Source organism: Pristiophorus japonicus, chromosome 12 (genome assembly GCF_044704955.1).
Source record: "Pristiophorus japonicus isolate sPriJap1 chromosome 12, sPriJap1.hap1, whole genome shotgun sequence".
In the NCBI taxonomy this organism is placed as follows: Eukaryota; Metazoa; Chordata; class Chondrichthyes; family Pristiophoridae; genus Pristiophorus; species Pristiophorus japonicus.
Window position 1 is genome coordinate 80,669,280 of NC_091988.1, and position 144,179 is coordinate 80,813,458.

Genomic DNA, 144,179 nt, shown 5'->3' on the forward strand with positions numbered 1-144,179 from the left:
AAGTGGCGCTAGATGGTGCAGCAAGGTTATGTAATTTTAAAAACTTGCATTTATATAGCGCCTTTCACGACATCCCAAAGCACTTTGCAGCCAATTAAGTACTTTTTAAATAGTTACTGTTGTAATGTAGAAAACGCGGCAGCCAATTTAAGCACAGCAAGCTCCCACAAACAGCAATGTGATAATGACCAGATAATCTGTTTTACTGAGGTACTGCACTGGAGTGTCAACCTAGATTATTGTGCTCAAGTCTCTGGAGTGGGGCTTTAACACACAACCTTCTGATTCAGAAGCGAAGGTGCTACCAACTGAGCCACAGCTGACACTTTTAGCATTATGCAAAGATTTCTGCAGTTCTCACATTATTGTCTTGATGCCAAAATGTCTTTCCAAGTCATCCTTATTTCAAATATTTCAACATGTTTTTTTTGGGTGGGGTAGAGTGCATTGCTGTACACGAGGTATCAGAAATGTGTGGGGCAGGCTGGATGGACCTGAGGGTCTTTTCCTGTCTGTCATTGTTCGTATGTTGAGCAACCAGAATTTGAACTCATCACCTTCCTAATTTTTGGTTCTTCCAAGTGCAATTCTTCTTTTGCCCTTGGTCTCTCCGGGTCATGACCAGCTGCAGTCCAGGTCCTCACAAATCTCCATCCACTTCTCGACCAGTGCACTGACAAATCGCCTGTTACTTTCTTCCCCTTCATTTGGGGTTACACCTGGCGTCTGCCCGGGAACTACTGTAACTGGAACTCAGAAGCGGGAAGAATCAGATCATAACCTAAGGCCTACCATTATCTAGCACCACGTTTATACAAAATATATAAATGTTATTTTTGCTCTTCTCTTCCCTCCTGTTTTGAAGACATTGGCTCCTGGTTGGATACCTAATCCCATCCAGATGGCTATTCCTCCTATAATTCATTAAGAAAGCAAATGGAATGTTGGTCTTTATTACAAGAGGATTTAAGTATAAGAGTAAAGACGTCTTACTGCAATTATATAGGGCTCAGGTGAGACCACACCTGGAGTATTGTGTGCAGTTTTGGTCGCCTTACCTAAGGAAGGATATACTTGCCATAGAGGGAGTGCAAAGAAGGTTCACCAGACTGATTCCTGAGATGGGGGGATTTTCCTATGAGGAGAGATTGAGCAGACTAGGCCTATATTCTCTAGAGTTTAGAAGAATGAGAGAGGATCTCATTGAAACATTCAAAATTCTTACAGGGCTTGACAGGGTAGATGCAGGGAGGATGTTTCCCCTGGCTGGGGAGTCTAGAACCAGGGGTCACAGTCTCAGAATAAGGGGTCGGCCATTTAGGACTGAGATGAGGAGAAACTTCTTCACTCAGAAGATGGTGAATCTTTGGAATTCTCTACACTAGAGGACTCTGGAGGTTCATTCTTTGAGTATATTCAAGACAGACATAGATAGATATTTGGATATTAAGGGAATCAAAGGATATGGGGATAGTGCAGGAAAGTGGAGTTGAGGTCGAAGATCAGCCATGATCCCATTGAATAGAGGAATGGCCTACTCCTGCTCCTAATTCTTATTTTCTTATACAGCACAGAAGGAAGCCATTCAATCTATTGTACCTGTGCAGGCTCTTTTGAAAGAGAGATCCAATTAGTCCCACACACCCCAGCTCTTTCCCAATTGCCCAGCAAATATTTCCTTTTCAAGTATTTATCCAATTCCCTTTCGAAAGTTACTATTGAAGCTGCTCCCATCATCCCTTCCAGATCATAACTCTTGGGCAAGAATCGGCAGTGATGGTTGGCAGGCTATTCCACCACTGAAAGCATTTGCACAGCCAGACTAGTTTTACCAGATATGAAAGCGTTTCCTTTTGATAGTCAGCTAGATGTCCTACGGTTACACAGGAGAAAAGAAAACGGGCTGGATTTTCGGTTTTTAAGATAACGGGGCTTAATGACGTTGATACCGCCTGGAAAAAGTTTGGGCCTCAGTCAGCAAAATTGGGCAGCTGGGCCCTTAGTGTGGGGCGGAGCGCTAAGGGAGGCATTGCTAGGCCAGCTTAGCATGTGAAAATCCCGAGCCTAGGAGCTGGCCTCGGAGCGCTCTAAGAGAGTCCTGGGGAGAAAAAAAACAAACCTGAAAAAAACCCACAAAAAACATTCCCAAAAAATACCTCATGCCACCACAACATAACACACTTACCTGAGGCCAACATAACTTACCTCTCTGCAGCCGCTACAGCTTGGACCGCCCTTTTTCACAGGTGGTTCCAGCACTGCGCTCTACGCAGCGCTACAGGTCGGGCAGGAGGCAAAAATCGATCCAGTGTCGCAACCAGGGGCATTGCACACCGGCTCAGCTCTTTCAGGCGGTAATGCTCTGCGCCCCGCCAAAACCGGCCCTGAAAATCCCGGCGGGGTGCCGGAAGCTGGTGACCTGCGCAGAAGAGCTCACTGCCGCCTGTCCGGGGCAAAAACAAGGCGACCAGGAGCGGAAAATCCAGCCCAACAAGCCTAGAATACAAAGATGCTTGCTTTGGTACAATTGTAACAAAGGGGAGTCAAGGGTTATGGAGAACAGGCAGGTAAGTGGAGTTGAGGCCAAGATCAGATCAGCCATGATCTTATTGAATGGCGGAGCAGGCTCGAGGGGCCAAATGGCCTACTCCTGCTCCTACTTCTTATGTTCTCACCCAAAGTTCACCCATGTGCACTTTTATCCAATGACATAAGGACTACGACTTCAGGCTGATTTTCCTAGTTCAGGGTTGTCAAGGACGCTTGTAACACACGTCTGCCCTCTCAAGTGGATAATAAAAGATCCCATGCCACTATTTTGCAGAAGAGCAGGGGAGTTCATCCCGGTATTACAGCCAATATTTATCCCGCAATTCAGATTCAATTTTACAATTTGGCATGGTAGGATTTGAACTCTCAACGTCTGAGTTGCTAGTGTCATATCTGGGTCAAGAACAAGTAGCCATAAATACATTTTTAAGTGTGAGATTCAGAACTGAGGACAGGAGAAACTTCTTCACCGAGCATTGTGAGGCTATGGAGTTCACTTCCAGAGTTAGTGGTTGAGGCAGAAATAACATTCAAAATTAGATTGGATAGATGGATGAAGGAAAACGGTTGAAGGAATATAGGAAGAGCATGGTTAAATTTGATTATAAATATTTGCTCACGTAGAGTGTAAACACTGATATGGACTAGTTGGGAAAAATGGCCTGCTTATATCTTTTGTAACTGTAACAAAGGTAAACTATCCCTCCTCGTCCTTCTCGACTTGTCTGCAGCCTTTGACACGGTTGACCACTCTATCCTCCTCCAATGCCTCTCCACCATCGCCCAGCTGGGTGGGACTGCACCCGTCTGGTTCCATTCTTATCTATCTAATTGTAGCCAGAGAATCACCTAGAAACAGAAATTTACAGCGCAGAAGGCCACTTCGGCCCATTGTGTCCACGCCGGCCGACAAAGAGCAGCACGGCCCTCGGTCAGCAGCCCTGAAGGTTACATATAAACCTACGAACAATGAACAATGGCGGAAAGGCAAAGAGCACCCAGCCCACCTCACACAATTGCGACACCCCTTACACTGAAACCTTCTATCTGCAATGGCTTCTCTTCCCGCATCATTACATCTGGTGTCCCTAAGATTCTATCCTTGCCCCCCCCCTATTTCTTATCTCCATGCTGCCCCTCGACGACATCACTGGCATCAGTTTCCACATGTATGCTGTCGACTCCCAGCTCTACCTCACCACCACTTCACTCAACCCCTCCACAGTCTTTAAATTGTCAGACTGCTTGTCCATCATCCAGTGCTGGATGAGCAGAAATTTTCTCCAATGAAATATTGGAAAGACCGAAGCCGTTGTTTTAGGTCTGTCATGTATGTAACCACAATGTAACACCACTGTATTACTGTATACACAAAACCTAGATGCACACCTTGACCACAAGGGGTAAACTTGTGGGAGACACTCCTTACCTGATCTCCCAGGTATATAAAGGGAGGTCCCACGCAGGGTCATCACTTGTGGAATGGTCCCCAGAATGTGCCTCATGTGGTTTCACGCTGTAGAGTAAGGACTTTACATTGGCGACGAGAAATGGGAACTCATGGCCACCGGTAGTGCAGAGGAACGGTACTGTGTTCGGGAAGACTGGGATGATTTTGTCGCGAGGCTTCAGCAAAGATTCATTACGAGAGAATGGCTGGGGGATGCAGCGGCTGACAAGCGAAGGGCTCATATTTTGACCAGCCGCGGACCAAAGACTTACGCGCTCATGAAGGACTTACTAGCACCCGAAAAGCCGTCGGACAAAACCTTTGAAGAACTTAGCAAACTGATCGGGGAGCACCTCAAACCGGCGAGTAGCATACACATGGCCCGACACAGATTCTACACCCACCGACGTCGTGAAGGACAGAGCATACTGGATTCGTAGCAGACCTCTGGCGTTTGGCCAGCCTCTGTAAGTTCACAGATGCCTGCAGGGGGGAGATGCTAAGGGACTTCTTTATCGAGGGCATCAGTCATGCGGGAACTTTCCGCAAATTAATTGAGACCAAAGATTTGACCTTGGAAGCGGCAGCGCTGTTAGCTCAAACTTTCTTGGCGGTGGAGGAAGAGACGAAAATAATATATGCGCGCAATTCTGCCTCTAACGCGGTGATGGGTCAGGGAGTCAACATCATCAATGCGACTCAGAGCCCCGCAGGCTGGCAGGGGCAGTCCGACATTCCCCAGGCAGCAATAGACCCCAGAGTAGGACTTCAACAGAGACAATGGCAGGCTGAACGGACATTCACGCCATCACAGCGGACAATGCGGCCCGGGATGGGGCCATTGACACCCACTAATAGGGTACTTAAGAGCAGTCAAAGGGACAGTCAGCGTGGAATGCCTGGCCAAAGACCCTTTGTTCCCAACAATGGAAACTTTAACTCATGCTGGAGGTGTGGGGGAAAACACTCAGCCAGATCTTGCAGATTTCAACAGTTTGTCTGCAGAAACTGCAATCTCAGTGGCCATTTAGCTCGAATGTGCAGGAAGCCTGCAACCAGACTAATATATGAGGCGGAGGGACCAGAAGAGGGTCCTTTGAGGCAGGATGATTTTGGGGCAAATCGATGGATGCTGAGGTTCAGCGGGTCCATGTGGCGAACAGTTCATACACCAAAACATCACCAATGATGATGAGGGTTTTATTAAACAGCATCCCAGTACGCATGGAGCTGGACACTGGGGCCAGCCAGTCACTCATGGGCGTTCAGCAATTTGATAAGCTATGGCTATTTAATGCCAGTAGACCCAAATTAGCACGTATTGAGACACAATTACGGACTTACACTAAAGGAATCTTTCCGGTGCTAGGCAGTGCAATGTTGGCTGTCACACACAACAGGTTAGTGAATCAGTTGCCGCTCTGGATTGTCCCGGGTTATGGTCCCGCACTGTTGGGGAGGAGCTGGTTAGCCGAGATGAACTGGAAATGGGCGGATGTTCATGAAATGTCATCTGTGGAGCGAAGTTCATGCTCACTAGTCCTACAACAATTCGATTCACTATTCCAACCTGGCGTCAGGACTTTCAAAGGCACCAAAGTAGTAATACACATCACCCCGGACGCCAGGCCAGTGCACCACAAAGCCAGAGCGGTGCCATATGTGATGCGGGAAAAAATCGAGAGCGGCTGTTGAGGGCATCATCTCGCCTGTTGAATTCAGCGACTGGGCGAGCTCCATTGTTCTCGTCCTAAAAGGGGATTACTCTGTCAGGATCTGTGGCCACCGTCAATCGGGTGTCCCTACAAGATCAATACCCGCTCCCGAGAGCGGAGGACCTTTTCACCATGCTGGCAGGCGGCAAATGTTCACCAAGTTGGACCTCACCTCAGCCTATATGACCCAGGAACTGGCCGACGAATCTAAACTACTGACCATGTACAAGGGACTGTTCATTTATAACAGGTGCCCGTTTGGCATTCGATCAGCGGCCGCGATTTTTCAACGAAACATGGACAGCCTGCTTAAATCCATTCCTGGAACAATCGTATTCCAGGACGACATCCTCATCACGGGTCGAGACACCAAGGAACACCTCCACAACCTGGAGGAGGTGTTACGCCGACTGGTTAAGCAACGCCTCGATTTCAAAATTCTCATTTTTGTTTTGAAATCCCTCAATGGATTCACCCCCCCCACCCCATCTTTGTAATCTCCTCCAGCCCCACCTCCCCCCCACCGCCTCCCCAAGATATCTGCGCTGTGGAATTTCCTGCCCAAATCTCTCCGCCTCTCGAACATTCTTTCCTTCTTTAAGATGCTCCTTAAAACCTACCTCTTTGACCAAACATTTGGTAAGCTGCCCAAATTTCTCCTTATTTGGCTCGGTGTCAAATTCTTTTGTGTTATAATACTCCGGTGAAGCATGCTGGGGCATTTTACTGCGTTAAAGGCACTATATAAATAAAATTTGTTGCTGTTGTTGGTCATTTATCTCATTGCTATTTGTGGGATCTTGCTGTGCGTAAATTTTGTGCCTCATTTCCTACATTACAACAGTGACTACACTTCAAAAAGTACTTCATCGGCTGTAAAGTGCTTGGGGGACATGTGGCGGTCGTGAAAGGTGCTATAGAAATGCAAAATTCTTTCCTTTCCCCTTAGGTGTACAGGGCAGTATTTACGTGGATAGACTGGAGAAGCTGGGGTTGTTCTCCTTAGAGCAGAGAAGGTTGAGAGGAGATTTGATAAAGGTGTTCAAAATCACGAGGGATCTAGACAGAATAGATAGAGAGAAACTGTTCCTATTGGGGGAAGGGTCAAGAACCAGAGGGCACAGATTTAAGGGGATTGGCAGAAGAACCAATAGCGACATGCAGAAAATCTTTTTCAGAGTGGTTAGGATCTAAAATGCACTGCCTGAGAGGGTGGTGGAGGCTGATTCAATCGTGGCTTTCAAAAGGGAGTTGGATAAGTACCTGCAGGAAAAGAAAATTGCAGGGCTACGGGGAAAGGGCAGGAGAGTGGGACTAGCTGAAGTGCTCTGTACCAGCTGTGGCTCAGTGTGCAGCAGCCTCGCTGTGGTGGCCCGACCCGAAAGGACCATCAGCATGTTGGGGCCTTTAAAAGGAGCAATGTGGAGCATCCACTTCAAGGTGCAGCACGAGCTGATTCAGGAGGGCGACGGCTGTGAAGAGGATGGCTGGATTGCACGTCACCAAGGTCCAGGTCGCTGATTGGAGCGTGGGCAGGTACAGCAGGAACGGCGAGGTCAGGACGAAGGAGCGGCGAGGTCGGGGTGCAGGAGCAGCGAATGATCGTGGAGCAAAATGATCGGGGCCCAGGAGAGGCGTGAGTTCGGGGCCCAGGAGAAGCGAGGGCCAAGAGGCAGCACGGGCCAGCCCACACTGCGATATGTGTGCGCACTGGGTCCGTGCAGCAGAGCTGGTCTCCAATCGTCTTGGTTAATCCTTGCCACTGGACCAAGACCTAGCTCTGTTAAGCCCGTATGTTGGCTGGTGTGCAACGGTCATCACACATTAAAAAAATCCACACACAGGCATCTTCCACCCTTCAACATGCAGTTCGGGACCTGGAATATTAGGTCTTTCATTGAAACACCTGTGAACTCATCTCTTTTTGGCATGGAAGCAAGTCATCCTCGATACAAGGGACCGCCTATGATGATGAGCACTCTCGCCTCTGACTCAGAATGTTTAAGTCCCACTCCGGGGACTTGCACACAAAAAAAATCTAGGCTTACACTCCAGTGCAGTGCTGAGGGAGTGCTGCACTGTCGGAGGTGCCATCTTTCGGATGAGACGTTAAACCGAGGCCTAGTCTGCCATCAGTTGGATGTAAAAGATTCTGTGGCACTGTTTCGAAGAAGAGCTGGGGAGTTACCCCCGTGTCCTCAATCAACATAACCAAAAAAACAGATTACCTGGTCATTATCACATTGCTGTTTGTGGAAGCTTGCTGTGTGCAAATTGGCTGCCGCGTTTCCTACATTACAACAGTGACTACACTCCAAAAGTACTACATTGGCGATAAAACGCTGTGGGGCATCCGGCAGTCATGAAAGGCGCTATACAAATGCAAGTCTTTCTTGCCAAGAGCTGCTACGGGCTCGATGGCCCGAACGGCCTCCTTCTGTGCTCTTCTTCTTTCGTATGATAGTAGCAAAGCAAATCGGATGTTAATACCCAAGTCGGATATCAAGGCCAAAGCTTCCAGTGTAACAGCGTGGGTATCTTGTAGGCTGCCTGCAAATTTCCTCTGAGGGCAGTGCTCAATGATGTGCTCCAGGGTCTGATTAGGAGCTCCACAGTCGCACGATGGGAATGCTTTAATCTTCCACCGATGAAGAAGGTGGCAGCATCTCCTGTGGCCGGTTCCGAGGCGGTTTGATGGTTGTCCACTGTTTGCGAGGAAGGTTTGATCCTTCAGGTTGTATTGTGGGCTCCTCTATAAGGAATCCATTCTGTGCTGTAACCATTCTATGATTCTGTGCATTATGTTGGGCGGGCCACCTTGTTTGCATGCCCGAAACGAGACTCCCTCAGCAAGCGCTCTACTCGGAACTCCTACACAGCAAACAAGCCTCAGGTGGGCAGAGGAAACATTTCAAGGAAACCCTCAAAGCCTCCTTGATAAAGTGCAACATCCCCATCGACACCTGGGAATCCCTGGCCCAAGACCGCCTAAAGTGAAGGAAAAGCATCCGGGAGGGCGCTGAGCACCTCGAGTCTCGTCACCGAGAGCATGCAGAAACCAAGCGCAGGCAGCGGAAAGAGCGTGCGGCAAACCAGATTCCCCACCCTTTCCCTCAACCACTGTCTGTCCCACCTGTGACAGAGACTGTAATTCCCGTATTGGACTGTACAGCCACCTGAGAACTCACTTTGAGTGAAAGCAAGTCTTTCTCGATTCCGAGGGACTGCCTATGATAATGGCTCCATTGGTTGTAAAGCGCTTTGGGACATCCGGTGGTCGTGAAAGGCGCTATATAAATCCAAGCCTTAGCAGAGAGCCGGCACGGGCTCGATGGTCCGAATGGCCTCCTCCTGTTCTGTAACCATTCTGTGATTCTATGATTCTGTGCAGAGGGATGGAGGTTCATTATTTGTGGCAGAGAATTAAAATGCATTAAAAAGGGGTTTGACTTTGCACTGAGAGGATGTCAGTGGGAGACCCTGTGGACGGTGGGTGAGTGACTGATTGGGTTGCCGTGGTTACCGGCGCCGGAAATGGTCGGGTGACCCGGAAGCGGTGCTGTGGGGCCGGGGATGGAGCGGCCGGGTCCGGGATTCAGCCTCGCTGGCTGTGCGGCCGCGCTGGAAGGGGCGCTGGGCCGCTCGGCCGCCCGTCTCTGGTTCAAGGAGAGCAGCGGCCGCAACCTGCGCGGCCGGGATTGGATCGCGCCCCGAGGGGCCCTCGGCAAACTGTTCCGGCGGGGCCAGGTGGGCAAGGCCGCAGGAAAGGGTGGGGTGTCAAAGGGCAAGGGTCAGAGGCAGGCTGCGCCAAGGGAGATGCCAAAGGGTGGCCTTGCGAATGGGGTACCCCATCGAGCAATGCCCCTCGCTGTGCCTGTTGGTCACTCCTTATCGATAATGGTCACTCCTTTGTAGCGGGTGGTCACGGGCAAGGACCGAGATACCGGCTGTGGCTCAGTGGGTAGCACCCTCGCCTCCTGAGTCAGAAGGTTGTGCGTTCACAGACCCACTCCAGAGACTTGAGCATAAAAATCTAGGCTGACACATCAGTTCAGTGCTGAGGGAGCGCTGCACTATCGGAGCCTGCCTCTTTCGGATGAGATTAAAACCATTCTCAGGTGAATGTAAAAGCGACATCATCAGAACTAATCTGATTATTTGCCATTTGTGGGAGCTTGCTGTTGGAGCAAATTGGCTGCTGTGTTTCCTACATTACAACAGTGCCTGCACTTCACAAAAGTACTTCATTAGCTGTAAAGCACATTGGGGCATCTTGAGTTCGTGAAAGGCAATGTCTTTTTTAAGATAATTTGGGATTATTTCCACCGGAGCAGAGAAGGCTAAAGAGAAGATTTAAGAGTTTTCTTTCTTTGCAATCACAAAGATTTTGGATAGAGTGAATTCTTGCAGCTCAGCCGTGATCTCATTGAATGGTGCAACAGGCTCGAGGGGCCGAGTGACCTCCTCCTGTTCCCAAGGCTTGCTTCCTCCGGGTGGGGGGGGGGGGATTGACGGGTCGCGAGAAGGATTAGGAGTAATGTATTTACACGGCGGCTTGTTGGAGCCTGGAATGTGTCGCCAAATGGAGCGGTTGAGGCAGAGGCATTTTAAAATGGAGGAATTGTACAGATATGTGATGTATGGGAAGATGCAGGGGTATGGAGAGCTCATGCGGCATTGGGATTAGTTTTGGATTTGCCCTCGCAAAGAGACGGCACAGCCACAATGGTCCAAATGGCCTCTTGCGCAATGATCTTTTTAGCCGAACCAGCTTTGTGTAGTTAATGCCGCTTGCTGTTGGGCACAAAATGAGACCGCACTACTCCTAAATGTCCCAAAAGTACTGCCGTTTGAGGCACCTCCAACCCATTGGTTGCACTGAGCATCTTCTATGCAAAATGTTACGTGCTATTACCATGGCATTTTAAAATCAGTCCCTCACGACATTAAATGATTGGATTAGACAGCAGCAAAAATCGTAGCGGCTGCTGAGTAGGCAAGTGTGTTCAACTCCTTTGGAAAGTAGTGGGGAAAGTTATTTTGGGTGAGGCAGCCTTACTCTGTCTTACACAGGTTATACACGGTTGTGATTTAAGTCCAGGGCTGCTTCCAATGGTGGGTAAACACACTGCCCTTTGTGATCTGAATCCATACAGACCAGAAAGTTCCAGTAAGGTACTCCAGCTAACATCAGATAATTAATTGATCCCATTCAGGGCAGCAGTTGAGTTGGAATATATAGGATTCTAAGTGGGATTGACAGGGTAGATGCTGAGAGGTTGTTTCCCCTGGCTGGAGAGTCCAGAACTAGGGGGCACAGTCTCTGGATAAGGGGTGAGTCATTTAGGACTGAGATGAGAAATTTCTTCACTCAGAGGGTTGTGAAGTTTTGAAATTCTCTACCCCAGAGGGCTGTGGATGCTGAGTGTCTTGAGTATATTCAAGGCTGAGATCAATAGATTTTTGGACTCTAGGGGAATCAAGGGATAGAAGGATAGAGTGGGAAGGTGGAGTTGAGGCCGAAGATCAACCATGATCTTATTGAATGGCGGAGCAGGTTTGTGGGGGTGTATGACCTACTCCTGCTCCTAATGCTTACGAGTTACACTTGTGCTCCACCCATAGGCTGGGAAAGGAGGAGAAAAAACATAAAGCAGGCTTCATCCTGCTGCTGGTAAGTGGGCATATGCAGACATTGGGCAAGAACTTCTGTCAGTGGGCTACAGAAAGCCTACATTAAATCAGTCCCCCGTGTCGGTGCACATGTGAAGGATGGGCACTGAGGGGAGATACTGGAGGGCTCTGTTTGATCCGTCGCACTGTACCACAGTCCAAGTCAGTGCCTTCAGTGGCAGGAAGAAGCATTGTGGGAAGAGGGGTGTGCAGAAAGTCAGCCAACGGAATTGGAAGTAAATCAGCAAGAGTGCGATAGAAGGGGCTAACCAGTCTTTATGGTGAAATTCTATCTTATTCCATCCCTCGGCAGGTGCAGAAAACACCTGGGACTGTGTCTGGGCTCTCGGATCAGATAAATTGTCAAACCTTTATAATATATTAGAAGAGAAATAAAGACTTGCATTTATATAGCGCCTTTCACAACCACCGGATGTCCCAAAGCGCTTTACAGCAAATGAAGTACTTTCTGGAGTGTAGTCACTGTTGTAATGTGGGAAATGCGGCAGTCAATTTGCGCACAGCAAGCTCTCACAAACAGCAATGTGATAATGACCAGATAATCTGCTTTTGTTTTGTTGATTGAGGGATAAATATTAGCCCGGACACGTGGGATAACTCCCCTGCTCTTCTTCGAAATAGTGCCATGGGATCTTTTACATCCACCTGAGGGAGCAGACGGGGCCTCGGTTTAACGTCTCATCCTAATGACGGCCCCTCCGACAGTGCGGCACTCCCTCAGCACTGCACTGGGAGTGTCAGCCTAGATTTATGTGCTCTCGTCCCTGGAGTGGGACTTGAACCCACAACCTTCTGACTCGGTAAAGCGTGCGACCCACTGAGCCACAGCTGTATTAGAAGAGGTAGTGTAATCAGCTTATAATGTTTTGCAGAGCACGTTTTCAAAATGCTTTATTATGATAGTTCTCTTTTAAATAAAAATGTTTTAAGTACTGCTGTGTCTGATAGACCATTATGGAGGATGGTAGCAGCATCACCAAATTACACTTGTCGCTACAAATTCTGCCCAGTTTTTAGCAGATACAAGTGGATTTACTTAAGGCATTTAATAAAAAGAACCTAAGAAATAGGAGCAGGTGTATGCCATTTTGCCCCTCGAGCCTGCTCCGCCATTTAATAAGATCATAGCTGATCTGATCATGGACTCCGCTCCACTTCTCTGCCCGCTCCCCAAAATGAGGGCATGATAGAAACAGTGAACTCTAAACCTAAGGCACTTTGTGTTACAAATAAAACACTAGTTCGGCCCCAGCTGGAGTATTGTGGACACCACACTTTAGAAAGGACGTGAAGGCTTCGGAGAGGATACAGAATTTACTAGAATGGATCCAGGGATGAGGGATTACAGTTTGGTGGATCGACTGAGAAGCTGGGGTTGTTCGCCTTGCAGCAGAGAAGGCCAAGAAGAGATTTGATCGAGGTGTTTAAAATCATAAAGGATTTAGATAGAGTAAATAAAGAGAAATGGTTTCCAATGATGGAAGGGTCGATAACCAGGGGGCACAAATTTAAGATGATTGGCAAAAGAACCAGAGACGACATGAGGCAGTGGTTAGGATTTGGAATGCACTGCCTGATAGGGCAGTGGATACAGATTCAATAGTAGCCTTCAAAGGGTAATTGGATAAATACTTGAAGGAGAAAAAAATAGCAGGGATATGGGGAAAGAACCGGGGGAGCGGGACTGACTGGATTGCACTTCGAAAAAGCCGGCACGGACTCAATGGGCCGAATGGCCTCCTTGTGTGCTGTACTATTCTTTGAGTTTTCAATTGCTCGTTTTCTTAAGGGGACTGAGTCAGAGCCATTGACAGCAATACACCTCTTTGCTCGCTTGCAAGTCATAATTCTTCACAATACAGGCTTTGGAATTTAAAACATTCCTCCCCCCGCCCCCCCACAAAAAAAGTGTCTAGTCTTTGCAAGTAAATCTAGAAAATGAGCGAGTGTCCATAAGCAATTCAGCCTGTGGGTGCATCACAGACAAGGTTACTCCTGTCCAGCAAGAATTACTGCACATCATTCAGGAACAAAAAGCCCAGCTGATTTTCCAGACGTTCTGATCCCACCCATTTCCTGGGATACTGAGGCTGGTTGTTGCCTTCCCAGCAGATACACGTTCACTCGGTCCAAGCCCTTCTGATCTGTACGGTGAGGTGCACTTACCAAACCAGCCACATGGTGGAGCCCCAAAGCTTACTTCTACAGGCTGCACTGCAGGTTGCCGAAGCAATATGTAATGGGGACTGAGGTTCAAAGATTTGTTGATCTCCCTTCAACCATAAAATAAAGTAAAAGTTGATCTCAGCCTCGTTTTGCACCAAGTCCTGTTCACCCATCGCCCCTGTGCTCGCGGAGCTACATTGGCTTCCGGTTAAGCAACGCCTCGATTTTAAAATTATCATTGGTTTCAAATCCCTGCATGGCCTCGCCCTTCCCAATCTTTGTAACCACCTCGAGCTTCACCATCCTCCGAGATCTCTGCACTCCTAAAATTCTGGCCTCTTGCGCATCCTCGATTGTAAGCCTTCCACCATTGCTGGCCATGCCTTCAGCTGTCTGGGCACTAAGCTCTGGAACTCCCTCCCTGAACCTCTCTACCTCTCTACCTCTCTCTCCTCCTTTAAGACGCTCTTATATCTTTGACCAAGCTGTTGGTCATCTGCCCTAATTACGAGGGGGGCATAGTTTTAAGGTGGTTGGTGGAAGGTTCAGAGGGGATTTGAGGGGAAGCTTCTTCACGCAGAAGGTTGTGGGGGTCTGGAACTCACTGCCTGGATGGGTGGTAGAGGCAGAAACCCTCATCACATTTAAAAGGTGCTTGGATGGGCACCTGAAGTGCACCTGCAGGGTTACAAACCTAGAGCTGGTAAGTGGGATTAGACTGGATAACCTCTTGTTGGCTGGCGCAGATACTATGGTAAGTACTGCAGGGAATCGAATATGGCCAAGGTGATGATCTGGGCTAGTTTTGATCACCTGGTTGGGTCGGAGAGGAATTTTCCCAGATTTTTTTCCCCAATTGGCCTGAGTTTTTAATCTTTATTTGCCTCTCCCAGGAGATTGCATGGCTCCGGTTGGGGTGGAGTGTAGAATGTTGCGGTGTAAGGGAGTGTCGCAGTTGTGTGGGGCGGACTGGTTGGGCCGGATGCTCTTTACCTGTCCGTCATTATTTATTGTAACCTTCAGGGCTGCTGACCGACAGGGCCGTGTGGCTCTTTGTCGGCCGGCGTGGTCACGATGGGCCGAAATGGCCGCCTCCTGCACTGTAGATTTCTATGTTTCTAATATCTCCTTATGTGGCTCGGTGTCAAATTATTTTTGATAACGCTCCCGTGGTGCTTCGAGATAAAAGCAAAGACGAGTATTCAGTTTGGGTATAATCTTCAAAGTTGACCGCTCTCAAAATGTTAGCCTATCTTTTCTGGTGTAGATACCGACTGGCCTGCTCAGCATTTTCTGTTCTTTTTTTAATTGTCCTTTTTGAGATGCAAAAAAAAATTGTAAATAACAACAGCTTCAAATGGTTTCAGGTTCCTGAAGATCACATCGAGAGATTGGTGTGCGAGTACCGCCACAGCCTCTACATACACAGCTGCGAGCAGACAGGTGCCGGGCTGGTGATTCGCTTGGACCATCCTGCCCTTTTCAAACAGGTCCTGAGCAACCTCCCTCTCTACACCAGACCCACGAAGGCCGTGGCGGCAAAGAAGAGGTGCGTGGTTCTGAACTGCGCGCCGTTGCAGGGGAACAGGGCACCGGAGTCGCTTACAGTTGGTCACTTGAGAGCCATCCTACTGTCGGACCACCTCGCCGAAGTGTTGCGGCAACAAGGGTGAGTTTTACTGACATAACCTTCTCTCCCCGGCGAGCGCTTCCGCTCTGTGGGGGCTGAGTAGGTATTGATGTTTTGGGGGTGATAATGGCGGCGCGTTGGGAAAGTTAGGCCCCGGGAATAGTTTGCGCCTCAGTTTGGGCAGCGCTAAGGAAGGGCGTTGTACACCTCTCATGGCGCTAGAATGGAAAACTCCCGAGCTAAAGAGCCGGGCCGGGAGCACTTCGAGAGAGGCCTGGGAGGGGTGGAGGGGAGAACCGGAAAAAAATACGGGTTGGGCAGGAGTTCAAGAATATTCCCAAAGCATTGTCAACGCCAACACGACTCAAATCGCAAAAAAAAATTGAAAGTAAAAACAATCACACTTCCCTTAGGAGTGAAGTTGGACCGCCTGATTTCCCAGGAGGTCAGTACGGGGTGCGCATCGGGGCGGACGGGTCGGGCAGGAGTTCAAACTCGTGCCGGTGTCACGACCAGGGGCGTTGCACACTGGTGCAGCTCTTCCGGGCAATGCTGTTCCACGCCACCACAAAACCAGACCCGAGGATTTGCTAGGGGGCGCTGGAAATTCACCGCCTGTTCAAAACACCTCACCACCGCCGCTCCGGGGCGAAAAACGGAGCGGAGAAGACCTGAAAATCCAGCCCCATAAGTCAGGAGCCCCATTGCAGACACTAATATTTAAAACACTCCCAAGATAAATTGAGGCAGTTTTATTTCCTCATTGTGCATTAATCAATGCTTTGGTGCAATCATCCTGTGCAATTTTAATCCATTTAAATAGGTTAATACATTTGAAATGGTCAACGACTGGATTGAAATGCCACGGTGAATTGTTTGCAAATGTTTTGGACACTATCAGAGGACTTATACCCGGCATGTGTTGTATTAGTTGACACAGTGCACAAGGCTGCAGAACTGCCAGTGCCCACGGAACTGCACCTCAAAAGAGTTGGTGTGAAGAAGGGAGGAAATCAGATTCAGAGAATCATAGAAAAATTACAACACAGAAGGCGGCCATCCGGCTCATCATGCCGGCGGCGGTCGAAAAAGAGCTATTGAGCCTAATCCCCCCCCCCCCCCCCCCCCTCCCCTCCTCTTGGTCCGTAGCCCTTAGGTTTCAGCACTTCAAGTGCATATCCAAGTACTTTTTAAATGTGATGAGGGTTTCTGCCTCTACCATCCTTTCAGGCAGCGAGTTCCAGAACCCCACAGCCCTCTGCGCAGAAAATTTGTTTCCTCATCTCCCCTCTAATCCTTCTACCAACTACTTTAAATCTATGCCCCCTGGTTATTTGACCCCTCTGCTAAGGGAAACCGGTCCTTCCTACCTACACTATCTAGGCCCCTAATAATTTTATACACCTCAATTAAATCTCCCCTCAGCCTCCTCTGTTCCAACGAAAACAACCCCACCCTATCCACACTTTCCTCATGGCTAAAGTTTTCCAGTTTTGGCAACATCCTCGAAAGTCTCCTCTGTACCTTCTCTAGTGCAATCACATCCTTCCTGTAATGTGGTGACTAGAACTGTACGCAGTACTCAAGCTGTGGCCTAACTAGTGTTGTATACAGTTCAAGCATAACCTCCTGCTCTTGTATTCCATGTCTCGGCTAATAAAGGAAAGCATTCCATATGCCTTTTTAACTATCCTATCGACCTGCCCTGCTACTTTTTAAGGGTTCTTCAAGACACATTTGTATCTAAAACTATCCTTTGCCTCGGGCTCTATCCCCCTCCCTGGTTGCTTGCTGTGTCTCAGTCAGACAGTGTGCAACTTTGGGTGTCCTTTTCAGTCCATGGAGGACCTTCAAACTAAATATCCTATTGACCAACGAGACTGTACATTTCTACATCCGCAATGTCACCCAAGACCCTCAACCTTGTTCTCGTTATTTGCAACCTCCACTTCTCCTATGGTGGCCCTCCAAACTCCATTCTGCACAGATTCCAACTCATCTTAAACGCTGCCGGCTGCATTCTGTCCAGCACCAAGTCCCGCTCGTACATCGTCTGGGTCCTTCTCAATCACACATTGAATTCAAAATACAGGTTGGACCTCACTGGTCCGGAAACAACCGTGGTTTGGCATTAGTTGGGCCTGAGGGAGAGGAGGATTTATACACAGTTATGGGCAATAACCCGTAAGCGTTCTGCACAGAAAGCCACTGCACAGCATTTAGTCGTTGTCTGTAAACACTCCGTTTAAAAAAAAAAAAGCACCAACCAGCGCGTTAAGCACCACTGGGAGAGGCTGTCAGTGAGTGAGTGTGTGCGTGCTTACTGAGGGAACCGCCCACAGGCTTCCAGCACGTGCGCACCCACACACACACAGGAACCCGGGCGCTGTCGACAGGTCGTCGACCTGCAACATTAACTCTGCTTTTCTCTCCACAGATGCTGCCTGACCCAGTGAGATTTCCAGCATTTTCTGTTTTCATTTCAGATTCCAGCATCCGCAGTATTTTGCTTTTGTACCGCTAAGACTAGGCTAGGCGTGATTTCCCGTGGTCCGGAAAATTCTCTGTTTCGGCACCAGTCAGGTCCAGAGGGTGCCGGACACAGAGGTCCAACCTGTACTCTCTGACAAACCACCTTGGCCTAACCTTCCCTTGAAACCCCGTCCCGCCCTATATCAGCTCGTACACTTTGGTTCCCTGAATCTTACCTCCGATCCCTCTGCACTAATCCTTGGTGGTAGAGCATTCAGCTTTCTCATCCCTACGTCTGGAACTCCTTTCCTAAACCCCTCCAGTCCCACCCACCCTTTCCTTCAACAGTCGTTGAAGGAAAGGGTGGGTGGGACTGGTTTGCCACATGCTCCTTCCGTTGCCTGTGCTTGTTTTCTGCATGCTCTCGGTGACGAGACTCGAGGTGCTCAGCACCCTCCTGGATGCACTTCCTCCACTTAGGGCGGTCTTTGGCCAGGAACTCCCAGGTGTCGGTGGGGCTGTTACATTTTACCAAGGAGGTTTTGAGGGTGTCCTTGAAACGTTTCCTCTGCCCACCTTGAGCTTGCTTGCCGTGTAGGAGTTCTGAGTAGAGCGCTTGCTCTGGGAGTCTTGTGTCAGGCATGAGGACGATGTGGTCCACCCAACGGAGCTGGTCAAGTATGGTCAGTGTTCGATGCTGGGGATGTTGGCCTGATCGAGGACGCTAACGTTGGTGCGTCTGTCCTCCCAGGGGATTTGCAGAATCTTGCGGAGACATTGTTGGTGGTATTTCTCCACTGATTTGAGGGGTCTGCTGTATATGGTCCACGTCTCTGAGCCATACAGGAGGGCGGGTATCACTGCAGCCCTGTAGACCATGAGCTTAGTGGCACTTTTGAGGGCCTGAAATTCGAAAACTCTTTTCCTCAGGCGGCCAAAGGCTGCGTTGGCGCACTGGAGGCAGTGTTGAACCTTGTCGTCGATGTCTGTCCTTGCTGATAATAGACTCCCGAAGTATGGGAAGTGGTCCACGTTGTCCAGGGCCGCATCATGGATCTTGATGACTGGGGGACAGTGCAGGGTGGCGGGGTCAGGTTGATGGAGGTTACTGAATGGCAGAGCGGGCATGAGGGACCGAATGGCCTACTCCTGCTCCTAATTCTTATGTTCTTATGCTCAGTGTTTGTTTCTCCTCTGATATACCTTGGGGTGTTTACTACATTACAGGTTCTATACAAATGCACATTTTTGTATCTAATTTTTATAAAAAGGTATTTCCGCTGATTGACACCAATGACCTTGAGGTCGCTATAAGTTTCTGAGAGCTTGTGTTTCAGAAAGTCAATGGCCAGAAATGTTTTGTGTAGCTACAGCTTTGTGTTTTTTTTTGTTGACTGAATTTCTCTCCCTGTTTTTCTCCCGTTAGCTGGGTAGTGCATGCGACCCCAAACCTTCCCCAAAACACTGCTGTCTGCACCTTTCTGAAGTTACTGAGAGTCAGTTGGGCGTCCACCCTACAAACCACGTCCGCCGAGGAAAGAGTTTCCGACTTCCAGAAGATTCTGTCAGAGTCGGTTTACACGCAGCTCGGGCAGTCTGAGGCCCCGTCAGATCGGGCACGTAAAGTGCTGCCTAAAGATGTGCTGTTCAAGGTGCATTTAAGACAGTTTGTGAAAGAGAAGGAGCTAGAAGGTTACGATGCCAACTTGGACGTGGCTTTAGGTAGGTCCCGACTTTATTTTTGTTTAAGGCTAGAATTAGAACACAATTAACTGCAGTGAAACCCCTTTCTCCCCCGAATAACAGAAAGTGGAAGATAAGGGTTTATGCATGTAAAGTACAGCAATATCTTCGACATGGCAATAAAAACAAGCCAATATTTTTTTTTAAGTTCTGCAGTGTAATAGAGCTCCCCCTAGTGGACTACTGCTCTCCCTAGTGGGCTACTGATGTACTGCAACTACTGATGTAAGTACAATAAAAGGATCATGTGGCAAAGTCACATGACTGTTCCTGTATAGCGCCATCTTGTGCGTGTGTGTGCTTCTGTTAGTGATGTCGTAAGAATATTCACACACATGATTTGTGACTCGCACGTTTTTTCCTGTGAAACTTCTGATGAATAATTTGCAGGTGGGATAATGGAGATTGCACTGAAAAGCGGGCATAGAGGCAGACTAATCTTCACACACACACTGGAGTGGAGTCTCCATGTATCATAATTAAAGAAACCAGGGTCAGCCACTGCCACCAATCTTTGTCAGGAATTCTTGCTCGAAACCATAGAGGGGTAAATTGTACAGACTGGCCATTGGTGTGTCAGCCAGGGCTCAGTGGGTCGCACTCTCACCTGAGTCAGAAGGTCATGTGTTCAAGTCCCACTGCAAAGACTTGAGCACAAAATCTAGGCTGACACATCAGTGCAGTGCTGAGGGAGTGCTGCACTGTCGGAAGTGCCATCTTTCAGATGAGACGTTAAACCGAGGTCCCATCTGCTCTCAAGGTGAACGTAAAAGATCGATCCCATGGCACTATTTCAAAGGAGAGCAGGGGAGTTATCCCCAGTGTCCCGGCCAACCGTTATCCCTCAATCAACATCACTACAACAGATTATCTGGTCAATATCACATTGCTGTTTGTAGGAGTTTGCTGTGTGCAGATTGGCTGCCGCATTTTCAACAGTGACTCCACTCCAAAAGTACTTCATTGGCTGTAAAGTGCTTTGGGACGTCCTGAGGCCGTGAAAGGTGCTATATAAATGCAAGGCTTTTTTGGACTGGAGGAGCAAGCCTGTCTGCCTTCCCAGTTTGGTTTCAGTTTCGCACTTGATTCCCAAGGCTTTTTTTAATTCATTCTCAGGATGTGGGCGTCGCTGGCAAGGCCACCATTTATTGCCCATCCCTAATTGCCCTCGAGAAGGTGGTGGTGAGCTGTCTTCTTTAAGTGGCATTTCAGAGGGACAGTTAAGAGTCAACCACATTGCTGTGGGTCTGGAGTCACATATAGGCCAGACTGGGTAAGGGCAGCAGATTTCCTTCCCTAAAGGACATTAGTGAACTAGATGGGTTTTTATGATGATCCGGTAGTTTCGTGGTCACTATTACTGATGCTAGTTATTTTTATTCCAGATTTATTTGATTAACTGAATTTAAATGCCCCAGCTGCTGTGCTGGGATTTGAAATCATGTCTCTGGATTACTCATCCAGTAACATAACCAGAATGCTGCTGTCCCCCTTGACATTTGCAACAAGGCTCGATATTTGCCAATCCATCTGTGCAGATAAGCCACTCTCTACTCATATGGATCTTGGTAGTTTGATTTGAAGTCTATAAACCACACTGATGGGTTTCTACAAGTTAGAGCCCCAGATATATTAAACCAATCTGCAGCATCAGGCAATGTCAGAAATGATATAAATAGAATGTAGGTTTGTGTCCCTCCCTTCGAGGAGAGAGGCCTGTGTCCCTTAAGGCTAGGTGGTGTAATTGCTCTTCACCGTGCAACAACAACAACAGCTTGTATTTATATAGCACCTTTAACGTAATGAAATGTCTCGAAGCGCTTCACAGGAGTATCATGAGATAAAAAAATGTGACACCGAGCCGCATAAGTAGAAATAAGTGCAGGTGACCAAAAACTTGGTCAAAGAGGTAAGTTTTAAGGAATGTCTTGGAAGGAGGTTTAGGCAACAGATGGCACGGCCACCAATGGTTGAGTGATTATTGTCCGGGATGTTCAAGAGGGCACAGACATCTCTTGGTGGTGGTGGTGGGGGGGGGCGGTTACAGAGATAGGAAGGGGCGAGGGCCTAGGAAGGATTTGAAAACAAGGATGAGAATTTTAAAATTGAGGCGTTCCTTAACCGGAAGCCAATGTAGGTCAGCGAGCACAGGGTGATGGATGAGCGGGACTTGGTGCGAGTTAGGACACGGGCAGCCGAGTTTTGGATCACTTCTAGTTTACATAGAGTAGAATGTGGGAGGCCAGCCAGGAGTGCGTTGGAATAGTCAAGTCTCAAGGTAACAAAGGCATGGGTGAGGGTTTCAACAGCGGATGAGTTGAGGTAGGGGCGAAGACGGGCGATGTCATGGAGAACGCTGGCTTTCTTTGATCGACGGGTGAATGAAGAATTTGTAGACATCGTGTTCTTGGAAAGAGGGAGCTGAAACACAGCATTAATGGTTTTGTATCTGTAAAAGGGCAGAGTGCAGGAAGTAGAAAACCTAGATTATGTAAAGGATTATTGTGCAAATACAGGAAACTTTAAGCACTGTTTTCACGTTTATTTAATCACATTTCTCTGCGGTTTGGAAGTCAGGGTTGGGATGAGGGTGGTTGGGAGTCAACGTTCTGAGAGGAGTTGTCCCAATCAGATGTGGTCGAACAAATGTGCCAAAGGATTGAATGTGTTCGAGGAAGCATGTGATTGCCCATCCTATAGCTATCTATAATAGTGAATCGCTCATGGAACTACTCAGTGAAGTGTTTCTCTTACCTGTCCACTGTGTGGTCAGTGTGCATTTCCTGTTGTCACACTCACTTCCTGTGTCACGATTGTGTTACAGTTTTGTCACGGTACTCGGACGAAGAACAGGAGAGTTCTCCCGGCCAACATTTATCCCTCAAACAACACCAAAAGAAAGACTTTAATTTATATAGCCTCTTTCACGACCTCAGGACGTCCCAAAGCGCTTTATAGCCGATGAAGTACTTTTGAAGTGTTGTCGCTTTTGTAATGTAGGAAACGCAAAAGCCAATTTGCGCACTGCAAGCTCCCACAAACAGCAATGAGATAATGGCCAGATAATCTGTTTTAGTGATGTCGGTTGAGGGATATATATTGGCCCATGACACCGGGGAGAACTCCCCTGCTCTTCTTCGAAATATTGTAGTGCAATGGGATCTTTTACGCCCACCTGAGGGGGCAAATGGGGCCTCGGTTTAACGTCTCATCCGAAAGACGTCACCTCTGACAGTGCGACACTCCCTCAGCACTGAGATGAGGGTGCTACCAACTGAGTTACAGCTGACACTTTTTTTGAAAAAAAAACATTATCTGGGCATTTACCTCTTTGCTGTTTGTGGGACCTTCCTGTGGTCAAATTGGCTGTCGCGTTTCTCTGCAACAGTGACTGCATGTCATTGGCTGTAGCACTTGGAGATGTCCTGAGGTCGTGAAAAGCGCTATATCAATGCAAGTTCTTGTCTCCTAGGCAGTATTATTGTACACTCAACTCAACTCAAACTGTGATCGATACCGTAAATCTTATCTACACTTCTGATGCTGTTACATTAAACTTCATTTGCATCAAGTTGTGGTGGCTTAAGCTTTAAGTTGAGAATTTCAGATGAAGGGACACATTTCTTTGTGCAGGACAGCACCATGATTGAAACAAGAGACTAGACAGTGAGGTACATCTAGAAGCAGGGTTAGGTGAAACCCAGTTTAGCTTTTAAAACCTGCAGGTGTTTGGAGGAGATATAGATTGGGGCAAGGCAGGGAGTTCCCGTTTTTAGATCCTGGGAAAGAGTAGGAAACAGTGCGCTAAGTCTTGATTTCAAGACAGTGAGGATGTGGATATAGGATTGTGTAATTGGAGCTTCGATGGAACAAGAACGGGCAGTCAAAGGAGCAATAACCATGGTTGCGTCCAAATAAAAAAACACAAGGATAGCTGCAGCAAGGAGAAATGAAGGCGAGAGAAGATCAGACAACAAGCCTTTAAGTTTTCTCAAGTACCGATAAAATATGTAACTGTAAATGTGGTAGATTGTACATTTTGTTTAAACTTACCTATTACTTCCTCTGAAACAGCAATGTAAACCAGCACAGTGTCCGCTGTGGCTCAGTGGGCAGCACTCTCGCCTGAGTCAGAAGGTTCGGTGTTGAAGACCCACTCCAGAGACTTGAGCACAAAAATCTAGGCAGACACTCCCAGTGCAGTGCTGAGGGAGGGCTGCACTGTCGGAGGTGCAGTCTGAGATGTTAAACCAACTACCTTCTTGGGTGAAAAGTATTGGTGAAAAACCGGGTGCTTGAAGGAGTTGAACAGCTTTATGGAAAGAAACAGAGAGAGCATAAAGACCTAGAAAAGTTGAGAGAAAATATAAACTTTTTGAAGCTCAGAGAGCATGAGGAAAGACCTCAAGGGCACTATTTCAATGAAGAACAGGGGAGTTATCCCTGATATCCTGGCCAACATTTATCATTCAATCAACATCATTAGCATATTGCTGTCTGTGGGAGCTTGCTGTGTGCAAATTGCCTGTGCGTCTCCTTCATTACAGCAGTGACTGCACTTCAAAAAGTACTTAATTGGCTGCAAAGCACTTTGGGATGCCAGGGATCGTGAAAGGTGCTATAGAAAGGCAAGTCAGTCTGTCTTTCAGTGACATAAAGCTATTCAATGCATGCTGTGTTGTGGTCTGTTTTTAAAATGGAGATATGATTGGGGCACTGTATACTGAGTGGATCATTTTAAAATAATAAGCCAATAACTGAGGCACAGACTTCTTTCTGTATAGGAGCTAGGAACGTTATTTACTTGGTGGCATTTTCAGATGTTAAACGAGTATAATTGATTTTGCTTTGTACAGTGCAGGAGGAAGCCCTGAGGCAGATAGCAGAGCTCCAACACACAGTCTTACAGGTCAGTATAAGCATAGCCTACTCTGCTGATTCTCAAGGCTGAAATGTTCCCCATTGTTTCCTGTTCTAATCTACACGTCTGCTTGCTGAGGGATGCCAGTGCAACACTTCTCCTTATAACATTTAGTATCAGCACAAAGCATATCCAAGTTTGGTATAGCATCGGTTAGATACATCGTAAAGCTCCCTCTGCTGATTCAGCATCACTCCCAGAACAGAATTCCCTGCTGTGAGATTTCATGTTTCTGCACCAGCTCTCGACACTGCCATTCGGTGTTAAACTATGAATAGTTTTGTCCTGTAAACTCCGTGATACTGGGTACGCGCGCACGTTTTAAAAAAAAATGCCGCGAGTTATAGTGATCTGGAATGCGCTGCCTGAAAGGGTGGTGGAAGCAGATTCATTAGTAACTCTCAAAAGGAAAGTGGATATATACTTAAAAAGGAAACATTTGCTATGGGGAAAGAGCAGGAAGGAGTGGGACTAATTGGCTAGCTCTTTCAAAGAGCGGGCACGATGGGCCGAATGGCCCCACCGTCTGCTGTATGATTCTATAATTAAAATGAAGCCAGATGTAAAAATGTTTTCCAAAATAACCCAAATGTGTTTCGAGTCTCAGGAGGATGGGGAGCAGTGTGTGGTGATCCACGTGGTGGGCTGCAAGGAGGAGTTTCAGCAGCAGAAGATTGACCTGCTCTGGCAAATACTGAATACCGGGATAGATCAAGTGACTCAGGTTAGTCAGACGGTCATGATCTCATTGATTGGCGAAACAGGCTCAAGGGGCTGAATGGCCTGCTCCTGATCTTTGATGCAGCAGTAATCTGCAGAGGATTTCCATTGGAACATAAAGTGGAGTCCATTCAGGAGCTCATCCTCTAGTATTAAAACTCTCCTCGCCTAAAGTTAGAAGGGTGATTTGATTGAAGTTTTCAAGATATTAAGGGGAACAGATAGTGTAGATAGAGAGAAACTATTTCCGCTGGTTGGGGCGGCTAGGACTAAAAATTAGAGGCAAACCTTTCAGGAGTGAAGTTAGGAAACACTTCTACACACAAGGGTGGTAGAAGTTTGGAATTCTCTTCCGCAAACGGAAATTGCTGCTGGATCAATTGTTCATTTTAAGTCGGAGATTGATAGATTTTTGTTAATCAAAGGTATTGAGGGATATGGAAATAGGTCACAGATCAGCCATGAGCTCATTGAATGGTGGAACAGGCTTGAGGTGCTGAATGGCCTCCTCCTGTTCCCAAGTTCTAAAGTCTGCGTCGCTCCCACCCTGTCTGGCAGGTTATTCCAGACACTCCTCACCATTGGCATGGTTCTTTCAGGTGTTTGAGTCAAGCTGTTACTTTTGGCCTCTGATCTTAGTGCACTGCCTAATTTTAAAGTGACGTTTTCACATGTGCCGATCAGGCTTTCGAATCAGCCAATTAAAGTTTGAACTGAGTGGAGGATCCTCAATACCTATTTCAGTTTCACAGTTACCAGGACATTAAATTCAAACAGTTTCAAAATTTAATTTTCCCTCTCAATGTGCAGATAACAACAACAACTTGTATTTATATATCACCTTTAACATAGTGAAACGCCCCAAGGCGCTTCACAGGAGTATTATGTGATTAAAAATTTGACACCGAGTCACAGAAATTAGCGCAGGTGACCAAAAGCTTGGTAAAAGAGGTAGGTTTTAAGGAACGTCTTAAAGGAGGAAAGAGAGATTTAGGCCGGGAGATCCAGAGCTTGGGCCTAGGCAACAGAAGGCACGGCTACCAATGTTTGAGCGATTATAATCAGGGATGTTTAAGAGGGCAGAGTTAGAGGAGCACAGACATCTCTGGGTGGGGTTGGGGGTGGGTAGGTTGTGGGGCTGGTGGAGATTACAGAGATAGGGAGGAGTGAAGCCATGGAGGGATTTGAAAATAAGAATGAGAATTTTGAAATTGAGCCGTTGCTTAACCTGACTGGATGCCCCAATTCAATAAGCCAGTGATCTCACTCCCATTCCTAGTGCGCCTACTTGCATTGCCCATAATGAAAACAATGCTCCCACTAAGCTGTGCGGCCGTGCAGTCTTCGGCAAGGTTCTACGCAGGCCGCTCTCCAACTTTCACGTTGTAGATACAACGCGTGCGCAAGGATTTGAATGGTCCGCACAGCGGGGGAGGCAGGCCGGGCAGAAGGCAGCGCAGCTTACGGGGGATATTGTTTGAAAGTACTGTGAAAGGATCATCGGCACGGCGCATGGATTGCCACACTCTGCCGCCCTGTTCCGACGTGTTATGTGGCGTAGCAGCAATTTTATTCTGGAATGTGTTTCCCCTCGTGGGGGGAATCTAGAACTAAAGGGCATCGTTTCAGAATAAGGAGTCGCCCATTTAAAACGGAAATGAGGAGGAATTTCTTCTCTGAGGAATCTTTGGAATTCTCTACCTCCAGAGAGCTGTGGAGGCTGGGTCATTGAATATATTTAAGGTGGAAATGGACAGATTTTTTGAACGATAGGGGAGTCGAGGATTATGGGGAGCGGGCAGGGAAGTGGAGTTGAGGCCAAGATCAGATGAGCCATGATCTTATTGAATGGCGGAGCAGGCTCGAGGGGCTGACTGGCTGACTCCTGCTCCTATTTCTTATATTCGCATGTAATTAGCCTGCGGGTGCTAGATCGGATCCTAACATTTACAGTGAATTTTTCTTTCATCCACAGAAGCACCTCGTGTGTGGCCCAGTGAGAATCACTGGCGAAAATGCTCACCTCAATGCTGTTGAATACTTCCAGTAAGTCACCTTTGCAGCTGATGTTGTGCACATAAAAAAGGAGGTGTCACATTTCAGGCTGTCTTCCCCTTATGTAATTAGCCTGCTGGTGCTGGATCGGTCAATGCAAACATCTGCTTCCATTAAAGCACATGCCGATGTAATGAAATAAAACTTGTTCTGTACACAAAGCATCATAACAGGCGAACCATTTTAACATTGATGGATTCACAAGGAATTGAGCTGGCCAATATTGATTCCTCAACATCACTAAAACAGATAATTTGGTTTATTATCTCATTGCTGTTTGTGGGACCTTGCTGTGCGCAAATTGGCTGCAGCGTTTCCGACATTATTGACTACATTTCAGAAGTACTTCATTGGCCATAAAGTTCTTTGGGATGTCCCAAGGTCATGGAAGGGGCTATATAAAGTTTGTTCTTAGAAATAGTATGTGATGCCTTCAACATTCATTCCCTCCACTACCGGCGCACCGTGGCTGCAGTGTGTACCATTTACAAGATGCACTGCAGCAGCTTCGGCAGCACCTCCCAAATCCGCGACCTCTACCACCTAGAAGGACAAAGGCGGCAGACACATGGGAACAAATTCCCCTCAAAGTCACACACCATCCTGACTTGAAAGTATATCGCCATTCCTTCATCATTGCTGGATCAAAATCCTGGAACTCCCTATCTAACAGCACTGTGGGAGTACGTTTACCACACGGACTGCTGTGGTTCAAGAAGACGGCTCACCACCACCTTTAGAAGGGCAATTAGGGATGGGCAATAAATGCTGACCTTGCCAGCGAAGCCCAGAATGAATTTTTTAAAATACCACTTTGCGCAATCTTTCCAACTGAAGGAATGCACCACACAGACTATTGGCTCAAGCCAGAAACTCATAATACATAAAAGCAAAAAAGTATAGATTAACTTAGATTACAATAAACCCTGTTTAACAAGAATAAAAGTTCCAAAATGCTTGCAGTTCTCTTCCATAATTTTAACCACGCATCTGATAACGAGTCTCGAATAGTACCGAACCTTCAATGCTCCGCTAGCCTCGAACATAAGAAATAGGAGCAAGAGTAGGCTATTTGGCCCCTCAAGCCTGCTCTGCCATTCAATATCATGGCTGATCTGATCTTGGTCTCAACTCCACTTCCCCGCCCAATCCCCATAACCCTTCACTCCCCTATAGTTCAAAGATCTGTCTATCTCCACCTTAAATTAAGCTGATATTTGAGCACAAAATGAAGCTGATAATTCAGTGCAACACTAACTGGAGTGCTGCATTGTCAGAGGTGCCATCCTTTGGTTGAGATTAAACTAAGGCCACATCTGCTTGTGCGGGTGGATGCAGAAGATCCCAAGGCACCGTTCGAAGTGCAGAGGAGACCCAGCCCACAACAAAGTAACTGCTCGTCCATCTGCAGTTTGTGGGACCTTGCTGTGCACAAATGGACTCCAAAAATAATTATTTGGCTGTGAAACATCTTGAGGACATGAAAAGTGTTAGTAAATGAAAGTTAGTTCTTTCAGTGCTCCCTGTGTTAAACAGGGAAGAGTTCATCACACCAAACTGCACTATCTTCCCAGATTTAAAAATGTGTTTTAATTCCAATTTTGGAATTCAAAGGAACATAGAAAATAGGTGCAGGAGCAGGCCATTCGGGGCTACACCAACATTCAATATGATCATGGCTGATCATGCAACTTCAGTACCCCACTCCTGCCTTCTCTCCATACCCCCTGATCCCTTTAGCCGTAAGGGCCACATCTAACTCCCTTTTGAATATGTCCAACAACTTTCTGTGGTGGAGAATTCCACAGGTTCACAATTCTCTGGGTGAAAAAGTTTCTCCTCATCTCGGTTCTATATGGTTTACCCCTTATCCTTAGACTGTGACCCCTGGTTCTGGACTTCCCCAACATTGGGAACATTCTTCCTGCATCAAACCTGTCCAATCCTGTCAGAATTTTATATGCTTCTATGAGATCTCCTCTCATTCTTCTAAGTTACAATGAATATAAGCCTGGTCTATCCAGTCTTTCTTCATATGTCAGTTCTGCCATCCCGGGAATCAGTCTGGTGAACCTTCGCTGCACTCCCTCAATAGCAAAAATGTCCTTCCTCAGATTAGGAGACCAAAACTGCACACAATACTCAAGGTGTGGTCTCACCAAGTACCTGTACAACTGCAGCAAGACCTCTCAGCTTCTATGCTCAAATCCTCTCGCTATGAAGGCCAACATGCCATTTGCTTTCTTCACCGCCTGCTGTACCTGCATGTCTACTTTCAATGACTGATGTACCATGACACCCAGGTCTCGTTGCATCTCCCCTTTTACTAATCTGTCACCATTCAGATAATAATCTGCCTTCCTGTTTTTGCCACTCATCTGGAGAGGGGAGGAGGAGAAAGAGGGAGCAGAGAAAAGTCATAAATTTTGACCATGCATCTGATACGTCTTGGGATAGTACCGAACCCTTGGTGCCTCGCTACCATCTGGCCCCGTATATAGAGGAACAGCAAAACCCCTTTTCCCCATTGATATCAAAGTTAGTGTAAAGAAAGATTTGTTTTTAAAGAAAAAGGTCTTATCAGAATAGAATTCAAATGGCACCACGCCAGCCCCTCAGAACCCTGACTCAACAATTTCTTAAGGACACATCAAGATTTTGTGTCAGTTTTGTGCCAATCATACATGACCATTCATAACTGCATTTCATATTCCAAATGGTTGCAAAGAGAGTTGACTTTCATCCTGTCGCTCTGGGCTGGGTTTCAACTTGGTTCTCGGAGGTAAAAGTTCACCATTCAATTCTGTTGTTCCGATGGCATCAGGCGCTGGTTTCGGTATATTTTGTACCTTGGTAATTTTTTTTTAAATGTTAAAAATAAGTGAACTGATCAGGACTATTTTATCTCTCATAGGATCCAACTTTTCAAATCCCTCCATGTTACTTCTGCAGCCCCCTGTCCGATCGAAGATACACCTACCACTCTAGTGTCAGCTGTGGCTCAGTGGGTAGCACCCTCGCCTGCGAGTCAGAAGGCTGCGTGTTCACAGTCCCACTCCAGGGACTTGAGCACAATAAAAAAAAATCTAGGCTGACACTCCCAGTGCAGTGCTGAGAGAGAGCTGCACTGTCGGCGGTGCCACCTTTCGGATGAGACATTAAACCGAGGCCTGTCTGCCCTCTCGGGTAGATGTAAACGATCCCACGGCACTATTTTGAAGAAGAGCAGGGGCGTTATCCCCGGTGCCTTGGGCAATATTTATCCTTCAATCAACATAACAAAAACAGATAATCTGGTCATTATCACATTGCTGTTTGTGGGAGCTTGCTGCGTGCAAATTGGCTGCCGCGTTTTGTACATTACAACAGTGACTACACTCCAAAAGTACTTCATTGGCTGTAAAGAGCTTTGAGACGTCCAGTGGTCGTGAAAGGCGCCATATAAATTCAAGTCTTCTTTCTTTACTCTGGTCTTGCATGCATCTCATTTCTGCATCCACCCCCTCCAAACAGAGCCTATAGCCACTATACTCTCATCAATCTCCTTCAAACGCTTTCTCAAAACTTACCTTTCGTTGCACATTCCCTATTTTCCCTATTTCCCCCCCCTCCCCCTCTTACTTTTGCTTAGTTCCCAAGCTCGTAAAGCACTGTGGAATTTGTTTTCATTATGAAGTGAATAGCACTACATAAATTCAGGTTATTGACATCTGCAAATATTACTCAAACATGCCCAAAAGTGACACCATATAAAACAATGCATACTGATTTGGCACAGCACAATATCCCTCAAAGCTTGCGATTTTCTGCATTTTTTCCACAAGAAATTCTGGGAGGAACGAAAACACCATTATGTAAATGATAATAAATCACTTGTCCTAATCATCAGTGAACTGACCAAGATTTAGGACAGGCCTGAAATACTATCGGTTAGTACTCAGAAATCCTGGCGAAACAGGTTTTGCAGTACAAGATTTTAAACGTTGCACAAAATCCCCCATTGAGCAAGTTAAACCTAAGAATATTTCCCTTCTGGCTTTGCGCACAAGGTACCATAGCCTACCCGAGGTGGTGAGCAGCCAATCACCACCACCACCTCTCCCTTAGGCAGTCCCTCAGAGTCGAGGATGACTTGCTTCCACACTAAAATGAGTTCTGAGGTGACCGATGAGTCCAATATGGGATCTGCTGTCTCTGTCACAGGTGGGGCAGATGGTGATTGGAGGGAAGGGTGGTTGGGGTGCTTGGTTTGTCATACGTTCCTTCCATTATTTGTATTTGACTTCCATGTGCTCCCGGCGAAGGAACTCTTAAGTTTTCGGTGCCTTCTCGGAAGCACCTCCTCCACTTTGAGCAGTCTTGGGCCAGGGATTCCCAAAAGTCGGTGGGGATGTGGGGATGTTGCATTTTTTCAAGGAAGCTTTGAGGACACCCTCAAAGCAGGTAACCTACCTGTAGTCCAGGTGCTCTGACTTGATGCAGGAGATGCTCTCATTTCATTTAAAGGGAAGTTCCTGGCTTTTAAATTGTTGCCTCCCACAATGGACAGAACCTGTCTTTCAGAGGAAGTTGCAGTCATGAGCTTGTCCCCACTGCCCTTGGCAACAGTAGGAGGTACTGCCCACATCTGACTCTCCAACATTTTCACTAATCTTAGACCACTTAATATAGTGACGTTTTAATGGAGTCTTCCTTTTTGGTAGTATTTAATTACTTCAATCATTTAAACCATTGATAATTTGGAGCAAGGCTAAATTATTGAATTCAAGAGATTTCAAAAAAATTACCTAAGAAAGAAAGACTTGCATTTCTATAGCGCCTTTCACGACCACCGAACGTCTCAAAGCGCTTTATAGCCAATAAAATAGTTTCTGAAGTGTAGTCACTGTTGTAATGTGGGAAACGCAGCAGCTAATTTGCATGCAGCAAACTCCCACAAACAGCAATGTGATAATGACCAGATAATCTAAAGAACATAAGAAGTAGAAGCAGGAGTAGGCCATTTGGCCCCTCGAGCCTGCTCCGCCATTTAATAAGATCATGGCTGATTTGATCATGGACTCGGCTCTACTTCCCTGCCCGCTCCCCATAATCCTTTACTCTCTTAACGTTCAAAAATCTGTCTAGCTCTGCCTTAAATATATTCAATGACCCAGCCTCCACAGCTCTCTGGGGCAGAGAATTCCATAGATTTACAACCCTCTGAGAGAAGAAATTCCTCCTCCATCTTAATTTTTTTGTTATGTTGATTTGAGGGATAAGTATTGGCCAGGACATCAGGACCCAGCTATTCTTCAAAATAGTGCCATGGGGTATTTTACGTCCACCTGAGAGGGCAGACGGGGCCTTGTTTTAAGGCCTATTGAAGCATTCACTCAATTATTTTTTTTGTCCAGGTTTCGAAGGTCTCAAATGCAGGAAGCATCTGTGATGAAGTATGGAAACCTTGTGCAAGGTACAATTCTGCTATCCAGTGTCCTGGACAAGTGCGTCACTCAGTCGCTGCTCCTTCCCTTTAGATCATGGCATCAGTGGCCTTGACAATAGGACACCTCAACACAGTTCTCTTTGGACGGGTCAAAAAAACAATGTACTAAAGGTCCTGGACAGATGTGTTTGCTGGTGGGGATTAAATTATAGCGTGCATCGCCGTTTAAAGAAACACATGTCTCCTTTAGTAGCTCAGGTGGTTAAGGCAGTGAGTAGTGTGGCTCATCTCTGTAACCTATTCTCTGGAGTTTAGAAGAGTGAGAGGTGATCTCATTGAAACATACAAAATTCTTACGGGGTTTGACAGGGTAGATGCAGGGAGGGTGTTTCACCTGGTTAGGGGTTCTAGAACCAGGGGTCACAGTTTCAGAATAAGGTGTTGGCCATTTAGGACTGAGATGAGGAGAAATTTCTACACTCAGAGGGTAGTGAATCTTTGGAATTCTCTACCCCAGAGGGCTGTGGAGGCTCAGTCGTTGAGTATATTCAAGACAGAGATTGATAGATTTTTGAATATTAAGGGATATGGGGATAGTGCAGAAGAGTGGAATTGAGGTCGAAGATCAGCCGTGATCTTATTGAATGGCGGAGCAGGCTCGAGGGGCCAAATGGCCTACTCCTGCTCCTAATACTAATGTTCTTATAACCAACATTGACGTTTATGAAGGAGATTGAGAAGATGATGCAAATTGTTCATTGAGGCAAAAGGTTTACAAATACAAGGAGGCATATTAATAGTTAGATCTTTAGGATTATGAAGGGAAGTTGGGTGGAATTTGTTCTGCAATTGACCTTTGGATGAAAAAGTTACCAAGGGAAATCTCTGAACTGGCCAATACTGTATGGTGCAAGAGACAATTAGACCAGTTTCTAGAGAGAAGAGATTAAGGGCTACAGTCAGACAGTACGTAGGCAGGGTTGCTATCTGAAGAAGGGATGGACTCAACGGGAAAATGTTCCCCTCTTCTAAAGGTTCTAACAAGCTTACTGCATTTCTTCCTAGGGGATTCGTGGGCTGAAATCATTAGCAACATGACTTCAGCCACCATCAAGTTTGAACTGTTAGCGACAGCACACCGCAGTCCAGTAAGTAATCCAACATGTCACAACTGCAGCAGACGTAGTTTGGGGGCAGGCGAAGGAAGATATTCTTCGTTTCTTAACCTTTACTTTTTCATCCTCTGCTTTTCTTCCAAGTTGTGCTGCGCCACCTATCATTCTTAGCCTGTATGAAGGAAAAGTGAGGAGATCACCCAAAGCCCATAGGGTGGTGGGGGTCTGGAACTCACTGCCTGAAAGGGTGGTAGAGGCAGAAACTCTCACCACATTTAAGTACCACCTAGATATGCACTTGAAGTGCCGTAACCTACACGGCTACGGACCAAGAGCTGGAAAGTGGGATTAGCCTGGATAGCTCTTGGTCGACCGAAATGGCCTCCTTCTGTGCTGTAAATTTCTATGATTCTATCAGTTTATAAGCCAGCTGGTACATAAGAGCACGCCAGACCAACACCTGCCCCGCCTCACGAGGAAGCCGCAGTGATCCGGTCACACACCCGAGAGACAGTGCAGAGAAAAGTCATAAGGTGTGTTAGAGGACTTGACAACACTTAGAATGTTGATCATTGAAAGGAGATGATTAACAGAGTATTTCAGAGATCTTACATAGGATTTACAGCACAGACACGGGCCATTCGGCCCAACCAGTCCATGCAGGCGTTTATGCTCCACTCCAACCTCCTCCAGTCTTTCCTCATCTAACTCTATCAGCGTAACCCTCTGTTCCCCTCTCCCTCATATGCTTATCTAACCACCCCTTAAATGTCTCTATACTATTCATTTCAATCACTCCCTGTAGTAACGAGTTCCACATTCTCACCACTCTCTGGGTAAAGAAGTTTTTTCAGAATTCCCTATTTGATTTTTTGATGACTATCTTATATTGATGACTAGATCTTAGAGACAGTAAATGATATAGAACTGTTAAATCCAGATTCACTGGTTCAGACAGTGGAAATATAGGGCCAATATCAGGAATGATTTCTTTACACAATGATGAAGCAAAATGGATGTCTAGGTTGGGAGTGGAAGCACACACCCTGGAATTATTTAAGATACAAATTCTACAACAGACTGTAATTTGTTTCGTGTGATGGATGGGCTGAAATGGCCCTTCGCCCAATCTCTCCCTGCCCGCCTCTTCTGTATATCATCTCGTGATCGTTTGGACAGGGTAGATTGGGACTATACTCTCTGGAGTTTAGAAGAATGCGAGGTGATCACATTGCAACATGTAAGATTCTGAGGAGGATTGACAGGGTAGATGCTGAGAGGTTGTTTCCCCTGGCTGGAGAGTCTGGAACTAGGGGGCACAGTCTCAGATAAGGGGAAGGCCATATAAGACTGAGATGAGAAGGGATTGTGGGGTTGTGAATCTTTGGAATTCTCTACCCCAAAGGGCTGTGGATGCTGCCTCTTGAGTATATTCAAGGCTGAGAGAAATAGATTTTTGGACTTATGAGAAATCAAGGAGATTGGGCGGGAAAGTGGAATTGGTGTCGAAGATCAGCCATGATCTTATTGAATGGCAGAGCAGGTATAGGGGCCGTATGGCCTGCTCCTGCTCCTACTCCTAATTCTTATGTTATGTTCTTAAGGTAGCTGCAGCCGGTAGTATTTCCATGTCACTCCTGAGTGGCTCGTGTCTCCGTACTGGAGAAGAAATGTCAGCATTTGATTTTTCCTTTTAACAAAACAAAATCACAAAAATGGAGACCAAGGAGCTGCCAACGATCATATTGTAAAATAAAAGTTGTTCACAACAGAAATTCACTTTCCTCTCTCCCTCTCTCCCCAACTGTGACTTTTAGCTGAATTTGGACCTGACGCAATCAGTCAACATCTCTACCAAAGGGACAAAGGGTGGTGCATTTGTCATGTACAACTGTGCCAGACTTGCAACATTATTTGATCATTTCAACAAGTCCGTCCAACAAGGTAACGGTTACAACCTTTTAGTATTGGTCGGGAAATTGGGCATCCTGCTTATTTACTCTGTGCCTGGCATGTTACCGTTCAGTTCTCTCCTTGTCTGGTCATTATCACATTGCTGTTTGTGGGAGCTTGCTTGTGCGCAAATTGGCTGCTGCATTTCCTACATTACAACAGTGACTACACTCCAAAAGTACGCCATTGATTGTAAAGAGCTTTAAGACGTCCAGTGGTCGTGAAAGATGCTATATAAATCCAAATCTTTCTTTCCTCTAGAATTGCAGGTATATTTTTTAGACAAGATAGGCAAGCTAGCCCAACAAGCATCATAAAGGCAGAAGTGCAGATTCACCTCACTGTTCATGTCAGCACCAGTCCGATTCATTAGTTAAAACAGACTTTCAAACCAGCTTTACATTGGCAAAAGAGCTCTTGGTGGCTGATATTGTATTCATGCCATTGACATCAGCCTTTAACGACCCAACCTTTGTCAACACAAACAAGTCTTGGGTTTCGCGAGCGCCTGGCAGGGAGCCCGTTTAAAAATAGCAAGAGTTCTGAATGCTTTCCCTTTGAGCAGTTGGAATCCCAAGTTTACGGCCTCCACCAGGAATAAAAATAGGGGGAATGGCGCACGAGGGGCTGCGGGTCTTCATTTGAGCATCATAGGCAGTCCGACTTGCTTCCACACCAAAAAGGGATGAGTTCACAGGTGTTTCAATATTACAGATCCCGAACTACATCTTGAAGGTTGGAAGAATGCCTGTGTGTGGATTTTTTTAACATGTGGTGGCCGTTGCACACCAGCCACCATACGGGCTTGACAGAGCTAGGTCTTGGACCTGTAGCAAGGATTAACCAAGACGACTGGAGACCAGCTCTGCTGCACGGGCCTAGCGCGCACACATATCGCAGTGTGGGCTGGCCCGTGCTGCCCCTGGGCCCTCGCCACTTCTGGGCCTCGAACTCACGCCTCTCCTGGGCCCCGGTCACTTCCATCTACAAACTCTTGCCACTCTATCGTCCCTCCTGCTGTGCCTGCCCGCACTGCAATCAGCGACCCGGCTTCGCAGCCGTCACCCTCCTGCAGCAGCACGTGCTGCTCCCTGCAGTGGTATACCGCCACACGATGCTCCCTCCAATGGCCCCGGCCTGCTGATGGCATCATCAGCAAAGTGATGGAAGGTGCTGTTGACAACCATTTGAGCATCCTCTCCCAGGGCCACTTCAAGTAAAAAAACACAGGAGGGGGAGCTGGGAACGGTCAGTCTGAATTCTGCACCATTACGTGGCGTTTTGTGAATTTAATGCGGTTTTAGAGTTATTGTGTATAAAGCTGTTTGTATATAAAGCATTTATTGTATCTAAACTGGTTTGCATTTAACCAGTTGCACCAAAATGATTAGTTAGTTCATAAACCATGCGTAAGTATTTCATTCATTGTCGTTAAATATAAAAGAAAAAAAGACTTGCATTTATATAGCGCCTTTCACGACCGCCAGACGTCTCAAAGCATTTTACAGATAATGAAGTACTTTTGGAATGTAGTCACTGTTGTAATGTAGGAAACGCGCCAGCCAATTTGTGCACAGCAAGCTCCCATAAACAGCAATGTGATAACGACTAGATAATCTGGGTTATTTTTGTTATGTTGATTGAAGGATAAATATTGGGCCCAGGACACTGGGGAGAACTCCCCCCCCCCCCCCCCACCCTCCCCCGCTCTTGTTCGAAATAGTGCCATGGGATCTTTTACATCCACCTGAGAGGGCAGACGGGGCCTCGGTTTAACGTCGCATCCAAAATACGGCACCTCCGACAGTGCAGCGCTCCCTCAGCACTGCACTGGGGTGTCAGCCTAGATTTTATGTGCTCAAGTTCCTGGAGAGGGACTTGAACCCACAACCTTCTGTCTCGGAGGCACCATCGAAGGAGACGGCCAGAGTATCATCCAGTTTTTTATAGTGGGTTCAGACGTGACCTATATTTTTTGCTGGGAATCGAGCGTCCCGCAGATTAAACTGTAGACACACCAGGTATAGGAACTTGATTCTTCTCAGCGTCAGCCTCAAAGCAGGAGGAGCGTTTGCGAATGGTTTGAAAAGGAATCTGTTTTCCTCTCACTGCCTCATGCTGGAGACCCACGTGTGTCCTCAGTCCCTCGCCCATCTGGCCCATCCTTCGTACGAGCGTAGGCAGTCGGTGGTGTTACCGCTAAGGCTTATCCGTGAACTGTAGCTGAATTTGGACCCAATGCAAGCAGTCAGCATCTCTCCCAAAGGGACAACGGGCGGTGCATTTGTCATGTACAACTGTGCCGGGCTTGCAACGTTCTTTTCAAAAGCAAAATACTGCGGATAGTGGAATCTGAAATAAAAACAGAAAATGCTGGAAATCTCTGGGTTCGGCAGCATCCGTGGAGAGAGAAACAGAGTTAACGTTTCAGGTCGATGACCCTTCGTCAGAACTGGAAAATGTTCGAAAAAACAGACCATGAGGAGCACTGAAAGGGGGAGGGAAGGAAAGAACAAAAGGGAAGGTCTGTGATAGGGTGGAAGGCAGGAGAGATTAGAGAGACAAAAGGGATGATGGGCCGAATTGAAATAGTAATGACAGAAGTTAGAAAAAGGTTAGTCTAGATAGGATGTGAATTGTGGAATAATGACCAGCTGCCATTGGAGACAAAGAGAAAAAAAACACAGAGTGGGGGGGGGAGCTGTGAAGTGCCTAAACGAAAGATATGGGGCTGTTCCAACGTTATTTGATCATTTCAGCAAGTCCGTCCATCCTCATCATCATCCAACAAGGTAACGGCTACAATCGTTGGTTGTTAAAGATCATTGGTTCCGTTATCGAGAGGAGCAGAGGGGGGTGGTTACCAGATAGCAATCAGGAGCAGGGATCCTGGGGCTGATATCTGCCCTGTCTGGAAGATGCAGAGACCGACTGCAACGCTCTCGTCCCCACGCTGGCGCTGATCGGCTAACAACATCCACCAAATGTTGGACCCAGGTCCCCCCTGGTTCGTTTGCCTTGCTACAGCATTTACCAGTCAGGGTGCAAAACATCGATTCAATTATTTCGTTGCTTTTGTGAATTGCTACTCTGATCGAGAAAGATGTTACCCTTCATCGGATGCATCGCTAGATTGCTGGCTGACTTCAAAACAGGATTACATTGCAACACCGGAGCCGGGATTCTGCCAATTACACATTTATATGTTTCTTTTAGGTCAGTCAGGTGTCTGAGCTGCCAAAACCCATCATCATGGGCGCATTTCCAAACCAAACATAATCCAGGTTAACACTAGTCCTGATGGAGTGCTGCATTGTCGGAGGTACCGCATTTCCCTTAAACCAAGGCCCCATCTGCTCTCGGGTGGATGTAAAAGATCCCATGGCACTATTTTGAAGAAGAGCAGGGGAGTTCTCCCCGGTGTCCTGGCCAATATCTATTCCTCAATCAAAAAACAGATTATCTGGTCATTATCACATTGCTGTTTGTGGGAGCTGGCTGTGTGCAAATTGGCTGCTGCGTTTCCTACATTGCAACAGTGACTGCACTCCAAAAAGTGGCTTTAAAGTACTTTGGGAAGTCCTGAGGATGTGAAAGGCGCTATATTAATGCAAGTCTTTCTTTCACACACCTTTCCCGTGGGGCCCATCAAGTTACTTGCGCATACCAGGGCTACCTGGAAGAAAATGGAAAGAATTCCAGCTCTCAGTGATAAGTCTACTCCTTCAAGTCCAATTAACAAGCCAAACTGGCTGGTCAATCGACAGTAGTGCCTGAGTGTATCATTGAGCTGCCTGGCTGAGACTCCTGCTCGAGCATCAGCTTATGGTCTGCCGCAGAGGATACACCAGGCCTGTTATCTTGGAGACAAGTCAACCCCACAGTTTTTTTTTCATCCTGCCCCCCCTCTTTCTTCTTCACCTCAGAAGCGGAGAGGGTAACAGCAGAGCGCCACAAAATTCGGGTCACATGGAGATAGTAGGGGCATTAATTGGGATAGGAGGGTAGTCATTGGCTCAAAAAAATAGCTGTCAAGTAAGAAGCAGATTTAGGTTTAGGTTTACAAGTCTGCTTGCTGCAGAATTTGCCTGTCGTAATTGTCTTAGTGTCAGCGTCAGCTGTGGCTTAGAGGGTAGCACACTGGCCTCTGAGTTAGAAGGTTGTGGGTTCAAGTCCCACTCCAAGAACTTGAGTACATAAATCTCCAGTGCAGTGCTGAGGGAGTACTGCACTGTCAGAGGTGCTGTCTTTTGGATGAGACATTAAACCAAGGCCTCGTCTACCACGTCAGGTGGACGTAAAAGATCCCACGTCACTATTTCAAAGAAGAGCAGCAGAGTTATCTCCGGTATCCTGGCTGATATTTATCTCTCAATCAACATCACAAAAACAGTTTATCTGGTCATTATCACATTGCTGTTTGTGGGAGCTTGCTGTGCGCAAGTTGGCTGCCATGTTTCCTACATTACAATAGTGACTACACTCCAAAAGTACTTAATTGGCTGTAAAGCGCTTTGAGACATCATGAAAGTCGCTATATAAATGCAAGTCTTTCTTTCTATTAAACCACCGATTTCATAAATACTAAACTTCAGGTGGCAAAAAGTGTTTTTTGGTTTTAAAAAAAAAAGATTTTCCTTGCTTTTTCAGGATTGTACCCACAGTTCCCGGAAACATCCCAGTTGAATTTTTCTGCGCTTCGGGAAGAGGTACGATATCAATGATCATCAGTGTGACTCTTTCCGTTCTCCTTAACGGGATTAAAATGTGCTACAGTAATTAGGAACAAAGGTTGTTGAGAAAAGGGCCAGGTCCTGTGTACCGCAAACCATCTCCTCCTCAAGGGGCAGCCGCCCCATGTGTAGACCTATGGCACGTTTGTAAAATGGAGAGGGTATGGAGGGAGGAATGTTAGACACAGGGTCACTTACCTACCATTCGCCCTTCAAGTGACACATCTGGCTGTGTATCTACCAAGGTGGCACTAATTGAGAGAATCTCACAGAAGACCAGAGCTAGCCAATAGACTTTTTTTTAATTCATGGGATGTGCACGTCACTGGCAAGGCCCAGCATTTATTGCCCATCCCTAATTGCCCTTGAGAAGGTGGTGGTGAGTCGCCGCCTTGAAAACAACTGAGTGGCTTGCTCAGCCATCTCAGGGGGCAGTTGAGAGTCAACCACATTGGAGTCATATATAGGCCAGACCAGGTAAGGATGGCAGATTTCCTTTCCTAAAAGTACATTAGTGAACCAGTTGGGTTTTTACAACAATCCGGTAGTTTTGTGGTGGTCATTACTGATACTGGCTTTTATATTCCAGATTTATTTAATTAGCTGAATTTAAATTTCCCAGCTGCCATGGTGGGATTTGAACTCATGGATCTCGGGATCATTACTCCAGGCCTCTGAATTACTAGTCCAGTAACATAGCCACTATGTCACCGTTCTTCCACCTGTGCCACAGGATATTCTGAAGCTTGTTTTCTGTTTTGACTAGTACAATTAAGTCTTCCATTTACATTGCAGTCAGAATCAGGGGACGTCAGGACTTGCATCCTAGAGTACTTAAGGAGATGGCCTTGGAAATAGTGGATGCATTGACAGTAATTTTCCAACATTCCATAGACTCTGGATCAGTTCCTATGGAGTGGAGAGTAGCCAATGTAACCCCACTTTTTAAAAAAGGAGGGAGAGAGAAAACAGGGAATTATAGACTGGTCAGCCTGACATCGGTTGTGGGTAAAATGATGGAATCAATAATTAAGGATGTCATAGCAGCGCATTTGGAAAGAGGTGACATGATAGGTCCAAATCAGCATGGATTTATGAAAGGGAAATCATGCTTGACAAATCTTCTGGAATTTTTTGAGGATGTTTCCAGTAGAGTGGACAAAGGAGAACCAGTTGATGTGGTGTATTTGGACTTTCGACAAGAGGTTAATGTGCAAAGTTAAAGCACATGGGATTGGGGATAGTGTGCTGACGTGGATTGAGAACTGGTTGGCAGACAGGAAGCAAAGAGTAGAGTAAATGGGTACTTTTCAGAATGGCAGGCAGTGACGAGTGGGGTACTGCAAGGTTCTGTGCTGGGGCCCCAGCTGTGTACATTAATGATTTAGACGAGGGGATTAAATGTAGTATCTCCAAATTTGCGGATGACACTAAATTGGGTGGCAGTGTGAGCTGTGAGGAGGATGCGATGAGGCTGCAGAGTGACTTGGATAGGTTAGGTGAGTGGGCAAATGCATGGCAGATGAAGTATAATGTGGATAAATGTGAGGTTATCCACTTTGGTGTTAAAAACAGAGAGAGACAGACTATTATCTGAATAGTGACAGATTAGGAAAAGGGGAGGTGCAACGAGACCTGGGTGTCATGGTACATCAGTCATTGAAGGTTGGCATGCAGGTACAGCAGGCGGTTAAGAAAGCAAATGGCATGTTGGCCTTCATAGCAAGGGGATTTGAGTACAGGGGCAGGGAGGTGTTACTACAGTTGTACAGGGCCTTGGTGAGGCCACACCTGGAGTATTGTGTACAGTTTTGGTCTCCTAACTTGAGGAAGGACATTCTTGCTATTGAGGGAGTGCAGCGAAGATTCACCAGACTGATTCCCGGGATGGCGGGACTGACACATCAAGAAAGACTGGATCAACTGGGCTTGTATTCACTGAAGTTCAGAAGAATGAGAGGGGATCTCATAGAAACGTTTAAAATTCTGACGGGACTGGACAGGGTAGATGCAGGAAGAATGTTCTCAATGTTGGGGAAGTCCAGAACCAGGGGTCACAGTCTAAGGATAAGGGGTAAGCCATTTAGGACCGAGATGAGGAGAAACTTCTTCACCCAGAGAGTGATGAACCTGTGGAATTCTCTACCACAGAAAGTTGTTGAGGCAAATTCACTAAATATATTCAAAAAGGAGTTAGATGTAGTCCTTACTACTAGGGGGATCAAGAGGTATGGCGAGAAAGCAGGAATGGGGTACTGAAGTTGCATGTTCAGCCATGAACTCATTGAATGGTGGTGCAAGCTCGAAGGGCCGAATGGCCTACTTCTGCACCTATTTTCTATGTTTCTATGTCTATGTTTCTATTGGTGATTTATTTTTTAATTTTAAAATTTCACAGCTTTGCTGGTGTGTAATGAGGGGCTAGCTACTTTTATTTCTAAATCAGTCAGGTGCCGAATGCACACTGAAACCATAGCCATGCCAAAGTGTCTGCAAAACAAGTTGCTGAGACATCCAGCAAGGTAAAATTTAAATTGGAATCCCTTTTGGTTCTGTAACCCTTGCCTAACAAAAATCTATCGATCTCAGTTTTGAAATTTTCAATTGACCGCCAGCCTCAACAGCTTTTTTGGGGGAAGAGAGTTTGAGATTTTCACTACCCTTTGAGTGAAGCAGTGTTTCCCAACATCACCCCTGAATAGCCTAACTTTAACTTTATGGTTAATTGGTCAGGTACGGAGGGTGCACACACTCCCGATAGATCACACATAACTTGCACAAATCCAGAGAACTTGTCATGGTTCAGAGACAACAAAGCATATATGGAAGTACTCCTGGAGTTGAACCACTGAAATCATGCAGCTTACTAGCTCGGGGCACTGGGCTTTCTGCTGCTTGTCTAGTTAACATATGAAAATGAGGGGCAGGAAAAGACCATCTGATCCATCAAGCCTGGCCTATGCAGTTGTGATGCGTGAAGCATTGTGATTAGCCTCCCACCCCCACCCCACCCCCAGCAGCCATGTAATTGCCTAACAGCAAGCAATTGGGAAAGCAAATGGTATGTTAGCTTTTGTTACAAAGGGATTTGAATATAAGAGTAAAGAAGTCTTACAATTATTACAATCACTTACTACAATCACCTTGGTAGGAAGAATAGAAAAAGACAATACTTTTTTAAATGGTGAGAAACTTTTAAATGTTGGTTCAGAGAGATTTGGGTGTCCTCGTGCAAGAAACACAGAAAGCTAGCATACAGGTACAGCAAGCAATAAGGAAGGCATATGGCATGTTGTCCTTTATTGCAAGGGGGTTGGAGTATAAGAGTAAGAAAGTCTTGCTACAATTGTACAGGGCCTTGGTGAGACCACACCTGGAGTACTGTGCACAGTATTGGTCTCATTATCTAAGGAAGGATATACTTACCTTGGAGGCGGTGCAACGAAGGTTCACTAGATTGATTCCTGGGATGAGAGATTGTGTAGAATGGGCCTGTACTCTCTGAAGTTTAGTAAAACGAGAAGTGATCACATGGAAACATACAAGATTCTGAAGGGGATTGACAGGGTAGATGCTGAGAGGTTGTTTCCCCTGGCTGGACTGTCTAGAACTAGGGGGCACAGTCTCAGAATAAGTGGTCGGCCATTTAAGTCGGAGATAAGGAGGAATTTCTTCACTCAGAGGGTTGTGATTCTTTGAAACACTCTGCCCCAGAGGGCTGTGGATGCTGAGTATCTGAATATATTCAAGGCTGAGATATATAGATTTTTGGAGTCTAGGGGAAATCGAGGGATATGGGGATCGGCGGGAAAGTGAAGTTGAGGTCGATGATCAGCCATGATCTTACTGAATGGCCGTATGACCTACTCCTGCTCCTAGTTCTTATGTTCTTATGACTCCTGGTAAGGCTAGTATGCACAGTGAGACATTGACTTCCAGAATTCTCTGAAGCCAAATGGGCAGAATTGCAACCCACAATGGATGGGTCTACACCCCTAAGCCCTGTTAATGATCCAGGCTGGCTGATGAATCAGTAGCACCCAGGAGTACTGCAGACCCGTCTGACCTCGATATTGGATTATTGAGCCTGAAGTTCCAAGCGTTGATTGATTGATTTCCTACTTTACAACAGTGGCTACACTTTTAAAAAGTACTTTGATGGCTGTAAAGCACTTTGGGACGTCCTGAAAGGCGCTATATAAATGCATTTTTTTAATTGCTCAACCTACTTGACCCCAGAGCCACTTCCACCACCAAGGCCTGTCTCCAGTTGGTCATTAGACAATTGGCAAACATGAGCGAGCCCTCAATAGGCAGACAGCATAAACCAGGAACCCTGCATGAACAGCAAGCAGAGCGGCACAACTCGCCATGAAATGTGTGCAGGTATAGCCACCATCCCCTCGCCGGACCACGGCTAGCTCCAGAGAGAGGAGTGTCCAGCAACCAGAACTAAGGTTACGGGTTCTGGAATCGGACTGTCCCCGCTAAGCACACGACAGCTTGGGCAAAATGGAAAAGCAGATATACAAAGCGTCGGGTATAAGCCAGGCTAAACATCGACTTTGTTGCATGACCAAAGCCTGTTTGGACCTTGTCAATTGGTGATGGCATTGAACTGTGCAAACCCTTCCAGTATGTGTAACTCCAAGTAGCATGTAATTTGTAATGGATCACGGAACCTTGGAATAAACTGTCTTTACTCAAAACAAAAAGGTTTCAATACAAATGTTTTATTAATAGAGGAAAAAAGTGTAAGGAGGTTGGTAGTTCGGTGACATGGATCCAGGATCGTTCATGTTTTTTTACACCCACTGTTTTTATTTAAACATTCAAGTTGTGTTCATTTATCCTAGAAGAATAACCACAGTTTCCTCCTTGTGCAGGGGGAGTGGCTGTTGCTGTACAATTATATTATTCCATTCCGAGAAGTACTTTGCCAGACTACAGAGTCCTTGAGTTCAGCTACAGGGATTCGTCTGACCATCAACACTGAAACAGTGAGTAGAACCGACCAGAAATAAAGACAGACTTTTATTTCAAACTAAAATGTCTTCAAGACTATTGTAGAATCTTACAGCACAGTAGGCCATTCGTCCCATCATTGCCATGCCGGCTCTTTGTAAGAGCTATCCAATTCGCCCTGCTCTTTTCCCCCATAGCCAAATGTTTCCAAATTCATCTAACTGCACTGCATTTATGCTTTACATATGAGAGTTGGTGAGACCACACCTAGAGTACTGCGTACAGTTTTGATCCCCTTATTTAAGGAAGGATATATTTGCATTAGAGGCAGTTCAGAGAAGGTTCACAAGGTTCACGAGGTTGATTCCTGAGATGATGGGGTTGTCTTATGAAGAAAGGTTGGGCTGAAACTCACTGGAGTTTAGAACAATGAGAGGTGATCTTATTGAAACGTATAAGATTCTGAGAGGATGTTTCAACTTGTGGGGGAATCTAGAACTAGGGGGCATAGTTTCAGAATGAGGGGTCGCTTATTTAAAATGGAAATGAGGAGGAATTTCTTCTCTGAGGGTTGTAAATCTGGGGAGGCTGGGTCATTGAATACATTTAAGGTGAAGATAGACAGATTTTTGAACGATAGGGGAGTCAAGGTATATGGGGAGCGGGCAGGGAAGTGGAGTTGAGGCCAAGATTAGGTCAGGCATGATCTTATTGACTGGCAGAGCAGGCTCGAGGGGCCTACTCCTGCTCCTATTTAAGTTCTTAAGTTCTTGTATGCCCAAGTGAGCTAGAATGCCAGGTACCCAGGCTGTTTGGGAGAGTCAAGCACTCAGTGGCTTGAAATGCAGAGTCTGTAACATTGATGTACAGAGTAAGAAAACACGTCTAGTACATAAACAACAGCATCTAAAAGTCACACCGTATATCCCAGCATTTCTACAACTCTGGATTACTGATCATCATCTGCCCCACCACTGAGGGCTGATCTTTTCAGTCACTACCACCCGTTCTGTTTGGGATGTGCTCCTTAAAACACATCCCCCTGGCTTCCTCTCTCCTTCCCTTAAAACTGCTTAAAGCTCTCTTCAACTGTACTTTCTCTCCTCCCCTCCCACCTTCACTTAATCTCCCAGCTCCTTCATGGTGTTCTCTTCCCCCATACCCCCTCAAAGGACTACATATAATTGCAGATTATTAAGGTGTTAGCCGTGGCTCAGTGGGTAACACTCTCGCCTTTGAGTCAGAAGGTTGTGGGTTCAAGTCCCACTCCAGAGAATTGAGCACAAAAATCTAGGCTGACACTCCAGTGCAGTGCTGATGGAGTGCTGCACTGTCGGAGGTGCCGTCTTTTGGATGAGCCCTCTCAGTAAAAGATCCCACAGAACTGTTCGAAGAAGAGCAGGAAAGTCCTTCCAGCATCATAGGCAGTCTCTCAAAATCAAGGAAGACTTGCTTCCAAACAAAGTGAGTTCTCAGGTGACTGTACAGTCCAATACAAGAATTACAGTCCCTGTCACAGGTGGGGCAGACAGTGGTTGAAGGAAAGGGTGGGTGAGGAGCCTGGTTGGCCGCACGCTCCTTCCGCTGCCTGCGCTTGGTTTCTGCATGCTCTCGGCGATGAGACTCGAGGTGCTCAGTGCCCTCCCGGATGCTCTTCCTCCACTTAGGGCGGTCTTGGGCCAGGGATTCCCAGGTATCGGTGGGGATGTTGCACATTTTCAAGGAGGCTTTGAGGGTGTCCTTGAAACGTTTCCTCTGCCCACCTGGGGCTCGCTTGCCGTGTAGGAGTTCTGAGTAGAGTGCTTGATTTGGGAGTCTTGTGTTGGGCATGCGGACGATGTGGCCTGCCCAACGGAGCTGGTCGAGTGTGGTCAGTGCTTCGATGCTGGGGATGTTGGCCTGATCGAGAACACTGACGTTGGTGCGTCTATCCTCCCCGTGGATTTGCAGGATCTTGCGGAGACAGTGCTGGTGGTGCTTCTCCAGCGCTTTGAGATGTCTGCTGTATATGGTCCACGTCTGAGCCATATAGGAGGGCGAGTATCATTACTGCCCTGTAGACCAGAAGCTTGTTGCCACATTTGAGGTCCTGGTCTTCAAACACACTCTTCTTCAGGAGACGGAAGGCTGCACTGGCACAATAGAGGCAGTGTTGGATCTCGTTATCGATGTCTGCCCTTAGGCTCCCGATTGTAGGCTCCATGGAGGCATGGAAAATGGCCCACATTGTCCAAGGCGGCGCCATGGATCTTGCTGACCTGGGGGGGGGGGGGGGGGGGGGGGGGCAGTGCTGTGTGGCGGTGTCAGGTTGGTGGAGGACTTTTGTCTTACGGATGTTTAGCAGAAGGCCCATGCTTTCGTATGCCTTGGTGAAGATGTTGATGATGGCTTGGAGTTTGGCCTCCAAGTGTGCGTAGACGCAAGCGTCGTCTGCGTACTGTAGTTTGATGACAGAGGATGGGATGACCTTAGATCTAGCCTGGAGGCAGCGAAGGTTAAACAGGCTCCCATTGGCGGGTAGCTTGTTGAGGGTGAGATGGAGCATTGCAGCAAGAAAGATCGACAAAACCGTTGGTGCGAAGACGCAGCCCTACTTGACCCCGGTCCGGACATGGAATGGGTCTGTGGTGGATCCGTTGGTCAGGATCATGGCTTGCATGTCATCGTGGAGCAGGCGGAGGATGGTGACAAACTTTTGGGGGCAGACGAAACAGGATGACACTCCATAATCCCTCATGGTTGACAGTATCAAAGGCCTTTGTGAGGTCAAAGAAGGCCATGCAAAGGGTTGTTGCTGTTCCCTGCATTTCTCTTGTAGTTAACACGTGGCGAAGATCATGTCCGTTGCACCCCTTAGTGGACGGAATCCGCATTGTGACTCGGGGAGGAGCTCATCAGCCACAGGGAGAAGACAACTGAGGAGGATTCTTGCAATGACTTTAGCAGTGGCTGACAGCGGGGAGATTCCTCTGTAGTTACTGCAGTTGGACTTGTCCCCTTCTTTTGAAGATGGTCACGAGATCTCCCAGCATGCTCTCCTCCTTCCTGATAAGAGAGATAAGAATCCTGGCCAACATCTATCCCTCAACCAACACCTAAAACAGATGATAGGGTCATTATCACATTGCTGTTTGTGGAAGCATGCTGTGCGCACATTGGCTGCTGTGTTCCCTACACTATAATAGTGACTACATTTCAAAAGTACTTCATTGGCTGTAAAGTGCTTTGGGATGCCTTGAGATTGTGAAAGGCGCTAGTCTTTATCAATTAATGAATACGCTCTTCCTGTTATAACTTGTGTTTTAGGTGTGCAAGTTTCTTGTAAACCTCAGCATGGATTTCAGCTCCTATTACAACCGTGTGCACATCCTCGGAGTAAGTATCAATATTGTAACTTAATCCTTCCACTGTCACTGTGTACTGTCCAATCAAATCCAGTGGTGGGTGGAGTGAGCAAGGAAAATGGACTCTTTCATCGGGCTGGGAGTTGGACTCTCCATACTGATCTCACCATTTGAAGATTGTGCATTTGTTTATATTCCCCCTCCTTTTTATTTGAGGCTCTGTCTGCTCTTTCTTCCCCCATTTTAATTCTCTTTCTGACCCCCTTTTGGTTTCATTGAATCATAGAAATTTACTGCACAGAAGGAAGCCCTTTTGGCCCATCGTGTCTGCACGGCTGACCAAGAGCTATCCAGCCTAATCCCACTTTCCAGCTCATGGTCCGTAGCCCTGTAGGTTACGGCACTTCAAGTATTTTTGAAATGCGATAAGGGTTTCTGCCACTACCACTCTTTCAGGCAGTGAGTTCCAGATGCCCACCACCCTCTGGGTGAAGAAATCTCCCTTCAAATCCCCTCTAAACCTCCTACCAATTACTTTAAATCTATGTCCCCTGGTTTGCCTTTTTCTTTTCAGCTCCCCACCCCATCCCCCACCTTGATTTGGATTTCTTTCTCTCCCATTTTTGGTTGAATTCTCTCTTTCCCTTTTGTTGTTTTTTACTTCCCTTCCTCCTCCTATTTTTGGTTTAAGTCTCTCCCTCCCTTCCCCCTTAATTTCCCCCATCTACTGAAGGTGCTAACTCCTGCTGGACTATAGTGCTCTAGCTACCAGAAGCCCTCAGATGCCTCACACAAGTGGTCATTTTTTTGTGTGTGTCCCCCTTGATCGGAACTGTGGCAGCAGCGATCAGGAGCACAAATCCTGGCTGATTTCTCCTCCTCCTTGCCCTATTCCCCATCCGTAGCCCAAGTTGGAGGAACCAGAACAGTTTCAAAAAAGTATATTTCTTAAAATTCAGAATAAAAATAAGGTAGCCAGTGGCGAGACCTGCTCTTAAAAGTAGTGCTGCCACCACGGTTATTAAGAGGAGGGTTGGTTAGTTACAGTCAGAAAGATGCAAATATCTTGCTGGATTCATTCATTATATTTTCAGGGAGACTGATCTCTACGCTGTACTCCTGCACCTTTATTATTAATAATATCCTGACTCTTCAACTTGATTAAAAATTCCTTTGACGAAAGATCCTGCTGACAGATCGGATTCAACAATAGAATTTGTTTACTTCCACCTTTTGGAGGTGGGGATAAAGTTTCACAAAGTAAAGGTTAACCTAGTGACACCGTACCTGATCGGTTCACCATCCATCACTACACTGCCACTCACAGCATGTAGGCATGTTGCTAGGTTACCAGTGCTAATCAAATAAAAAATATTCAAAGGCCAACAAACTCCTTGGAGCGGAGAAGGCTAAGAGGAGATTTGATAGGTGTTTAAAATCATGAAGGGTTTAGACGGAGTAAATAAAGGAAACAGTTTCCAATAGCTGAAGCGTCGGTAACCAGAGGGCACAGATTTAAAGGTGATTGGCAAAAGAACCAGAGGCGACATGAGTGAAAACTTTTTTACGCAGCGAGTGGTTAGGATTAGGAATGCACTGCCTGTTAAGGTGGTGGAGGCAGATTCAATAGTAGCCTTCAAAAGAGAATTGGATAAATACTCACAGGAGAAAAAATTTGCAGGGATATGGGGAAAGAGCGGGGGAGTGGGACTAACTGGATTGCTCTTCGAAAGAGCCGGCGCAGACTCGATGGGCCGAATGGCCTCCTGTACTAAATGAAAAAAGAAAAGCCCATGGTGCTGGGACTTGAGATTAGGAGGGAGAGAAACAGTGAACTATAGCGCCAAGCACAAGTTCGAAAGCTGAATTTCAGTGAGATGTGCAAAGCTCCAACTGTAGATTCACTATAGTCCTAAACACTGAACCTGCTGTGTCCCAGGCAAATCACGTGACTCTCAGGACTTGTTGCTGGGGGGGGGAATGCGGAGAGAGTGAAATTCCACCGATCGATAATTTTGGTGAAAAGGTCAACACAGATAAGTATGTGCGGGAGAAAGAAATACGATGATAGGGTGAGGTGGGGAGCATAAACACCAGCATGAGCCAGTCAGCCCGTTTCTGTGCTGTAAATTCTAGGTAATTCTATGCAAGTACAAAATAGCAAATTAAAATCGAACAGATGAATTTCACCCAAAGTTTGTCAAATGAACATCAGCTTATTCACCGGGAGCGGGGGTCTATTAGTACTTCAGCCCCCAGACCACAGCCCCCAGCTCCACTCCACTCCACTCCAAATGACCTAATGTTTGCTGTGCTCGACCATGGTTTTTTTTAAACACAGGTAAGAAAGAGATTAGGCACCATTTCCCGGGAGAGCCTGGTGCGTTAGAACCAAGGAGAGGCAAGATATTGGTTGAGAACCACTCTCCACGCGCTGAGAAGCCAGCCTCGGCTGAGCCGTTAAACATGAAGGCCGGATGCACCCTCATGGTTGGGGCAAAATAGGGGGAAGAGAGAAGGGGGAAGAAAGCAGTGGGAGGGTCACTATCCACCTCCTGTCTCTTTCCCTCAGCAACAACATAGCAGATTCTCCCTGCGCTAAGCAGGAGGTGATAGCGCAGCACAGGGGGAAGCAGTCTGGCTGCTAGCCATTCTGGAGATGTGATCGAGAGAAAAAGATAATAACGTGTTTGTGGATTTATTGTAACAGTGCAGATCACCCGTCCTGCATAGCTCAGATTTTTACTGCTACTCGGTGTTAAAGGTGGCTTCTGACTCCACAGGAACCATTGGAACACTTGTTCAACCAGATGTTCACTCGCCTGCAGCTGATGAAAGCGTTGAGAGAAGTGTTTCACACAGCACTGGGGACTCTGCACATCACCCCGCCAAGCCAGCTCTGAGATTCTGACACGTTGCGTTGTTCTGTACCTCGCCACCAACTCGGGCTTCATATTCCCCCGTCAAGTCTGCCAGTGACCCTGCCCCAGACCTGCCGACAGCCCAACGTCAGCGTAATGTCTCTGCTGGGACCTCCTCCACATAGTCAGATGTCACTACGTCCCTTATGTTACTGGGGACGTCAAAATGGGGAAGCAATCTGACGTTCGACCTACTCCGTACTCCAGCACTCCCGCTAGAAGCTGCCACCTTCTGCACATCACCCGTCTGTCCCAGGAGCGTGCGTCATGGTTCACCAGAGTCTGGCGAAGGCGCTACGTGGCCATGGTCGCAGAGTTACTTCTTTCAAAGATGGGCCTGCTGGGTCATCTCACCATTGGAAGGAGGACTTCAGCACTAGGCGCTGACCCACAGCCCAGCACGGACCACCTCTCCACAGCAACAATCATTTCTGTCCTCTGTGACCCACTCTTCATCTGAACAGATCCCATTTTCTTTATGCTGATCTATCCCAGCGATAGTTTTTAAATAAAAATAAGAGAACTTTCTTTTTTTTTTAAACATTGCAATTATCCTTGGGTTACAATCCATCAGCACACAAACACACACAGCATATCATATAGTGTTTCGGTGTCGTGTACATGATATCTCATGGTGGGCAGGGTTTGATGGGGAAAAGAACGATTTACATTTATATAGCACCTTTTACGACAATCGGATGTCCCAAGGCACTTTACAGCGACTGTAATCACTCTTGTAATGTGGAAAACACAACAGCCAATTTGTGCACAGCAAGATCCCACAAACAGCAATGTGATAATGACCAGATAATCTGTTTTTAATCTGTTGGAGGGATAAATTTTAGCCAAGACACTGGGGATAACTACCCTGCTCTTCTTCGAAATAGTGCCACGGGATCTTACGCCAACCTGAGTGAGTAGACAGGGCCTCGGTTTAACGTTGCATCTGAAATGCAGCACCTCTGACAGTGCAGCATTCCCTCAGTACTGCGCTGGAGTGTCAGCTGAGATTTTTGTGCTCAAGTCCCTGGAGTGGAACTTGAACCCATGACCTTCTGACTCAGAGGTGAGTGTGTGCTGCCCACTGAGTGACATGGAGTGGCTGTGGGAGACCCCGAAGATTGATCCCAGGGCAACGTTAACGTGTTTGCCAACCTGTCGGGTGAGCTTGGTTGTTACCACCAGGACTTTGGCAAGTATGCTATTTGGATGGAGTGCTGCCTGCTTCATCTGCTTGGTGTGTCATCTATGGGGAGGCTGATGGTGATGGTAGTGGGTCAGGAGTACCAGTACCACAATGGCACACAGACAACTCCCATTGAAAATAGGAGAAACATACAACAACAACTTGTAGTTGCATAGCGCCTTGAACATAGTGAAACATCCCAAGGCGCTTCACAGAAATATTATGCGATAAAAATTTGAAGGGAATAGAAAGATATGCTGATAGGGTGAGATGAAGAGGAATGGGAGGAGGTGGTTAGTGTGGACCAGTTGGGCCGAATGACCTATTTCTGCGCTGCACATTCTGTGTAACTGCAATGGCGGCCTTGCAAATGTTCCCCACATCCTGAGAACAACAACAACTCGTATTTATATAGCGATTTTAACGTAATGAAACGTCCCAAGGTGCTTCACAGGAATATTATGCGATAAAAATCTGACACCGAGCTGCACAAGTAGAAATTAGCACAGGTGACCAAAAGCTTGGTCAGAGAGGTAGGTTTTAAGGAGCATCTTTAAGGAGGAAAGAGGCCGAGGCAACAGAAGGCACGGCCACCAATGGTTGAGCGATTATATTGAAGGATGCTCAAGAGGGCAGAATTAGAGGAACGCAAACATCTGGGGGGGGGGGGGGGGGTGTTGCGAGGCTGAAAGAGATTACAGAGATAGGGAGGGGCAAGGCCATGGAGGGATTTGAAAACAAAGATGAGATTTTGAAATCGAGGTTTTACTTAACCAATGTAGATCAATGAGCACAGGGATAATGGGTGAGTGGGACTTGGTGTGAGTTAGGATACAGGCTGCTGAGTTTTTAAATCACCTCTAGTTTACGTACAAATATAACTGAAATCCTTGCTACCTGCGAGATCTCCAAGCAACACTGACCAGGCAACTAACACACCATTTAAAAGATCGTAAAACAAAATGATACTGCAGACCAATGTTCCCTTTTAACTCAAGAAAACCGCGCCAGCGCGAAAGTTTGAATGGGACGCCCAGCCCCTTTAAAGGGACTAAGCATGCCCCCCCAAAATTAGAGGGAACATTGCTGCAGACCATTAGGGATGTTGTAAGACGAGGACACCAGGTACACGGTCACTGGCAACGTTTGGCCGTCCTTGCCATCGACCCGTCCGACCCATCTCCCCGTGGCTATTTCAGGGAGTATTGGTACAGGACTGAGACCAGACCATCACTACATCCTCTTAGCCAAGAGATGGTGCATGAACAAAGGAGGGAGGATTGAGGAATCATTTTTTTTTTAAAAGGGACAAAAGACTGGAACTTTCATTTTGAGTTTGAGCACAAGATGTGAACTTATGTTAAGTGATTAGGAATGAATACATCCAACATGCTTCTTGGCTTGTGTGGACAAAGCAGCTCCCACCTCCGACCAGCTGCAAGAACATATCTGCTCATATTTTTTCAGACAGCAAGTGATGGTAATGATTCTGCTGTTGCCATTTACAGCTCCTGTAGACCCACCTTTTGTTTCTATACTTGGCCCATTATCACCCTCTTGATGTTGCACCATCATCACTTTTGTCATTTAATTTTTCCTGCTTTCCACCCTGTCACAGATCTTCCCTTTTGTTCTTTCTTCCCCTCCTCCCTTTCCCTGCCTCTGTATTTGCTTAAAAATTGTTACCCTCTCACTTTTTTCCAGTTCTGACAAAGGGTCATCGACTTGAAACGATAGCTATGTTTCTCTCCACAGATGCTCCCTGACCTGCTGAGTATTTCCAGCATTTTTTGATTCTATTTCAAATTTCCAGCATCTGCAGTATTTTGCTCACTACATAAACCTCTGTCCACTCTACTTTAACTCCTTGCATCTCTCAGTCTCCCTATCCAGTTACCATCGCCTATTTATCGCATTCCCAAATCTTGCAGCCGTATTAAGTTTTTACATAAGACAAGGTAAAGCAACATCTTTACTAAAGAATGCTCAACACACAAGTTCAGGAACATACTGCTACATACACAGCTCTTAAAATCTATACCTGGTATGGTCAGCACCACAGTTAGTTTCTTATAGGAGTTTCTTGCAGTAGTAATTCAGAAGAGCAAACATTGTACATTCCCTTGGCCTGTCTGTAAAAACTTACTCCAGTTGCATCATCAGAGGACACGAAAGAACAGTCTGAGATAAGCTAGTTTCCACTTCCATTAACCTTACAAAACAGCTGACCCACATTGCAATAATTCACCAATAAATGTAGAACAGATGCACCTGTTTTTTTAAAGGAACACTATGACCTCACCACCATTTTTTGTTGAGCTGCATTCAGAATCACGTGCAGATCCCTTTAAAGGGACAGTTAGTGATGATCTGAAACAGTTGATTTTTTAAAAATGTATTCCTTCATGGGATGTGGGCATCGCTGGCAAGACTGGCATTTATTGCCCATCGCTAATTGCCCTTGAGAAGGTGGTGGTGAGCCGCTTTATACAACTGATTGAGGGATAAACATTGGCCAGGACACCTGGGATAACTCCCCTGCTCTTCCTCAAAATAGTGCCATGGGATTTTTAGGTCCACCTGAGAGAGCAGACTGGGTCTCGGTTTAACGTCTCATTTGAAAGGTGGCACCTCCGACAGTGCAGCACTCCCTCAGCACTGCACTGGAGTGTCAGCCTAGATTATAGACTCCAGTCTTGAAGTGAGACTTGAACCAATGACCTTCTGACTTAGAGGGGAGAGTGCTACCTACTGAGCCAAGTCTGACATCTCTCATGCAACCCAGAATCCACTACAAATAGAACAATGGCCCCAATACTTACTGGGAGGCGTGTTGGGAGCGGAGTTCTGGATGGGCAGTACAAGTTTCCCAGACATCCTGATGATATTTATGGACTCCTATTTCTTATATTCTTATGAGAGGCTTAGCAAGAGATGCTTGTGTAAATGCGACAAAACATGCGAGAAGCACGGGGGCGGGCTGGCGAGGAACAGAACAGTTTGGAAGCACAAAGCAGGTTAGTCGGCGTCTGTGGAGTGCAGACAGATCGTTTGGGGCTGGGGCTTTTGTACAAACACTAACCTGTCTTTCTCTCGCCATAGATGCTGACTGACCTACTGCGGGTCATTTAAGATTTCCAGTATTTGCAATTTTTTGATGCTTGCAGTTCAGAATTATATGCAGTAAATTTGGACCAGGTGTGAAGAGTAGGAGTGTGCAGTTAGTAATCGCATCTCACTAAGGCATTTTATCCAATTGCACTAATGATATTACCGAGTCACTGTTGCTATCAAAATGCAGCAATGAAGAGGTAAAGAATTAAATGTTTTAATACTATATGGAGTGCTCTCGCCAGTCCCTATGAGCCTGGTGTGAAAGAAGCTGTTGAACAAGGATTGCTGGTTTCACAAGTTAATCTTCCACAGCAGTGCACGAGTGGAAACTGAATTCACGAGACAGCAGCCTGTTCCAGAGGCCCACTATTCTCTGGGACAAGAACCACCTCCTGATATTTAACCTACCTCCTTGTACAACTCAAAATTGTGACCCCTGGTCCTCCCAAACCTTTAACTGGAACACAATCTATTCCTGTCCTTATCTTATACCCCTCGATCAGATCACCTCTAAGTCTACGCTTCTCTAAAAGTGTAGAGTCTCGGCTCTTTTAGCCTGGCTTGATAATTTGTTTTATTCGTTCATGGGATGTGGGCGTCACTGGCAAATTGCCCTTGAGAAGATGGTGGTGAGCCACCTTCTTGAACCACTGCAGTCCGATGCCGGGTGGTCTGTCAGGTTTTTTAATTCTCAGTATTGTTTTTTGTAGTGGTTGTATACAACTGAATGGCTCACTAAGCCATTTCAGAGGGCAGTTAAGAGTCAACCACATTGCTGTGGGTTTGGAATCACATATAGGCCAGACCAGGTAAGGACAGTAGATTTCCTTCCCTAAAGCATATTAGTGAACCAGACGGGTTTTTACGACAATCCAGTCGTTTCATGATCACCATTACTCATACCAGCTTTTTATTCCAGATTTATTTATTAACTGAATTTAAATTCCCCAGCTGCCGTGGTGGAATTAGAATTTTTGTCCCCAGGTCATTAGTCCAGTAACATAACCACTATACTACTGTTCCCACTGTTTAAAATGCTTTATTACTGGGAATTAGTCTAGTGGCCTTCCACTGCCCCCTTTCCAAAGCCTCAATATCACACACCATGTGGGGAGACTGAAACAGGACTCAATATTCCAACTGCGGCCTGAGCAAGATCTTTATAAGGACACGATAGTGGCAATGCCAGCAGCCCAGCAGAAATCGGGAATACTCTGGAAGTAAACATCCCACTGACCCACACGACTGTTTGTTTGAGGGGAAAAAGTTGTTATATGAAAAGACCGGATTGTTGCCACTGTGCTCTGTGCTGGGATGAAATTCCTTCACCGCCACGCAGCGTGTGAAAGTTCAGTATTGAAACTGCTTCATCAAGAGGTAGGCCGCATGGGTCCCATGCGCTCGGTGCTGCTGGGACTGGTGCTGAGACAGCTCAAAGAAAGAGAAGGTGAAATTCCGGCTGAAGCTGAGGGTGGAGATGCTTGGCACTGGAGGCAGCCTGATGCCTCCCCGCAGCTTGTCCCTCAGCCTCCTTCGGCACCAGCCATCCTTCCCGCTTCCCTGGGCCGGGAAGGCCTTGGTCTCTGCTGGTCCCTCGGAAACGGCTCGGGGGCACTGCCGCGCTGTTTTGCTTCCTGCCCCTCCGTGATGGTTTCCACCCTCCGCCATAGGGTCCAGTGAAATGCCGTAGCGCGGCTGGACAGCGCCGCATAGGAGGTGGTGCGGGGGCCCGGCGGGATGTGGGAACGGCTCCAGCGACTGCGGAATGGCACCGAAAGAAGTGTCCAGAAGCGAGTTCCCGACCCACGGCGTGATGTCCTGGTTGGCGTTGCGTTTGCTTTTCTTCACGCACGGCGCTGTTTGCGATGGCGGAGGTTTAAGTGGTTTCGGGCAGTCTGATAACGGTGCTTTCTTCCGAGTGGCCCTTTCTGTCGGAAAAAAAAGGAAATTCATCCTGTTGCTCACATAAGAACCTAAGAAATAGGAGCAGGAGTAGACCACTTAACCCCTTGAGCCTGCTCCGCCATTCAATAAGATCATGGCTGATCTGATCCTGGCCTCAATTCCACTTCCCTGCCTACTCCCCATAGCCCTCGACTCCCTTATTGTTCATAAATCTGTCTATTTCCAGCTTAAATATATTCAATGACCCAGCCTTCACCACTCTCTGGGGCAGAGAATTCCAAAGATTCACGACCCTCTGAGAGAAGAAATTCCTCCTCATCTCAGTTTAAATGGGCAACCATTCTGAAACTATGCCACCTAGTTCTAGATTTCCCCATGAGGGGAAACATCCTTGCTACATCTACCCTGTCCAGCCCCCTCAGAATCTTGTACGTTTCAATAAGATCACCTCTCATTCTTCTAAATTCCAATGAGTACAGGCCCACCCTGCTCAACCTTTCTTCATAAGACAACCCCTTCATCTCAGGAATCAGCCTCATGAACCTTCTCTGAACTGCCTCCAATGCAAGTATATCCAAGTGTGGTCTCATCAATGCCCTGTATAGTTGTAGCAAGTCTTCCCTACTTTTATACTCCATCCCACTTGCAATAAAAGCCACTTGCCTTCCTAATTACTTGCTGTACCTGCATGATAACCTTTTGCGTCTTCTTCCGTACAGTAAAAGAAACAGGCTGCGCAGAACAAAGCGCAGCTTACAGGGAACATTGTTTTTCTGTGCGTCATTTTCCTATGTCTGCATGCCTTTTTAATTGATCCAAAGGACGACAATGAGTTGTCCCAATGTCATCACCAGAACAGTAAAATTTGCGTGTGCCCCATTTTTGTTTAAAGGGATGCACCTAAGAAAGGAACCCCACCATAAAACATTCTTCCAACAAAAACAAAAGGAAAGTTCTAACACTAAATCATATTGTTGTTAGTGCCGATAAGACATTCGAAGCCCTGCGGTGCCTACCATTTGTGGAAGACCTCAAGCATACGTGGATACTGTGCGCTCCCTCTCCTGAACCACCCAGGCATGGACAAGACCACAAAAGAGGGGCTTGTGGTGGCAGGGGATGGTAAAATTCTCTCCATGGTGTTTGTGTATGGCAGGGGAACCCTGGCTGATATTTTTTTCTCCTCCTTCATACAAGCGCATTGCAAGCAGCGGCCCAGAGGAGGTCTGCTATCTGGGCCATTTGTCCTGTACGGTTCAATGCCAAAGCAGATAGTGCCATATCTTAAGCATTCAGCAATTAATGATTCCCCTTATGTGCAAAGAGGCACTTCCTCCATGCTTTGGTGTGAGGAGCCACAAGTCAAGTCCCAGGGCTGCTGCATTTTAGATCTTACTCTCACCAAAAGAAAACTCTGCTCCTTTGCTGATGGAAGGCAAGAAGTTTTTCTTCAGCTTTTGCGGGCAAAATCCATCCATTTCTTCCTGTGTTTTGATGAGCGTCCTTTCCTATGTGAAGGAGAAATTAAAACAGAAAATCAATTAGGATACAGCTTCTTCAACAGCACCTCCCAAAGCTGCCACCTCCACCACCTAGAAGGACAAGGCCAGTAAGCGCATGGGAAGACCACCACCTCCTCCAAGTTCCCCTTTAAGTCACACACCATCCTGACTTGGAAATATACCGGCCGTTCCTTTATCCCAGAATTCCTTAACAGCACTGTGGGAGTATCTTCACCAAACAGAGTGCAATGATTCAAGAAGGTGGCTCCCCACCACCTTCTCAAGGACAATTAGGGATGGGCAATAAATGCTGGCCTTGCCAGCAACACCCACATCTCGTGAATGAATAAAAAAAATATACAAAAGCAAGGAAATTACGGGGACTCAGGATGGAGTGATGGAGGAACCTTGGCCCTTGCTCTTGTCCAACAGGTTCGAGGCTCTTACTGCCTGTGTGGACGAGAGTAGGGACTGCAGGGAGGATGAGCAAACTGACCACAGCACCATGATATAGGGGGCCATTCAAATAGGGGAGTAAAAAGAAACGTAGTGTTAGGGGACAGTATCATTAGAGATTCTCTGCAGCCGAGAGCATGAGTCCCAAAGGCTGTGTTACCTGCCCAATGCCAGGGTTAAGGACATCTCTGGGCTGGAGAGGAACTTGGAGTGGGAGGGGGAAGATCCAGTTGTCGTGTTCCACATCGATACCAATGACATAGGTAGGACAAAGAAAGAGGTTCTGCTGAGGGAGTATGAGCAGCTCGGGGCTAAATTAAAAAGCAGAACCACTAAGGTAATAGTCTCTGGATTACTACCTGAGCCACGAGCAAATTTGCATAGGGTAAATAAGATCATAGAGTTAAACATGTGGCTTAAAGACTGGTGTGGGAGAAATGGGTTTTGGTTTGTGGGACACTGACACCAGTACTGGGGTAAGAGGGAGCTGTTCGGTTTGGACAGGCTCCACTTAGACCGTGCTGGGACTAGGGTCCTGGCCAATCAAATAACTAGGGCTGTAGAGAGGGCTTCAAACTAATTAGTGGGGGGCAGGGTTCAGGTGAACGAAAATTTAAAAACTCAATGAATAAGGAGAAGGCAATAGAGCAGGGTAGCACTGGGGGAAATGAAAACCAGAGCCTGACAAGAAGGGACAGAATGTATAAACATAGAGGTGAATCAGAAAGTGGGGTCAAAGCAGGAAAAAATGGTAAAAAAAAACAAATTTAAAAGCTCTTTATCTGAATGCACGCAGCATTCATAACAAAATAGATGAGTTGACGGCACAAATAGATACAAATGGGTATGATCTGATAGCCATTACAGAGACGGGTTGCAAGGTGACCAGGACTGGGAACTAAATATTCAGGGATATTTGACAATTCGGAAGGACAGACAGAAAGGAAAAGGAAGTGGGGTAGCTCTGTTAATAAAGGATGAGATCAGTGCGTTAGTGAGAAACGATATTGGCTCAGAAGGTCAAGATGTTGAATCAGTTTGGGTGGAGATAAGGAATAATAAGGGGAAAAAGTCGCTGGTGGGCATCGTCTATAGGCTCCCTAACAGTAGCTACATTGTTAGACGGAGTATAAAACAAGAAATAATGGAGGCTTGTAAAAACGGAATGGCAATAATCATGGGCGATTTTAACCTTCATATTGATTGGACAAAGCAAATTAGCCAGGGTAGCCTTGAGGAAGAGTTCATAGAGTGTATCCACGATAGTTTCCTTGAACAGTACATTGCGGAATCAACCAGGGAGCAGGCTATCTTAGATCTAGTACTTGTAATGAGACAAGATTAATAAATGATCTCCCAGTAAAGGATCCTCTAGGAAACAGTGATCAGAGCATGGTTGAATTTCAAATTCAGTTGGAGGGTGAGAAAGTTGGATCTCTAACCAGTGTCCTAAGCTTAAATAAAGGAGACTACAAAGGTATGAAGGCAGAGTTGGCTAACGTGGCTTGGGAAAATAAATTAAAGAGTGGGACGGTTGATGAGCAATGGCGGACATTTAAGGAAATATTTCATAACTCTCAACAAAAATATATCCCAATGAGCAGGAAAGATTGTAAGAGAGGGGATAACCATTCTTGGCTAACTGAGGAAACAAGGGATGGAATCAAATTGAAAATAAGGGCATACAATGTGGCCAAGACTAGTGGAAGGCCAGAGGATTGGGAAACTTTTAAAAGCCAGCAAAGAATGACTAACAAAAAATAAAGAGGGAAGATAGATTATGAACGTAAACTAGCATGAAATATAAAAACAGATAGTAAGAGTTTCTGCAAGTACATAAAAAGGAAAAGAGTGGCTAAAGTAAATGTTGGTCCCCTAGAGGATGAGACTGAGGAATTAATAATGGGGAACAGGGAAATGGCAGAGACGTTGAACAAATATTTTGAATCAGTCTTCATGGTAGAAGACACGGGATGATCAAGGGGCTATAGGGAGGGAGGAACTTAATACAATCACTATCACTAATGAAATAGTACTCGGTAAAATAATGGGACTAAAGGTGGACAAGTCCCCTGGACCTGATGGCTTGCATCCTAGGGCCCTAAAAGAAGTGGCTGCAGAGATAGTGGATGCATTGGTTGTGATCTACCAAAATTCCCTGGATGCTAGGGGGGTTCCAGCAGATTGGAAAACCGCAAATGTAACGCCCCTATTTAAAAAAGGAGGCAGACAGAAAGCAGGTAACTATAGACCGGTTAGCCTAACATCAGTCGTTGAGAAAATGCTTTATTAAGCAAGCAGTAGCAGGACATTTGGAAAAGCATAATTCAATCAAGCAGAGTCAGCGTGGTTTTATGAAAGGGAAATCATGTTTGACAAATTTGCTAGAGTTCTTTGAGGATGTAACGAGCAAGATGGATAAGGGGGAACAAGTGGATGTGGTGTATTTGGACTTCCAGAAGGTATTCGATGAGGTGCTATATAAAAGGTTACTGCACAAGATAAAAGTTCATGGGATTGGGGGTATTATATATTAGCATGGATTGAGGATTGGCTAACTAACAGAAAACAGAGAGTCGGAATAAATGGGTCATTTTCCGGTTGGCAAACAGTAACTAGTGGCATGCTTGGGCCTCAACTATTTACAATTTATATTAATGACTTGGATGAAGGGACCGAGTGTAATGTAGCCAAGTTTGCTGATGATGCAAAGATGGGTGGGAAAGTAAATTGTGAGGAGGACACAAAAAATCTGCAAAGGGATATAGACAGGCTAAGTGATTGGGCAAAAATTTGACAGATAGAGTATAAATATGGGAAAATGTGAGGTTATCCACTTTGGCAGAAAAAATAGAAAAGCAAATTATAATTTAAATGGATAAAAATTGCAAAGTGTTTCAGTACAGAGGGATCTGGGATCCTTGTGCATGAAACACAAAAAGTTAGTATGCAAGTAATCAGAAAGGCAAATGGAATGTTGGCCTTTATTGCAAGGGGGATAGAGTATAAAAGGAGAGAAGTCCTGCTAAAACTGTACAAGGTATTGGTGAAGCCACAACTGCAAGGAAGGATATACTTGCGTTGGGGCCTGTTCAGAGAAGGTTCACTAGGTTGATTCTGAAGATGAGGGGGTTGAGTTATGAAGATAGGTTGAGTAGGTTGGGACTATACTCATTGGAGTTCAGAAGAATGAGGTAATCGTATCGAAACATATAAGATAATGAGTGGGCTCGACAAGTTGGATGCAGAGAGGATATTTCCATTCATAGGGGAAACTAAAACTAGGGGCATAATCTCAGAATAAGGGGCCGCCTATTTAAAACTGAGATGAGGAGGAATTTTTTCTCTCAGAGGGTTGTTAATCTGTGGAATTCTCTGCCCGAGAGCTTTGGGGATGGGTCATTGAATATTTTTAAAAAGTGTAGATAGACAAATTTTTGAGCGATAAGGGAATAAAGGTTATGGGGAACGGGCAGGGAAGTGGAACTGAGTCTATGATCAGATCAGCCATGATATTATTAAATAGCGGAGCAGACTCGAGGGATCAAATGGCCTACTCCTGCTCCTATTTCTTATGTTTATAAATCACTGGTTCAGCCTCACCTGGAGTATTGTGTCCAATTTTAGGCACCGCACTTTAGGAAGGATGTGAAGGTTTTGGAGAGGTTACAGGGGAGATTTACTAGAACAGTACCAGGACTGAGGGACTTTAATTATGTGGATAGATTGGAGATGCTTTCCTTAGAGCAGAGAAGGTTAAGGGGAGATTTAATGAAGATAGTCAAAATTATGTGGGGTTTTGATAGGGTAGACGACACACTTAAGACAAATGGCAAAAGAACCAGAGGGGAGTTAAGGAGAATTTGTTTTACGCAGTGAGTAGTTATGATCTGGAATGGCCTCCTTCTGTGCTGCATAGATCTGTGTCATGTGAATATTTCATTACACCAATTGAGGTGTTGAAGAGCAGAGGCAAGATCATTATAATGGGGGAACAGGGTCAGAGAGCAAGGTCACTAGGCCTCTGGAAGTTGCTCAGGGCACGATGGACATCTCTCAGGCCTGTAATGTATTTGCTTCATGGGTTCTTTGCCTAAGAATTCATAGCAATACATTGCTATTAAGGACTGGTTGGTTTATTAGCAAAGGTTTAACAATCACACTACACATTACCAGTTCATCTATAGAAACACAGAAAATAGGAGCAGTAGTAGGCCATTCGAGCCTGCACCGCCATTCAATATGATCATAGCTGATTCTCTATCACAACACCATATTCCCGCATTCTCCCCATACCCCTTGATGCCTTTTGTGTCTAGAAATCTATCTATCTCCTTCTTAAATATATTCAGTGACTTGGTCTCCACAGCCTTCTGTGGTAGAGAATTCCATAGGTTCACCATCCTCTGAGTGAAGAAATTTCTCCTCATCTCAGTCCTAAATTTCCTACCCCTTATTCTCAGACTGTGACCCCTTGCTCTAGACTTCCCAGCCAGGGGAAACATCCTCCCCGCATCCAGTCTGTCCAACCCCGTCAGAATTTTATATGTTTCAATGAGATCCCCTCTCATTCTTCTAAATTCTAGTGAATACAGGTCTAGTCAACGCAATCTCTCCTCATACGACAGTCCTGCTATTCCAGGAATCAGTCTGGTGAACCTTCGTTGCACTCCCTCTATGGCAAGTATATCCTTTCTTAGGTAAGGAGAACAAAACTGCACACCAGGCTCACAACCACCTGCCTCATCGTAGATTCCCTGAACCCAACTGGCTGGGGTTTTATTGAGTCTTGTGAATATCACATCACTGGCTAAGCCACTCCCAACTCAACAGCTCCACAAGCCTGTGAGCATACTCACAGCTACATACATTACACCGCCAAGGCAGGGACGGGGGAGCGGAGTGGGGGGAGGAGGATGGGTGTGGGAAGAAAAGCACTGGCTAGCCACTCATGCTTATGTTGGCAACCCCTCCCCAATGCCCAAATGCAAAAGTGTCTACCAATAGCCTTTGCGAAGGGGGCTGAATGTTGAGCAACCTCCTGTCTCCCCTGGTTCACGACAACACGTTTCGAGTAAGCACAAGACTCCGCAGTGAAGCATACGGAACAGACTTTATTGATGCACATGGCCTAGCAAGTCACTCAGTTGTACCAAACCGCTACGACAAAGTCAGTGCTGTGGGAGCACCTTCACCACACGGACTGCAGCGGTTCAAGGTGACGGGTCACCACCACCTTCTCGAGGGGCAATTCGGGATGGGCAATAAATGACGGCTTTGCCAGTGACGGCCACATCCTGTGGATGAATAAATAAGGCGATCGGCCTTTAACTGTATACGGAGAGTGGATATTAGGTTTCTGTATTTTTCGAGCACAGAGATACTGTTGAAAACCATGATCCTTTGGATACCATATTTTAACTACATCCAAGGAAAATGTCAAAATGACGAATCTATTTCCCAACTCCTCTGAAAACAGACTATGAGAAATTGCAATTGTTTACCTCAGAACCACTTCTGTTAAACAAGTGGTTCTTTTACCTAATGTTGTCTTTAGCAAAATGACTCGCTATCCCTGCTTTATTACCCTAAAACCTGACCATTCATGGGTGACGTTATTACTAACACTCATTCTCTTACACAAGCACTTTACATTTCAGAAAACAAACCATGCCTTCTCCTCACCGCACTTCAAAGTCATCCTGTTTATATTGGAAAGCCTGTTGCTTTAAGATACAAAGAAGTTTGACTGTTAACCCTTAACTCTACAACTAGGGGTCACAGTCTCAGAATAAGGCCATTCAGGACTGAGATGAGGAGAAACTTCTTCACTCAGAGGGTGGTGAATCTTTGGAATTCTCTACCCCAAAGTGCTGTGGAGACTCAGTCTTTGAGTATATTCAAGACAGAGATTGATAGATTTTTGCATATTAAAGGAATCAAGGGATATGGGGACATTGCAGGAAAGTGGAGTTGAGGTAGATCAGCCATGATCTTATTGAATGGCGGAGCAGGCTCGAGGGGCTGAATGGACTACTCCTGCTCCTAATTCTTATGTGCTATGTAACTCCCCAAGTGTCAGCCGAGGCTCAGTGGGTAGCACACTCGCCTCTGTGGGTTGAAGTCTCACATAGAACTTGAGCACATAAATCTAAGCTGACAGTACAGTGCTGAGGGAGTGCCATTTCTCAGATGAGACATTAAACTGAGGCCCTGTCTGCTCTCTCAGCTAGATGTAAAAGATCCCACGGCAATATTTCGAAGAAGAGCAGCAGAGTTATCCCCGGTGTCTGGCCAATATTTATCCTTCAACCAACATAACAAAAACAGATTATCTGGTCATCATCACATTGCTGTTTGTGGGACCTTGTTGTGCGCAAATTGGTTGCCGCGTTTCCCACATTACAACAGTGACTTCATTGGCTGTAATGTGCTTTGAGACGTCCGGTGGTCGTGAAAGGCGCTATATAAATGCAAGTATATATTTTATTTTTAAGATGTCCAACATCAATCAGGGCAGAGGCCACCCAGAGTTCTTTAGGGGCCCAGGCCAAGACCTGGACAACCCCTGTTGGCCAGCCAGGAGGCCAGTATGCTCAGAGTACTGGGCATCCAGCAGATCCCAGGCTGGGGCTGAGGAAATACCAAGCTTGGGCAGAGAACCCGTCCTCCAGCCACACCACCCTCCCGTGTGACGCAGGGGACCATGTTTAGGGTGGCCAGAGGTTCTGCTCCCAAACAAGGCTCCATGCGAATTAGCAGCGGAGGCCGGGAATGACAGATCAGTGTTCCAGCTTGAATCCACAGGCCTTCAGCAACAATCTTACCTAACTTATAGAGGATTTTCAGGGCTAATTTGTCTACCTGGTTGGAGAATAGTGCGAGATATGGGAGTCCCTGAAGACGAGGCAAAATAGAACAAAGTTATCCACTTTGGTAGGAAAAATAGAAAAGCAGAGTATTTTTTAAATGGTGATAGATTGGGAAATGTTGGTGTTCGGAAGGACCTGGGTATCCTTGTACACAAATCACTGAAAGTTAACATGTAGGTACAGCAAGCAATTAGGTCATCAAATCAAATAGTATGTTGGCCTTTATTACAAGAGGATTTCAATATAATTGCAGTAAGACTAAAGACGTCTTACTGCAATTATATAGAGCCCTGGTGAGACTGCACCTGGAGTATTGTATACACATTTGGTCTCCTTATCTAAAGAAGGATATAATTGCCATAGAGGATGTGCAATAAAAGTTCACCAGACTGATTCCTGAGATGGGGGGATTGTCCGATGCGAGATTGAGCAGACTAGACCTATATTCCTTCAGAGTTTAAAAGAATGAAAGGTGATCTCATTGAAACTTACAAAATTCTTACAGAGCTTGACAGGGTAGATGCAGGGAGGATGTTTCCCCGGGCTGGAGAGTTAGAACTACAGATCGGTCTCAAGATAAGAGGTCGGCCATTTAGGACTGAGATGAGGAGAAGCTTCTTCAAATCAGAGGGTGGTGAATCTGTGGAATTCTCTCCCCCAGAGGGCTGTGGAGGCTCAGTCTTTGAGTATATTCAAGACAGAGATCGATCAATTTTTGGATATTAATGGAATCGAGGGATATGAGGATAGTGCAGGAAAGTGGAGTTGAGGTAGAAAATCAGCCATGATCTTATTGAATGGTGGAGCAGGCTCAAGGGGCCGAATGGCCTACTCCTGCTCTTATTTCTTATGTTGCCAAATGGCCGGGGGTGATGATGCACTTATTTCCAAGACTCTTTATTCTGGACAATGTCCCAAAACAAAACCCTCTAAAACAAAAACTTGTGTTTCCATAGCACCATGCAGAGAGGTATCTCTGGGTACTTTGCAGAGCAGGTGGACACCGAGCAGAAAGAGGGTGATGAGGGGACAAAAGCACAGTTGAAGAGGAAGGTCTTAAGAAGACCTTTGAAGACAGACAGGGAGGGTGGTTCAGGTGGAAGTGGATGGGGAGGGAGCAACAGAGGGCAGAGGTCAAATTGGCTGAAGAAGTGGAGGACAAGTTGGCAGGAATCCGAGAAGACGTAGGAACATATGGGACTTTCACATAGGGACGTATGGATGAAGGAGATGGTTGAAATAGGGATGGGGCAAGAGATTTGAAGATGAGGACAAGAATTTTAAAAACAATTTGTTGGTGCAGAGGTCAGTGAAGCTTACGAGACAAGGATGCTGGTTGGTGGGGTGGGAGGGAGAGCGGATCATCATGCAGATGAGGATGTGGGATATCACACGGGATGAGTTTCGTACTGGTTACGATGGAGGTTGGCAATGAAAACATTGAAGAAATCAAGCCCAGAGCTAACAAAAGGATCCATTGTGGTACAGTAGCACAGTGTTTATGGTACCGGAGGATCCATTGTGGTACAGTAGCACAGTGGTTATGTTACTGGACTAATGATCCAGGGACATGAGTTCAAATCCCACCAGCTGAGGAATTTAAATTCAATTAATTAAATAACTCTGGAATAAAAATCTAGTATCAGCAATGGTGACCATTAAACTACCAGATTGTCCTAAAAACCCATCTGGTTCATGAATGTCCTTCAGGGAAGGAAATCTGCCACCCTTACCTGGTCTGTCCTTACCCGGTCTGGCCTATATGTGACTCCAGACCCACAGCAATAACTGGCCTGTGACAAAGGAGGTGGCTCACTTAGGGATGGACCTTGCTAGTGACACCCACATCCCATAAACAAATATTTTTAAAAACTTACAATCAGGTAAATATGGGGAAATGTTTTCACCTAGGAGGGTGGTAGAGGCAGAAATCCTCATCACATTTAAAAAGTACTTGGATGTGCACTTGAAATGCTGTAACCTACAGGGCTATGGACCCAGAGCTGGAAAGTGGGATTAGACTGGATAGCTCTTTGTTGGCCAGTGTGGACACGATGGGCCGAAATGGCCTCCTTCCATGTTGTAAATTTCTATGATTCAGTGCTAACTGAATGGTAACCAGGAGCTAAAACTCTCGATGTGATATTCCACCCCCTTCATCCCTCGCCATTCTACACTGAGGTTAACGGCCAGGCCACGATCCTGATGCGAGATCAGCACCGACCGTGGAACCGCCAGCTTCGGGCTGGGTTACACGTCGCCATTACCAACCGAACCATCGGTTTTACCATCGTCAACCGCCTTACCTCGGGAAGGAGAGTCAGGCTTTCGCTGAGCGACCGGCAGTTCGCGGAACCTTCTGAAGTCGGCAGGCAGCCGGTGACCCTCACCGTGACTTTCACCCGTCTCTTCATTTCCACGTGCGGAAACGGAGCGGAGGCGGCATCTTGCCCCACCGTAAAACCAAATTCGTCGGAAAGGGAATGAAGTGAAGCAGAAGCCGACTCCCCCTCCTTCATTCCGCTTTGCAAAGGTTGATCAAACCTACTCTGAGACTTGTTTTTATTTTCATTGCCACCGTCAGTCGCGGCTGACATTGCATCCCGCGATCAGTCCGCCCTCAGCCGGTTTGCAATCCGTGTGTCTCCGAAGCTTATTCGCAATACAGGGTTATGATACACCATAACCCTTTGCCAGCGCTGAGTGTATCTGTCAACATGTGACAGGGCCATTGAGAGCCAGCCAGGTGTGAAATGAGCAGCTTACACTCAGACACGGTTCAATGGGAGTTATCCCATTGCAGAACAGATGAAATATGGGACATTAAACTTTCATGACAATCCACATAGGGAGTAACCCCACCTGCCCACATGGTAAAATATTAATCCAAGTGGACCAGTGGGCTTCAACTCACTGGGCAAGAATTTAGACATTCAGTGTGCGTATGTCAATAATCTAGCTGAACAACTTCATCAAGACAGAATACGGAAAGCTTTAATTTTCAATATAAAACCTCTTTTCTTATTCAATTTCAGTAGTTGCCGTTTGTGCATGTAATCATTTCCTGTCCACTAACCTTACTTCCTTGTGTCTGGTTTATTGGTTATGCTTTTAAGTCAGTGTTTAACAGCAACACCTTGATTTCAAAATTCTGATCCTTGTTCTCAAATCCCTCCATGGCCTCGCCTCTGTGTCTCTGTAATCTCCTCCAGCCCCACAACCACCGCTAACCCCCCACCCCCGAAATGTCTGCGCTCCTCTTATTCTGCCCTCTTGAGCATTGCTGATTGTAATTGCTCAACCATTGGTGGTCGTGCCTTGTTACCTAGGCCCCAAGCTCTGGAACTCCCTGCCTAAACCTCTCCGCCTCTCTTTCCTCCTTCAACATGCTCCTTAAAACATACCTTTTTGACTTTGGTCACCTGCCTTAATTTCACCTTATGTGGCTCAGTGTCAAACTTTGTTTTAATGCCACTCCTGTGAAGTGCCTTGGAATGTTTCACTATGTTAAAGGCGCTGTATAAATACAAGTTGTTGTTGTTGTCAATGTTTAACATTGAAACTGTCCATGTAAACATTTGATAATGGCATTTCCCCTAAGTAAACACTTAACTGTCACATTTTCATGATGAACCAATTGCTCAAACTACTTCATGAAAAAAATTGCCTCCCATTTTCCTCAATAACTGAAATATCAAATGTCCCCAAATTAGATTTTAAAGCAAAATACATTTTTATTAAAAACTTCACAAATGTTAATACATTTATCCCTTGAATTGTTTCTTGTGTTTTTACTTGAAGGCCTCAACCTCTCCAGAAGCCTGAGCGTGGATTTGATACTGTTTTTTTTTTTGAAATTCGTAGCCAATCGTTCCAATTCTTTGTCAAATCACAAACGGCAGAGGTCACCTTGGGCCCATTCAAGGATCACTCTGCGCCAATGCTCTAAAGGCCTAGAGCCACTGCACCGTTCCTGGAAGTACTGCAATACCAGGTTCGTGCCATGGAGGTGGATGGGTCAGGTCCCCCACACACCTCCGTGGAGGTGGATGGGTCAAGCCACCCCACCCACCACTACTGTTACTACTGTGCCCAGAGCTGTGGCTGTGTTAGCTGAAAGCAGGCCCTGAAGTCTGAGCATGTGTCGTGCATCGAGAGCAACACAGCTCGGTCAGGTCATTATGGATGTGAGCAGTTCCGTACAAATGCCAATGTTGGTTGGATTTATCATCCGGCAAGGATGGCTAGCTGCCGCTGATCTGCCTTCTCCTCCTGGTTGAAATTTTGGCGATGCTGGAAGTGGTGGTGGGAAGGGAAGGGGGTCGAGTGAGGTTCCCAGAACGGGTGTCTCAAGTTTCAGTCCGGATTAGGCTACTCCTCCCACTGAAGGTGACTAGAAGTCCTGGATAGATTGTGGTGTGGCTAAAATTTAATCAGGTGCCTCCGGTAAAAGAAGAAGTTGCATTTGTGTAGTGCCTTTCCCGACTGTCGAACGTCTCAAAGCGCTTTACAGCCAATGAAGTACATTTTCAAGTGTAGTCAGTTGTAATGTACGAAATGCAGCAGCCAACTTGTGCACAGCAAGCTCCTACAAACAGCAATGTGATAATGACCAGATAATCTGTTTTTAGTGATGTTATTGAGGGATTGGCCAGGACACTGGGGATAACTCCCCTGCTCTTCTTCGAAATAGTGCCGTGGGATCTTTTACATCCACCTGAGAGCAGATGAGACCTCGGTTTGACGTCTCATCCGAAAGACGGACCCTCCGACAGTGCAGCACTCCCTCAGCACTGCACTGGAGTGTCAGCCAAGATTTTTGTGCTCAAGTCTCTGGAGTAGGACTTGAACCCACAACCTTCTGATTCCGAGGTGAGAGTGCTACCCACTGAGCCACAGCTGACACTAAAGTAATGTGACATAGCACAGCAGCAAAGGTCGAGAGGTTCAATAACAGCAGAAGCACCCCAGAATTAAAGTACACCCCCAGCCTGTGGGCTATCCTGTGTCTGATACTAGATTATCCTGCATGTAACACATGCCACTCCCTGCAGTGGCAAATATGATGCAGAAGCAGTCGGCTGCTTGCTAATCCCGCTTTTCCTGAATCTGATGACTCATGTTAGCATACGTGGCTATTCTTTGTGTACGAGCGCAGGCAGCCGAGTGTCGACATGCTATTCGGACACAGAAGGCGTCGCACCAGCACCCAAGTCTCCGCACGTGTGCCATTTCCACTGGACGGTGATCAGGAACTGGGATTGCGACTGACCCTAGCCCCGAGGACACTCAGACTGACTGCATCGTCTCCGCCGCTGCCCTGGCCGAGATGGGCTAACTGAGCACAGACCAAGGGACCTTGCTGATCTGTGAACGCAGTCAGGCAGTGAATTCACCCACCCAAGCTGCAATAGGACCCCCGTTTTAAGATTAAAAGATGTCGTAGGTCACCCGCTCCACAATTCATTCCTGATGGAGAAGGTGCAAACACTAGATTTACAAGGATGATACCAGAACTAAGAGCTAACACCCATCAGGCAAAGCTGAACAGGCTGGGTCTCTTTTCTCTAGAAAAGAGAAGGCTGAAGGGTGGCCTGATTATGAAAGGGTTTGATAGAGTAGACGTAAAGAAGATTTGTGGGGGAGACCAAAACTAGGGGCTATAAATAAGATAATCACTGATAAATCCAGTAGAGAATTCAGGAGAAACTTCTTTAACCAGAGAGCGGTGAGAATGTGGAACTCGCTGCCACAGGGTGTGGTTGAGGCGAATAGCATCGATGCATTTAAAGGGAAGCTGGATAACCCCTTGAGAGAGAAAGGATATGGGGATAGGGTGCTATGAAGAGGGGTGGGAAGAGGCTCGAGTGGAGCATAAACACCGGCACGGATCAGTTGGGCCGAATGGCCTGTTTCTGTGCTCTACATCCTCTGTAATGATCGACTAACTGGCACACTCATGGTGATTTATAACTAGGAATCTTGTTCAGGGTAGATGCAGGGAGCATGTTTCCTCTGGTTGGGGAGTCTAGAACCAGGGGTCACCAGAAATAAGGGGTCAGCTATTTAGGACTGATATAAGGAGAAACGTCTTCACTCAGAGGATGGTGAATCTCTGGAATTCTCTACCCCAGAAAGCTGCGGAGGCTCAGTCATTGAGTATATTCAAGACAGGTTGATAGAATTTTGAATATTGAGGGAATCAAAGGATATGGGGATAGTGCAGGAATGTAGAGTTGAGGTAGAAAATCAGCCATGATCTTACTGAATGGCGGACCAGGCTCGAGGGGCCGAATGGCCTACCCCTGCTCCTCATTCGTATGTTCTTGTCTTATAATCAAGAGCAACTTATGTTGCTTATAAACTGTTAAATCTCTAACTTCTTCCAGTTCTGACGAAGGATCATCGACCGGAAACGTTGACTCGGTTTCTCTTTGCACAGATGCTGCCTGACCTGCTGAGTGTTTCCAGCATTTGCTGTTTTTATTTCTGCATTGCGAGGTGGTCCTGTTCCAGCTCCTGACTCCTGAGGATCTGCAGCCCGTGCCCGCACACAGCGAAGAGACGAGTCCCCGGGCCGGCTCCCTCCCAGCTCTCCAGCTCGGCGATGTCCGCCACCTGGCACCAGGTACTGTGCAGCCAGTGTAGGCCCCCAGCCCCCAGCCGCCAGTGCGTCAGTCGCTGGTCGATGGAGACCGACACCAGCAGGCTCGGGCTCAGGATCCTCAGCCCAGTCACGTGCGCGGCGTGAGCGCTGTCAGTGCAAGGCCCCGCTGCTGCCCACACGGAAACACCGGCGCCGTCGTCTGCGCATAGGCCGTTCACGTCGGAGCCCAGAACGTCCGAGCTCCCATCTCCCGCATTTGTACATCGAACGTCCGAGCTCCTGTCTCCCGCATTCGTACATCGAACGTCCGAGCTCCTGTCTCCCGTGTCAGTGTCCGTACATCGAACGTCCGAGCTCCTGTCTCCCGTGTCAGTGTCCGTACATCGAACGTCCGAGCTCCTGTCTCCCGTGTCAGTGTCCGTACATCGAACGTCCGAGCTCCTGTCTCCCGTGTCAGTGTCCGTACATCGAATGTCCGAGCACCTGTTTCCTTCCAAGCTACCCGCGACATCGTCGTCTCCCGCCGCCCACACGTAAATTACCCAGACACGAATGGCGTTGTCGTCCCCGCCGCTGGCTAAGAGGTAGCGTCCAGGGTCCAGGGCTCTGACGTGCAGCCCGTTCACTCCACACTGATGGGCCTTTAACACCAGACGGGGAGCCGCCAGCTCTGAAAGAAACACAAGAGGAATTCGTGTCAACACAGTGATCTGCCCGGCAACAGCCTTCAGTTGTGGATTTAGACGCTGACCTGCACACGCACACGCACGCGCACGCACAAAGGTGCACACACACCACAAAGGCCCGAACCCAACCTTCGGCCTCTCCCGAGAGACTGTGGGGGCAGAAATTCTCCTTGGGCGGGGAGCGTAAAGCAGGCGGAATCAGGTCCGCCGCCGTTATGTGTCCTGCCCGATATTCACCGGCTTCAATGGAACTGAATATCAAGCATGTCCCTAAATGGGCGGCTAAAGCAATTCCACCAGTTTTACATTCCCCCAGCCCAAGTCGAATTTCACCCCCTACACTATGAGAAAGACTTGCATTTATATAGCGCCTTTCACAACCTCAAGACATCTCAAAGCGCTTCACAGCCAACAAAGTACTTTGGAGTGCAGTCACTGTTGTAATGTAAGAAATGTAGCAGCTAACTTGTGCACAACAAGCTCCCACAAACAGCAATGTGAGAAAGACCAGATAATCTATTTCAGTGATGTTGATTGATAAATATTGGCCCAGGACACCGGGGAGGAGTTCCTACCCATGTCGCCTGCAGCACAAATTGAGAGAATGTAGATTTGCCTTAAAACAAATCCCGGAGACAGTGAAAGTCACACGGTCTGGGTGGATCCCAACAACAGCCAACCACTTTCTCCAAACTCCTCCCGTAACGCGTCCGTTCCTTCCATCCTCACCACCGCCCACCGCTCCGCCCCTAAAGCAGGTCTATGAGGAAGGCTGGGACAAGGGATAGGAAGAGAGAGGGGAACAAGGGCTAGAATTGTCAAAACCCTGCTTCAATTCTCACACAGCGAGTGTAGTGCTGCAAGGCCGGCGTGCACTGAGCCAATGGGGTGCGGTTTTACTGAGCGGTGCGGTACGTACCCAGGATTGGTGTAGCGCTGCAGGACTGGCGTGCACTGAGCCAATGGGGTGCGATTTTACTGAGCGGTGCGGTACGTACCCAGGATTGGTGTAGCGCTGCAGGACTGGCGTGCACTGAGCCAATGGGGTGCGATTTTACTGAGCAGTGCGGTACGTACCCCAGGATTGATGTAGTGCTGCAGGGCCGGCGTGCACCGAGCCAATGGGGTGCGGTTTTACTGAGCGGTGCGGTACGTACCCAGGATTGGTGTAGCGCTGCAGGACTGGCGTGCACTGAGCCAATGGGGTGCGATTTTACTGAGCGGTGCGGTACGTACCCCAGGATTGGTGTAGCGCTGCAGGGCCGGCGTGCACCGAGCCAATGGGGTCTGGTTTTACTGAGCCGTGTGGTACATACCCCAGGGTTGGTGGGCTCTCTCCAGGAGAATGTTTGTCACCTTGGCCCTTTCGATGGTCCGTGAGATATCCCAAATTGCAATCCTTCCATCTGTGGCCGCACTGCACAGAAACACTTTCCTGCAGGGAGACACATTTGGTTATCTGTAACTTGTAAAAAGTGAAACCGCAATTTCTGTCGTTCGAATTCCTTTTTCTGTGAATGAAATGACTGCTTCGCTTAGAGAAGTCAAAACACCCATTTGTGTCAGTGAGAGTGAGAATCGGGCTCTGAGTCTTCATTGAGATATAAATAGAGAGCATGAGAGCGAGGATCAGAACACAACAGATGGAGTGAGAGACAGCTGGAAAGAGAGAGAGCGAGCACAAGAAAAGAGAAAGACTTGCATTTATATAGCACCTTTCACTTTGCAGTCAATCAAAATCCTCGGATGACCTGAGGCAGTGAAAGGCGCTATATAAATGCAAGTCTTTTTTGTTTTTAATTCAATTAAAGGGACGGTGACTCTCTGACAAATATCCACAAATGCCCAGTATTCCCACACTAGCTATCCCTCAGATCCTGAGTCGGATTGTGCTGTAACTCATGCGCTCCACGCCTTGGGTTGAGATTGCCCAAGAGAAGAATGTAAAGTGGAGCAGAGGGCAGGATGGGGCTGCAGAGAGGAGCGAGACCTGGAGCGGTTTGGAAAGGATAGGGTTTCGGGAATCGAGATGTTGGGGCGAGGGGAGCAGTGTAGCCTTTATCAACCTTCAGTTCTGCCTGAAACATTAAGCTGTCTTACCCCTCAGAGGCTGATGGTACAGTTTTAGTTTCCTTTTTACAAATCACTGTACACAGAAGGAAGTTTGGAGTTGTTAACATAATAATTGAACTTAGCAAACAATAATGTGCATTTATATAGCACCTTCAATGTGGTACAACATCCCAAGGCACTTCACAGGAGCGTAATCAGACTAAATTTGACACCGAGCCTCATAAGGAGGCAGGTGAGCAAAAGCTTGGTCAAAGAGATAGGTGTAATGTATACACCAGTGAGTAGGCTCAGTTTTGTAGAGCTGTTGAGTTGGGAGTGACTTAGCCAGTCACATGATGTCCACAAAACTCAATAAAACCCCAGCCAGTTGGGTTCAGGGGATCCACGATGAAGTATGTGGTTGTGAGCCTAGTGGATGAACTGGTAATGTGCTTTGCTAACCTTTTGCTAATAAACCAACTAGTTCTTAATGGCAATGTGTTGCTATGAATTCTTAAGCAAAGAATCCATGAAGCAAATACATTACAGTAGGTTTTAAGGAGTGTGTTTAGAGGAGGAGAGGTGTAGAGAGGTAGAGCGGCTTAGGGAAGGAATTGCAGAGCTTACGGCCTAAGCACTGAAGGCACGGCTTCCAATGGAAGGGTGAAGGAAATTGGGGATGCGCAAGAGGCCAGAAGAGCGCAGACATCTCGGGGGGGGGGGGGGGGTTGTGGGTCTGTAGGAGATTAGAGATAGGAAGGGGCGAGGCCATGGAGGGATTTGAAAACAAGGATGAGAATTTTAAAATTGAGGCGCTGCTTAACCGGGTGCCAATGTAGGTCGGCGAGCACAGGGGTGATGGGCATTCGGGACTTGGTGCGAGTTAAGATATGGGCAGCAGAGTTTTAGATGAGTTCAAGTTTAGGGAGGGTGCAAGATAGGAGGCCTGCCTGGAGAGCATTGGAATAGTCTACTCGAGAGAAAACTAATGTATGTGCTTCATGGGTTCTTTACTTAAGAATTCATAGCAACACATTGCTATTAAGAACTAGTTGGTTTGTTAACACAGGTTTAACAATCACACTACACATTACCAGTTCATCCACAAGGCTCACAATCACCTGCCTCATCGTGGATCCCCCGAACCCAACTGGCTTTTATTGAGCCTTGTGACCATCACGTGACTGGCTAAGCTGTTCACAGTGCTACTGCTCTACAAAACATACATTACAGTAACAAAGACATCTGGGTTATGCTCCAAGGGATTTGAACATGGCGATCAAGGTGCAGCAACATTGTTTGAAACACAGTGATCAGGATCCCCAGTGCCTCACCGTCAGCCCTACACAAAACCAGTTACCACGGTGTCAACACCTTACTGCCCTCTGCCCATGCACTTACCGCCCTCTGGTGGCTGGCTGGTAGGTGAAGGTCTCCAGCTTCAGCACACACCTCTGATGGTAGAAAGATTCAGCAAGGAGTAGGATGATCTTCTGGCACTCGTCAATTACAAATAGTCTGCACAGCGAAGACAGTTCCACAAGTGGAAAGAAAGACTTGCATTTATAAATAAAAGTTATTATTATCTCGCGCCTTTCACCACCACCGGACGTCTCAAAGCGCTTTACAGGCAACGAAGTACTTTTGGCGTGTAGTCACTGTTGTAATGTGGGAAACGCGGCAGCCAATTTGCGCACAGCAAACTCCCACAAACAGCAATGTGGTAATGACCCAGATAACCTGTTTATATAAAAGTGGCTCACCACCACCTTCTCAAGGGCAATTAGGGATGGGCAATAAATGCCGGACTTGCAAGTGACGCCCACATCCCAGGAATTAATAAATTTTTTTTAAAAACCTCCAAGGCCAATATATCCTTCCTGAGATGCAGTGCCCAGAATTGACTGCCGTGGTCCAGATGTGATCTAACCAGAGCTCTATACTATTGTAGCATAACTGTCACCCCTTTGTTCCAGCCTCCTTGAGATGAAGGCTAAAAAGAATTAAAAGTTAGTTATTTTTATCCTTCTGTGCTGTACTGTTCAATGATTATACAAAGGTGGTTAGAATGTGGAATTCTCGGCCACAAGCTGTTGTCGAAGCAGACTCCAACATTCTTTTAAAAGGGAATTGGATGGTTGTGTGCAAACAACAACTTGCATTTATATAGCACCTCTAATGTAATAAAATGTCCCACGGCACTTCACAGGAGTGATTTCAAACAAAATTTGACACCGAGCCACCTCAGGAGATATTCGGACAAGTGACCGAATGATTCTATGATACCAACTTCAGTACTTCTAATGCTGTCTGAGAACAGCTAACAGTGCCGGCCAGGAACCAGGCCCAGGGAATTCTCATCCTGACAAAGGGTCGACACTAACGCTAACTTGTCCGTTTCTCTCTCCACAGATGCATACTGACCAGCTGAGTGTTCCCAGCATTTTCTGCTGTGTTTTCTGCGAAATTCATGGTCTGTGTGGCTCCTGACCTTACCGAGGCTTTAGGTGGGGTGGGGGAGAATTTAAATAAGCAAAGTAGGTGTACGGTACAAAAGATCGCTCACCTTACGGCCCCATCGCTGCAGGCTGCAGCCAGGAAATGCCAGGAGGAGTTGCTGCCTGTTCCAGAATCCACTCCATCATCCATCAGCACGATGGACATGTACCTGAACGTGAGAGAGGGCGAAGGTCACAGAATGGTAAAGCACCCCACAGTCGATGAGCTCCTGATAGGGTTCACATCCTCAAACTCTTTCAAGTGTCTGAGCTGCTTCTAAGTCTCCACCCGTATCAGTCTCTGCTGGCTGGCAGTGCAAAGAAAGAACTTGCATTTCTATAGCACCTTTCACAACCTCAGGACGTCCCAAAGCGCTTTACAGCCAATGAAATGCTTTCAAATCGTGTAATGTCGTGATGTTGGTTAAGGGATAAATATTGGCCAACATCTCAGGGTGAACTCCCCTGCTCTTCTTCGAATAGTGCCATGGGATATTCTACGTCACCTGACGGGGCTTCGGTTTAGCGCCACATCTGAAAGACGACACCTCCGACAGTGCGGCGCTCCCTCAGTACTACCCCTCCGACAGTGCGGCGCTCCCTCAGTACTACCCCTCCGACAGTGCGGCGCTCCCTCAGTACTACCCCTCCGACAGTGCAGCGCTCCCTCAGTACTGTCCCTCCGACAGTGCAGCGCTCCCTCAGTACTGTCCCTCCGACAGTGCGGCGCTCCCTCAGTACTACTCCTCCGACAGTGCGGCGCTCCCTCAGTACTACCCCTCCGACAGTGCGGCGCTCCCTCAGTACTACCCCTCCGACAGTGCGGCGCTTCCTTAGTACTACCCTTCCGACAGTGCGGCGCTCCCTCAGTACTGTCCCTCCGACAGTACGGCGCTCCCTCAGTACTGTCCCTCCGACAGTACGGCGCTCCCTCAGTACTGTCCCTCCGACAAAGCGGCGCTCCCTCAGTACTACCCCTCCGACATTGCAGTGCTCCCTCAGTACTGTCCCTCCGACAGTACGGCGCTCCCTTAGTACTGTCCCTCCGACATTACGGCGCTTCCTCAGTATTGTCCCTCCGACAGTGCGGCACTCCCTCAGTACTGTCCCTCCGACAGTACGGCGCTCCCTTAGTACTGTCCCTCCGACATTACGGCGCTTCCTCAGTATTGATCCTCCGACAGTGCGGCACTCCCTCAGTATTGTCCCTCCGACAGTGCTCCGCTCCCTCAGTACTGTCCCTCCGACAGTGCAGCACTCCCTAGTATTGTCCCTCCGACAGTGCGGCACTCCCTCAGTACTGTCCCTCCGACAGTGCGGCACTCCCTCAGTACTGCCCCTCCGACAGTGCGGCACTCCCTCAGTACTGTCCCTCCGACAGTGCGGCGCTCCCTCAGTACTGTCCCTCCGACAGTGCGGCGCTCCCTCAGTACTGTCCCTCCGACAGTGCGGCGCTCCCTCAGTACTGCCCCTCCGACAGTGCGGCGCTCCCTCAGTACTGGCACTGAAATGTCAGCCTAGGTTTTGTGCTCAGGTCTCTGGACTGGGACTCGAACCCACAACCTTTTGCCTCAAGAGGCGAGAGTGCTGCCCACTGAGCCACGGCTGACACCAGTCAATCTGCCATGCTTACAATTCCCTTTCTTGGCCCATACACAAAGTATTGGCACTTACACGAGCTACCAGAGGGCTGCAGGGCGAGGCAGCGCGGGCGGGAGGGGAAGGGGTTCTGGAGGTCCGTGGAACTGAACCTCGGGATAGGAAAGGGGGGAGTCACACAATAAGATTACCTCGTCTCGGGGTCCATCTTTAGCCTCCTGTGCCTGTTCTTCACACGGTCCCAGTCTTCGGCCAGCCGGTGGGAGGCTAGATGTTCCACCCGACAGGTGGCGGGCGCGCTTCCGTCGGTGCGTCCGGCGGCGAGGAGGAGGCGGCAACACCCCAGCTGGGCCCGGCCACCGGCGGAGAACAAGACAGCCGAGCAGGCGCTGCAATCGTGGTCGCCGCCCGCAGGCCGGCGGCTCCTGGCCACGGCCACGGTCCTCACGCTGGAGAGGTGGTCGCCGATCGTGGCCAGCTTGGACACGTGGCCCGAGCCTTCGTCAACGGCCAGAACGCTCAGGGTGGTGTCCTCGCTGCCGGTGGCCAGGATGGTGGCGGGCCGCCGCGCGCTCGGCCCCGCGAGCCTGCCCACCAACCGCACGCACGTCAGCTCGCGCCCGTGCACGCCCTCCTTGACCACAGTCCGCCAGCCGCTCGCCGCGTTTTCCCGACAGACGACGACCGCTCCCGCCTTGAGGTAAGCGAAGAGCCCGCCGGCTGGGCAGCCGCCGTAAGCCCACGACCGGTGACCCCCGCCACACGCCACGCGCAGCACCGTCTCGCCGGTCTCGGCGTCCCACACCACGAAGTCGGTGGCGTGGAAGCCCAGCACCAAGAGTTTCCCCCCGGGCGTCGGGACGAGCCGCTCAATCCAGTCCATCCCTCGGCAGGCCCTCTGGCTCCTCAGCAGCCGCAGCCGCCCTCCCTCCTCCACCTCAAGCTGCCGGTAGAAGCCGTCCCGCCCAGTGCTGTACACCGAGCCGCCGTGGAGCAGCACCGAAGTCACCCCCAGTTTCCCGTGCAGTCCCGGCAGTGCGGACACCGGCTCACGACACTCGAGTCGTCCGCTGGGGCCACCCCCGCCCGGGTTGCCAGCTGCGCTTTCGGCGTCCGCGCCGAGCGGCCGCCCATCCCGTGCTCTCCCGGCGCAGGAATAGAGCAGCACGGAGCCGCGGCGGTCCCCGCAAACCAAGAGCTGGCCCCCGGCCAGGAAGGCCACGCTGGTGTGCCAGCGGTGCCGGCACAGCGGGAGCAGGTAGCGGCACTTCTCCGCCACCGACAGCGGCCGGCCCGCCACGCAGGAAACCTCCCGCCACACCATCACGCCGTCGGCGCCAGAGGAGAAAAGGCCGCACTTGTCCGCACTCTGCCCTTCCCGGCAGGCCCAGCCCAGGCTGTGCACCTTGCCGCGGTGCACCCAATCCTCCGCCCGCTCCCCGGGATCGTGGAGTGGGAAGATCAGCACGCGGCCGGCGATGTTCCCCACCACGCACACCACGCAGCCGTTGAGTAGCCGGGTGACGGCCAGCACGTTGTACGACTGGTAACTCGGGTCTTCCAGGAGCAGTTTCCACTGACCAGAGGCCAGGCAATAGCTGTAGATGCTCCCAGCGTCGGTTGTGACCAATATCAGAGCTGTATCCACCAACGCCAATGCCTTCGGTTTCCCCACTTTCCCAGTCTCATCAAATTTAAGTTGCGTGACGGTTACATCTTGTGGCTTCTTCTCCAGAATCCTCCATAACCTGATGCCCGAGTCCGCCCCCCCAGTGACCACCCATCCCTTGTCCTCGTTGACAGCCATTGCTCTCACGCTCCTCCCTCGGTGTCCTCGAAAACTGTCGACGATGTCTCCGTTATAGCTCCACACGATGCAAGCAGAATCCTCCCCGACGCTGACAATGTGGCTGTCCAACAGCTGCACTGACCAAACCCGCGACTGGTGTCCGTACAGCTGCAGAAGGCACGGTGCTGATCCTGTCCCACCATCACCGCCCTTCAGATCTTGCCGCAAGTTGCCAACTTTCCACAGCCGGACGCTCCTGTCGTCCGAGGCCGAGGCGAGGAGTCCATTCTTCTCCATGTAATGGATGCTAAAGATGACCCCGCTGTGACCACTGATGCGCCTATCCGCTCGCACCCTGCCGTCCTCATTGGTCGGACCCTCCATTCGCCACAGGACAAGTTGGTTGAAGACGGTGCCAGAAACCAACACCAATTCAGCCCAACTGCGACCGACGAAGCAAGCAGAATACAGGATGCATTTCACGTCGCAGTGAACCTCGCGCAAGGTCCTCCCTGCCTTGTAGTCGCACAGAACCACAGAGTTGTGCCCAAGGGCTAGGCCAAAGTACATGGCAGATTCACAGTCGCCCTTCAGCCACTGAAGGTCCCAAATCCAGTCGTGCAGCTCACGGAGCGGGCCCATCTCCAGCAGCTTTGGCTCCCCGGCGCTGGTGTTAAGCTCAAGCACGATGAGGCCCTTCCCTCCAAACACTGCCAACAGGGGGACGTCGGTCTGTGCGAGCGCCGACCAACAAGGTTTGATTCCATGAACACAGTAGTTCCGAAGCACGCTGCAAGAAAGCTTCCTGTCGTAGCCATTTCCAGAATTCAAGGTATAGAGGTTTATGCTGGCTCCTTCACCTATCAACGGAGAGAGAGATTTAAAAAGCGGTTAAAGATTTCAGTCTCTCTTTTACTTGTGACTTGAGTATCCCTGATTATAATCACTCAACCATTGGTGGCTGTGCCTTCTGTTGCCGAGGCCCCAAGCCCTGGAACTCCCTGCCTAAACCTCTCCGCCACTCTTTCCTCATTCAAGGGGGAGTAGTGTGGGGGGGGGGGGGGGGGAAGAGAAGAGTGTGTGGGGGGGGGGGGCGGGAGGAGTGTGGGGGGGGGTGAGGGGGAGTGTGGGGGGGGAGGGGGGAGTGTGGGGGGGGAGGGGGGATTGTGGGGGGGGGAGGGGGGAGTGTAGGGGGGGATTGTGGGGGGGGAGGGGGGAGTGTGGGGAGGGGGGGGCGTCACTGTGTGTCTAGCGATAGGCAGATATTCCAATGACTATGTCTCTAGTCTATTCAGGGACGAGTTTCGTGAAACAGGGTCTCTGCCCGGGTCATTATTTGCCGGAGACACAGTACCTCATCCTGGGACTGTCCCTGGAAAATGGGGATGTATGGTCACCCTAGACTACAGACCTAAACAATACAGAGTATGCTTACAACATCGGTTCAAATGATTTATTTGACGTCACTCAAGATGGAGAGTAATATGCGGCAGAACGCTGTGGGTTCGAGCTGACGCTCCAGTGCAGTAATAGGGACTGCGTGAGCAAGGTCCTTTGGGTGAGGTGTTAAACCGCTGCCTGACTTCCCTGTTCCCTTTCTGGATGTTAAAGATACCATGGCTCCATAGTAAGGAGGAGCAGCAGGCAGTACTCCCACCATTCTGGCCACTATTCCTCCCTCAATCAAACATAGGTTACCTGGCCATCCATCTCATTGCTGCTTGCTGTCATATTTGACCCTAAAATGAGCTGCCGACCATCTGTAGCATAACCAAGACCACCTATATTCACCTCCATAACATCGCCCTTCTCCATCCTTGCCTCAGCTCATCTGCTGCTGAAACCCTCATCCATGCCTTTGTTACCTCTAGACTTTATTATTCCAATGCACTCCTGGCTGGCCTCCCACATTCTACCCTACGTAAACTAGGTGTGATCCAAAACTCGCACCAAGTCCCGCTCACCCATCACCCCTGTTCCCGCTGACCTACATTGGCTCCTGGTTAAGCAACCCCTCAATTTCAAAATTCTCATCCTTATTTTTAAAACCCTCCATGGCCTCGCTCCTCTCTATCTCTTTAATCTACTCCAGACCCACAACCCCCTCCCTCCCGAGATGTTTGCGTGCATCTAATACTGCCTTCTTGGGCATCCCTGATTCTAATTGCTCAACCATTGGTGGCCGTGCCTTCTGTTGCCTAGGCCCCAAGCTCTGGAACTCCCTTTCAAAACTCTCTGCTTCTCTACCTCGCTACCTCTCTTTCCTCCTTCAAGGTGCTCCTTAAAACCTACCTCTTTGACCAAGCTTTTGGTCACCTGCGCTAATTTTCACATATGCGGCTGTGTCAATTTTTTTATCTCACAATACTCTTGGGACATTTCACTACGTTAAAGGCGCTATATAAATACAAGTTGTTTGTTTGTGGGATGTTGAGGGCACAGAATGGCTGCTGCATAACAGCAACTGCACGTCAAAGTCATTCCTTGTGTAAAGTTTTTTGAGGACTCTCAATGATGTGATAAGGGTTACATAAGAACATAAGAAATAGGAGCAGGAATCGGCCATTTGGCTCCTCGAGCCTGCTCCGCCATTCAATAAGATCATGGCTGATCTGATCTTGGCCTCGCCTCCACTTCCCCGCCCGCTCCCCATAACCCTTGACTCCCCTATCGTTCAAAAATCTGTCTATCTTCACCTTAAATATATTCAGTGAACTTTACGTAAGTTATTAAATATCACTGAAAATGATCCCAATGGAGGGAATCGTGTGGGACGCACGCAACACCTCTCACTGAGCCAGCAGCAGAGGTCCCGGGCTGCGACCACCCTCGAGGACAGCGGACAGCACTCCGGCCAATCTGCACGGGGCATGGACGATACACCACCTGCTCCACAGGTGGAAGGTGAGGGACGACCCGAAGTGCAACTGTGGCCGTGAGTCCGAGACCGTGGGACACCTCACATCATCCTGCCCACTGAGATCTGTTGCGGGAGGCACCTCATTTCTCCACTCAGTGTCTCAGGAGGCCAGCGCATGGATAGCCAAACTAGACATTCCATAATAAGTTTTTCCCGTCATAAAAGAAAAAAAGTCTTACATTTATATAGCGTCTTTCATGACCATCGGAATGCTTTATAGCCAATGAAGTACGTTTGGAGTGCAGTCACTGTTGTAATGTAGGAAGCGTGGCAGCCAATTTGCACACAGCAAGCTCCCACAAAAAGCAATGTAATAATGTCCAGATAATCTGTTTATTTTGTTATGTTGATTGAGAGATAAATATTGTCCAGGACACAGAGGATAAAGCCCTTAATCTCTTCTGTTCTAATTAAATGGCCCCAAATTTTCAATTCTTAGGTGATTGAAGCAGAGACCACAACAACAACAACAACAACTTATATTTATATAGCACCTTTAACACAGTGAAACATCCCAAGGCGCTTCACAGGAGTGTTATGCGATAAAAATTTGACTTCAGTATTTTTAAAAAATTCTTAGCTATTTTAGAAGAGGCTTCCTATCATGTTCTCTCTAAATAGTCTTTGTTCTGCACTGCCTGTTTATTTCAACACGCGGTCACTTTAAATTTCTGCACATGTGCAATATTTCAAATGGAAAAGCTTGTGAGTGGCCTGCACGGGACCTTACAGATTACCACACGGCCCCGTATGTTAGTGGGAACATTGCTTCCTATTGTCATTTTGCACCCTCTTCCCGCCCCAACCCCCTTCCTCCCATTACTTTTTCTCCCTCCTCTCCTGAAGGTACGGACACCTGCTGTGGGTCCATGGCCATAGTTTAGTATCTCTCCCGAGAGCCAAACCTCATGATGACTTTACGTCTGACGATGGAGAAAGAATAAAAGAAAGAACTTGCATTTCAACAGCACTTTTCACAATATCAGGATGTCCCAAAGCGCTTTACAGCCAATGAAGTACTTTTGCAATGTCGTCACTGTTGTAATGTAGGAAATGCGGCAGCCATTTTGTGCACAGCAAGTTCCCACAAACAGCAATGATATAAATGACCAGATAATCTGTTTTATGGTGATGTTAGAATCATGGAAAAATTACGACACAGGAGGCCATTCGGCTCATCGTGTCCGTGCCAGTTGGCTAAGAGATAAATATTGTCCAGGACACCGGGGAGAACTCCCCAGCTCTTCAAAACAGTGCCACAGGATATTTTACATCCACCGGAGAGAGCAGATGGTGCCTCGGTTTAACGTCTCATCCGAAAGATGGCACCTCTGGCAGTGCAGCACTCTGGGAGTGTCAGCCTAGATTTTTGTGCTCAAATCTCTAGTGGGACTTGAACCCACAACCTTCTGACTCAGATGTGGAGTGTGCTACCCACTGAGCCACATCTAATAACAGAACACAGAGCATGTATTTTTTTATTTTTAGCAGGATGCTCTTTTCACAATGTGCCAACCTGTCACTATATTTGACAAACAAGGGGGACAGCACTTTTAATGAAAGTGGTGCTCCCTTAAAGCCTTTATGTAATGAGTGAGATTGATGAGGTTAGTCCGTTGACTCAACTCAAACAGCATTTAAAAATACAGAATCATTGAAAGTTACCTGAGAGGAGAAAGTCTCCCACAAACTGCAAGGCTGTGATGGGCGAGAGCAGTGACACAGACTCACACTGCATGTTTGCCAATTGCAGATTCTCTGATGTCAGTTTAATACGATGTCTATTTACATGAGTCTGTAGATGTGGTGTGCTGCAGTCTATGCTCTCAGCTAGCTTGTCACATGTCTTGCTCTGCCTGGCTGTCTGCAGATTCCACACCAGTCACACAGCGCGATACTCAAATCGCAGCCGGAAGGGATTGAGTTCCGAGTAAAGCCGGGCACTATTGGTTGTTTCGTTCCTACAACGTTGCTACGTTTTACATTCCAGAAGTTGCAACTCCCCACATGAGGAAATCAACCAAAAAACTGAGTTGCAAAAAAAAAGGGAGCATTAGAGGAAACCGAACGCACAATGAATGAATGACCAAGTGTAACTCACTCGCTTCCAGTCTTTGCAAGCTTCAGAATCCAACCCCTTCGCGTTTTGTTTAAACATTACACGTGGGGCCAACTCTGCCAACTGAGAGCCGCCCGCTTTACTGCTGAGAATATCAGAATATCAAACTAGAGGGCTTGTTTTTATCCCAGGACAGGAGAAGGGGGTGACCCAGTTGTCAATCTAACCATTGGAAACAGTTTCTCTTTATTTATTATGTTATGTTTTTTTTAAATGCAACATTCGCACAATTTGATTGATTGCCGCCACTGGTCGGTGAGCTGTTTACCAGTAATCGCACATTTAAAGACAGAAAGACTTGTATTTATATAGCGCCTTTCACGACCAGCGGACGTCTCAAAGCACTTTACAGCCAACTAAGTACTTTTGAAGTGTAGTCACTGTTATAATGTAGGAAACCCGGCGGCCAATCTGTGCACAGCAAGCTCCCACAAACAGCAATGTGATAATGACCAGATAATCTGGTTTTTTTGTTAATGTTTGAGGGATGAATATAACATGATCACGGGGAACACAGGAACAGGAGTAGGCTGTTCCACCATTCAATTAGACCACAGCGGGTCTTTAGCTTAATCCTATTTGCCCACCTTAGTTCCATGCCTCTTTAATACCCTTACCTAACAGAAAGCTATCCATCTCAGTTTTGACATTTTCAATTGACCCAGCATCCACAGACATTTTAGGGAGAGAGTGCTAGATTCCCACTACCCTTTGTGTGACATCACCCCTGATCGGCCTAGCTCTAATTTTAATGTTATGCCCTCTTGTTCAGGACACCCCCACCAGAGGAAATTGTTTCTATCTACCCCTGTCACACCCTTTAATCGTCTTAAACACCTCAATTAGATCACTTTCTATGGAACAGTACAGCACAGAAGGAGCCATTCGGCCCATCGTGTCTGCGCCGGCTCTTTCGAAGAGCAAACCAGTTAGTCCCACTCCCCCGCTCTTTCCCCATATTCCTGCAATTCTTTCTCCTTCAAATATTTATCTAATTCCCTTTTGAAGGCTACTATTGAAACTGTATCCACCAGCCTATCAGGCAGTGCACTCCAAATCCTAACCACTCGCTGCGTAAAAAAGCTTTTCTTCACGTCCCCTCTTGTTCTTTTGCCAACCATCTTAAATCTGTGCCCTCTGGTTACCGACCCTTCCACCTTGGAAACTGTTTCTCTTTATTTACTCTATCTAAATCCATCATGGTTTTAAACACTTCGATCAAATCTCCTCTTAGATTTCTGCTCTCTGCTTTAAGGAGAAAAATCCCAGCTTCACCAGTCTAACCACGTAACTGTAATCCCTCATCCCCGGAGCCAGTCTAGTAAATCTCTTCTGTACCTTCTCTAAAGCCTTCACATCCTTCCTAGAGTGCGGTGCCCAGAATTGGACACAATACTCCAGCTGTGCCTGAATTAGTATTTTATATAGGCTTAGCATAATGACCTGGCTTTATTTATAAAGCCCAGGATCCCATGTGCTTTATTAACTGTTTTGTTAACCTGTCCTGCCACCCTTAAAGATTTGTGCATACTTGAGAACATGAGAACTGGAGAACATGAGATCTGGAGCACTCTAGAACTGGAGCATTCTAGAACAGGGGAACTGGAGAATATGAGATCTGGAGCACTCTAGAACTGGAGCATTCTAGAACAGGAGAACGCGAGAACATGAAAATTGGAGAATATGAAAACTGGAGAACAGGAATACAAAAGCACTCTAGAACTGGAGAACAGCGGAACTGGATCACTCTAGAACAGGGGACCTGGAGAATATGAGAACTGGAGAACAGGAATACAGGAGCACTCTAGAACTGGATCACTCTAGAACTGGAGAACAAGAGCACTGAAGAACTGGACAATTGGAGAACTGGAGAAGATGAGCACAGGAGCACTGGAGAAGTGAACAGGATAACTGGAGAAATGGAGAACAGGGGAACTAGAGAACAGGAGCACTGGAGCCCTGGAGAAGAGGAGCACTGGAGAACTGGAAAACAGGGGCACTGGAGAGCAGGGGAACAGGAGATTTGAAGAACTGGAGAAGAGGAAAATGGGAGCACTGGAGAAATGGAGCACTGGAGAACTGGAGATGATGAGCACTGGAGAACTGCAGCACTGGAGAACAGGGGAAATGGAGAACAGGAGCACTGGAGAACTGAACAATTGGGGAACTGGAGTACTCTAGAACTGGAGAAAAGGGGAACTGGAGAACAGGAGCACTGGAAAACAGGAGAACTTGAGAGCTGGAGAACATATGAACCAGAGAACTGGAGAACAAGATAACTGGAGAAGAGGAGAGCAGGGGAACAGGAGATTTGAAGAACTGGAGAAGAGGAGAACGGGAGCACTGGAGAAATGGAGCACTGGAGAACTGAACAATTGGAGAACTGGAGATGATGAGCACTGGAGAACTGCAACACTGGAGAACAGGGGAAATGGAGAACAGGAGCAATTGGGGAACTGGAAAAATGGAGAACTGGAGTACTCTAGAACTGGAGAACAGGGGAACTAGAGAACAGGAGCACTGGAAAACAGGAGAACTTGAGAGCTGGAGAACATATGAACCAGAGAACTGGAGAACAAGATAACTGGAGAAGAGGAGAACAGGGGAACAGGAGATTTGAAGAACTGGAGAAATGGAGTACTGGAGAACTGAACAATTGGAGAACTGGAGAAGATGAGAACTGGAGACCATGAGTTGTGAGCAATCCTCTGTTGAGTCACTCATCTATTGTGTGATGCATGAGAGAACACAAAAGATATGTACTGAAATACTGACCTTTGTACATATATTCATGCACAGAAGAATACTCCATTTCTCAAGGAATTGAGAATGGTGACTTACATATGCTACAACTCCATTTTCAAATATCTTGAAGCATTTTACCAGGAACATTTATGCCAATCTTACAGGAAGAAAAATAAAACAGTTTTCAATGTTTTACTTCTCACAACATAAGAGGACCATCCAGGCCCTGGAGATGATGCTGAAGAGAGTAACAAGGCTAATCAGAGGATTGAGCTATGAGGAATGACTTCATGATCTCGTGCTCTTCAGCCTCAGAAGGTACCGTGTAAAGCTATTTAAAATAGTTAACAGGATTAAGAAAGGTTACCCAAAAAATACTTTCAGATGCACCAAGGTATCATAGAATTATACAGCACAGAATTGTACAGCCCATCTGTTATGCATGCAAACCTCACCAATGTGTAAGACTTGCCACTAGGGGGCACATCTGTGGGAGACCTAAGGGTCACCTGTGCACCCTGGGGCAAGCAGGTATAAAAGGCAATCCACCATGCTGCTGCCTCACTTTGGAGTTAGATTAAAGAGACCAAGATCACAATGGTTTGAGCTTACAACACAGTCTTGTGGAGTTATTCTGAACTTAGCAACTGCCGACGAGTTACAGATCACGAACTTTCACGCGGTAATGGCTGCCGTTGGTATTTTTGAGAGATTTGTTGAGGATGATGATTGGGAAGCCTTCATTTAGCATCTCAACCAGTACTTTGTAGCCAACGAGCTGGACATGACTGAGACGACGGTCAAGCGCAGGGTGATTCTCCTCACCGTTGGTGGATCTTCGATATATGGCCTCGTCAAAAAACCGCTGGCACCGGTCAAACCAATGGACAAGACTTACACAGAGCTGTGTACGCTGATTCGGGAACACCTCAAGCCGAAGGAAAGCATCTTAATGGCCAGATAACGCTTTTACACGCACCATCGCTCCAAGGGCCAGAACGTGTCGAACTTTGTCGCCGACCTAAGACGCCTTGCGGGGCAGTGCGAATTTGCCGGATCTTTGGGGGAAATGTTGCGGAACTGTTTCGTGCTTGGAGTTGGCCACGAGGTCATTCTTCGCAAACTGCTGTCTGCTGAATCCCTAGATCTGAGCAAGGCCATCATGATAGCTCGGGCTTTCATATCCCGAGCAACAAACACTCTACCATTGAGCCTGTGCCGGCTCTTTGAAAGAGCTATCCAAGTAGTGCCACTCCCCTGCTTTTTCCCCATAGCCCTGCAATTTTTTTCCATTTCATTATTTATCCAATTCCCCTTAGAAAGTTACTATTGAATCTGCTTTCACCACCCTTTCAGGCAGTACACAATACACAGTGTAAAAAAAATTCTCATTATCTTGCCTCTCGTTCTTTTACCAACTATCTTAAATCTGTGTCCTCTGGTTATTGACCCCCCTGTCATGGAAGCAGTTTCTTCCTATCTGCTCTATCAAGACCTCTCATGATTTTAAAGACCTTTATTAAATCTCCCCATAACCTTCGTTGCTCGAAGATGAACCATCCCAGCTTCTCTAGTCGCTTCACATAACTGAAGTCTCTCATCCCTGGTACCATTCTAGTAAATCAGGATGGAGAAGAGATTCGGAGGAGATGATACAAGATTTTAAAGTGATGAATGACATAATGGGGCCGATTTTCATCAAGGCCTCTGCCTGCCAAAGTGCCACTGAGTTCCTGGACGGCACTTTCGGCAGGATATTCATCGCCGAGGGCCCTCGAAGGTCGGCGGGTGGCAAATGGACAACATAGGCCGCCCGCCAATCTCGGTGGCAGCTGGCGGGAGGGGAGGCCTCATTCTCGGCAGCTGAGGATGGAGTTGGGCCCACAGAGGGTCAAAGACCTGAAAAAAAAAATCAACAGTAAAAAATTAAAAAAGTATCCGAAGACCTTCAGGGGACCCCATCCAGGTAAGTCGCTGTTGACATTTTTTTTTAATGTTCACTTACCTTTTTTTCAGGTTCTTCCTACTTACCGTTGGGGACAGACCAGCCTCCAGCTAGCGGTCCACCCCCGTTCTGCTGCCGAGTTCCGCACGCAGGAATCTGGGAGCTCGGCGGGCAGGGGGGTCAGTTGCGCTACTCGGCCGTCCGCTGACGTTAGTGGGCGGTTCCCGGCAGCTCTCTCCCCCCGCCCCCCCGCTACAGGCCACGTCGAAAGTGGCACTGGGCGGATCTTTACGAGGAATGTCGGCGGCAGTGTGCGGTAACTTGTTGAATTTCAGCCCCAGTGTATATAAGTATATCATTTTAACTTGGGTTGAATGCAGAGCTCGAGGATACAAATACAAGATTAACAAACTATCTGAAGCGAGGCGAGAAACGAGATGGAATAGACTCCAGCAATAGCAATGTCAACTAACCCCCAAAAAAGAGCTCAGTAATTATTGTACAAGGTTGATTCCTCTGTAGGTTACAGCACACGGCACTATAAGTGATAGATTAAAATCTTCTACTGTAATTATTGCTGAGTGGGATGCAGAGAACTGTCTGCGCAAATGCTTTCCTGGTTTTATTTCAATATGTGTATCAGGTGAATAAGTTACCCAAACACATTAGTGCACTGACATGCGGTGTGGCGGAATAGAAAAGCTGTAATTTCTCACAAGGTGACTTTCCTACCTTCAATAAAATACCTGCCATGAAATAATGATGTATCTAGCTAGAGTAAGAAAAGAGGAAAAAAGGAAAGCAAGTCAATTTTGGTTGGCTCACAGTGGTAATGGTACCGAGCTGACAACGAGTTGCTCATCCAGCCGCTCAGTTAATTTTTTAAATTGCAAAATCAAGGTGAAGGGCTACGGATATTAGTGCAGGAGACTACCAAAGTTGCAAAATATAATATAGTCATAGTCTCTGTTGGGAGTTGGAGCCTCTGCATGCAGTAATCTTCTGAGAGAGCAAGGGATATGTATCTATGTCCGTAGATGCAAATATGAAGGTGAAGGGTGGCCTTCTGGTGTGGCCTCACCTGCGTGATATTCCTCAAAGTCCTCCAATAAGTATAGAGGGATTCCCACGGGGAAATCCATTGTGCCACAATTGTTGTTGGATGAAATGGCTGAGCCAGCATTACCCATGCAACAGCAGAGGAAAAAAAATTGAAAAATGTTCTAAAAAAGTTCATCGTAATCTTCTGGCAGGACTTATGTAGTCTATTTCCACATATGCCTGTACCTAGCAATACTGGTCACCCACTTTCAATTAACAGGAACATGAATTAGCACTATATGGATGCGAGCATTTGAAAAATGCATCACTGTCCAAATTATGTCATTGGGATTTTATTTCAATATTATAAATTGAGTTCCCATCTGTTCCAGGCAGAAGCTTCATGCAACCAGATAACCTGGAAATGTGCGTGATGTGAAAATGGAAAGTGACGTGGTGTGATGGATCAACACCCCATGCTCCAATTGGTGACGCTAACTTTAAGCCCCAAAACTTGGTGTTACTGAGTGGGTAATATATCCTCCTCTCCCTGTAAATAAATTTGACAAGAAGCATGTGCTACATCTTGAAAAGAATCATTTTGAATTGTAGAAAGCACTGGCGGAAACATTATACTTCTGAATCTGCAGTATCTCAAGGCCCTGAAAGTCAATAAAGACCAGAACTTGGGTTGTAGGGAGATTTCCTCTCTAAATTGCTGTGTTACCTCCACCCATCTGGGAACATGTTTGCATGTGCATAATGGGTTGTATTAAAATGGAAATATTTTTTGCTCGACTGGGGTTATATATGGATCCCAGTGCAGTGTCCAAGTATTTAGTACCGGCATTCATGAACTCTTCCTTGCTTCCCATCACTCTTCCCCAAAGTATGCTCGTCCTGGACTGACTGGATAATGGGAGCACATCCTCAAAACTACCCAGCACTCCAACATTCTGCCATCAAAGCACCTTCCATAGAAGTAGAGCTTACCACAACCTAGATACCCGAGTTATCCCAAAGGCCCGAGCAGACTAAATGCTCTGGAAACAACAAAAGAACGGTCCCCAATAATGATTTAGTCATTAGGAAAACAAACACACAATATCAAATTTTATAGTAGATCTGAGTTCTGCTACCAAACTGCTGCATAGAACCAAACGCTGGTTATAGAGTTCCACATAGTGTTATACTGGTGGTCTGATTACTTAAACGTATTCACGGTTTTCTTTTATGTGAAATGACTTTTCCTTGCAAAAAAAAGAGTTGCTACAGCTACCTATAGAACAGTAATAGGCACGTCAAAGGAAGTTATTACACGTCAAGCACTTTGGGACATTTCTGAGTGATGTGGGGATCAATTTTGGCCGAGCCCGTTTTTTAGCGTACTTATCCGAGTTGCACCGCTTAAGTACGTCTGGAGATGCTCCAGAAAAAAATGTTCCAACTTTCGCCGCTGTCTGGCCTCTTCTGTGCAGCCGCGCAGTGTGGCCAGTCGCCTCTGGGGGGGGGTGGGGGTGGGTGGAGCCTGCATTCGGCATTGGAAAATGTGCCAGGACGTCTGCACATGCGCGGTGGAGAAAAGTGAAGGCCGCGCATGCGCAATAGCGCTCTGAGTTGGCAATCGGCCATTTTTAAAGAGCTACTTGTGTCTGCGTGCCAGAAGGAGTGCTGTGTTTGGAAAAATCACTGCTGCATGCAAAATCAGTACTATATGTCTAAGAGCATTGGAAAAGTGCTGTGAGTGCCTCAGAGCAGCTGCAGCAATATAGCAATGTGGATCAAGGATGAAGAATTTCTTGCTGGAAGAAGTGAAAACACTAGTTACTGTCATTGAGAACAGATGGCAGGAACTGGATACCAGCAGAGGTCACATAAAAATGCCAGCAAAAGAAATGAAGAAATGCTGGAACCAAGTTGCAGAAGATTTCTGCGCAGTGAAAACCAAGAGATCTGGAAGCCAGTGTAAAAAGAAATGGCAGGACCTTGGTCAAGTTGTTAGTGTAAGTAATATTTTCAATTATGAATGCAATTGCAATTGTAAATGTGACCAGCTGTATATGTCCCACCTTGCAGAAAGACACCCTCTCTAAAAAGTTGCATTTTCATCTTTGCAGAAGAAATTGTCCCACAACAAAAGGGAAAGAACTCGAACAGGAGGAGGCCCGGCAAATATGCCCACACTGATACCCTTGGAAGACAGGGTCACTGCTTTGATGGGTCCTGCCTGGAGAAAAACAATCGGTACTGCATAAGCTGGGTCCACACTCGAGGGAGAGGGTAAGTCCTGAAAATTCATCGTGGCCCTTCAAATCAACCTGCTACCTGGCCTGTGATGTGCGAGCCTACTCATGCCACCCATCCTGCCCCCTCCTCTGCTGCTAACCATTTGACTGTTCTGTTATATTTTACAGAACTTGAGGCCAATCCTGAAGATGCAGAAGAAGATTCAGACGCGGATAAGCCTGAAGAGAACATCTTCCAATCCAACCCTCCAGACCAAGAACATGGGGGGGAGGGGGAGTGGCCTGAGCTGGAGAAGCCCCCACTGTTGTACTAAATATGGAGCAGGTGCAGCTCATGGAGTTGGCAGCCCCTTCCATGACTAGTGGTTTGAGTACTGGTGGGACATTCCATGGTTTCCCACCTTCCAAGGTTGCGGGTCCCAGTAGTGGGGTGCAGCAAGTCACACCCAGGGCCCCACCGACCGAGGCTGCGGGTCCCAGTGGGATGCAGCGATTCTGACCCAGGGTGAGGGGAAGGAGAAATCGACCATGCTTTCCTGAGATGCAGGATGCAACAGATGTGTTTCAGATCATGTCACTGAGTGCGGAGAGCATTGACCTTACCCGATTACTCCTGGACAGTGGGGTGAGTGATGAGGTAGTGGGACTGTCGGGCGAAGTAACAGCAATGACATGGGAAATGGGAACGATGTCCAGGACCATCAGTGAGGGAATGGTGTCCATGAGGGACGGAATGTCAGAGGTAGTGCAAAGGACGACACTGGCAATGATACAGGCCATCAGGAAGGGAATGTTTCAGTCCGCTGAGACACTGTCAGGGTGCATGAGGGAGGGCATGTGTGAGTTAGCTGCTGCAATAAGGGAACACACCCAGACCATGCTCCCATTGACAGAATCAACTGCCACTCCCACTACAATCCCCACACCAGCTTCTGAAGAGCCCCAAGCCGAGCCCTCCACATTACCACCTGACGCCCCCCCCCTCCACCCCGCCATGAAGAAGTGCGCATTACCAGAGATGTTAGATGGAATAAGCTTGGTACCAAGCCCAAAATCACTGCGCCACCGCCTGCGGGCATGGGTGGTGGAGAGTACAAGACCAAGCGCACGGGCGGTGTTAGACTAAGGGGGATGAGAGATGGGTGCAGCCTTTCTTTGCTGCTGTTGTTGTTGTTGATGTCATTACTAACTGTTCTCACATTAAAAGTTTTTTTGTAAGTTATGTAAATTTATAACTTTATAAGTGACCTTAAAATTTTTAAGTGATCGTAAAGAGTCATATTAAAGTAAAGTTTGATACAAGAATAAGTACATTGTAAACTTTTAAATAAAATATATTTTACATTAAAACTGAATCATGTTCCATTAACACAACACATTACGGAACAGCTCCAAAAAATAAACATGTCCATGTGGAATAGTTGTCACAGAGCCCTCAGGCATCAGTAAAGCGTTCACGGATGAGCTGCTGGCGCATGGCTCGAGCAATCGTTAAAGGAGCATGATGGCCCGCCCTCCTCCGCCATCGTGCTCCAGCCTCAGGCACTTGCATGATTTCCTCATCCTCGTCACCATCCTCCTCCTCCTGCTCGTCACCTGCATCTTCCACATCATTATCATCAGCCACTCTCACCTCAGATGGGTCTTCTTCCACTACCAGGTGCTGCTGCCTCATGATGGCTAAGTTATGCAGCATGCAGCACACAACAGTGAACTGACAGACAATCTCAGGGGAGTATTGCAAGTAGCCTCCGGAATGGTCCAGGCATCGGAAACGCTGTTTTAAGATCGCAATGGTCCTCTTTATGATGCTGCGCATCGCAATGTGCGACATGTTGTATTGACAGTCAGCTTCCATCCGGGTTACACGTAGGGCCGTATTGAGCCAGGTGGTGAGGTCTTACCCTTTGTTTCCCAGTTGCCAGCTCTGCCCTTCTGGCTGCAGCTTAAACATGGCAAATACAACGCTGTCGCGTAGGATGAACGCATCATGGGTGCTGCCAGGGTATTTTGCATTGATTGACATGATGCGATGCATGTTGTCACACACGAGCTGCACATTAATGGCGTGGAAGTCTTTTCTATTCCTGAACATCTCAGAATCCTTCAAAGGTGCTCGCAAGGCGATGTGAGTACAATCAATGCAGCCCTGTACCTTTGGGAAGCCAGCAATCCTGGAGAAGCCCACAGCCCTGTCATGGATTGCTTGGGCGGTAATTGGGAACTTGATGAAGTCATTCCTCCACGCATACAGTGCAGCCGTGACCTGATTAATGGAGACATGTATTGCACGTTGAGAGATGGCGCACACATTTCCAGTTGTAGCTTGAAACAATCCGGAGGGATAGAATGAAAGTGCAGCTGTAACCTTCACTTCAACTGACAATGCAGTCCACCTGGCGCTTCTCAGCTGCAGGTCTGGTCTCAGCAACTCACAGATCTCACGGACATCTTTTCTGCAGAAACGTAGCCTTCTGACGCATTCTGCATCACTCAGGTGCAGGTACGAACACCTGTCTCGATATTTCTGAGGTGGGTAAGGCCTCCTGCCCAGCACCCTACAAGCTCTGATGTGATGAGCTCTCATCAGTTGACTCCTATGTAGCACAATGATGCAGAAGGCTCGCACAAGGTATGGCATGGTCAGTATTGCCCCCATACTTAAGGTTAAACTTTCAAAGCTCAAAACGGCAGGAAAGCAGGCAGCACAGGTTCGCAGTTCTCTCTCTCCCCAAGGTCTGTATGGATGGACCACACCCAAAGGTCTTTTGTCCTCTTCTCTCTTCCCCCACCCCCTTGAGTCTTGTGACCTCTCTCCCTCCTCCTCCCCCCTTGAGTCTTGTGACCTCCCTCCCCCCAGCATCTCTGTTGAATTGCAGCTGCTCTGTGGGCCCCGATGCCAGCCAGTTCATTCATTCCCACCTCTAGCCCAGGCCGAGTGACCTCCTGCATCGGCCCACTGCCTTCCCGGGCCGAGTGCAGAAAGGTGAATTCGTGTTTGATGCTGAAGGTAGGACTTCAATTTTTTATTTCTTGTTTGCAAATGCACTCCGCATTGATTTATTTAACATTGCTAAGGCTTGGTTGGTTCAGGTACATGTCCTCTCTGCTTTCTGCCCCATCCCACGCCGAATGGCCTCCAATGTACTTGCCTGCGCCGATTTCTTTAACTCTCCGCAAGGGTTTTCTCGAGTGACCACATATGCTGGCCTAAGTAGAAATGGAGTAACTATTAGCTGGCCAAAGTTGCCTAAATGGCCAGAACTGGCGTAGGTGACTGGTAACGCCCCAGTTTGAGAAAAAAAAACTAATCTAAAAAAACGTAACTAAGTGAGTGCAAATTGATTGGGGAAACTGGGGATTTTTAAGTTAGGCCAGAAAAAGCAGCCTACTTCAAAAAAAAACGGAGCAACTCCTGGAGAAAATTGAACCCATGATGAGGCACTGAATAAAATGCAAGTTTATATTGCAAGACCAGAACACTGTTGACCTGTTGTAGAATAATTAGTGTGCAACAGGTACAAGCCAGAAAGTCCCACTTTTGACCTTTGGTCGATGCTGATTTAACTAATTTGAACTGGAATAAGGTTAGGCCTGCTATAGTTGGCCACTGTGCCCTGAACTGTGGGGGAAAGTCATCCAAGAATACTTCTCATGATCACTAACCAGTAGCCTCTTGCTGGCAAGTGCCACATATAGATGTCAGGTAAACAGAGTTTTTGGTTTGTTTGCAATATCCCCACAATAGTCTGCTGATACCTTATGGGCTCAGACATCCAAGAATCACCACTTGAGGGAAGAGCCAGAGCATGGCTGGCCACTGCAGAGCTTTATCCTAAAGTGAGTCAATGCATTTGGGAGAAGAGCGGAGAAAATCTAAACATTTTTTTAAATTATTAGTTGCACAATGTAGCTATTATACAAGAGAAACATATAACTGCAATGAAATACAGATGCATTTTGCAGAGGGAAACACATTCATGACTGCTTTACTCAACAAAATTACAAACAATTATGATTAAAATGTAACATTAAATATTCTTTCAAAGAGCAAATCTTAATGAGATTATAGGTGGGGGTGGGTAAGAGAATAAAAAGAGAAAACAAAATATATATATACACGTACACCTAGGAGGGTCTAAAGGTGTAGTGGTGTAAAATTGGAATCTGTAGAGATATCATGATCATCATCATAGGCAGTCCCTCGGAATCAAGGAAGACTTGCTTCCATTCAAAATGAGTCCTTAGGTGGCTGAACAGTCCAAAACGAGAACCGCAGTCCCTGTCACAGGGGGACAGATAGTCGTTGAAGGAAAGGTTGGGTGGGGCAGGTTTGCCGTACACTCTTTCCGCTGTCTGCGCTTGATTTCTGCACACTCTCGGCGATGAGACTCGAGGTGCTCAGCGCTCTCCTGGATGCACTTCCTCCACTTAGGGCGGTCTTTGGCCATGGACTCCCAGATGTCAGTGGGAATGTAGCACTTTATCAGGGAAGCTTTCAGGGTGTCCTTGTAACGCTTCCTCTGCCCGTTTGCCGTGAAGGAGTTCTGAGTAGAGCGCTTGATTTGGGAGTCTCGTGTCTGGCATGAGAACAATGTGGCCTGCCCAGCGGAGCTGATCAAGTGTGGTCAGTGAATCGATGCTGGGGTTGTTGGCCTGGTCGAGGACGCTAATGTTGGTGCGTCTGTCCTCCCAGGGGATTTGTAGGATCTTGCGGAGACATCGTTGGTGATTTGAGGTGTCTACTGTACATGGTCCATTAACTCAGAGTAGTTCAACAATCATAACACTTTAATAGTGTAATGTTAATTTGTTTGTTTCATACTGAAGGGAAACAGTAATTCCAATTACCTGCCAAGCCAATTCTCCAGACTACACACAAATCAAATGCAAGCATTTCACAATGTAAAATAGTTATAACTCTTTGCAACGATTTTATAAAAGTAGAAAAATAAAAGTGTTGGTGATTCCATTAGTTAATCATAAATATCTAACAAAAATAATTGAATAAATAATAAAAGGAAACCCATGGAATCTTATGGTCATGACATTACAAATAAACAACCGATACTACATCAGTATTATGTCATAAAATTCCGTGACAAAGGTCATCACCATTTGTTTCAGCTTATGTAAGAGGGCATGAGAGGACTGTTAATTGAGAAAGGTGATTACTAGAGTGTCAATAATAACTGATAGGTCCTTACTATACAGTATAAATGCACACGAGGCCCATGCTTGAGAGAAGGTCAGTCTGTGAACTGTCCTTTATTCCTTAGCACTCCAAGTGATGAAGGTGGGTGGAGCTTTCCCTTTTGTACCTGAAGGCCCAGGTTAGGAGTGTCTCCCACCTAGTGGTCAGTGTTCTCACAGTGTACAACTTAGGTCAGTTTATACATGGGTTACAATGCTGGTTGAATACATGACAATAACATTTTAGTTTTCCATGGTGCATCGACTGATGCAACACCTATATTCTGCAAACAGCTAAACAAAATAAAACATCTCTCTGGGCTCGGAGTTATATAAAAGCATAATACACAAAGGATCAGGTTCTGAAAAGGCATCCAGAGGATTTTTATTTCCTGTTAATGAGGAAGCTGCAAACCACATAGCCTGTACCTTCGTGCATCAGTCTGTTACAGCAAAGGGCTAGTCAAAGAGAAGGTGACATGATTTCTCTACAACTGAGAAAAGTTTTATTGCGCTATATATAAAAGAGACGCAATAAGGAAAAACTGTTGGAAATCCGAAATAAAAACAGAAAATGCCAGAAATACAGTTATATTTTAGCGACTGGAACGAGAAAAGCAGGTTATTTTATGGGTGCACATTTAGGGCAAGGACAGGTTGGGGTCAGCTGTGCGGCCTCCGCAGCTAAAATGACCTCTGGCTTTCAGTTCTAGTTGTTGCATTTCAACCAAAATCCTGTTTGGCTTGAAACCTGAAGGATGGCCAATCCGGTGAAATATTAGAGGGTTGGCTGAAGCCAAGGGACCATACCCCAGTATGTTTCAGTGCTTTCAGAAACAAGAGTACATTAGGTGAGGGGGAAGATATATGTAAAATTGCCCAATGATTGATTATTGGAAATGGATCCATATCCCAGATGCTCATTATGCCAGAAAGGTTTTAGAAAATGGGAAAATGCAATTGTATACAGAAAAGTTAGGGCAAGCAGGATTTTGATTCTAGTTGTAACAGCTGGAACCTGAGGCATAAGGAAGAAACTAACATTAAAAATTAATATTCCCAGCCATACTCTAGCAGATTTTGTGGTTTCAATAGTGATTCACAGCATTGGCAGCAGCAACGCAATAAACTGAAAATGATTTTGTTATGTCCCTTGGATGCTCTGATAATGACTCCACGAGGCAATGTGTTGTACTTGAACTGTAGTGACCTTGGCCCCAAGTTTCCACATGATTTGCTCCTGATTTTTAGGAGCAACTGGTGGAGAACGGAGTATCTTAGAAATCGGAATTCTCCACATTTAGTTTTCTGCAGTTCTAGTCAGGTAGAACAGTTTCACTTTGGAACAGAATTTATTTTTCAAAAGGGGGCGTGTCCAGCCACTGACGCCTGATTTGAAAGTTTCCACAGTGAAAACATACTCCAAACTAACTTAGAATGGAGTAAGTGAAGATTTTTGTACGCTTGAAAAAACCTTGTCTCCACATTAAAAAATCAGGCGCAGGTTACAAATTAGGCGTCGGGAACGAGGTGGGGAAGGGAAGTCATTAAATTCTACAATCAATCCTTAGTTATCCTTATACAAATATTATACAAATAAATCAAACCTGAATAAAAATTTAGAAGCAAAGAAAAGATTAAATAAACCATGTTCCTACCTGTGTGAAAGTGCTTCAGGCAGGCCTTTCAGGCAGCGGTTTGCCATCGGGATCGAAGGCTGAACGGGCCGGGCCCGAGACTTCGGGCAGGGCCCGTCCCCAGCACCAGATTTACAGGTAGGTGGCGTTGGGTCGGGTCGGGGAGGGAGGTTCGGTTCGGGTCGGCGGGGGGGGGGAGGGAGGGAGAGGTCAGGTCGGGGAGGGAGAGGTCAGGTCGGGGAGGGGGAGGGAGAGGTCAGGTCGGGGAGGGGGAGGTCGAGGTCAGGTCGGGGAGGGGGAGGTCGAGGTCGGATCCAGTCCGGGGGCAGTCGGGCCGGGTCCAGTCGGGGGGGAGCGGGAGAGGGAGCGGGAGTAGGGTCGGGTCGGGTCGGGTCGGGTCCAGTCGGGGGGGAGCGGGAGCGGGAGCAGGAGTCGGGTCGGGTCGGGTCGGGTCCAGTCGGGGGGGAGCGGGAGCGGGAGCAGGAGTCGGGTCGGGTCGGGTCGGGTCCAGTCGGGGGGGAGCGGGAGCGGGAGACAGGTCGGGTCGGGTCCAGTCGGGCGGGAGCGGGAGCGGGAGCGGCAGTCGGGTCCAGTCAGGGAGGAGTGGGTGTGGCAGTCGGGTCGGGTCGGGTCCAGTCGGGGGGGAGCGGGAGCGGGAGCGGGAGCGGCAGTAGGGTCGGGTCCAGTCGGGGGGGAGCGGGAGCGGGAGCGGCAGTCGGGTCGGGTCGGGTCAGGCCCAGTCAGAGGGGAGCGGGAGCGGCAGTCGGGTCGGGTCAGGTCCAGTCGGGGGGGAGCGGGAGCGGCAGTCGGGTCGGGTCCAGTCGGGGGGGGAGCGGAAGCGGCAGTCGGGTCGGGTCCAGTCGGGGGGGGAGCGGGAGCGGGAGCGGCAGTCGGGTCGGGTCGGGTCGGGTCCAGTCGGGGGGGAGCGGGAGCGGGAGCGGCAGTCGGGTCGGGTCCAGTCGGGGGGGGAGCGGGAGCGGCAGTCGGGTCGGGTCCAGTCGGGGGGGGAGCGGAAGCGGCAGTCGGGTCGGGTCGGGTCGGGTCCAGTCGGGGGGGAGCGGGAGCGGGAGCGGCAGTCGGGTCAGGTCCAGTCGGGGGGGGAGCGGAAGCGGCAGTCGGGTCGGGTCCAGTCGGGGGGGGAGCGGAAGCAGCAGTCGGGTCGGGTCGGGTCTAGTCGGGGGGGAGCGGGAGCGGCAGTCGGGTCGGGTCGGGTCAGGCCCAGTCAGAGGGGAGCGGGAGCGGGAGCGGCAGTCGGGTCGGGTCGGGTCCAGTCGGGGGGGAGCGGGAGCGGCAGTCGGGTCAGGTCGGGTCCAGTCGGGGGGGAGCGGGAGCGGCAGTCGGGTCGGGTCGAGTCCAGTCGGGGGGGAGCGGGAGCGGCAGTCGGGTCGGGTCGGGTCCAGTCGGGGGGGGAGCGGGAGCGGCAGTCGGGTCGGGTCGGGTCCAGTCGGGGGGGAGCGGGAGCGGCAGTCGGGTCAGGTCGGGTCCAGTCGGGGGGGAGCGGGAGCGGCAGTCGGGTCGGGTCGAGTCCAGTCGGGGGGGAGCGGGAGCGGCAGTCGGGTCGGGTCGGGTCCAGTCGGGGGGGGAGCGGGAGCGGCAGTCAGGTCGGGTCCAGTCGGGGGGGAGCGGGAGCGGCAGTCGGGTCGGGTCGGGTCCAGTCGGGGGGGGAGCGGGAGCGGCAGTCAGGTCGGGTCCAGTCGGGGGGGAGCGGGAGCGGCAGTCAGGTCGGGTCCAGTCGGGGGGGGAGCGGGAGCGGCAGTCAGGTCGGGTCGGGTCCAGTCGGGGGGGAGCGGGAGCGGCAGTCAGGTCGGGTCCAGTCTGGGGGGAGCGGGAGCGGCAGTCAGGTCGGGTCCAGTCGGGGGGGAGCGGGAGCGGCAGTCAGGTCGGGTCCAGTCGGGGGGGAGCGGGAGCGGCAGTCAGGTCGGGTCCAGTCGGGGGGGAGCGGGAGCGGCAGTCGGGTCGGGTCCAGTCGGGGGGGGAGCGGGAGCGGCAGTCGGGTCGGGTCCAGTCGGGGGGGAGCGGGAGCGGCAGTCGGGTCGGGTCCAGTCGGGGGGGAGCGAGAGCGGGAGCGGCAGTCGGGTCGGGTCCTGTCGGGTGGGGGGAGCGGGAGCGGCAGTCGGGTCGGGTCCAGTCGGGGGGGAGCAGGAGCGGCAGTCGGGTCGGGTCCAGTCGGGGGGGGAGCGGAAGCGGCAGTCGGGTCGGGTCCAGTCGGGGGGGGGAGCGGAAGCAGCAGTCGGGTCGGGTCGGGTCTAGTCGGGGGGGAGCGGGAGCGGCAGTCGGGTCGGGTCGGGTCAGGCCCAGTCAGAGGGGAGCGGGAGCGGCAGTCGGGTCGGGTCGGGTCCAGTCGGGGGGGAGCGGGAGCGGCAGTCGGGTCAGGTCGGGTCCAGTCGGGGGGGAGCGGCAGTCGGGTCGGGTCGAGTCCAGTCGGGGGGGAGCGGGAGCGGCAGTCGGGTCGGGTCGGGTCCAGTCGGGGGGGGAGCGGGAGCGGCAGTCGGGTCGGGTCGGGTCCAGTCGGGGGGGAGCGGGAGCGGCAGTCGGGTCAGGTCGGGTCCAGTCGGGGGGGAGCGGGAGCGGCAGTCGGGTCGGGTCGAGTCCAGTCGGGGGGGAGCGGGAGCGGCAGTCGGGTCGGGTCGGGTCCAGTCGGGGGGGGAGCGGGAGCGGCAGTCAGGTCGGGTCCAGTCGCGGGGGAGCGGGAGCGGCAGTCGGGTCGGGTCGGGTCCAGTCGGGGGGGGAGCGGGAGCGGCAGTCAGGTCGGGTCCAGTCGGGGGGGAGCGGGAGCGGCAGTCAGGTCGGGTCCAGTCGGGGGGGGAGCGGGAGCGGCAGTCAGGTCGGGTCGGGTCCAGTCGGGGGGGAGCGGGAGCGGCAGTCAGGTCGGGTCCAGTCTGGGGGGAGCGGGAGCGGCAGTCAGGTCGGGTCCAGTCGGGGGGGAGCGGGAGCGGCAGTCAGGTCGGGTCCAGTCGGGGGGGAGCGGGAGCGGCAGTCAGGTCGGGTCCAGTCGGGGGGGAGCGGGAGCGGCAGTCGGGTCGGGTCCAGTCGGGGGGGGAGCGGGAGCGGCAGTCGGGTCGGGTCCAGTCGGGGGGGAGCGGGAGCGGCAGTCGGATCGGGTCCAGTCGGGGGGGAGCGAGAGCGGGAGCGGCAGTCGGGTCGGGTCCTGTCGGGTGGGGGGAGCGGGAGCGGCAGTCGGGTCGGGTCCAGTCGGGGGGGAGCAGGAGCGGCAGTCGGGTCGGGTCAGGTCGGGTCCAGTCGGGGGGGAGCGGGAGCGGGAGTCGGGTCGGGTCGGGTCGGGTCCAGTTGGGGGGGAGCGGGAGCGAGAGCGGCAGTCGGGTCGGGTCGGGTCAGGTCCAGTCGGGGGGGAGCGGGAGCGGCAGTCGGGTCGGGTCGGGTGCAGTCGGGGGGGAGCAGGAGCGGGAGCGGCAGTCAAGTCGGGTCCAGTCGGGGGGGAGCGGGAGCGGAAGCGGGAGCGGCAGTCGGGTCGGGTCGGGTGCAGTCGGGGGGGAGCAGGAGCGGGAGCGGCAGTCAAGTCGGGTCCAGTCGGGGGGGAGCGGGAGCGGAAGCGGGAGCGGCAGTCGGGTCGGGTCGGGTCCAGTCGGGGGAGAGCGGGAGCAGCAGTCGGGTCGGGTCGGGTCCAGTCGGGGGGGAGCGGGAGCGGCAGTCAGGTCGGGTCCAGTCGGGGGGGAGGGGGACCGGGAGCGGCAGTCGGGTCGGGTCGGGTCCAGTCGGGGGGGAGCGGGAGCGGGAGCGGCAGTCGGGTCGGGTCCAGTCGGGGGGGAGCGGGAGTCGGGTCGGGTCGGGTCCGGGGGGGGTGGAGCAGGAGCGGGAGTCGGGAGGAAGCAGGAGCTGGCCATGGGAGGAGCCTTATTCACGCAGCCCCAGTGAGGCCATTCGGCCAGGGCTAGGGGCTGCGTGCTTCGGGCCCCTCCCACACAGATTCGGGCGCTTGGAGCTACTGCACTTGCGTGCCCACTGTAGCGCGCATGTGCAGAGGTCCCGGCACTGTTTTCAGCGCAGGGACCTGGCTCTGCCCCCCTACAGCTCCTGCTGCGCTGCGCCGAGGGCCAGAGGACCTGCAGGGCGGTGGAGAATAGCGCGTTTTTTTTCAGGCGCCGTTTTCAGCGCGAAAAACGGGCGCCCAGCTCAGAGGGGCGCCTGTTTTGCCGCGTGTGGAAACTTGGGGCCCTAAGTTCTTTATTGATAACTCTAGAGTGAGGATCACACCTGGTGGCCTGCCTTTTATACTAGGCCAGGCACACCTGTACAGGTAACCTACAAGTCTCCCACTGCTGTGTCCTCTGGTGGCACACCTTGTGATAGTACCAACAGGATACAAGACAGATTTCATTTCCATACCCAGTCCATATTCTATACACTCACTAACCTATCTTTGTGCTGCTTTAAAATATGCAGTGACACTTTATCGATTAGCTGATTCGGAGCTTGCTTTCCTTGGCAATGTCACTTGTTTACATGGCATGTATTAAAGGGCATTGCCACCCCACTTGTACATGGAGCTGTGCTAAATGGATACTTACTATAATTAGCTCCCACAAAGCAACAACTTAGAAGATATTTCGTACTTCCATTCCTCACGCCAAGGATATTTCAACACTTTTTAAATTGCACAGGATGGCCATTTACAGCTTGGTTATTTATGTCTAGTTTTAGGACACAAATCTTCGTGCATTCAATAGGAAAGTTTAACTGATGTAATTGAAAATAAAATTTCTAACCAGAAAACTTAAATGTTAGGTAGCCTGAACTATGGGTCTTAGCCCCACTCTCAGAATTGTATCTCCCACTGCACCTGTATAAATCTTTCCACTTCTCACCCTCCCTCATGTCCTAAATAATACCAATTTAGAGTCAATCGTGGCCAGTCTTCTGCTGTGGCCCGACATGACCTAGTAGCTGCAGGTGTCGGTAGCATAGTGGTTATGTTACTGAACTAGTAATCTAGAGGCTGGACTAATGATCCAAAAATCACAAATTCAAATCCTACCATGGTAGTTGAGGAATTTAAATTCAGTTAATTAAATAAATCTGAAATAAAAAGCTAATGATGACTATGAAACTATTGTATTGTCAAAAATCACCCTCTGGTTCACTTTGTCCTCGAGGGGAGGAAATCTGCCGTTCTTACCCAGTCTTGCCTATATGTGACTCCAGACCCACACCAATATGGTTGACTCTTAACTGCCCTCTGAAATAGCTCAGCAAGCCACTCAGTTATCAAGAAGGCAGTTCACCACCACCTTCTGAAGGGCAATTAGTGATGGGCAATAAATACTGGCCTTGCCAGCAACAACCACATCCAATGAATAAAAAAATGTTTACCCACTAGTGGGGTGCTGCAGGAATCGGTGCTGGGACCCCAACTATTTACAATCTATATTAATGACTTGGATGAAGGGATCGAGTGTAACATAGCCAAGTTTGCTGACGATACAAAGATGGAAGGAAAAGCAATGTGTGAGGAGGACACAAAAAATCTGCAAAAGGACAGAGACAGGCTAAGTGAGTGGGCAAAAATTTGGCAGATGGAGTATAATGTTGGAAAGTGTGAGGTTATGCACTTTGGCAGAAAAAAAAATCAAAGAGCAAGTTATTATTTGGATGGAGAAAAGTTGAAAAGTGCTGCAGTACAGCGGGATCTGGGGGTACTTGTGCATGAAACACAAAAGGATAGTATGCAGGTACAGCAAGTGATCAGGAAGGCCAATGGAATCTTGGCCTTTATTGCAAAGGGAATGGAGTATAAAAGCAAGGAAGTCTTGCTAGTTATACAGGGTATTGGTGAGGCCACACCTGGAATATGGTATACAGTTTTGGTTTCCATATTTAAGAAAGGATATACTTGCTTTGGAGGCAGTTCAGAGAAGGTTCACTAGGTTGATTCCAGGGATGAGGGGCTTGAGTTATGAGGAAAGGTTGAGTAGGTTGGGCCTCTACTCATTGAAATTCAGAAGAATGAGAGGTGATCTTATCGAAATGTATAAGATTATGAGGGGGCTTGACAAGGTGGATGCAGAGAGGATGTTTCTACTGACAGGTGAGACTAGAACTAGGGGGCATAATCTTAGAATAAGGGGCCACCCATTTAAAACTGAGATGAGGAGGAATTTCTTCTCTCAGAGAGTTGTGAATCTGTGGAATTCGCTGCCTCAGAGAGCTGTGGAAGCTAGGTCATTGAATAGATTTAAGACAGAGATAAGGGAATAAGGGGTTATGGGGAGTGGGCAGGGAAGTGGAGCTGAGTCCATGATCGGATCGGCCATGATCGTATTAAATGGCGGAGCAGGCTTGAAGGACCGTTTGGCTTGCTCCTGCTCCTATTTCTTATATTCTCATGTAGGCAGAGAAGGCCTTTGTTTCATAGCTCACCTGAAAGAAAGCACCTCCAATAATGCAGCACTGCCTCAGTACTGAAGTGTCCAGAGGTTATGTTAAGGTTCTTTAATGCATTGGTTGGACCACATCTACTGTAATATGCTCCATTCTGATCACCACACTAAAAAAGCACATCTAAGATTAAAGCAATCTAAAGTGAAAGAAGATTTGCATTTACATAGCACTTATTATGAACTCAGGACGTCCCAAGGTGTTTTACAGCTAACAAAGTACTTTTGAAGTCTAGTCATTGTTGTAATGTAGGCAACATGGCAGTCAATGTGCAGACAGCAAAACACACAAACAGCAAAGAAGTAAATAACCAGATAATCTGTCTTTTAGTAATATTGGTTGAGGGATAAATATTGGCCAGGATATCGGATAGAACTTCCCTGCTTTTCTTTGGAATAGTGCCATGGATCTTTTACGTTTACCTGTGAAGGCAGATGGGGCTTCGGTTTAACGTCTTATCCAAAAGATGGCACCTTCGAGACAGTACAACAACAACTATTATTTATATAGTGCCTTTAATGTAGTAAACTATCCCAAGGCCCTTCGCAGCAGTGCTATAAGACAAAGAGCAGGGGAGTGGAGCTAATTGGATCGCTCTTTCAAAGAGCCGGCACAGGCACGAATGACCTCTTCTGTGCTGTGAGATTCTATGATTCGACATGATTACAGGCCAGCTCTGTGGGAAGAAGGAAACTCATGTAATTCAATGGCACTATCTCCTTTAACTACAATCCTGGTGGTGCATCTTCACAGTAAATTACCAAGTTCGATTTTGCTAACCTCAGGATAGTTTTGCACTGGACCAATTTGCTTTTCTTGTTCTTTTGTTAAAAACTTAGCAGCGCGGATGTAGTCTACATTTAAGATTTAATCCACATTTAAATATGGTCAGTAGTGAATTATAATGACGTGTTATATTTATGCAACTGTGAAGTACAAAAGCTTCCGAGAGACCTCACAGAAGGCTGCAGTTCATCCTGACCCTCTTGTCATTTACTGAGTTACAAGTTCATTTTTCTCTCTCGCCTCCATTGATGAAAACAGATAACTTTGCACTGCAGTTACTCACGTTATCCGAGAACGCAAACTGGACACAGGCTGACGTGTGTTTGAAAGGGCTACTTCCCATCACTGTCCCTTCACATCTCTACATTGTTTCCCCCCCTTTTGTGGGTTCAGAACCTACTCCAGGGACTTGAGCACAAAAGTCTAAGCTGACACTCCAGTGCAGTACTGAGGGAGAGCAGCACTGTCGGAAGTGCTGTCTTTTGGATGAGACATTAAAACCAAGGCCCCGTCTGCTCTCTCAGGTGAACGTAAAAGATCTCACGGCACTCCTGGCCGGCCTCCCACAAACTTGAGGTCATCCAAAACGTGGCTGCCCGTGTCCTAACTTGCACCGTCCCATCCATCCATCATCATCAAAGGCGGTCCCTCGAAACAAGGATGACTTGTTCCATGCCAAAAATGGATAAGTTCACAGGTGTTCCAATGAAGGACCTAAACTTCCAGGTCCTGAACTACATCCTGAAGGGTGGAATATGCCTGTGTGTGGATTTTTTTAATGTGTGCACACCAGCCACCACACGGGCTTAACAGAGCTAGGTCTAGGCTCCTTCGCCCTGATCTCGCCGCTCTTGCTGTATCTGCCCACGCTCCAATCACCGACCAGGGCCTTGATGACATCACTCTTCGCTGCCGTCGCAGCTCGTGCTGCTCCCTGAAGTAGTATGCCTCCACGCTGCCCATCACACCTGTGCTCGCTGACTCCTGGTCAAGCAACGCCTCGATTTCAAAATTCTCATCCCTGTCCTCAAATCCCTCCCTGGCCTCGCCCCTCCCTATCTCTGCAATCTCCTCCAGCCCCACAACCCCCTGACATATCTGCGTTCCTCTAATTCTGGTCTCTTGAGTATTCCTGATTTTAATTGCTCAATCATAGATGGCAATGTCTTCAACTGGCAAGACCCCAAGCTCTGGATCCCTCCGCACCCCCCCCCCCTCCAAATTCTGCGACTCACTGCCTCTCCTTCCTTCTTAAAACCTCCCTCTTTGACCAAGCCCTTGGCCATCCGCCCCAATTTCTCCCCGTGTGGCTTGATGTCAACTTTTTTTTGTTACAACTCTCCTGTGAAGCACCCCAGGACATTTCACCCCACAGCCCTGCAAATGTTTCCTTTTTAAGTATACATCCACTATCCTTTTGAAAGTAACTATTGAATCTGCTTCTACCACTATTTGAGGCAGCGCATTCCAGATCACAACAACTCACTGTGCAAAAATAAATCATCTTCCTCTCCACCCCCCCCCCCCCCCCCCCCAGTTCTTTTTCCAATTACCTTAAATCTGTGACCCTCTGCCAGTGGAAACAGTTTCTCCATATCTAATCTGTTAGAACCCTTGATAATTTTGAACACCTTTATTAAACCTCCCCTTTAACTTCTCTACTCTAAGGAGAAGAACCCCAGCTTCTGTAGTCTCTCCACGTAACTGAAGTCCCTCATCCCTGCTACCAACCTCGTAAATCTCTCCTGCACCCTCTCCAAGGCCTTGACATCCTTCCTAAAGTGTGTGCCTTAAACCAGGCACTATACTTTAGCTGAGGTCAGTGCCTAATCAGTGATTTGTAAAGATTTAGCATAAGTTCTTTGCTTTTATATTCGATGCCTCTTTATTTTGAATGCAAACCCCAACAATGTGTGCATATGCTGCACGTTTCCTGCCCACAGTACAAGAACAACATCCGCTTATATTGCGCCATTAACATAGCTAATCATCACAAGGTGCTTTGCAAAAGCAGATTGGGGAGGGGCATCAGTAAATGGGGGATAGGGGAACCAGCCCACACTGCTGGTCCGTGCAGCAGAGCAGGTCTCCAGTTGTCCAGGTTAACCCTTGCCACTGGATAAAGGCCTAGCTCTGTCAAGCCCGTGTGGTGGCTGATATGCAATGGTCACCACACTTTAAAAAAAATCCATATACAGGCATCTTCCACCCCCTCAATTGGAGTTCAGGACAGGAACATCGGGTCCTTCATCGAAACATCTGTGAACTCATGTGGAAGCAAGTCATCCTCGTTCAAGGGACCGCTTATGATGATGATAAGACAAAACAAATAAATTTGACACTAAGCCATACAAGAAGAAATTACAGCAGTTGACCAAAAGCTTGGTCAAAGAGGCAGGTTTTAAAGAGCGTCTTAAAGGAGGAAAGAGGAGAGAGGCAGAGAGGTTTAGGGAGGGAGATCCAGAGCTTAGAGCCCAGGCAGCTGGAAGCACGGCCACCGATGGTTGAGCAGTTATAATCAGGGATGCTCAAGAGGGCAGAATTTGAGGAGCGTAGATATCTCATGGGGTTGTGAGGCAGAAAGAGATTAAAGAGATAGGGAGGGGCGAGGCCATGGAAGGATTTGTAAACAAGGATGAGAATTTTGAAACCGAGGCATTGCTTAACCAGGAGCCAATGTAGGTCAGCGAACACCAGGGTAATGGGTGATCAGGACTTGGTGCAAGTTAGGTCATGGGCTGCTGAATTTTGGATGACCTCAAGTTTACGTAGGGTAGAATGTGGGAGGCCAGCCAGGAGTACCTCCGACAGTGTAGTATTCCTTCAGTACTGCATTGGTGTGTCAGCATAAATTTTTGTGCCCAAGTCTCTTGAATGGGACAAACCCACAACCTTCTGATTCGGAGGCAAGAATGCTACCACTGAGCCATGGCTGACACCTACAGGAGGATGAGCTATGAAGAAAAATTGAAGACGCAAAACTCTATAGAAGATCATGGTTAAGGGAAACCCACTGAGGTGCGTAAAATATTACTTAAATACACCATGAGAGGAAGACCAGAGGATATAAATTTAGATTAGTGAAGAGCAAAGTTAAACAGCTATTAACATCAACTTCTCCATAAATGTTTGAAAAATCTACCAGGCATGGTGGCAGTAACAAAATCAATTAAGGTCAAAACACAGATAGATGCTATAATAGGGGATTTGTGATAGTAGGGAGATGAATTCCAATGGACTGAATGGCCTTTTTTATTCTTAATTTTCTTTTTGTTGTGCCTGCTGTCTGAGTGCACTAAGTAATAGCCATTGGGATTACAACTTCTGACTGTAACAATACCTAAATCTCAGATTCCCAACAACGAGATTTTAAAAAGTCAGATTTTAACCCCAATTATAGCTCACTGGCTCAGCTAATTAAGATTATTTTTGAGCGTGAAAAATCCAAAAAATCAAGTGTGAACTTCCAATTCACTCATACTCTTGATCGAACCATTAATTTGAGACCATTTATCAAGGAACAGTATATGAAAATTTCATCAGCCTTCTCCCAATTCCCTCTAAAGATGGCGTTGCACTTCAGAAGCTAATCACATTTGTGTAAATTATGTATCTCTTCAGTTACATTGCGATGCTGAATGAATGATTTAGTGGCTGCAACACATGGATTTGTCACTTGATTAAATGTCCAGTCAAAAGTGGAGCGGTTTGAGGTGATTCTGATTGCTGAAGAGGCTTTCTCTTAAGGTTGTTCATGCATGCATATTATGCGCCTCTAATGGCCCCGGCCTGCTGAGGGTCTTGCAGGCCGGGATCGCGCCAATTACCAGGCCGGGCCACTGCACGCTGCTCCCTCTCATGGCCCATTAGAGGGAGCAGCGTGCGGCGGCATGCCACTGCAAGGAGCAACGCGTGCTGCTGCAGGAGGGCGACGGCTGATTGCAGTGCGGGCAGGTACAGCAGGAGCAGCGAGGTTGGGCTGAAGGAGCAGCAAGAGTTCGTAGAGGGATGTGATTGGGGCCCAGGAAAGGCAAGAGTTTGGGGCCCAGAAGAGGCGAGGGCCAGCCCACACTGCGATATGTGTGCGCGCTAGGTCCGTGCAGCAGAGCAGGTCTCCAGTCGTCTTGGTTAATTCTTGCCACTGGACCAAGACCTAGCCCTGTCAAGCCCGTGTGGTGGCTGGTGTACAACGACCACAACATATTAAAAAATTCACGCACAGGCATCTTCCACCCTTCAACATGTAGTTCGGGACCTGGAATATTAGGTCCTTCATTGAAACACCTGTGAACTCGTCCCTTTTCGGCACAGCCCCCGGCCTGCGAGCACCATCGGAGCAGGCCAGGGGGCAGAAGGAGCAGCATGGTGGCATACCACTCTAGGGAGCAGCACGTGCTGGAGCAGGAGAGCAACAGCAGTGAAAAGGGACGTCATCAAGGTCCAGGTCGGTGATTGGAGCGTGGGCAGGTACTGAAGGACCGGCGAGGTCGGGGCGAAGGAGCGGCGAGAGATTGTAGAGGAATGTGATCGGGGCCCAGGAGAGGCCAGCCCACACTGCGATATATGTGCGCACTAGGTCCGTGCAGCAGAGCTGGTCTCCAGTCGTCTTGGTTAATCCTTGCTACTGGACCACGACCTAGCCCTGCCAAGCCCGTGTGGTTGCTGGTGTGCAATGGTCACCACGCGTTATAAAAATCCAAGCACAGGCAGCTTCCACCCTTAAAGATTTAGTTCGGACCTGGAATTTTAAGTCCATCATTGAAACACCTGTGAACGTTTTGACGTGGAAACAAGTCATCCTCGATTCGAGGGACTGCCTATGATGATGCATATTATTGAACATGGAGCAAACTCAATCGGTAACACTTTGATATACTTTTCATAGGGCATTCCAGTAAATTACACAAATTGAATTGTAATTTTTCTGTATGCAAATATCACAAGGTTCAAAAATTCCATCACCACATAGTCCTTATGTAAGAAATCCATTCTGCTATCATTGGTAGGACCACATATTTGCTGTTGCTTAACCCGAGTGATGACATTGAGAAAGTTCTATAAAGGGTAGATGGCTAGCCCTTGCATGGAGGCTGTCTTTCTTTAATAAGTCTCATTAACATGGCTCATAATAAAACATGCACATGGCATACTAAGTTTCCTTCAATTACAGTTGTAGGATTTTATCTTAACTGTATTTTTCCCCCCCAGAGACAATGATTTCATGTTCTAGGTTATATCAGCAGTATTCAAGTCAGCTAAATCCTTGTAAACATGTCTAGGACATAAATTAATTAAAAGTTGCAGCTTCAACACTTCCACATTTAAGAGTCATGGACTATGTTCATGTAAAGTCCTGTCCCCTCAGTACAGATTCACACAAGGCATGTAGTGAAGTCAATGTCACTCTGGACCTGCACCTTTATTTCACAGCTCTGGAATGCTGCACTTGCCTGAGACCTGTCCTTATATACCTGTCTCTTGCAAGTGCACCCCTGGTGGTAAGGTATGCTGGTGGTTACAGGTCATATCTTACTACAGTCATGTATTGCACGTTAGGATACAGTTATATATAATAATGTAAGATACATGACATCACCCTCCCCCAAGGTCTTATTGTCTTTATAGGTTCAGTCTCTCAGGTGGTCTACGCTCTTGCGTGGAGCGTCTGAGTTGTGGTTCAGTTGTTTGCCTTGGTGTCTGTTTTTCTTTGGGTGTGGTTGCTGGTATCTCGCTTGGGCTGTCTGTTTCGATTGGTGTGATTGTTGTTGACTCGCCTGGGCTGTCTGTTGGGATTGCCTTTTCCTCAGGTTGTTCTCTCTGTCTGTCCACCAGGTGTGGTGCGAGTTCCACATTGTAGTCTGCCTCTGGTTCCGCAGTGTTGTTGGTAAATCTGCTTTTGACTTGGTCTACATGCCTCCGGCAGGTTTTGCCATTGTCCATTTGTACTACCAGTAGCCTGTTTCCTTCCTTGCCCATTACTGTCCCTGCAAGCCATTTGGGACCCCTGCCATAGTTTAGTACAAACACTTTGTCCCCTATCTCATTCCATCTCCCCCTCGAATTTCTGTCATGGTACTCAGTCAGCTTACGGCACTTTGCCTCAACAATTTCGTGCATGTCTGGGAGGATTAATGAGAGCCTTGTTTTTAAAGTCCTTTTCATCAATAGTTGCGCGGGGGGAATCCCAGTCAGTGAGTGCGGACGAGATCTGTATGCCAGCAGCAGCAGTCGCGACAGGCGACCCTGCAGCGTGGGACCTTGGATTTTAAGCATGCCTTGTTTAATGATTTGCATTGCTCTCTCCGCCTGACCATTGGAGGCCGGCTTGAACGGTGCCGTCTTGACGTGATTTATGCCGTGGTCAATTATAAAGTCTTGGAATTCTGCGCTGGTTAAGCACGGACCATTGTCACTGACCAATATGTCAGGGATTCCGTGCGTTGCAAACATGGTTGCGAGGCTCTCCACAGTGGTGGAGGGTGTGCTCGAGTTTAAAATGGTGCATTCGATCCACTTTGAAAATGCATCTACAGCTACGAGGAACATTTTGCCCATGAATGGGCCCACATAGTCTACGTGCACCCGAGACCACGGTTTGGTAGGCCAGGGCCAGGGGCTCAGTGCAGCCTCCCTGGGGGCATTGCTGAGTTGGGCACAAATGGTGCACTGCCGGACGCAGAGCTCCAGGTCCGCGACAATACCAGGCCACCAGACTTGGGATCTGGCTATGGCCTTCATGAGAACGATCCCCGGGTGCTCGCGGTGGAGCTCCCGGACAAATGCCTCTCTACCCCACATCAGGCAGTCTGCTTGTAGTGATAGCTCATGCATGCGCCTGTGAAAGGGTTTTAATTCCTCGGGGCAGGCATCGCGAGCCTCTGCCCAGTTACCGGTTAGGACACATCTTTTTACTAAGGATAACGAGGGGTCGCTGGCTGTCCAGGCTCTGATTTGGCGAGCCGTCATGGGTGAACCTGTGGACTCAAAAGCATTGATTGCCATGACTATCTCACAGTCCTGTTCGTCAGATCCTTCCGTGGTCGCCAGAGGTAGCCTGCTGAGCGCGTCGGCACAGTTGTCTGTGCCTGGTCTGTGCCTTATGGTATAGTCGTAGGACGCCAGCATGAGTGCCCACCGTTGAATTCGCGGTGAGGCGTTGGCGTTTATTGCCTTGCTCTCGGACAGGAGGGACGTGAGGGGCTTGTGGTTGGTTTCTAACGCGAACTTGGCCCCGAAAAGCTTTGGTGCATCTTTTTGACACTGTACACGCACGCGAGCGACTCCTTTTCTACAATTCCGTACCCGCGCTCCGCCCACGAAAGTGACCTGGAGGCATAAGCAATGGGTTATAATTTGCCCGCACTATTGACATGTTGCACAACGCACCCGACCCCATACGCTGAAGCATCGCATGTGAGAACTAGCTTTTTACCTGGGTCAAAGAAAGTCAAAACACTGTTGGAACACAGAAGGTTGCGTGCCTTATTGAAGGCGCGTTCCTGGGCGTCCCCCCAAAACCAATCGCACCCTTCCTGAGTAGCATGTGGAGAGGCTCCAGCAGCGTGCTTAAGTTCTGCATAAAGTTTCCAAAGTAATTGAGTAGCCCGAGAAAGGTGCACAGTTCTGAGACATTCCGGGACCTGGGTGCCAGGCGAATTGCTTCTGTATTGGACTCTGTTGGGCGGATTCCATCAACGGCAATCCTTCTGCCCAAAAATTCAACCTCGGGTGCGAGAAACAGGCACTTGGATTTCTTGACTCGTAGGCCTACCCGATCCAACCGCTTTAGTACTTCCTCCAAATTACGGAGATGGGAGTCGGTGTCCCTGCCCGTGATAAGTATGTCGTCTTGAAATACAACCGTCCCCGGGATGGACTTGAGCAGACTCTCCATGTTGCGCTGGAATATGGCAGCTGTCGACCTGATGCTGAATGAGCATCGATTGTACATGAAAAGGCCTCGATGTGTGTTGATGGTGGTGAGTAGCTTGGATTCCTCGGTCAATTCTTGCGTCATATACGCAGATGTGAGGTCTAATTTTGAGAAAAGTTTACCTTCAGCCAATGTGGCAAATAAGTCCTCCGCTCTGGGCAGCGGATACTGGTCCTGTAGGGAGACTCTGTTGATGGTAGATTTGTAGTCCCCACAGATTCGTACGGATCCATCAGGCTTCATGACTGGGATGATGGGACTTGCCCAGTCGCTAAATTCCACAGGTGATATAATGCCTTCCCGCAGAAGCCTGTGTAGTTCATGTTCAATCTTTTCCCTCATCACATAGGGTACAGCTCTGGCCTTGTGATGGACCGGTCTAGCATCCTGTGTGATGTAGATTTTGACTTTGGCCCCTTTGAAAGTGCCCACACCTGGCTGAAAGAGATGTTCAAATCGCTTTATAACTGTTGAGCAGGAGGTCCGTTCCTCTAATGACATGGCATGAACATCATCCCATTTCCTGTTTAGTTTTGCCAGCCAGCTTCTCCTCAGCAGTGCTGGAGGGTCTCCGGGGACAATCCACAGGGGAAGTCAGTTCATTGTCCCTTTCTGTGTGACAGAGAGCATGGTGCTGCCGAGGACTGGTACGATTTCTTTAGTATAGGTCCTTAGTTTGGTGTCGACCCTTGTGAGTTTTGGACTGTCTCTTTTATGCGGCCACAGTTGTTCAAATTGTTGAGCGCCCATGAGAGATTGACTCGCTCCCGTATCCAGCTCCATGTTGACAGATATCCCATTGAGTAGGACCCTCATCATTATAGGAAGCGTCCTGTTGTAGGAGCAGCGGCCATTTATCGTGTTGACCCGCTGTACACCGGTGTCCCGGGTACTGTCTCCACCATCTTCTGGTCCGCTTTCCGACCCATCTGATTCATTTACCAGCTGTGCTGACGTTTTTTTGCACATGCGGGCCAAATGCCCTGTATATTCACAATTTCTGCAAACAGCCTGCTGAAATCGACATCCCCTTGACGAGTGCCCACCCCCACACCTCCAGCACAGACCTGTTCCATTGTTCAAAGAGTTCCCAAAGAATGAGCTGCGTCTGGCTGATCTCTCTTGAGCTTCTCTCAGTTTGTAGTTGATTGCTTGCATTGTGGGTTGATGAGGTGTGGCCCTTGATGGCCTCTGCCTGCTATCGAGAGCCTGTTCTCCCGGTTTTGTCTCTGTGTGGGGGTAGCAGCTTGATGGCTTCTGCCTGCTGTTGAGAGCCTATTCTCCCAGTTTTGTCTGTGTGTGGGGGTAGCAGCTTGTTTAGTGCTGTGAACTTCTTCCGATATTTCGTTAGTTGTCGTACCTGCATTGTAAATCAACCTCGTTTCTTCTTCCTCTACCAAGAATGTCTGTGCAACCAGTGCTGCTGCCTCTAAGATCAGGTTCTTGGTCTCTGTGAGCTTTTGGAATATGCCTGCATGGCCTATTCCTTCAATGAAAAAGTCTCTCAGCATTTCTCTCCTCAGTTCATCGGAGAACTCACATAAACTGGCCAACCTCCGAAGTTCCGCCACGAAGTCGGGTATGCTCTGGCCCACACAGCGTCTGTAGTTGTAGAACCTGTGTCTGGCCATGTGTAGGCTGCTCGCTGGCTTCAGGTGGTCTCTTACCAGTGTGCTCAATTTTTCAAACAACTTGCTTGCTGGTTTCTCGGGTGCCAACAGATCGTTCATTAAAGCGTATGTTTTCGAACCACAGCTGGTCAAGAGATGGGCTCTTCTCTTGTCTGCCTTATCATCGCCTAACCAGTCTTTGGTTACAAAGCTTTGCTGGAGCCTTTCTATAAAGTCCTCCCAATTGTCTCCCGCATTGTACTTTTCATCTGATCCGTTGTTCGCCATTCTGTGGATTCTGTAATCCCGTAACCCGTCGCCACTGTAAAGTCCTGTCCCCTCAGTACAGAGTCACACGAGGCATGTAGTGAAGTCAAGGTCACTCTGGACCTGCACCTTTATTTCACAGCTCTGGAATGCTGCATTTGCCTGCGACCTGTCCTTATATACCTGTCTCTTGCAAGTGCACCCCTGGTGGTAAGGTATGCTGGTGGTTACAGGTCATATCTTACTACAGACATGTATAGCATGTTAGGATACAGTTATATATAATAATGTAAGATACATGACAGTTCAGAAGTAGATCATTCTTCTTCTCAGGATGCTATGGCAGTGTGCATGCATTTACTGTTTTATTGGTGGATAGATTAACACAGGGAATTACTTTCCATAGTATGCTTACGAGTAAACTATCCCCAACATTAAACTGCTCAAGCTATCTGGATGGCTTGACACTTCCAAAGGAAATAGTAGTAGGTACACTAGTCACATTCTAATGTAGCAGGAACCCACACAGACATTACAGGCCCAAGGATCTGTAGGCAGTAACTTATAAGAACTTCCAGAAAAGGGAACTGCCATTACAGGAAGCAAGTGCATCCAATTTCCTGCTCAAGTAACAATCTAAGGGCTAGAAATTCATTTTTTGGTGATAGCAGAATACCGCTATCACTCCGCTAGTTTTTTAAGACCTAAGTTTCGGGAAAAAATGCACCCAGCGGCAAAAATCATTGTTGCACGAGGATTCGCGGCGGAAACCACGATCCGCGGCAACTTTTCTCCGATGCCGATACCGCTGCGAGTTGGGCTGAGGGAGGAGGGGAAACACCAAAAAAAATCATAAAACCTTCACAAGACACTTAACTATCGAATCGCTGGAAAAAAATTAAATACAAACTTTAACTTACATTTTTTGCAGGTCTTCATACCTACCGCTGTTTTTCCCAGGCGTTTTTTTGTTCCTATCTACGGGTGTGCTGAGAGCCAAATTTTAGACGAAAGCGCTTTTTCGAGTCTTGCACGCCGGCGGTCCGCTTCCTCAGCGGTACTTAAAAACCGCCAGCGCAAGACTTCACAGAATCTCCCGGTTCGCCATTTTTCGCCAAAAACGGCGAAATATCGCCGAAAAACCTGGCACAAGGTTGGGTAATTTCCAACCCATAGCATCTACTGAGGCAAGTAGAAATAGAACTGGCAGGAATCGGTTCCAGAGCAGAAATCCTTAAAGAAATCATTACTTGCAACTTCCAAAAGTATTTACCTGCAGAACTGCCGTTCAATTTGAAATTGTGTGAAACACCAAAGGCTAGACTTTCCACATTGAAAAATAGCTCCATTTTTTGGCATTATTTCCGCTTAACGACCGATTTTTTTAATACCGAAATAGCGCTAAAAAAGTAAGGACTAAGTTTCAGCAAAAGTTTTTAAAATGTTGGCGTAGTGCTAAAATACCTCCATTTTTAAGGACGTAGCTAAAAATTTTTGCGACAAAAATAAGGCCCGTTTTGCGCATGCGCAAAAAAACAGGAAAAAAAATCACCCGTTTTCCATGTGATGGGTGTGCCCGCGCATGCGCAGTACACTTTCTGGTCTGGATCAACCATTTTTAAAGACCATTATAACTTAGAAACATAGAAAATAGGTGCAGGAATAGGCCATTCGGCCCTTCAAGCCTGCACCACCATTCAATAAGATCATGGCTGATCCTTCACCTCAGTACCCCTTTCCTGCTTTCCCTCCATACCCCTTGATCCCTTTAGCCGTAAGGGCCACATCTAACTCCCTCTTGAATATATCCAACGAATTGGCATCAACACCTCTCTGCAGTGGGGAATTCCACAGATTAACAACTCTCTGAGTGAAGACGTTTCTCCTCATCTCAGTCCTAAATGGCTTACCCCTTATCCTTAGACTGTGTCCCCTGGTTCTGGACTTCCCCAACATCGGGAACATTCTTCCTGCATCTAACCTGTCCAGTCCCGTCAGAATTTTATATGTTTCTATGAGATCTCCTCTCATCCTTCTAATGTTCAGTGAATAAAGGCCCAGTCGATCCAGTCTCTCCTCATATGTCAGACCAGCCATCCCGGGAATCAGTCTGGTGAAACTTCGCTGCACTCCTTCAATAGCAAGAATGACCTTCCTCAGATTAGGAGACCAAAACTGAACACAATATTTCAGGTGAGGCCTCACCAAGGCCCTGTACAACTGCATTAAGACCTCCCAGCTCATATATTTAAAACTCCTAGCTATGAAGGCCAACATACCATTTGCCTTCTTCACCACCTGCTGTACCTGCATGCCAACTTTCAATGACTGATGTACCAAGACATCCAGGTCTCGTTGCACCTCCCCTTTTCCTAATCTGCCTCCATTCAGATAATATTCTGCCTTCGAGTTTTTGCCCCCAAAGTGGATAACCTCACATTTATCCAAATTATACTGCATCTGCCATGCATTTGCCCACTCACCTAACCTGTCCAAGTCACCCTGCAGCCTCTTAGCGTCCTCCTCACAGCTCACAACGCCATCCAGTTTAGAATCATCTGCAAACTTGGAGATATTACACTCAATTCCTTCATCTAAATCATTAATGTATATTGTAAATAGCTGGGGTCCCAGCACTGAGCCCTGCAGCACCCCACTAGTCACTGCCTGCCATTCTGAAAAGGACCCATTTATCCCAACTCTCTGTTTCCTGTCTGCCAACCAGTTCTCTATCCACGTCAGTACATTACCCCCAATACCATGTGCTTTAATTTTGTACACCAATCTCTTGTGTGGGACCTTGTCAAAAGCCTTTTGAAAGTCCAAATACACCACATCCACTGGTTCTGCCTTGTCCACTCTACTAGTTACATCCTCAAAAAATTCCAGAAGATTTGTCAAGCATGATTTCCCTTTCATAAATCCATGTTGACTTGGACCGATCCTGTCACTGCTTTCCAAATGCACTGTTATTTCATCTTTAATAATTGATTTCAACATTTTCCTCACTACTGATGTCAGGCTAACCAATCTATAATTACCCGTTTTCTCCCTCCCTCCTTTTTTAAGAAGGAGATTTCTGAGTACTTCCACACAGGAGCTCCAAAACAAAAAGTGGACCGTGAATTGGATAAGTAAAGGGCCAGGAGGTTCACCCAAGATGCCAGTGATGTCCTGATAGCCGCTGTGGAAAGTGGATGGCAACAGATCGGCAAGAAGAGTGCTGGTAAACTGAAACCTGCAGCAATGGCCCAAGCTTGGGACTATGTTGCAGAGCAGGTTTCAGCAATGGGGTCCCATCCAGAGGGACGGCAAGCAGTGCCGGAAGAACTGGCAGGACTTTTGCCAAGTAGTTAAAGTAAATAATATTTCTATTTATGCACTACAATTACTTGAATTGTAAATGTGATTATCTGTGTGTGCCATAACAACAGAAGGCCCCTATCTTAAAAATTTCTATTGCCAGCTTTGCAGAAGAAGTTGTCAGACAACCACCGAGAGTGATGAAGGTCCGGCAAGACTGCAGCCACGAACACCCCTGGAAATGAGTGTCGCAAGTATTATTGGTGGCGCTAGAAGATCGACCACCCATGCAGAATCTGGGCCTAGGTTAGGGTAAGTCCTGCATAATCCACAGTCTGGGTTGGCTCAATGTTAAGTACTGTGTGGGCTATGCTTCAGTTTATGCGATGTACTATCATTCGTCGTGGTCCTTCAAATGAGTCTGTGCTACGTGAGCCTACTTATGTCACCCTGCCCCCTCCCCTGCAGCTAACCATTCATCTGTCCTGTTATATTTTGCAGATGTTTCACAGACATTCAATAATAAAGCAGAAGGCCCTGCCATAACCAGAATTGGATTAGCCTGCCGACCTCGGTGTTACGTATTCACCAAACACCAGGGGACGCCACTGTCGGAGGTCATCGGGCTGTATGCGCGCGTGCGCAGTCACTGGTACATAAGTGCGGGTACCTTGTCATGCAGGTTACTTTGGGCGCAAATGAAGTTGGATCAGGTTTACACCTGAGGCAGTTTACAGTAACTAGTCTTTTGAGTCATTACATTCACTACATTTGGCAACGAGGTAACTTAAGAACCTTCGCATGTACAATGGGCACTATTGGGACTCTGGAGAGATTCGCGGATGGCGAAGATTGGGCGGATTTTATCAACCGCCTGGATCAGTATTTTGTGGCCAACAAAATGGAGGGAGATGCTGACGCAGTTCGGCACAGGGCGGTTTTCCTCACCGTTTGTGGTCCAAAAATTTATGGCCTCATGAAGAATCTTCTCTTGCCTTTACGTCCAATGGACAAAGAATATGTCCATTTGGTGCATGACCATTTTAAGTCAAAAGAGGAGATCATCATATCACGCTATCGCTTCTACGCGCATGTTCGTGCTGAAGGCCAGGATGTGTCGGGATTCATCACCGACCTACGACGTCTTGCTGAGCTGTGTAAGTTCAGGAACGTGTTGGAGGACATGCTGCCCGATTTCTTCGTGATAGGCATCAAGCATGATGTGATTCTTCGGAAGTTATTGGCCGAAGAGAAGCTGGATTTGAGCAAGGCCATCGCGACTGCCCAGGCATGCATAACGACTGATGATAATTTGAGGCAGATATCATCGAAGAGTCGGAGCTCCACGACAAATACTGTAAACAAGATTGTGTCGTCATCTGGCAGAACTGCTTATGGAAGGGCCTACTTGACTGCTTATGTGAAACCTGTAGCTGCTCAAAGTCCGCCAACTGGTACGAATCCGACTTCACCCTGGTGGCGTTGTGGGGGCAATCATCGGCCTCATCAGTGTTGCTTTAAACAGTACTCCTGTAATGGTTGTTCGAAAGTGGGGCATCTTCAGAGAATGTGCCCACAACTGAGCAAGCGTGCTGCCGCTCATCACATTGCTGACGATGACCAGTCCAATGCTGGCCCAGATACACAACGCGAGGAGGAAGTATATGATCTGTATTCGTTCTTGGGAAAGAGCCAGCCGATAATCGTTAATGTGAAGCTGAATGGTGTGCCTGTATCAATGGAGCTGGACAATGAGCCAAAGGACATTCCACAAGCTGTGAGATACTGAGGCTGTGAAGCCTAAGCTGATTCCAGTCAATGCCAAGTTATGTACTTACACTAAGGAACTCATACCGGTAATTGGCAGTGTCATATGATGGTGTGGTTCATAATCTACCGTTATAGATCATCCCACGTAATGGTCCAATGCTGTTCGGCAGGGATTGGCTCGAGAAAATCAAGTGGAATTGGAATGATATCAAAGCGTTGTCATCAGTGGGTGACACTTCGTGTGCTCAAGTGTTAAAGAAGTTTCCTTCTTTGTTTGAACCGGACATTGGTAATTTTACTGAGCCAAGGTGCAGATTCACCTGGATTCGAATGCAAGGCCTATCTATCATAAGGCTTGGTCTGTTCCCTACATGATGAGGGAGAAGGTTGAAATTGAGCTTGACAGACTCCAATGTGAAGGGGTCATATCACTGGTCGAGTTTAATGAGTGGGCCAGTCCTATTGTTCCTATGTTAAAGAGTGATGGCACTGTCAGGATTTGTGGAGACTACAAGGTTATGATTAACCGATCTTCGAAACAGGATCAGTACCCGTTACCGAAGGCTGATGACTTGTATGCCATGCTAGCTGGTGGAAAGTCGTTCACTAAATTGGATCTGATGTCAGCCTATATGACACAGGAGCTTGTCGACACTTCGAAGAAACTCACCTGCATCAACACCCATAAAGGACTGTTCATCTACAACAGGTGTCCTTTTGGAATTCGTTCGGCTGCAACCATATTTCAGAGGAATATGAAGAGTCTAATGAAGTACGTTCCTAGAACTGTCGTGTTTCAAGATGACATTCTGGTCACAAGTCGCGACACTACTGAACATCTGAACAATCTTGAAGAAGTCCTACATTGTTTGGACAAAGTGGGGCTCAGGCTGAAACGTTCGAAGTGTGTCTTCATGGCACCTGAAGTTGAATTCCTGGAGAGGAAGATTGCTGCTGATGGCATCAGGCCTACTGATTCGAAAACCAAGGCCATCAAAAATGCACCCAGGCCTCAGAATGTGAAGGAGCTGCGTTCATTCCTTGGGCTATTCAACTACTTTGGTCATTTCTTACCCAGATTGAGCACTTTGTTAGAGCCATTGCTCAGAAAAGGTGACAACTGGGTCTGGGGGGGTGTCTCAAGATAAAGCCTTTGAGAAAGCTAAGAATCTTCGCTGTTCAAACAAGTTGCTTGTTCATTATGATCCGTGTAAACATCTGGTATTGTCCTGTGATGCTTCATCATATGGGGTTGGCTGTGTACTCTGTAAGAATAAAAGTGTTTATTAATGATTAAAATTGATTCTGTGTTCGTATAAATGTTAAAAGTGTAGATTATACGGAAAGGCCTGTTTGTGTTGAAACAAAATGAAAGCCCCCACAGGTTGCCGCATGGGTTTTGTGTTTGGAAAGGCATTTAATCTAATCAAGAGATGGCTGAGCCAGGCCAGACAGCCACTTGTGTGAGGAGAGCCAATAAGGAACTGCCCTGGAACCAAGGTCCAATCGTGAGGCTTTCAGAGGGACAATGGCTTTGAGAGGTTTAAAAGAACTCAGCAAAAGACTTTTCTCTCTCTCCTGAACCAGCCAGCCAAAGGGAAGTAATGTATATTACTCTTTATTATAATCTCATTGTATCTGTTGTAACTAAGGTGGATGTGCATGTGTGGGTGTGTTTCTTTAATAAACTGTTCCAATTGTTTTAAAATAATTGTCTCACTGTCAAATTTAATGCCAGAAATTTAGAAATCTTACAATTGGTAGAGAATGCGGGCAACTAGCGAGACAGCTTTTTGATGATTCTTTTGAACAATTGGAAATCTCGGGAGTTGTGATTCTAATTTGTGTTGCGAGTATAATTGAAACGATTAAATGGATTGGGAGAAATTGCATCTTAGTAACCACTTCTTCACGACGTAATGCGCACAGCCACATCACCAGTAACCATACCGACTCACGGCTCATATCTGGTGCTGACGCCACGGCGTGTAGCCATGAGTTGGGGCCCATTAATGATGGGAACGACCGACTGGACGTTAATAGGAGGTGGGTAATTTTAAGGAGGGGGTCACCCCAAGTTGGAAGAGAGCGACTTAACACGAGTTCTCCTCTTGGCCTGTTCCACTTCCCTAAAAGATAATCTGCCAGAAGCAGTCCTCCAGCCTGGCGCAGCAACCGATGCACTCATGACCGGGATCCTAAACCATTTAGGGATCCAAAACTTGAACAATGTGGCTCTGCTTATTCAGACCAAGCAGCGCCCAGAAGAGACCCCCTAGAGCTTTTACGATATCTATCAACATACGCAGAACCAGGCACCCGTAAATGCTACAGTAGGAAAGAATCAGGAACAATTTAAATCGATGTTCCTGACCCAACTCCACCCTTTATTTAGAACCACCCTGGGAATAGACATGAGGCCCACCAATCAGTGGACAGATATAGAGACCAGCACTCAAAGAGCCTGGGAGATGGTAAAAGACCAGTTAAAGGGGAAGTCACCACCCACTGCAAATAAACCAGTGTCAATGGTGGAGAGATCTCGAAACTACCCCTTTAAGGGACAGTGCTTTAATTGGAGGAAGGTAGGCGACTTAGCAAAAGACTGCAGCAGACCCAGACCAGCACCGAACCATGTTGCAACGCATAAATACCTCCCGAGGGACGAATCCAAGCCCTCTGGGACAGATCAACGATTGGATCAATTGATAACCCTCATACAAACCCAAATTGCCACGGGGAGGATGCAAAATCATTTACTGGTGCACGCAATCACCGAAGCACACTCATTAAAGGGACCCATTCCAGGATCGACCCTATGACAGGGTTCGGCCCCCAAAGATTGGTTTGAAGTGGGGTTCCGACGTGATGGTAGCAGGAGACCAGTCGTCCTTGTTGCCTTAAAAGGGGACAGGCAACAGATTATGCTTATCGATACCGGCTCAGCCTTTACCATCATCCACACCCCATACCCTGAACACCATGCAGCGGCGGTCAAGGGTTATATGACTCTTAAAGGGTTTAACGGTGATACAACCACCGCGTATACAGGGAAGGCCACTGAACTTCAGTTGGGAGGCCTCACCTGTAAGGTCCCAGCACCCCCGACGGAAGGAGAATTTTAGGGACTGATGTTTTGGATCAGTATGGCGCGGTGATAGATTATAATCAGGACTGTGTTTGGATGGGATTGAGAGATAAGGCAGGAGTGATAGAAATTTCAGATGCTCAGTCAGTATTTGCTATTAAAAAGCCATCTGAGTAAGACGCTCCAGGGAGCGAAAATGAAGCTGTGGCAAAGCTAATTCAGAAACACCTAGCGGTGTTTGCCACATGCAAGCATGACTGTGGAAAAATGGCAGACGAGGAATCTATTGAGGGACCCCCCCCACTCATTCACTAAACAGTACCCCATCCCAAGGGAGAGTCACCCTTACATCCGAGACACCATAAAATCCGAGTCGAGCAGGGTGTTCTTAGGACAGGCACTTTCACGACCAATTCACCCGCATGGCCGATTGAAAAGCCTGAGAGCAGCTGGCGACTGACTATTGATTACAGAAAGTTAAATTCTGTAACACCAGCCTGCTCACCAGTATAAGAGAAACTCCCACCATATTATCACAAATTCCTGCTGGTTCCAGGTACTTCTCGACCCTCGACATCGCCAATGGATTCTGGAGTATCCCTGTTAATGGGGAAGACCAGTACAAATTTGCATTTACATTTGAGGACCAGAGCTACACCTGGATTTGCTTGCCTCAGGGGTTCTAAATGCCCCCACAATATCCCACAAAAGAATGGCTGCAATTTTAAAAGACTTTTCCCGCCCTACCTGCTTGCTGCAGTACGTAGATGATCTACTGTTGGCAACCGTCAGCATGGAGGAGTACCTGTCCCTTTTACACGAACTTTTGACATTATTGGCTCAGGCGGGACTAAAAGTGAATCTCCGTAAGGCTCAATTAGTAAAAGAATGGGCCACCTTTCTAGGAGTGTCCATTTCTCCAGAGGGATCATTCCACGACTCTCACAAGGTGGAGATAATACAGAGACTGCCATTACCAACTTCAAAAACAGCCCTACGATCATTCTTGGGTTTGGTGGGGTACCAAAGGAACTTTATCCCAGGCTTTGCAGAGTGTGCAAAGCCCCTGTATGATTTAATAAAACTGCAGGGTGATGACATACGCCCAGCATGGACTGATGCCCACACCCAGTCTGAGGCTAAATTAAAAACTGCAGTGATATAGGCCGCATGTCTGATCCTTCCTGATCCCACGCAGCCCTTCCATTTGGAGGTCGGGGCCACAGAGCAAAGCCTCACTGCAGTTCTGTGCCAAATGTGAGCTGATCGACTACAGCCCATTGCATATGCGTCTCGAATCCTGCAGGGAGCAGAAATTACGTATACAGCATGCGAGCGCCACCTACTAGCCGTCTTCTGGTCGGTACATCACTTTACCTTTATTACTGGGTTACAGGCTACAATCCTGCACAGCGGACACACACCTTTGAAACTACTGATGAAACCTGGAGATTCGCTAGTTTCCTCGCAGCGCCTCAGCAAATGGACATTGGAGTTTATGGAAAGGGATATTGATAACATTTTCAAACCCACCACATTGCTGCCACAATTTCTGATCTATGAGGGGGACCCGCATGAATGTTCGTTACCCCTGATTAACTTTGAGACCCATTCTGTGCAGAAAGAGCCCATACAGGGTGCCCCAGATGTCTACATTGATGGGTCCTCATATCACATCGAAGGATCCCCTCACACCAGATATGCTGTGGTATTGCCAGAAAGAACCATCCAGCGAAGATACAACAGACAGTCTTCACAATATGCAGAAATCGCCGCACTTCGAACTGCTGTAAAGGAGACCTCAGATAGACCCGTGAATATTTGGTCCGATAGTGCCTATGCTATAAACACCATGCTCTCCCTGCCTCTATACCACAAAAATGATTATTGTACGATAGACGGCAAGGCCCTGGTCCATGGGCCCTGGTTATGCCTGCTCTGGACATACCTTAAACAGCGATCCCAGCCCTGCTTCATAGGAAAGGTAGCAGCCCATAGAAAAGGGGGTCCACATAGTGAGGGAAATTCCAGAGTAGATAGAGCAGCCAAGGACGCTGTGATTGATGGGGAGGTAGAGGATATAGTTGTTGAGCCCTGCAATGCTGTTGGCAAGGCCTCTCCAACAGATCACCTGGATTTAAAATCCCTGCAGCACCAATACTAGTCATATGCTGTTGTAAGCGCCTGGCACGAGGAAGGCAGACCCCTTCCTCAACCAACAGCCTGGGCTCCCAATACCATACTAGCCACTGCACCTGACTCAGATGAGAATTTGATGATGTTCAAAAGAAAGCCAAACACCTGCCCGGTGGTGTGTGTTCCACCAGAGGTGGGTCAGGAACTGCTCTCCCTCTTTCACTCCCACCCCACAGCAGGGCAATATTCAGTCCTGGTAACTATCTATAAGGTAGCATCCACAGCTTGGTGGCCTTCCATGAGCGAAACAACCAACCAATACGTGGCACGATGCTTACCGTGCCTGCAACACAATCCTCCCGCATGCACTAACTGAGCCTTGCTTCAAAGCGCACCCCCACCTCAAGGGCCATGGACTCATCTCCAGATAGACTTCATTGGGCCACTTCCACAGGTGCAAGGCAATTTTCAGTATGTCCTATTGGTGATGGATCAATTCACTAAATGGATGGAAGCATTCCCTGCCGCTCCAACACCGCAATCACAGCAGCCAAAGCACTATTGAATCATGTGTTTTGTAGGTGGGGAGTACCAGTGCAAGTGGACAGCGATCAAGGTTCACACTTTACCGGTAACATTTTTACCCACCTGCAGGAAATGTTGGGGATAAAACACAAATTACATATTGCTTACCATCCTCAATCGTCTGGAGGGGTCGAAAGGGGGAACAGGACCCTCAAGTTAATGTTAAAAAAATTGTGTGCGGACCACCCCACTCAATGGGCTAACATGCTGCCAATGTGCTTAACGGCAATGAGGTCCACACCTCTTAAAACAACAGAGGTCTCCCCATATCAGGCCATGATGGGGAGGCTCATGAGAACACCAGGCCAGCTAACACTAACAGGGATGAGTTCCCTGACAATGAAAACATGTAGTTTCAAGTGGCTGGAACAAGTGGTAGATCATGCCGATCAGATCAATCGATTTGCGGCCACCAAATTGGGGAAGTCAAGAAGACAAATTAAAAAGGTACTTTGACAAGAAAGTGCATCCCTTTGAATACGAGGTGGGAGACTCAGTAATGATTCCAAATTATGGGAAAAAGAAGCTGCTTTTGAGCCCAGGTGGTGGGTACTGCATAAAATTATAGACCGATTGAACTCTGCGGTCTATTTGATTCAGTTACCGGGGAAAAAGGTGTTAAGTACAAGAAGTGGTTTCACATTAATCAGTTAAAAACTGCAAAAGAGTAAATACTGCACTGATCTTGTTTCCCATAGACCATGTTACGGATCCTCACGATTGTCAGGACGACACCAGCCCACAACTGAAGCCGAGGGAAGATGGAGACGCGACGGTGCACTGAAGATTCAGGAATGGGAGAATCTCCGCTGGAGATGTGTTTGGACTATAATAAATCCCCTACGTGGCCTACACCTTACAAGGTGGGGACCAAGTCAGGCCATCCACTTTTCTCTCTCTCCCTCCCAATGTCTATGATATGTGATCCCTGAGGATATAAACCATATGAGGGGTCAATAAGGATATTTCCCCCTCAAGGTGGGGAGTTTGTAAGAATAAAAGTGTTTATTAATGATTAAAATTGATTCTGTTTATGTATAAATGTTAAAAGTGTAGATTATACGGAAAGGCCTGTTTGTATTGAAACAAAATGAAAGCCCCCACAGGTTGCCGCATGGGTTTTGTGTTTGGAAAGGCATTTAATCTAATCAAGAGATGGTGAGCCTGGCCAGACAGCCACTTGTGTGAGGAGAGCCAATAAGAAACTGCCCTGGAACCAGGGTCCAATTGTGAGGCTTTCGGAGGGACAATGGCTTTGAGAGGTTTAAAAAAACTCAGCAAAAGACTTTTCTCTCTCTCCTCAACCAGCCACCTAAAGGGAAGTAACGTATATCACTCTTTATTATAACCTCATTGTATCTGTTGTAACTAAGGTGAATGTGCATGTGCGCTTCTTTAATAAACTGTTCCAATTGTTTTTAAAAGAATTGTCTCACTGTCAAATTTAATGCCAGAAATTTAGAAATCTTACAACTCCAAAAAGCAAACGAGTCGGGTAAGCTGCAACTGTTTCAGGAAGTTTGTCAAAGGCGGAAAGAGCTTACAACATGGTAGAAAAAGAAGTGTTGGCCTGTATGTATGGGATGAAAAAGATGCATCCGTAGCCGTTTGGTCTTCGTTTTGAACTCGAAACGGATCACAAGCCACTCATTTCAGTGTTTTCGGAACACAAAGGGATTAATATCAATGCATTGTCCCATATCCAGAGATCGGCATTGACATTGTCTGCCTATGATTATGTTATTTGTCATAGACCTGGCACTGAAAATTGTGCCGATGCACTGAGTCGTCTGCCGTTGCCCACACCTGAGGTGGAGACGCCTCAACCTGCAGATCTACTGTTAGTAATGGATGCTTTTGAGAGTGAAGGAACACCTGTCACTGCTCAACAAGTTAGGATCTGGACCAGCCATGGCCCTATTTTATAGGTTGTGAAATGTTGTGTCCTCAGTGGTGATTGGTCTGCAATACCTATGGAAATGTGTGATGAAACCAAACCTTACAACCGTCACAAAGATGAACTATCCATTCAGTCAGATTGCCCCACAGTAAACAATCATGTTGTCATGCCTAAGAAAGGTAGAGAGAAATTTGTGCGTGAACTACATAGCACTCATCCTGGTATTGTCATGATGAAAACCATTGCTAGGGCTCAAGTGTGGTGGCCTGGAATTGACTCTGATCTGGAATCATGTGTGCATCAGTGCAATATTTGCATGCAGCTCAGTAAAGTACCAGCGGAATCTCCGCTGAGTCTTTGGTCGTGGCCATCTAAACCATGGTCGACGACCCACATCAATTTTGCGGGCCCTTTCCTGGGAAAGATGTTTTTTGTTGTGGTGGATGCATATTCAAAGTGGATAGAGTATATTATTATGTCATCCAGTATGTCTACAGCTACTATTGAGAGCCTTCGTGTCATGTTTGCTACTCGTGGTCTGCCTGACATTGTTGTGAGCGACAACGGATCTTGCTTCACAAGTCTGGAATTTCAAGAGTTCATGAAACTCAATGGTATTAAACATGTGAGGTCAGCCCCATTCAAACCTGCTTCTAATGGTCAAGTAGAGCTTGCTGTTCAAACGATCAAGCAGAGTATGAAATGTGTAACTCAGGGTTCACTGCAGACTCGCTTGTCCTGTATACTGCTCAGTTACCAGACCTCATACGCTTACTGGGGTCTCTCCTGCTGAACTACTGATGAAGAGAAGTCTCAAGACCAAGCTCTTTTGTTCATCCCGATTTGAATGATCGTGTTGCAAACAGATGTCAAAGTCAGCAAGGGTATCACGATTGTGCTGCTGTGTCACGTGACATCTCTGTCAACGATCCGGTTTATGTATTGAACTATGGTCAAGGTCCAAAGTGGGTCGCCGGCACTGTTACAGCCAAGGAGGATAACAGAGTGTTTATTGTCGTGCTCAAGAATGGGCAAACATGCAGGAAACATGTTAATCAGATAAAACTGCGGCGCACGGATGAAATGGAACCGCTTGAGGAAGATGCAGTCAGTGACCAACCAACCAATGTTCATTCATCAGAGGGCTTTGCTATCATTATTGAAACTGGACCTCCAGTCCCTGATGTGGTCATTACCACTCCCATCAGATCGGTTACTCAGCCTTCAGTCACAACTGACTCCGAGCACTCGCCTAGAACTGAAGTTGAACTGAGACGATCAACTCGCGAGCGGAAAATCCCAGATCGTCTTAATTTGTAAAAAAGACTGATATTAAGGTCTTGAAAGGGGATGTAGTTATGTATTTATGCTTGGGGTCACCAGACACCAGGGGGCGCCCCTGTCGGAGGTCATCTGGCTGTACGCGCACGGTCACTGATATATAAACGCGGGTTACTTTGGGCGCGAATAAAGTTGGATCAGGTTTACACTTGAGACAGTTTACAGTAACTAGACTTCTGAGCCATTACATTCACTACATTCGGCTATAGTGAAGGAGTTATAGAGGCCGAACAGGACAAGGATGAGAATGAGGAGGAGGAACAGGAAGACGACAGCATTTTTATTCGGGGGAGGGAGTGGAGGATTTAGAGGATGAGATGGTGACATTGTAATTGGAGGTGGTGCAAGACACATATGTACCAGGCTCTTTTGGCAGCTCTACCCAAGGGGGGACATTTCATAGTTGTACACCCTCTGAGGTCGCGGCGGGTCCCAGTGAGTTGCAGCAAAGCACACCCAGGGCAGAAGCAGCAGGTCCGTCTGCACAGGTGAGGAGGAGGAGGAGACTGAACAGTGCTCTCCTGAAATGGAGGCTACACGGGAGGTGTTAAAGCTTATGGGCATGAGTGGGGAGAGAGTTAAGCTTTCCAGATTGCTCTTGGAGGCCATGGGTAGGATCAAGGGAGAAATAGCAGTACTATTTGGAGGATTGGCAGCAAACTCTGCTGACATTAGAGGGGGCATGTTGGAGGGAATGGCAGCAATATCTGCAGAGATTAGGGAGGGCATGTCGGAGATAACTGCTGCAATGCAGGAACACATCCAGGCTGTCATTGCCCAGTGGCAATTGATGGTCTCAAGTGATGCCACTCCCACTCCAATCCCCAGACCAACCGCAACAGTCAGTGTCAACGTGCAGGTTGATCCACAGGCTGAAAAGTCCCAAACTGGGCCTTCTGCAGCCAGAGGTTTTCAAGGGATTCCATTGCCATCTCTTGGGTCTGTCCCCCTACCCACAAAAAGCGCAGTGCCCTACCCGAGACACTATCAAAAACCTTTGGCTCACCGGGAATAGGGCTAATTGCAAGGTCAAGGGCAAGAAGGGCAGGCCGGGGGGGTGGGGAAGAGATGGCTGCCTGCAGTTTGTTTTCTGCTGCTGCTGTTGTTTTGTTTTTCTTTTATTGTTATTTAAGTGATGTTATATTAACTAATAAAATGTTAATTGAATAGTTTATGTGCCTAGTGTACAAATATTTAATAAACTGCAAATTATTTTTTCAACTAAACCAAACTTAGGTAGTGTCTCATTCACAGAATAATAAGTGGAAATAGTCAACATGGTGGGATACAATGATCAAACGGCCAGTCAGCTTTCATGCGAAGCGGTCAATATCAGGGGCTGATGCAAGGCTCTTGCAATGGAGTAACATCCATGAGGCCTTCTCCCCCGTTGTCCTGTGGGTTGTAGTGGCGTCAAAGGTTCCTCGTCCTCCTCCTCCTCCCCCCACCCCCTCGCTCACCTGAGCTGGTTCTGCAATGTCCTCCAGTGGGAATATCTGTTCCCTCATGATGGCTAAGTTGTGTTGCATGCAGCACACCACGGTGAACTCGCCGACCTGCTGAGGGGAGTATTGTAGGTAGCCTCCAGAGTGGTCCAGGCAACGGAAACGCTACTTTAGCACTCCAATTGTCTTCGACGATGTTGCGTGTGGCTATATGGCTGTTATTGTAGCGATGTACTGCTTTTGTCTGAGGATTCCGGAAAGGGATCATGAGCCAGGTGGTGAGCCTGTAACCTTTGTCCCGAGCATCCAGCTCTGCCCTTCTGGCTGCTGCTGAAACATGTGACATGCTACTCTAACACAAGATGAAAGCATCATGGATGCTCCTTGCATATTTAGCATCCACTGCCATACTATGCTGCATATGGTCACAGACGATCTACACGTTCAGCGAGTGGAATCCTTTTATGTTCGGTAAAGTTCCGGATCGTCTAAAGGTGCTCGCAGGCCGACGTGCGTACAGTCAGTGGGGGCCTGTATCTTGGGGAAGCCAGCAATTCGCGCAAAGCCTAAAGCCCTCTCATTTTGTGCCTCCCTTGTCATTGTAAACTTCCCAAAGTCCAGCCTGCATGCGTAAAGTGCAGCAGTCATCTGGCGAATGCAGCTATGTGTAGCGTGCTGCGAGATGCAGCATACATCTGCAAATGATTCCTTCTATGCCTCCAGCTCCTTTCAGGTAAGTGCCGCAGTCACCTTGACCTCGACAGTCAGTACAGTCCTCCCGCTTCTAGGCTGTATGTCTGTCTTTATGAGCTGGCATATCTCTGCAACCACCTCGTTTCAAAAGCCCAGACTTCTAACGCACTGTCACTCAGTCAGGTGCAGGTATGAGCGCCTCGCCCTGTAACTCGTTCGGGGTAAAGCCTCCTCTCCGTAAGTCTGCAACCTTTTTGATTACGCAGATAATGCTAAGACAGGACAGCTCCACATATGGCAAAGATAGAATAGCCCCCATTTTTTAAATGTCCTTAAAAATGAATTTATAAACTCACAAAAAACTCAATCTGTAAACGCAGCGTTCCCTCCAAAATCTTTAACTCAGCTCCATTTTTCAAGATGGCGCCATTGACGTTTACAACTTTGAAAAACTTAAGTGTTGAAAGGGGTTTTGCATGTAAAGTATGCAATAAAGGTTCAAACTGAGTACTGTTTAAGCAAGGTACAACCTTGGCTCTGCTTTATTTAAGCACAAAATGCCTGACTCTCAAATGGCTGGCCTTTTATACCTGAGCAGCACCATGTGCGTGCAGCTCAGTGGCCTCCAACAATGATGCCATCTGGTGGCTACAAACAGAATATACATGCATGACAATACCCCTCTGAGATCTTATCACAGTCTTTCACAGGTTGAGTGCTTTGCGCTCCCGGGTTGACTGTCTCAGTTCGATTCTAGCCTTGTGTAAGTATGCAGTGTCTATAGTGGCTGATGGCTGGATGACTGACTTGTTCGGGGTGGCAGTGGCCATGTCAGGAATTGCAAGTCCATTTTTATTGAACAAGTCCGTGATGGAAATTCCAGGTTCACTGATGACCCTTGAATCCTCTGAAGACTGCTGGAGGTTGGTTGGTCGTCCATGGTTTCTTCGTCCAACTGTTATGGCTCATCTGTGTGTCTCAGCTTTGTCTGATCCATGTGTTTCCTGCAAGTTTGCCCAATTTTGAGCTCAATAACGAATACTCTGTTGCCCTCCTTGGCCATGACCGTACCAGCGATCCATTTGGGACCCTGATCATAGTTCAACACATGTACAGGATCATTAACAGGCTTGAACGATGCTGACCTTACATGTTTTATGCCATTAAGTTTCACAAACTCCTGACTGGTGAAACACGATCCATTGTCACTCACCACTATGTCAGGCAGGCGAGGCGTCGCAAACATGACACTGAGATTCTCTATGGTTGCCGTGGACGTGCTGGATGACGTGATTATGCATTCTATCCACTTCGAATAAGCTTCCACCAACACTAAAAACATCTTGCTCAGGAAGGGACCTGCAAAATCTACATGGATCCTGGACCAAGGTTTGGATGGCCACAACCACAGACTCAGTGGCGATCCCGCTGGTGCTTTGCTGAGCTGCATGCAGGTGTTGCACTGATGCACGCATGTTTCCAGCTCAGAATCAATTCCTGGCCACCATACCTGGGACCTGGTGATGGCCTTCATCAGCACTATACCAGGATGTGTGCTGTGTAACTCACGCACAAACTTCTCTCTCCCTTTCTTGGGCATTACAACGCGATTGCCCCACAATATGCAATCTGCTCAAATAGACAGTTCATCCTTGCGACGAATGTATGGTTTGGCCTCCTCGCACATTTGCTTAGGTATGACAGACCAATCCCCTTTGAGGATGCAACCCTTTACCACCGACTCATTGGCTTGTTGGAGTACGCAACCAACTCCATATGACGATGCATCACAGGCCAAAACTAAACGTTTACATGGGTCATAATGTACTAGCAGCTTGCTCGAGCAAAGCAGATTGGTGGCTTTCTCGAAAGCTCTGTCTTGCCTTGCGCCCCACACCCAGTTGCATGTGCAGGGGTTCTAGTAAGGTGCTCAATTTAGGTAGAAAGTTACCAAAGTAGTTGAGTAGACCCAGGAACGAACGCAGCTCCGTCACATTCTGCGGCTTGGGTGCATTCTGATGGCCTTGGTTTTCATGTCAGTAGGTCTGATGCCATCAGCGGCGATTTTCCTCCCGAGGAATTCCGGGGCCATGAAGACGCACTTCGAGCGTTTCAGTCCAAGTCCCACTCTGTCCAAAAGCAGTAGAACCTCTTCCAGGTTGTTCAGATGTTCCTTGGAGTCACGACTGGTGATCAGGATGTCATCTTGGAACACGATGGTTCTGGGAACGGACTTCAGTAGACCTACCATATTCCTCTTGAATATTGCAGCAGCTGTGCGAATTCTAAAAGGCACCTGTGGTAAATAAACAGTCCTTAATGCATGTAAGTCTCTTCGACGTCTCGACCAACTGGTGTGTCATATAGGCCGACGTCAAGTCCAGTTTTGTGAATGACTTCCCTCCGGCTAGTGTCGCAAACAAGTCATCAGCCTTCGGTAATGGGTACTGATCTTGTTTTGAAACCCTGTTGATCGTAGCCTTGTAGTCTCCACAGATTCTGACTGTGCCATCACTTTTCAGCACAGGAACAATGGGGCTGGTCTATTCATTAAATTCGACCGGTGATATGATCCCTTCATGCTGGAGCCTGTCCAGTTCAATTTCAACCTTCTCCCTCATCATATACAGCACTGCCCGAGCTTTATGATTTGCATCGGAGTCCACGTGGATCTGCACCTTGGCTCCCGTGATGTTGCCGATACCCGGTTCGAACATCGAGGGGAACTTGCTCAATACTTGGACACGTCTCTTCCTCCTTTATGTCATTCCAGTCACATCTGATTTTCTCCAACCAGCTCCTGCCGAGCAGCGTTGGACCATTTCCTGGAACAATCTACAGCGGTAACCCATGAACTGCACCGTTATATGACACATTCATTTGTGCACTGCCAATCACCTTTATCAGTTCTTTGGTGTACGTGCGCAGCTTGGCGTTAACAGGGCTCAGTCTGGGCTTCACAGTCTTAGTATCCCACAGCTTATTAAATGCCCTCTCGTTCATGATCGATTGACTTGCCCTCGTGTCCAGTCCATCGCTACCGGTATCCCATTAATTTTCATGTTAACCAAGAGTAAACCAATTTTGATTATGAAGGAGTACAGTCCATACACTCTCTCCTCTGGCATCTCAGATTGCGTATCCGGATCTGCGCTAGTCTGACTCTCATCCTCCACGTGGTGTGTCACAGCTCGCTTGTTCATCTGCGGACACTTGCGCTGGAGATGCCCCACTCTCAGACAGCCTTTGAAACTGTATTGCTTAAATTGGCGCTGCTGATGCCGATATTTCCCCCACAACACCAACACGGAGAAGTCGGATACATTCCCGCTGGTGGACTTTGGGCAGCCACAGATTTCGCAAATGCAGCCGGATAGGCCCTGCCATGTGCCGCTCTGCCAAACGCCGAACCAATCGCCTTTACAGTACTTACCGAGGTTTGGTTCTTCACCACTATTTGCTTTAGATTCCGTTGTCCTACATGATTGAGTGATCTGGATGGCCCTTTTTAAATCCAACTCCTCCACTGCCAGAAGTTTGTGCAGGATCACCTCGTGGTTGATACGAATAACAAAGAAGTCCCGCAGCATGTCTGCCAACACCATCCCGAACTTGCACAGTCCCACTAGACGTCTCAGGTCGGCAACGAATTCCGCCGCGCTCTGGCTCTCCGATCGAACGTGTGTATAAAACCTGTATCTCGAGATGATGATGCCGTTGTCTGGCTTGAGGTGCTCCCGTACCAATGTACACAACTCCTCCTACATTTTCTCTGTTGGATCACTAGGCACGAGTAGATTCTTTATCAGACCGTAGATCTTTGAACCGCACACAGTGAGGAACACGGCCCGGTGCCGATCTGCATCATCGACCCCCTTCATTTTGTTGGTTCAAACGGCTCACAAAGTCTGCCCAATCTTCTCCCTCCACAAATCGCTCATTTTGCAAAGAAAGGTTCTTGTATTCTTGTCACCAAATGTTATATCTGCAATAAAGGTCCAAACTGAGTACTGTTTAACTAAGCAAGGTACAACCTTGGCTCGGCTTTATTTAGATCCAAAGTGCCTGACTCTCAAAATGGCTGGCCTTTTATACCTGAGCAGCACCATATGCATGCTGCTCAGTGGCCTCCAACAATGACGCCATCTGGTGGCTACAAACAGAATGTACATACATGACAAACACCCAACCTGCAAAGGGTGCCGATCTATACTGACTTTCTGAAGTCACAGTTGTACCTGTTCTTTTAAAAGAGGAAACATAGAAAATAGGTGCAGGAGTAGGCCATTTGGCCCTTCGAGCCTGCACCACCATTCAAGAAGATCATGGCTGATCATGCAACTTCAGTACCCCATTCCTGCTTTCTCTCCCTATCCCTTGATCCCTTTAGCCGTAAGGGCCACATCTAACTCCCTTTTGAATATATCTAACGAACTGGCCTCAACATCTTTCTGTGGTAGAGAATTCCACAGGTTCACAACTCTGAGTGAAGAAGTTTCTCCTCATCTCGGTGCTAAATGGCTTACTCCTTATCCTTAGACTGTGGCCCCTGGTTCTGGACTTCCCCAATATTGGGAACATTCTTCCTGCATCTAACCTGTCCAATCCCATCAGAATTTAATATTTTTCTATGAGATTCCCCTCTCATTCTTCTAAATTCCAGTGAATATAAGCCTAGTCGATCCAGTCTTTCTTCATAGGTCAGTCCTACCATCCCAGGAATCAGTCTGGTGAACTTTCACTGCACTCCCTCAATAGCAAGAATGTCCTTCCTCAGATTAGGAGACCAAAACTGAACACAATACTCAAGGCCTTGTACAACTGCAGTAAGATCTCCCTGCTCCTATACTCAAATCCCCTCACTATGAAGGCCAGCCTGCCATTTGCTTTCTTTACTGCCTGCTGTACCTGCATGCCTACCTACAATGACTGATGTACCATGACACCCAGGTCTCGTTGCACCTCCCCTTTTACTAATCTGTCACCATTCAGATAATAATCTGCCTTCCTGTTTTTGCCACCAAAGAGGATAATCTCACACTTATCCACATTATACTGCATCTGCCATGCATTTGCCCATTCACCTAACCTATCCAAGTCCCTTTGCAGCCTCCTCGCAGTTCGCATTGCCACCCAGCTTAGTGTCATCTGAAAACTTGGAGATATTACATTCAATTCCTTCATCTAAATCATTAATGTATATTGTAAATAGCTGGGGTCCCAGCCCTGAACCTTGCAGCACCCCACTAGTCATTGCCTGCCATCTGAAAAGGACCTGTTTATTCCCACTCTTTGCTTCCTGTCTGCCAACCAGTTCTCTATCCATGTCAATACGTTACCCCCAATACCATGTGCCTTAATTTTGCACACTAATCTCTTGTGTGAGACCTTGTCAAAAGCCTTTTGAAAGTCCAAATACACCACATCCACTGGTTCTCCTTTATCTACTCTACTAATCACATCCTCAAAAAGCTCTCGAGGATTTGTCAAGCATGATTTCCCTTTCATAAATCCATGCTGACTTGGATCGATCCTGTCACTGCTTTCCAAATGCGCTGCTATTACATCTTTAATAATTGATTCCAGCATTTTCCCCACTACTGATGTCAGGCTAACTGGTCTATAATTCCCGGTTTTCTCTCTCCCTCCTTTTTTTAAGAAAAGTGTGGTTACATTAGCTACCCTCCAAAGGAACATTGCTGTGTCAAAATTGCGGAGAACTAAAAACAATTTCCCATAAAATAAAGTTAGTATTTTGAGAAACTTATCAAAATGCGCTTATTCAGAGGATGGAAGTATTTTTAAATGCAGAGCAAGTTCAAATATTAGCTTAGTCAACAGCAGTCTACAGTGTTCGTATAAAATTGAGATAACGTTTCACAGATTTGATGTTACAATAGGAACTCAGACTGTGACAATTCACTGTGGGAAGCAATGGATAGAAGTTACTTTCCAATTTCACAATTATAACTTTCTTGGATAATCTGAAATTAGCGCAATAGTTACCACACATTGGTAACTTGTATTTCATGCAACTACTTTAGATTTTCACTGTAGAATCAATTCACAAGACATTTAGAAAAATCTATAATGTACAGTATACTCATTGTGCCATGAATTTAAACTAATATTTGCCAAAGGAAGAGTTAATATCGTAAAAGCATGGAGAGATAATTCAGCTCAATCATTCCTCATTACAATACACAATCGATTCTGCTTTGTACAGGTATAGTAGTGTAGAGGTTATAATACTGGAGTCGAAACCCAGAGCTAGTGGCCGGGATTTTGCTCGCCTCAGCGGGTCCGGTGCGGGTGATGTCAGTGGCGGGTCATGGCCCTACTGCCGGCTCCATCCCGCTGCCTAAAATGAACTTAAGTTGATAGGGCTTGTTAAGCCCGCCCAGCGTGTTTCACGGTCCAATTTGAGGAAGCGGGTCTGGTGATGTCATTCATGACATGTCATCAGCCGGTTTCCTTAAAAGGAACCATGGCCAACTTTCTTTTGACATTTGTGCTGTCAGTGTTCTACAGCACTGAAGTACTGCAAACACTGATAATGAGAGGTGCAGTCTCATCCCATGGGCAGAAGAGACCTCGCCAGAAAATCAACACACACTGGTTGTGCATTGCACAAGAGGTCACAAGCAGGGATGTGGTCAGGAGGACCTAGATGCAGCGGCACAACCCTTTCGATAATCTCATTAGATCACGAAACATTTATTACAAAGCCACTCAACCTCATCCTCCTGTGCCTCTCATCACATCACTCTGCCTTCCCCACCCTACTCCTGCACATCCTTATTCACACCAACTTACCTTGCACCTCCACCATTCTCCCCCCGCCCCCCCCCCCCAATCCTCCCTCTCTCTCTCTCTCTCTATCTATCCAGTGTCAGCTGTGGCTCAGTGAATAGCATGCCTCTAAGCCAGGAGGTTGTGGGTTCAAGTCAAACTCCAGGAACTGGAGAACAAAATCTATGCTGACATTCCAGTGCAGCGCTGAGGGAGCCTGCACTGTTGGAGATACCGTCTTTCGGATGAGACGTTAAACCTCTCTCAGGTGACATAAAAGATCCCATGGCACTATTTCGAAGAGGAGCAGGGGCGTTATTCCCAGTGTCCTGGCCAATATTTATCCCTCAATCAACATAATAAAAAAAAAGATTTTCTGGTCATTATCACATTGCTGTTTGTGGGAGCTTGCTGTGCGCAAATCGGCTGCTGCTTTTCCTACATTACAACAGTGACTACACTCCAAAAGTACTTCATTGGTTGTAAAGCACTTTGAGACATCCGGTGGTCATGAAAGGCGCTATATAAATCCAAGTCTTTCTTTTTTTACATCATCACATCCCCCATCTCACTAGCCATCCCTCACACTGACCCTCATCCTCGTGCAATTATACCAACAATACACCAGGGTAGCCACTTAGGTGTTTTATTCAATGTTCATGTAAAGTTTCTGTTAATGTATTGTCAAACATTGAAACCTTTATTTTCAACACTTTGTTTTCTTGGACAGATTTGTGTGCACCTTTGAAAGTGGCTCAGTGAGTTGCAGTGAATGGTGAGACAGAACGTTACCCCCTACAATGGTGGTGAATGTGAATGGAATGGCTTGGACATTGTAGGGAAGCTTTATGGTGCTGGTGTGGGGTGGTGCCAAACTGGCACATCATGTGGCAGCCAGGGTGTACAGCTTCAAGTGAAGTAAATCTGGTCAAGGTGGGGCCATGTGTTCAGTTGCTGATGCCGTGTCGCATTAGGTGATTGTGGGGAAGGTTGGTGGTATTGTTGGTGCTGCTGGTTTTGGGGCTGATCGTGGTGGGATTCTGAGGACCAAGGTGAGAGAATATAAAGGGCACCCATGTTGATAGAATAGATGGCAGGTGAAAGAGAGATTTCAAGAGCATACGGTCAATGGTGAGAGAGTTCTTTCAATGAGGTGAGAGTGGATGGAGTGGAAAGCCTGCAGAATCTGTGCTGGAAATGGACTGAGAAGCACACTGTGGCTGAGAAAAGTGACAATCTGTCAAGTGGGAGCTTTTATTGTACATTTGAAGTAATCAGCTGGAGTAATGGCAATTCAACTCCTGCCGCAGGTTCACAGACTTGGTCCCTGATTAGCATGGACCCCCTGAGCAAGCAGTTAAAGTTAAAAGGTAAAGTTAAAAGCATTATTAAGGGTCGGTCAACAACCCAATAATTGGTTTAATTGGGTTGCCCGCCTCAGCGGGTTGGGTCAGATCGGAGATCACACACACACGCGATTGGGAAAGGCATGTTTGAGCGGCTTGACAGTGGGATCCCGATCAAAAAATTTAATTTTCCCACCCGACCTGCCACCGATCCCACCCGCTGACCCCCCCCAGAAAATTCTGGCTAGCGAGTTTAAATCTCACCATAGCAAGTTGTGAAATTAAAATCCAATCAATCTCTTAATCACACACCAGGAATAAAAATAAAATTATCATGCTAGATTATCGTTTAAAACCAGCTGGTTCAGTAATGTCCTTCAAGCTTGCCACACCCACCGAGTCCGGCCTACACGCAGCTCTAGTCCACATTATAACGTTGATCCAAAGTGACATCATTTGTAAATACTCTGGGGGTGAAATTGCCCCTTTTCCAGAGGCTCGTTAGCACCTCCCGGGGTCAAGACACTTTTCGCCCGGGGGGGGGGGGGGCGGGGAGGTGCTGCCCGCTCCCGGGACATTGCCCGGGAGTTTGCGGAGGTGCTGCCATGGCAGCGCCGCACCCCGCAGGTAGTGCCCCAGACCACCGCGCAACCGGCGCTATCATCATCATGTGCGGCGAACCCTCAGCTCCACACGCCAACCCCTTACCGCCCCACAAGACTGGCACGAGCGGATGTCAACGGCAGCTTATGGAGTCACTGTTTTGCAAATGCCCAACTTGAATTTCACTGAATCTTGTCATATTTCCAGGTGGAGATCATTTGAATGTCATGTCCAAGTGCTAGGCAGGACTTCCACCTTAAATGAAACACTCAAAATAGTGGGCAGGGATTCATCCGAAAGGCGGCGGGCGGAGAAGAATCAGTTTGCAGTGATACCCGCTCTTTTTTGGGAGAACCATAATCCCCATGAAGTCACACAGTGCAGCACTGCTAGCCCAAAACATGTTAAATTCAAAGGCCACGATAGCTGGTCTCAGAACACCCTGAACCATTGGAGACCGAATAGATCAAATCAGTTAGCTCTCCCGCTCCTAATTGCCAT

At 47.7% G+C, this 144,179-nt stretch overlaps 2 protein-coding genes across 5 annotated transcripts; one reads left to right on the forward strand and one right to left on the reverse strand.

The window, feature by feature from the left end:
- Positions 1 to 9,274: 9,274 nt before the first annotated feature.
- Positions 9,275 to 52,116, forward strand: dalrd3 (DALR anticodon binding domain containing 3). Of its 3 annotated transcripts, XM_070895711.1 has the most exons (13): positions 9,275 to 9,462; positions 14,943 to 15,244; positions 19,104 to 19,399; positions 24,277 to 24,329; positions 24,949 to 25,065; positions 27,037 to 27,107; positions 32,513 to 32,571; positions 33,610 to 33,692; positions 35,477 to 35,603; positions 40,263 to 40,321; positions 45,232 to 45,345; positions 48,617 to 48,685; positions 51,438 to 52,116. In XM_070895711.1, exons 1-13 carry the CDS (start codon positions 9,289 to 9,291, stop codon positions 51,555 to 51,557), a joined length of 1,644 nt encoding a protein of 547 aa, XP_070751812.1. In that variant the 5' UTR covers positions 9,275 to 9,288; the 3' UTR covers positions 51,558 to 52,116. The 3 variants fall into 3 exon arrangements, with proteins under 3 accessions (XP_070751812.1, XP_070751813.1, XP_070751814.1); XM_070895712.1 differs by lacking the exon at positions 48,617 to 48,685; XM_070895713.1 differs by lacking the exon at positions 24,949 to 25,065.
- A 2,467-nt stretch (positions 52,117 to 54,583) lies between these two features.
- On the reverse strand, positions 54,584 to 86,729 carry LOC139277357 (tRNA (34-2'-O)-methyltransferase regulator WDR6-like). 2 transcript variants are annotated; one of them, XM_070895714.1, is made up of 8 exons: positions 86,427 to 86,729; positions 80,244 to 82,701; positions 78,522 to 78,623; positions 77,357 to 77,473; positions 75,220 to 75,338; positions 73,760 to 73,887; positions 59,183 to 59,288; positions 54,584 to 57,803 (listed from the first exon to the last, which is right to left on the reverse strand). In XM_070895714.1, exons 1-8 carry the CDS (start codon positions 86,497 to 86,499, stop codon positions 57,226 to 57,228), a joined length of 3,681 nt encoding a protein of 1,226 aa, XP_070751815.1. In that variant the 5' UTR covers positions 86,500 to 86,729; the 3' UTR covers positions 54,584 to 57,225. The 2 variants fall into 2 exon arrangements, with proteins under 2 accessions (XP_070751815.1, XP_070751816.1); XM_070895715.1 differs by lacking the exons at positions 54,584 to 57,803; positions 59,183 to 59,288 and having other exon boundaries at positions 70,269 to 73,887.
- Between the last annotated feature and the right edge of the window lie 57,450 nt (positions 86,730 to 144,179).

Coding starts and splice junctions, on each gene's coding strand:
- LOC139277357 (XM_070895714.1), bottom strand. CDS start 86,499: ATGCAGTGTGAGTCTGTGTCACTGCTCTCGCCCATCACAGCCTTGCAG. Junction 78,624..80,243: donor AAGATGGACCCCGAGACGAG/GTAATCTTATTG, acceptor TCTCACGTTCAG/GTACATGTCCATCGTGCTGA. Junction 73,888..75,219: donor GAGAGCCCACCAACCCTGGG/GTATGTACCACA, acceptor TGTTTCTTTCAG/AGCTGGCGGCTCCCCGTCTG.
- dalrd3 (XM_070895711.1), top strand. CDS start 9,289: ATGGAGCGGCCGGGTCCGGGATTCAGCCTCGCTGGCTGTGCGGCCGCG. Junction 40,322..45,231: donor TTTCTGCGCTTCGGGAAGAG/GTACGATATCAA, acceptor CTCCTTGTGCAG/GGGGAGTGGCTGTTGCTGTA. Junction 45,346..48,616: donor TGACCATCAACACTGAAACA/GTGAGTAGAACC, acceptor CTTGTGTTTTAG/GTGTGCAAGTTTCTTGTAAA.